This window comes from Cricetulus griseus, chromosome 6 (genome assembly GCF_003668045.3).
Source record: "Cricetulus griseus strain 17A/GY chromosome 6, alternate assembly CriGri-PICRH-1.0, whole genome shotgun sequence".
Classification (NCBI taxonomy): domain Eukaryota; kingdom Metazoa; phylum Chordata; class Mammalia; order Rodentia; family Cricetidae; genus Cricetulus; species Cricetulus griseus.
In genome coordinates, this window is record NC_048599.1 from 23,911,006 (window position 1) to 24,031,159 (window position 120,154).

Sequence of the window (120,154 nt, forward strand, 5' to 3'; positions counted from 1 at the left end):
TGTCCCCCCTATGCATGCGTTCTTCCGGGCAGTAGAGGTCTATTAAACACCTTTGGGTGCCAGCCATAGTCCCAGAGAGTAACAGCAAACAAACAAAACAGATTTTATTCCTGTTGGAACTGGATTCCGGTAGAGAGAAATACACTAATGAGTGTATGAAGTGACAGTGGCGTAAGTTTAGTGAAGAACAGAGTCAGAGTGAGTGCTGGAGATGGTTCATTTGCACAAGTATGAGTTCAGATCCCCAGCACCACACTACAGGCCCAGCAGTGTCTGTCATCACAGTGCTGGAGTTGGGGGGAGCAGGTGGAGTGTGTGAGGGAAGAGGCAGGGGGATCCCTAAGCTCAGTAGTCAGTCTTGCTGAATTGTGAGATTTGGGTTCAGTGCAAGATACTGTCTCAAAAAGTGGAGAGCAATTAAGGAGGACACTTGATGTCAACCTCTGGAGCTAATACACACATCTAAACACATGCCAAATAGGAAGGGGGGGGGGAGGATGGAAGAGAAGTGGTTGTTACATTAGTAATGGGGAGAAAACTAAGCAACCTTTGGGTAGGGTGGTCTGGGAGGGTCTCTTGGTAGAGGAGAATTTTTATATCAGAAAAAAAAAAAAAAAAAACCAGAACAAAATGGCGGTCCCTCGTGCTTTTCATTCAACTTCAACAAATTTACCTTCAAAGATAGTAGACTTGGGGCTGGAGAGATGGCTCAGTGGGTAGGAATGCTTTGCTGCAGAAGTGTGAGGGCCTGGGTTCTGATCCCAGCACTCATAAAACCTGGTTGTGGCCACACACACACACACACACACACACACACACACACACCAGCAACAGAGAGTGGAGACCAGAGGTTCCCTGGGCTTGCTGACTGCCTTCTTGTTCCAGATTTGGTGAGAAACCTCCTCGGCTTCTACAGACACCACACAAATGAAGGAATGAATGGATGGATAAATAAGAGTTAAAAAGATGGTAGGCTTACAAGCAACCTTACTTATTTCCATGAAATATTATGTAGAACCCAAAGTGAAAGTATCTTGGAAGGTGAGCATGGCAGACAGGCATATAGTTCCAGTATTCAGGAGGCTGTGGCAGGGATATCATGAGTTTGAGGCTAGCCGGACCTACATAGTGAGCTCTGTCTAATAAAATAATACAGAGCTCATTACCAAAATGAGCAACTATTCCTTAAGACCTTTAAATTTCTAATTCATGTTCAAAATTCTTACTGTGGTGTAAATTTTTATTTTAATGAGTCAGGATCTAAGCAGAATTCCTGTATTTGGTAATTAGACAACATGCTTCTGCAATGTCATCTGATATATAATCCTCTTTCCTTCTCTGCCTTTGTTACACTCCCTTCTCCTTTCCCTCTTTCCACTCATCTTTATTTTATGTGTATGGATGTTTTGCATGCATATATGTGTGTGCACCATATATGTGCCTGGTACTTACAGATGTCCGAAAAGAGCATCAGATCCCCTAGAATCAGTTACAGAGGTTGTGAGCCACCATGTGAGCTCTGGGAATCGAACCTAGGTCCCCTGCAACAACAGTCAGTGTTCTCAACCCCTGAGCCATCTCTTTAACCTCATCCTCTTACTTTTTATTTTTGTTGTGTAAGAAAAGAATAATCTCAGTGTCCCACAAAGGACTACATAAACAAAACAAAAGTAACTTGCCAATTTCTTTTTGCAAAAAGGGTACACCTGAACCAAAACTGGGGCAGGGAACATGCTGGCCAGATGGTCTCTGTCTTTTATCTCTAACATAGGTAGTGACTGTGTCTCATCCCATTGGTGAGAACTCAACTTCACAATCTGACATAGTAGGCTAATCAGAGCAAAGGGGAAAGGAGAGGTCCAGGCATTTGGTATCCTTGTTGTTGGTTGTTTTTTGTTTTGTTTTTTTTTTTTCCCTTTTGGGGGTCTGCCATCCAGCTCCCGAATAAATATACACACGGAGACTTATTCTTACTTATATAAATGTCCGTCCTTAGCGTGGCTTATTTCTACCCAGATTTTCTCAAATTGTCCCGTCTACCTTTTGCCTCTGGGCTTTTATCTTTATCCTATATACCTTTCTTTACTTCTTACTCTGTAGCTTGCTGTGTAGTTGGGTGGCTGGCCCTGGAGTCCTCCTCCTCCTCTTGCTCCTAGATCTCTTCTCTTACCAGATTTCTCCCCCTATTTATTCTCTCTGCCTGCCAGCCCACACCTATCCTTTCTCTTGTCTTGTTATTGGCCATTCAGTTCTTTATTAGACCAATCAGGTGTTTTAGACAGGCAAAGTAACACAGCTTCACAGAGTTAAACAAATGCAACACATATTTGCACCATTAAACAAATGTTCCACCCCATAAACAAATGTAACACATCTTTAATATTCTACAACATACCCTTATTGGGATAACTACCTTTGATAGAAAAAAAATTACATGATTACAATTTGTTGAAAAGATGGAGTTGTCTTGTAGCTTTCCCATATTATAGATTTTCTTGTCTGCTTTGGGCTGAACTAGAAATGTGAAGAAATAAGTAATGAAGACAGCAGGTTGTGGCAGAGATGGCAGAGGCCTCAGAACAATGTGATGGGAATTGCCAATTCAACCCCAAAATGAAATGGAGTTCTGCCAAATGCTACAATATAGATGAATCTCGAAAATTCATGCTAGCTAGAAGCCAGACACAAAGGGCCTTTTATGTTTTATTGCCCAAGTGCTGGCAAATAACCTCCCAGGCACATTCTTGTAAGCGACTCTAATTAAATTCACCAGGTCACTCACAAAGAGAGGGACTTCCTGGGAAGAAGAGTTTTCTCTAGAGAGTAGGGGGATGATGTAACAAGTCTTTCTCTGTACCACCAGCTCCCAAACAATAACATGGAGACCTCTTTTTAATTATGAAAGTTTGGCCTTAGCTTAGGTTTGTTTCTAACTAGCTCTTTTTTTTTTATACTCTTTTTTTTTTTAAATGGTTTTATGCATTTAGTATCTCATTATGCACCAGATCTCATTCAAGGTGGTTGGGAGCCACCATGTGGTTGCTGGGAATTGAACTCAGGACCTCTGGAAGAACAGTTTGTGCTCTTAACCTCTGAGCCATCTCTCCAGGCCCCTCTAACTAGCTCTTATAACTTAAATTAGCCCATTTCTAATAATCTATGTGCTGTTACATGGCTCTTGGCTTTTTTTTTTTTAAGATTTTATTTATTTATTTATTTATTTATTTATTTATTTATTTATTTATTATGTATACAACATTCTGCTTCCATCAGAAGAGGGCACCAGATCTCATAACGGATGGTTGTGAGCCACCATGTGGTTGCTGGGAATTGAACTCAGGACCTCTGGAAGAGCAGCCGGTGCTCTTAACCTCTGAGCCATCTCTCCAGCCCCAGCTCTTGGCTTTTATGTCTCCTGAATATCTTGCTTCCCCTGCATCCTACTAGTGACTCCTCCTTTCTTCTTCCCCCAGACCTTTCTGTTTCCAGAAGTCCCACCTAACCTCTTCCTGCCTAGCTATTGATCATTCAGCTCTTTATTAAACCAATCACAGTGACACATCTTCACACAGTGTAAAGGACTATTCTGCAACATTTCCCCCCTTTTATCTAAATAAAAAGGAAAGGTTTTAATTCTTACATAATAAAACTATAAACAATGAGAACAATTATTGGGTAACGAATTGCATTCATAATGTTCAGTCCATTTGTATTTGGCATATTCAGAGAAAATACTTTATTATCTACCTTATCTTGATGAATGGTTTATACCTAAACCATTTTCTATCATAACTTATATTACCATCTTAAAACTATCTTTTTAGACCTTAAAACATTTTCTTAGATCAACAACTTAAGCTTTTATATCACTTAACCTTATACATTTTACATCTCTTTTGTAAATTTTTTTCTCAATTTTGTAACAAAGAAAACTGTAACTATCTCATCTTCAACTCCATCAGAGAGCCAAGAAGGATAGAATATTACTTGAAATGCAGAGCAAACAACTTTCAAAACTAAGAAACAACAGAGGCATCTGACTACCTGGACAGTCATCCCAAGATTCCTTTGTAATATTGGGGCATCCATCTTCAGCCTACAGGCCTAAGATATCTGACAGACTTTTCTATGAAGCAGGAATTTTGAAGAACTGTCCTACCTTGCCTTGGCAAAGTTTGGCAGTTGTCTTTTTTGTGTCCTGCTTGTCCAATTTGGAAAGCATACTGTCAGCAATTTCTTGCTCAAATGGCTAGCTTTTGACACAAAGAAAGCAAACTCCATATGGAAGTTCTTCAAGGCCCATCATCCTTTTATGAAGCAAATTGGTGCTGCCAGGAGCAGCTGTGTCTCACTGTTATGAAAAGCCTTATGTTATTAAAACATTTTAAATGCCATATTCTGTAAGTCTTTGAAGTGTTTGAAGATCACCTATCTAAAATATATCTTTGTATGACCTTGAAAACACACCTAACATGACTATAAGATTGATTGTTATGGATGACTACTAACCTGCATTTCTTTATTTTCTTAAATAGCTTTTAAGGACTAAAACTTTACATTTTTAAATGAGTTGCATAGGTACAATGCCTTAAACAAGAATAGAAACATATATATAGTATAAAAATAATCTCAAATTTGTATATACAATATACAAATATATTTGTATCAATATACAAAATTCCATACCAATGTAAAATAGTGGTTATTCAAAAGGAGACTCAACAATCCACCCTCTTATTCCATCATTTCTATACTATATTCCCCCTTCTTCCTTTTTGAAAGAGATTCTTGAATCTAATTTCCTTTGTTTAGCTTTCTCCCTGACTATGACCAGCAATTTGTAACCAACCCCCCTAAATGATGACAACATCCATATCCACCAAACAACCAAAAGCTACCCACCTCTTGAGAATGTGGGTGTCATGTTCTCTAGACTGCTTCCTGTTGTCTGGGGATGATGGCATCTTTAGGGGACCCTGAGAAAATTGAGATAATGGCCCAGTTCTGGGGAAACTAGCCATAACATTTGTTGTCCATTCTTGGTGCAATGGGAAAGTGCAAGGCTTATGTGTAGTCCTAACTAGAATGGTCTGTGAGGCTGCACCATCTCGGCCAACAGACTTGAAGCTTCTCTGGATACAGAACTCTGAGGAAATTGCAACAGAGGCACTCTGGGAGGCTGGATCACCTGGGCCACCCATTTTCATTGGTGACTGGTCCTCTTGCTCTGTCTTGTAGTTTTTCTAGGTTTATTTCTTTATGTCTGTAGCCAGGATTTTCATGGGGTCTCCTCTGGTCAAATCTGATCTTGAACTATAAAGGAATCAACACAACACATTGTCCAACTTCCATTCTGAAGCCAAGATATCCCTAAAGTATATAGGGTAGTTTAATTCAGCAGTCTCTCCCATAATCCACTGTTTCTCAGCAGCTGTAATTCTCTGTACATTAGCATTCAAAAAATTCAAAGTCAACAAAGCACCATACAGGATACAGATGCCCTGTGTATTTCCCATCTTTACATGTTTTTAAAAAATATTATTTTTCTCTTTCTTTTTCATTTCTCCTTTCTTTCTTTCTTTCTTTCTTTCTTTCTTTCTTTCTTTCTTTCTTTCTTCCTTTCTTCCTTTCTTCCTTTCTTTTGTTTTTCAAGACAGGGTTTCTCTGTGTAACTTTGTAGACCAGGCTGGCCTCCAACTCAGAGAGATTTACCTGCCTGCCTCTGCCTCCTGAGTACTGGGATTAAAGGTGTGTGCCACCACCGCCCAGCTTATTTTTCTCTTTCTTTAAAGACTTGATTTATTATTTATAAACTATTTTTTTTTCTGGGGCAGGAAAGATGCCTCAGAGGTTAAGAACACTGGCTGCTTTTCCAGAGGTTGTGAGTTCAATTCCCAGCAACCACATGGTAGCTCACAACTATTTGTAAGGAGATCTGGTGCCCTCTTCTGGCCTGCAGGCATACATGCAGGCAGAACACTATACTTAGTAAATAAATAATCTTTTTAAAAAACCATATGACTATCTATCCCTATTTTCTTTTCTTTAGCAGCTTAGCACATTTTAAAACTTACTCTATTTAGAGGTTTTCTTGGTCTAGATTTTACTAGGTGTCTTCAGCCTCACATGTACAGCATTCTTTGCTGTGAGCCAAACATTAAATTGCTAAGCAGCAACTAGGCCCTCCTCTGTAAGCACATGGCTTGGCATCTGGCTCTGCCCTCTTCATGTTGGTGAGAGTGGAGCCTCATGCCTAGAGGTCTGGCCTGGAGCCAGTCTATCTGCCCCAGTCCTAGTCCCCTAGTCCCCTGCCACCGAGTAGAGTGATGCCTGATGCTCATAAACCCCATTTAAGTACTTTGTAGCAGGGCCTCTTTAAAAAGACTCTGTACACTGAGGCTACTCAAGAGGTCTCTTTCTCATGCCCTATGTGGAAATATGTGCACTTACGCTGGACACCATTTGTAATGGGTCTTTCTTCATACTGCCACCTCCCAAATAATGACATGGAGTGTAGTTGGTTGTTTTATACTCCTTTGCTCTTTTGGGGGCCCACCATCCAGCTCTCAAATAAATCACACAGAGTCTTATTATTATTACTTATAAATGCCCAGCCTTAGCTTGGCTTGTTTCTTGCCAGCTTTTCTTAAATTATCCTGTCTTCCTTTTGCCTCTAGGTTTTTACCTTTCTCTATTTCTGTATATCTTTTCTTTCCTTTTTATTCCATGTCTGGCTGTGTAGCTGGGTGGCTGACTCCTTCTTTTCTGGCTCCTTGCTCTTTCTTCTCTCTTTTTCTCCTTCTGTTTATTCTCTCTGCCTGTCAGCCCCATTTATCCTTTCTCCTGCTTTGCTATTGGCCATTCAGTTCTTTATTAGACCAATCAGGTGCCCGGCCCATAAAGTAACTATTTAAAACAACAAACCATTGGGCCAGTGGATGGATCTGTGGGTAAAGGCTCTTGTCACCAAACATGGACATGAACCCAGAACCCACAGGTAAAAGGAAAGAAAAGGACCCCCCCCCACCAGTTGCTCTCTGATTTTTCTCTCTCTCTCTCTCTTTGTCTCTCTCTGTCTCTCTACACACACACACACACACACACACACACACACACACACACACACTGTAAAAAATAATTTAAAAACCCTCAAACATTAAGTACATTAGAAACAAAATATGAAAATAGTGTTAAAAATTACACCTCAAGATGCTGCGTGATTACATGGACATTTCTTACTATGGCCTGAGTATAATAATGTGATTCTCTTTGATTATGACTTCCCCATGATTAAAAAAAAATTGCTCTAGAAAAATCTGTATGCCTAATTGAGATGATCTTGGTAGTTAATTCTGGGAATTTACAGCGTCATATGTAGTTATACTTCATGGGATTACTGCAAAAAAAATTAGTCAAGCTAAGAGTTTCCATTTTGTTTAATTTTCTTTTCCATGTTGACCCAAATCCAGGTCCCCTTGGTAGAAGGATGCTGGTGGTGAGGAGCAGCTTGTCTCCATGGGAGAAAGTGGCAGGAAAGAGATGAAGTGCACTTAGCATCACACAGATACCTGGGAACCTTTCTCCTTAATTCCTAGTCATATGGAGTCCTTAAGAACCAAATTTGAGGTGAAGGTTTTAAAAAAGACTTATCTTTATTATTTTAAACGTATTTGTGTGTTCTTGGGGTATGTTCATGTGAGTGTAGATACCTGTGTAGTCTAGCCGAGGGCATCAAGTCCCCCTAGAGCTGGTGTGAGCTCCCAGTGTAGGTGCTGGGAAGGGAACTCAGATCCTCTTAGAGAACAGTAGGAAATTTTAATAGCCAAGCTGTCATTCTCCAACCCCATTTGCTCAGTTTTATTTGTGGTTTTTGTATTGTGCAAACTTCACTGAGGTTGTTCTTTGGTTCTGTTTGTGTGTGGAAATCTTTAGTTTCCTACAGATGGATGGTAGGAAATAGAGATGATTTTGCTTCTTCCTTTCCAACTTGGCCACTTCTTTTTTTTTTTTTTTCTTGACTAATTGTTTTGGCTATGTTTTCTAGAATTATACTAGCTAGAATGCTATTTAGTGTAATGCTGAAGGAGAGTTATTGAGTCAAAAGAAGTATGCTTCTAACTCACTTGATACTGATAAAAAATTGCTTCCTGAAAAAGCACAACAGACCTTCTCACCATCAGCATTCCACTTGGGGAAACTAGGAGACTTACATTTTTGTTTGTTTGTTTGTTTTCTCTACATGTATTTGCCATCGTTGTTCTAAGACTTGCCTATTCCTGCCCATCTAATTCTTTCTTTCTTTTTTATTTTTTGGAGACAGGGTTTCTTTGTGTAGCCTTGGCGGTCCTGGAACTCACTCTATAGACCAGAGATCAGCCTGTCTCTGCCTCCCGAGTGCTGGGATTGAAGGCATGTGCCACCACCACCCAGCTCATCTATTTCCTTTTTAAAAACATTTATTTATTTATTTACACACACCGTGTGTGTGTGTGTGTGTGTGTGTGTGTGTGTGTGTGCGCGCGCACATGTGCACATGCATAACAAGGATGTTCTGGCACTTGTGTGGAGGTCAGAGGTTAACTTTCAGGAATGGGTTCTCTGCTCTCAACTTTTGAGTTCGGGTCTTCTGAGCTGGCAGCAAATGCCTTTACCACAGGTCATCTCACCAGCTTCCCGATACCCTCTCTTTCTACTGTGCTATTTGGCTTGTTGCAATTTTGTAGGAGTAGCTTTATCTGTTCAGTGAGCTATTGATTATATAAAAAAAAAAATGATCACTGACTGTTCCAGGCACTGTTCTGGGTACTGGAGTTGAGCATGGCAAAGTACTAAGCATCACGAATAGCTCTAACTGGAGAGGTGGACAGAATGATGAATTTTATGTCAAGTGGAGAAAGCAGGCGTGAGAGCAGAAGAGACGGCGCTTTGGATCTGTGTTCAGCAAAGCAGTCTTTGATCAGAAGGAAGGGGATGAGAAAGCCAGCAGCTCAGACAGCTACCTGGAGCGGAGGTCAAGGCAAGCACGACAGAAGTTCTTCATAATACTAAGTTAACTCTTTCCCAGAATGCCACGTGCCTTCTATGGGTGTTCATGCTGTCTTGTACAAGAGGTTATCCTGATGTTGAGGTCTTCTAGTCATGCTTCCGGATTTTATACTTGAGAAGACTTTTCTTCCCCCAAATCATAAGAGGATTATCTTCCATTCATTGCTGACATTTTATGCTTTTAACTTTTTTTGTTTGGGTGTTTGGCTTTTTTAAGACAGGGTTTACCTCTGTGTAGCTCTGGCTGTCCGGAAACTTGCTCTGCAGACCAGGCTGACCTCAATTCACAGAAAACCAGTGCCTTTGACTCCTGAGTGCTGCTGTTTAAGTCGTGTGACACCACCACCACCAGGCTGAGATAGGTAAGTTTTAAGGCAACAACTGAGTGATATCTCGGGGTACTCAAAGGTGACCTTATACTTTCTTCCAGACAGGTAAAACTGCCAGAGAAGTAAGATGTTGCATTATCTGTTATTAGTCATCCAAAACTTTTTGTCCATTTTATTTTAAAATTACATGTATTTATTTAATTAGCTTGTGTATGTGTATGAATATGTATATATACCATGATATGCTTTTAACAGCTTTGTGGAAGTATAATTTATATTTCAAAACCTACCCGTTTTGAATACAGTCCAGTGATTTGTATGTATATAAATGTATGTAGCTGCACTACTGTCACCGCAACCCAGTTTTAGAAATACACTCTGATTTTGTTATGTTTAGATTTGATTTTCCTAAGATGAATTTTAGATTTTAGTGTAAAGTTGAAGGCCTGTTTTTTTTTTTTTTTCCATTGGTTTGAAGAAAATCTCCTTCACTACAGGATAAACTTCCTGTTTCTGTTTTTTCTCCAGCAATCACAATTATTATGTAATTACATCACTTTTCTTCCCATTCCTCCCTCCAAACCCTTCCATATGCAACCTCCTTGATCTCTTTCAATATATATATATGTGTATATATATATATATATATATATATATTATTTATTTATTATGTATACAACATTCTGCTTCCATGTATATCTGCACCCAGAAGAGGGCACCAGATCTCATTACAGATGGTTGTGAGCCACCATGTGGTTGCTGGGAATTGAACTCAGGACCTCTGGAAGAGCAGTCGGTGCTCTTAACCTCTGAGCATCTCTCCAGCCCCTCAATATATATATATTTTAAATTTAAAAATTACATTTAATTTGTGTGTGTGTATGAGAGAGACAGAGACAGACAGAGAGAGAGAGAGAGAGAGAGAGAGAGAGAGAGAGAGAGAGATTAGAGGACAATTTGGAGGAGTCATTTCTTTCCTTCCACCAATATTGGTCCAGGGAACCCAACTTAGGTCCTCAGTCTTGACAGCCCACTGCCTCTACCTGCTGATTCATCCCTCGAGCCCTATTTTATTTGTTTTAAACCAGACAATCTAGTAGTGATCTGCTGGAGGTGAGCAGAAATCATACTTTCTAAAGTGGGCATTTTAAGATGGTAACCACGCAGGTCGCTGGTGGCGCACACCTTTAATCCCAGCACTCGGGAGGCAGAGGCAGGCGGATGTCTGTGAGTTTGAGGCCAGCCTGGTCCCCAGAGTGAGTGCCAGGTTAGGCTCCAAAGCTACACAGAGAAACCCTGTCTCGAAAAGAACAAAAAATTTAAACAAAAAGATAGTAACCACAGTCTAGTTTGTCCTGGCAGTGCCCATAAATGTCTGTTGTTTTAGTCTAATTATTTATTACATCATTTCACACTTTACGGGATTTTGGTTTGTGTAACAAATTAAAGCCTCCTTTGTTACAAGCAGCAAACTTCATGACATCCCAATTCAGCACATTCAGCTCTCCCTGGAGAGAAAACAGGGAAAGAGTGGTTACCGCTGCCGCCGCGCTACAGCGGTTCAGAAGAGAGAGAGAGCACACTAGCGCAGGGAAATCAGCGCAGTGTTCTGTTTGGCAGAGGCTACGACTTACCAACCCCACTCCTTGCATTATTTCACTGAACTTGACCACAACCTCGCCAGTTACATTTCTTTGTGTGTGGACTTGCTGTGGTCCCTGTAGTCTCAATCCCCTCACAGGGTGCTCCACTGTTCTGCTCATCACCGCACCCTCCACGTCCTCTATTGTTCAGTGTGAGGAGTACAGCTGGCTCCCTTAGAAATTATTTATTGACATCTGTAAAATCTCAACACAATTTTGTAATTCATGAAATGTTTTCTACCATTTTCTTCGAATCTTTTATATATTATTTACATAAGATATATTTGTTAATTATAATACAAATGTTAGTTGACTCATCTGAGCCCATATTGAATGAACTAACTGAGGAGCAAGGGTAGACTTGGCTGGAGGCAGTCGTAAAAAGAAGGGGACAGAACTCAGAATCAAGTGTCAATTCTGGCCTAGGGCCTTTCACTAGCCACTCGGCTGCATCATCCCTAAACAGACAAGAAATTCGAGAGCATGCCCACGCAGCGATCAGTCTTCCATCTGGAGCAACCTCACAGAAATGCTGGAGGTGGGATGTGGGGAAACAGGTGGGTCCAGGAGGCCAGCATCTCTGTCATCTGCCCGACCTCGGGAGAAAGACTACACTTCCCATAAGACCTCCGGGCGCGCACATTTCCCCCCACCCCCCCGCCACGCGGCCTGCATCTCCGCGTCTGTCCACTGGGGGCGATGTGGAGAGTCCTCCGCCGCCCCGTAGAAATCTACGCGGCTCTGGGGCCGCTTGCTTCCTGTTTGTCGGACGAGGAGACATGGCGGCGGCGCCGGCAGCGGCTGGAGCTGGGGCCAGCCGGGGGAGACAGTCGGCAGCTACAGCGGCGGCATGGGGCGGCTGGGGAGGCCGGCCGCGGCCCGGTAACATCCTGCTGCAGCTGCGGCAGGGCCAGCTCACCGGTCGGGGCCTGGTCCGGGCGGTGCAGGTACGAGGCCGGCCCGGAGGGGCGGGGCGGGGCGGGCCAGGCTGGAGCTGGCCAGGGGCCGGGACAGAGGCCTTTTCAGGCCGCTGCGGGACCGGCCAGATCCCCCGTGGCTGGCCGCGGGGTTGTCCTCAGTGCCGGCCGGCCGCTGTCAGCCGCGGCGGGACGATGGACAGCGGCCGGCTGGGCGGCCTGCAGGTCTGGGCCGAGTGGGGTCGCGCTGCCGGGGTGCGGATGGCGCGTATGAGCCCTGGGCCGAGTTTCTAGATCCTCATTTCCCTGCGCCACGTCTGCATGTCTGGGGGCCCTTGGCGAGTTGGCTTCATCTTCTACTGGCCTGGCGTTTGCCCCTTGTGAGCAGGACCGGGTCCTCCTCCCTGCAGCCCCCCAAACGGTTCGCAAGCCTATCGTAGATGTCATCTTCTCAAAGAGGCCTTAACGTTGCTCCCCCTCTTCGAAAGTAGGCCCCTATTGTTATTCTGTCAAATCCTCCAGTTCGTTTTCGGTTGCATTATTTTCCTAGCCTGTAATTGCATATTTCTTTGTTGTGTGCCCTTTTCACGCCTGTCTCCCACATTAGGCTGAGCTCCAACGGGTGCAGAGACTGTTTTGCCAGTGTAGGGCGACATGCTTTGGAGGAAGAACTTTAGTCAAGCCCGAGTTCAAAGCCCTACTTTCTGTCTTGCTTGTGCAAGTTATCTTTCAGTGACTTAGTTTCAGGTTATTGCTAAATTCAAAGGAGATAGTAGTGTAAAGTGTTAGTGCATTTCAGGTGCAGATAAGGGCCGGAGAGCGCTCAGTTAAGGTTATATTTAATGCCTAGCTTATCATCACACCGATTGATACGCAAGTCCAGTACATGCGTGGCGTGTGTGTGTGTGTGTGTGTTTGTGTGTGTGTGTGTGTGTGTGTGTGTGTGTGTGTGTGTCTGTGTGCGCGTGCGTGCATGCGTGCGTGCGCGCGCGTAGGTGCGCGCACAGGACACTACTTTGAATAATGCAGGATGGATGACTCCTCTCACATTTTCCTCATCCTCTCAGGTGGTCCCAGAAATTTGCTTTGAAACGGAAGTTTAGCTGGGTGCCTGCCTTTAATCCCCAGCAGTTGGGAAGCAGAGGAGGCAGGCGGGTCTCTGTCTGTGAGTTCCAGGGAAGCCTGGGCTACAAATTGAGTTCTAGGACAGCCAAGGCTGTTACACAGGGAAACCCTGTTTTGAAAAACAAACCGAGGAGGGGGTGGGAGGGAGATAGAACATTAGCTTAAGTAAAAGATAGTTTTGCATATGATTTTCAGGAACACACAAGAAACCAGTTGAGTGTTGAATTGGAGAGGAGTGGGAATTAGGTGTGTGGATGAGGGAATGGAATAGGTGTGAGATTTTTTTCAAAGTACCATTACATATTTAAAATTAATTTTGAGCCATTTGAATATTACTCAAAGGACTAAAAGGGTGAGGGTGAGATAGTCTGTATTTGTAAAGGGTTGCAGATGAAGGAGCACTTTTGGGTAGCCATATTTTCTTACAGAAACTGTGGATGAGCATCTTTCCTTTATTGCATTTTTCTGCATCTGCCCTAAGAAGATCTGAGGAATACTTGTTCTGTCCTTGAAGTCAGGATATGTCACTGAGCTCACTATGTAGAGACAAGCAAAGAGGGGACTGACCTTTAATAATCACATACTTTGGATCAATCAGTGTGCAAGGTGTTCATGTTTTGTTTTGTTTTTTTTTAAGTAAGTTTACTTTTGAGACAGGCTCTTCCTACATAGATCTGGCTGGCTTCGAGTTTATTATATAGATTAGACTAACCCTGAACTTGAGGTAGTGCTGGGAATACAGGTATGTTCCACCACATCCAGCAGTTTTCAGTATTTTGAGCCATGTGCTGAATTCATCTCTTAATACAGATGAGGAAATTGAAGTTCAAAAAGGTTAGGCAATGAGATTCTAAATACCCCTTCAGATAATCTGTGTCCTAAAAACAGTGAGCCATAGAAATCTTTAACATGCTGGATGAGGCAACTTAGGGAAATAATTTGTTTCCAGTGTTGAAACTATGAACTAGGAAACTATGTTGGAAGACTGTTGGATTATTCTTAAAGCCTGTTTTGACTGGGCATTGTGGTCCTCACGATTACTCTGTTAATCCCCAAAGTTTGTTTGGTTACATTGCTTTCTTAGCCTGTAATTGCATATTTCTTTGATAGTTTTATACAGGTGAGGGAGTTGTTTCAGAGGTTGAATTAGGAATTCCTGTCCTCCAAATAGTAGTGATAATGGAAACCTTTACAGTTCATAGTTTCCTCTCTTAGTAGAGTTTTTAGTTTTCCTCCTTGCTATGCTCTCCCTATCTTCTCTCCTGCTATGCAGAATAAATCATTTGCTCAACCATATTTCCTTAGTGCAGTACACATATTGGTTACCGCATATGGCACAGTAAAAAAGTGCCAGGTTTTTAAAAAACGTTTTGAGGGGGTGGTGGAATGGGAAAGAAAACAGATTTCATTAAGTAGACTACAAGGGGCAGCAGGTTGGGCAGTAACAATAGCACCACCTGCCAAAAAATACCTTTTAAATAAAAAAAAAAATACAATACAGCATCTGATCATTACAACTGTTTGAAGCTATACAGTTCAGTACTTTTTACTATTTTCACACCTATGCACACCTAATCTCTAGAACTTTCCAGCTTGCGAACCTGAAACTGCATCCACTAAGCAACTCCTCATGCCCCTCCTCAGCTTCTGTAACCACTTTCTACTTTCTCTTGCTGAAGGTTTATCTGAGTAATACCATATGGTAGAATTTCTCTGGAAAAGTCTGGATTTGAGGTAAGATGGATCTGAATCAAATCCTAGTTCCGACCTTTTTTAGCCTGTGTCCCTAGGCTAAGATAATCTCCTCAAATCTCAGTTTCAGTATTTCTGAAGTGATAGTGAGGACATCTATCCTATAAGGTTGTTAGGAGAATCAGGTGAAATAGGTCCAGAAAGTTTAGCCAGTGTGCCAGATACTGGTTATTTGATAATAGTTGCTCTCAGCTAGCAGTAATGAGACTGGACTTTTTTGAGAGAGTGTCTTATTTTGCTTTGTATCTGCAGTGCCTGAAACCATGCCAAGCACTTGAAAGGAAGGACTTAGGAAACTATTTAAACTGAAATATTGTATCCCTAGTCTGTATTTGCCTATAGTCACTCTCCAGTGACCCCATGGCTTTAAAGAATTACAGAGTCAGGACACCTGTGATTTGAAACCTGGATAGGGTACATATTTGCTTTATGTCTTTGAGAAAGATACTTAATATCTGTTTCTTTTTGTTTTTATTTTTCGAGACAGGCTCTCACTAAGTAGCCTTGACTGTCCTGGAACTCTGTAGACCAGGCTGGACTCGAACTCATAGAGATCCATCTGCCTCTGCCTCTGCCTCCTGAGTGCTGACATTAAAGGCATGTGCCACCACTGCCTGACAATGTATGTTTCTTTATATGTAAAATAGAAATCATCCCAGGACCTAACTAACCTCTTAAAATTATGGTGAGGAAAATAAGTTTTTGCATTAAAAATAGTAACTGAAGTATGAGTGTGCAGATAGGTTAGTTTTTATTATTTTTAACAAATACTCTATATTCTGATGGCTCTTAAGTCTATATTTCTACCTCTGACTTTTTTTTTTCTTTAGCTCCACATGGGTAGGTATTTCCAGCCACCTGCTCTGAATGTCCATGTAGATAAAAATTTAACATGTAGAAGATCAGAATCTTGGTTCCTCTTCCATCAAACCTTTTCCTCCCTCAGTCTCCCCCTCGCTAAGTGGGACACAGGAGCAGCCTGGGAGAGGACTGTAGGTCACAAGAGTTAGAATGGGCTGATTCTATTTGAGTTTTCATTTGCCTTATTTTCTTCCCAACCTTTTGTCTGTCCTCTGTCAAGGTAATAAATATGCCAAGATACTTTGCAGTTTATTGATGCCTTCATATTCATCTGCACATTTGATCCTCAAAAAAAAAAAAAAATGGGTCTTAAAATCCTCTGCTTGAAGCTCCCCAGCTGCTTCCCATTGCAGTAGAAATAAATCTGTTTCCTGTATAATGAGGGCGCAGGTCTTCAGGGCCAATAGAGTTGAGGGGAAAGATAGACTGGATAAACTGGGCACTAGAACAGTGTACCTGTGCAGATGGTCACCCACCATCCTCAAGTATTCTGTAGCCTGGAAGTTTGGTAGTCCGGGTTATGGGATCCCTTCTGTTTCCCAAATGCTGTTCTTTTGTCTTTGTGATCACTCTAGATTTCACCTGTTCTTACTTTCACTTTTTTTTTTTTTTGTTTTTTAAGATGCTCCCTACTTTCATTTCTGTGAGTTACTAGGAATCAGACTTGGGGCCTGGTACAAGCTAGCAAACACCCTCCCACACCTCCCTCCCCTTTTCATGCCCACCCCCAACCCCCATGTACTGTTTGCTTTAGGGTTGAAACTAATTAGGGTTGAAACTTAGGAATTTAAGAAAAACTTCTCTTTTCTGGTAAGGGCAATGTGATACTGAGAAAGCCTGGGAAACCAGGTGTGGTGGTGTTGCAAGCTGGTAACTCCAGCACTTGGGAAACAGGCAGGGCTGTTACACACTAAAAGGCCAGGCCAGTTCTAGGCCATCCAGAGTTACATAGAGAGATCCTGACTCAAAAGCTAGACCCCTTCCTCACTGGTTAGGGGAGAGAGAGGGAGGGGAGGGTGAGAGAGGGAGAAAGAACCTCTTGGATAAGTAAGTCTCAGAAATGTATAAATACTATTAATTTCAGTAGCATTTGTACCCACAAACCCTCAGATGCACTCCTAATTGTGTTGAAACCACACAAACACCATTGCAAAGGATACAAGTATTCAGTGGTTAATGCTTGTTATCAGACTACCCTAGCAAGATATTTAATTATCCTTTGTAATGTCTGTTTGCCTGTACTTAGGTATTTTGAGATGTTAGCTATGTTATGCTTAGGATTAAACAAAGAAGATATACATTTGTTTTCATAGAAATTAGCTTTTAATTATTTTAAAAGGAAGGCAGTAAAGACAATGAATGAAAATTGTGAATGCCTGGAAATGTCACATTGACTAAACAGGCTGACAACTTAGGGAACATGATGTAAAAGATTATCATGCCTGCAAACTGTCAAACCACAAGTGCTTGAAAAGAAAACCCTGTATGACACCTGCCAGTAACTCAGCTGTAAAGATGACTGGATGGTGGCTTTTTCACAGGGCTCAGCTACTTGCAAGGAAAACAAAGTGGAAACGATTATTTTTATTTATTATATTTTGAGACAGGATCTCTCTCTGTAGCCCAGGCTGGCCTGGATCTTACTATATTGTCCCAGATGGTCTCTTAATTCATGGCATGCCTCCTGTCTCTGTCCAAAGTGCTAAGATTAATTATAGGTACAAACTACCATGCCTGGCTTTACATGTTATTCTAAATAAGTGTTTTGTAAGCCAATGTATAAGTAGTAAAATTCCTTCTGAAGTGTTTGGACTGTGACTGGATCTCTGGGTGTCATGAGGCTTATTACAGACAACAGCAATGCCCTGCCCCACTCTTCCCTCTGACTTCCATTCTCCCAAGGCAACCATTGTCCGTAGTGTAGCTATTGCTTTCACTAGAGAAGGCCCCAAGAAGCTAGAGAGCCAGTATTTCTAACTTGTTTATAAAGCTGTTTCTTGACTTTTCAATTTGATAATATCTATTTTCTTCCTCATGTAAACGATTAGACTCTGTATGTCATGTGTCTATACCATTCTCTCAGTATCACAGTTTTGGTTGTTGGTATAAATTACATTCTGCTGCTGATGTAATTACTGTTTATAGCAGAGCCATGTATACATAAAGTTACTGGCTTAATGTATTTTTCCTTGGCATTCAAAATAGTCCTTTTCATGTTGTTTTATTGCTATATAAATGCATACATAGTAAAATTCGCTCTCTCTTTTTTTGTGCTAGAGCCCAGGCCTCACATGTGCTGAGCGTGTGCTATACCTTTGAGACATTTTCAGTGTGTGGTTCTAGGGGGTTTGATGGGCGTGTGTAGTCATGTGAGGACCACTGCAGTTTGAATCTAGGAAGTCTCCTTGTAGAGAGAGACTTTTCCATGATCCTTCATCTCCCTTCCTAGATTTTTCCTTTTGGAGTCACACTGCATATGCTGGTCCCATCTCTCATCACTGTGACTGACACCTGATGGAAGCAGCTGAAGAGAGGATAGTTTTATTTTGGCTCAGGCTTCAGAAGTGTAGTCCACCATGGAGGGGATGGCATCCGAGTAGGAGTCCATGGTGCAGACAGGCTGCAGTGTGCTCTGGCTAGAACAACCTGGGCGTTACCTTTAAGAGCTGTCCCCAGTATCCACTTGTGCTACCTAGGTTACAGTCCCAAAGGCGCTACAATCTTCCAAGAGTACAACTAGCCAGGGACCAAATGCTCAAAAATGAGCCTGTGGGGGTACATATTATATTTAAATGATACATCTCATAAAGACATGTCATATACTACATGAAACCTTCTGAGTCTTTTCCTACCATAAAACTGCATCCTTTTTACATTTACTCTCTTTATATGCATAACTTGACCCCAAACTCTAAAACTTTGGCTTTTTAAGTTTTCCATCCTCCTCTTCCTCACTGGAGTTTGGATTGGTGTCTTTGCAGCTGGATTCTTAGAACACCCTTCATCAAATTCAGAGCATTTAACTCTTGTTTTTTGCTGACTTTCCTGTGTTTTAGACCTTGTATTCTTAATCTGTATCTGTCTTTCCTGGAACACATTTGATATTAGACTCCCAGGAAAGTATGTAAGAGGTATTTTTTTTTCATGTTTACATATTTGAAAATGTCTTTTACTCTGGCACTCACGTATCAGGTTTAATTCTGAGTTGCACATTATTTTCTCCTAAGTTTTAAGTAATAATGTTCCATTGTCTTTGATCAAGTTCATTCTTTTAAGCCACATTTTGTTTTTAGGCTCGTCCTTGAAGATGATGAAGTCATGGTCGGTCCATCTTTGTTTTGGCTTGTTATTGTATCAGTGAATCACAATTCGGTTATTTTAATTTTGAGAAATGTTTGAGATCCTTCCAGTTTGGGCGCTGGAATAGTGCTGATATGTTCATGTCTTTGGTTTGCATTTGTATAGCCTGGAGGCTATATGCTGAGAATTGCTAGGGTGGAAGATAATCCATCACCAGAGGTTCTCAGGTGTGTATACCAGTTTCCATTCTCAGCAGTGTCTGTCAGTTTCATGTTCTTGCTACCCTATAGGGTTGTGTCAATCTTCTTAACTTTAGGTCCCCCCACCATGTTTAATGGTATAATCACTATGTGTTTAGTTTATGATGGGTTTATTTTCATTAACTCACTTTTCAGAAATCCCCTTTTGTGAATTGCCTGTTAAATAGTTTGTAAATTTTTGTTATTTTCTTTTAGAAAATTTTTTATGTGTAAGGGTGTTTTGCTTGTACGTATATCTTTATGTGTCATGTGTATGCCTGGTGCCTGAGGACACCAGAACAGGGCCTCAGATCCCTTGGAACTGACATTACAGATGGTTGTGACTCACCAAGTGGATGGTGACAATTGAACCTGGGTCCTCTGGAAGGTCACCAGTGCTCTTAATCACAGAGCCATCTCTCTAGGCCCTGTTTTCATCTTTTTAACTTAACCAGAAGTCTTTGACATACACCCCCCCCTTTTTTTTTAAATAGTGTCTCACTGGCTAGCCTGGAATTCCATCTGTAAACCAGGTTACCCTTAAACTCAGAGTTTGCCTCTGCCTCCCGAGTGCTGGGATTAAAGGCATGTACCACTACATCCACTGGATATATGTACCTTTTATAGCAATGTTTTATAGATATTTTCTCCCGTTCTGTGACTCCTTTTTAATCTGTAAAGATTTTTTGATGAGCCAGGCATGGAGGAGACAGAGGCAACAAGACCTTTGAGTTCAAGGCCAGCCTGGTCTATATAGTTCCAGGCCAGCCAGTGCTACATAATGAGACCCTATCATAAAAACAGCAGACACATTTCCTGGTGAACATAAATGCTTGGTTTTAATATAGTTCTTTCTGTTACTTATGTGGTTTTTCCTGTTTAAGAATCTGCCTGTTCTCAAAGGCTTGAAGACTCTGAGTGTCTCTGAAGTGGTAAGGATTTACTTTGGATTTAGCTATGCATCCCACTGAGACTGGCACATTTGTGTTCATAAACCACTTATCTCTGGACATGTTCTTCATTTACTTGTGAGGCAAGTGTTGCCATGTAGCCTATGCTAGCCTTGAATTCATGGCAGTCCTCTTGCTTCAGCCTTTCAAGTGCTGGGATTAGCAGCACTTGTCATCAGCCTGGCTGTCTGGAAGTGCTCTTTGCTTTGAGTTTCTTGCCGATAAATTGCACCATGTTTCTTGTGGTGTATGCCTTTACATCATGTATTATTTCCCAGGTTTTTGTTGTTGTTGGTTTTTTTTTTTTTTTTTTTTTTTTTTTGAGACAGGGTTTCTCTGTGTAGCTCTGTAGACCAGGCTGGCTCAAACAGAGATCCGTCTGCCTCTGCCTCTGCCTCCGCCTCCCAAGTGCTGGGATTAAAGGTGTGTGCCACCACTGCCCGGCTTATTTCCAAGTCTTTTATGTCAAGCTTTTCTTAAATGTTTCTCTGGGAGGCAGCATAATAAACTTTGTTTTAAATGGAATATTTAGTATCTTTACTATGATAACTGATCTTTGGAGATTTAAATGTATTTATTTAATCCAATACTTGCTCTACAAATGTCATATCAGTTCTGTGTTCCCTTTTGGACTCTTTAATATTTATTGTGTGTATGTCTGTGTATACATGCACATGCCTGTGTTTTTGGGGGTCAGTGCAGTTACATACATGCAGAGGAGGGTATATGTGTAAGTCAGAGGACAGCCTTGCGTGTCTGTCTTCAGATGCTGTCTCCCTTTTTTGTTTGAGGCATGGACTCTCATTGGCTTGACCTTCACCACATAGCCAAGTTAGTGGCTGGTGAGCTTACCTCTGCCATTGCTGGGGTTACTGTGTACTTCACCATGCCTGGCTTTTTATGTGAGTTCTGGGTTCTAAACTCAGATCTTCACACTTGAGAGGCAAACTTTACGGGCTGAGCCATCTCCCCAGTCCTCAATGTGTCTTTTAAAATACAATTTTATCAAGACGTAAAGCAAATAACCAAATTTACCCATGCTTGTAAGCCCAGTACTTGGGAGGTGGAGAGTAGGGGAAGTCAGGAATTTGAGGCTGGTCTGGGCTCCATTATATACTGTCTCAAAAAATTTTTTTTACTAGTTTTAAGTTCCATTTGAGGGAATTTTTTTTTTTTTTAATGAATTATAGGCTGGTTCAGGGGTTCAGTTCCCAGTACCCACATGGCAGTTTCCAGCCATCTCTACCTAAACTCAGTTCCAGGGATCTGAAGTGCTCTGCAGACCTCTGCAGGCACATGTGTGGTGCACATACATGCAGGAAAACAGCCACACACATAAAAATAACAAATAAATCTAGAAAAATGCATTTATAAAATCATGCAACTGTGACCAAAATAGTTTTAGGGCATTCCTGTCACTTTAAAAGTTCACTTATGTCCATTATTTATTTAGTTTTTCGTAACAGCTTTGTTGAAGTGTTGATAGACTTATTTCACACACACCCATTTACGTATTCAAGCCAGTAGCTGTTTGTACTAAGCTACAGTTACCATAACCAATTTTAGAACATTTCCTCAGAAAGGAAAACAAACAAACAGACTAAATAAATAAATAAATAAACAAACAAGTAAACTCAATAGCATTCCTTTAATCCCAGTACTTGGAAGGTAAAAGCAGGAAGATCAAAGTTCAAGGCCAGCCTCAGCTACATAGTGAGTCTATGATAAGGATGGTTAGTTGAGATTCAGTCTCAAACCAAAACCCTGATCAACCTTGTACCTATAGCAGTTACTTCACAATTGTTCTCTCTGGCCTGTGGCAGCAGCTAATCTTGTTTTCTGTCTCTATGTATTGGCTTGTTCTGAATATTTTTTTTAAGAATTTATTTATTATGTATACAACATTCTGCTTCCATGTATATCTGCACACCAAAAGAGGGCACCAGATCTCATTACAGATGGTTGTGAGCCACCATGTGGTTGCTGGGAATTGAACTCAGGACCTCTGGAAGAGCAGCTAGTGCTCTTAACCTCTGAGCTATCTCTCCAGCCCCTCTGAATATTTTTTATATGAAATAGGATCAAATAATATATGGTCTTTTATTCTGATTTCTTTCATTTAGGATAGTATACCTCAAGATTTATCTGTGTTATGTGTATGATTTCTGGCCAAAAAAGATTTCCATCATACTAATGTTCTATATTTTGTCTGTTCACCAGTGGATGGACACTTGAGGTTCTACTTTTGCTTACTAAAATTACTGTTGTTGTGAGTCTTGGTGTACAAGGCTTTTGTGGACATTGCCTAGGAAGAGAATTGCTGAGTCATATAATTTTGGAAGGAAGGGAGGGAGTGTGTGTGTGTGTGTGTGTGTATGTGTGTGTGTGTGTGTGTGTGTGTGTGTGTGTGTGTGTGTGTGTGTGTGTGGTGCTGGGAATCCATCCCAAGGCCTTGCTAAGTAACTCCTCTAGGCCTTAAATCTTTGTGACCCTCCTGTCTCTACTTTCCAAGTACTGGAATTAGAGTCACACTCCATTCTTCCTGGCTGTGTTGAATTTTTCTGTGCCATTTTCCATTTCTGCCTGGAGTGAGAGCTCCATTTCTCCAGACCTCAAACACTTCTTATTTTTGGACTTTGTGATCATATGGTCCTGGTTGGTGTGACATTAGCTCATGTGATTCAATTGCTTTCGATGATGACTACTGATACAGATCATTTTTCATGCATTTACTGGCCGTCTGTCACCTTTGGAAAAATGTCTGTTTAGAGGCTTTGCCCACTTTTACTTGTAAAAATGTTGTATAGTAGATGGGTTTGTCAGCATATCCTTTTCTTTTTATGTATATCTTGGTAGTTCCATTCAGAGAATGGTCCATTTAATCTAATAAAATTGTGACCATAGAGTTGCTCACACATTCCTTTATTGTTACTGTCCATAGGATCATCAATAATGACCCTACTTGTTTTTCTGGCACTATCCTTTTTCTTCATTAATTAGCCTGGTTAAAGTTTATTGATTCTAGTTTTCTTTATAGATCTAATTTTTTTATTTAATCTTTCCTTTTTTTGGGGGGGGTGGAGGGGGAGGTCCTTTTGAGACCAGGTTTTATTCAGTCAGTCCTTCAGGCTAGTGTTGAATTCATGTTTATCCTTTACCTCAGCCTCATGAGTGTTACATGTCTGAGCAACTACAGTCAGTGTGCTGGCTGGTTTTGTGTGTCAACTTGACACAAGCTAGAGTCATGAGAGAAAGGAGCCTCAGTTGAGGAAATGCCTCCATGAGATCCAGCTGTAAGGCATTTTCTCATTGGGTGATCAGTGGGGGAGGGCCCAGTGCATGGTGGGTGGTGCCTTCCCTGGGCTACTGGTCCTGGGTTCTCTAAGAAGGTGGGTTGAACAAGCCATGGGGAACAAGCCTGTAAGCAGCTCCCTCCATAGCTTTTTGCATCAGTTCCTGCCTGAAGGTTCCTGCCCTATTTGAGTTCCTGTCCTGACTTCCTTCAGTGATGAACAGCAATGTTGAAGTGTAAGCCTATTAAACCCTTTCCTTCATAACTTGCTTTTTGGTCATGGTGTTTTGTTGCAGCCATAAAACCCTAAGACAGAGTAGAGTGTTGGTGGCACATGCCTTTAATCCCAGCACTCGGGAGGCAGAGGCAGGCGGATCTCTGTGAGTTCGAGGCCGGCCTGGTCTCCAGAGCGAGTGCCAGGATAGGCTCCAAAGCTACACAGAGAAACCCTGTCTAAAAGCCAAAAAAAAAAAAAAAAAAAAACCAAAACAAACCCTAAGACAGCTTGAATTAAATTATTTTGGTCATGCGCTCCCGAGCTTGTTAAAGTAGAAGCTTATGCTATAGACTAGAGCCATTTCTCTTTTTTTTTGCTAACACATGCTTTTAGTGTGCTAAATTCTTTCTTAAATCCTGATTTTGCCATTTCCTACAAATTTTGATAAATTATCTTTTCATTTAGTTCAAAATATATTTGTTTTCTCTTGAAGCTTATTTGACTTAAGTTATTTAAAATAGATTGCTTCATCTCCAGATACCTTAAACTTTCCAACCAGTCTGCTCTTTAGTTCTAGACACATTACATGGTGGTTTGAGAACACTCTTTGTATGGTTGCTACCTTTTGAAACTCACCAAGGAGTGCTTTGTGGCCAAGGATGTGGTCTGTCTGGTGACTGTTCCATGTGACTTTGAGAATAATGTGTGTTCTACTGTTGTTGGATGAAATACTCTGCAGATGTCGGGTCTAGTTGATCGTGATGGCACTCATGTCAGCCCCATCCTTACTGATTTTCCTGCCTGATTGAGGATTCGTGAAGTTCAAACACTCATCAGTTTCTCTTGGTAGTTCTTTGAGGTTTTGCTTCCTATATTTTGATCTGATATTATTTGGTGCACTCCTGTTTTTTTGTTTTTGTTTTTGTTTTTTGAGACCGGGCTTCTCTGTATTGCTCTGGAGTGGTGCATACTCACTAGATAACTAAGGCTGGTCTTGAACTTCTCCTGACCTTTGTGCCTCCACCTCCCAAATAGTGGGTTTATAAATGTCTGCCACCACATAGTCTCTATACTTTTAACTGAGACATAACACCATGTTTAAAGCATTTTTTTAAAAAAAGATAAATTTTTATTACTGTGATTATGAGCTTTTTAAAAAAAATATATTTTTAGCTAATTATGAGCATGTGTATAAGTCTGTGTTTGGGTATGTGCATATAAAGCAGGTACCTGAGGAGGCAAGAGCCATTGGGTCCCTCAGACTCCAGCTATTGGTGGTTGTGAACTGCCTCATGTTGATTGAACTTGGATCCTCTGTAAGAGTGGCACAGGCACTCAATCCTGAGCCATCTCTCTATAGTCACTAAAGTGGGTTTCTCATAGACAACATATAGTTTGCTCTTTTGTTTCTTTTTATTCCACTGGCATATATATATATATATATATATATATATATATTATTCATAGGCTTTTGATACTGTCTCTAGTTAGTTTCTAAACCTAGTGTGTAGCAGTCATCGGTGTGTCTGGCCATGCATAGACTTGTGCAGTGAGCAGAGACTGGCATAGGAGGGTAGATTCTGCCACATGTGCAGCTGAGTTACATTTGTTATCTTTACCTTCCTGAGCTTTCTGCTTCTGTGGATTGATTGAACATTTATGAGACAGCACTGACACCTCTCTTAGTGTACTATCTTCTGTAGTATGTGCGGGTGTGTGTGTGTGTGTGTGTGTTTTATGTATGTTTGTAGATGTGTTCCCCTGTGGAGACCAAAGTTGATCTCAGGTTTGCCTGATTGCCTGTTTAGTCACTCCTCTCCTTTTTTTTTTTTTTTTTTTTTTTCTTCCTTCCGACAGAGGCTCTCACTCACTGGTGCTCGTCTCTTCAGCTAGGCTGGAGACACTGAGTTCCAGGCTGTGATTATAGATGTGTGCTGCTGCATCTGGCTTTTTAGTGGATGCTGGGGATTTGAACTTGGGCCCTCATGCTGGCAGTGGCAGGCAATTTACTAAGTGAGCCATTTTCCTAGCCCCAATTTTATTTCTTTTAAAATCATTTTTAGCTGGGTGTTTAGCTTATATCTGTAATCCTAGTATTCCAGAGGCTGAGGCAAGAGGATTGCTGCTAGTTTGAAGCCAACCTGGGCTTCAAAAAGGGTATGTGTGAAGTTATAGTGGGGATTTTGTTTGTTTGTTTGTTTGTTTTGGGATTTCAAGACAGGGTTTCTCTGTGTGGCCCTGGCTATCCTGGAACTTGTTCTGTAGACCAGGCTGGTATTGAACTCATAAAGATCTGCCTGTACCTGCCTTTTGTGTGCTGAGATTAAAGTTGTTTGCTACCACCACCCAACAATAGTGGTTATTTTTATTGGTTACCCTAGAGTTTGGATCATTCATTGCAGTCAGCCAATGTTTGTGAGTGGAACAAGTATCCCAGTTCCTTCTCATACCCTCATAAGATGGCTGCCATTCAGTTCACTTCTCCAGATGCTGTAATCACCTAATAATTGTTGCTATTCATTTAGATTGAAAAGGTTAACTTATGTTCATTTGTTTCATAAGCAGCCCTCTTTGTATATAGTGTATAAATGACATATTAGAAGAGACAGTAGCCACATAGATGCTTAGTTACACCCACAGTTTCTCACTAGCATCAGTTTCCTTGTCACTAAAGAGCTACCTCTCAGCTGGGCGGCCGTGGGGCACCACTTTAATCCCAGCACTCGGGAGGCAGAGACAGGCGGATCTCTGTGAGTTCAAGGCCAGCCTGGTCTACAAAGCTAGTTCCAGGAAGAGCTACAAAACTACAGAGAAACCCTGTCTTGAAAAACAAAACAAAAACAAACAAAAAGAGCTAACTACCTCTCATATTACTGGTAAGAAAGATCAAGTTTTGTCAGAGAAGATTCATATTTTTCTTTTCAAGGATAACCTCACTGAATCCAGTGTTGCCAGTAGGTGTGATTTTTTTTTAACCCCCCTTTCCATCCATGTTTTAAATATTTTATTCTGTTTTTTCTGTATGTCTTCAGACAGTATGCCTAATGTAACAATTTTTCTCTTCTGGTGTGTGTGTGTGTGTGTGTGTGTGTGTGTGTGTGTGTGTGTGTGTGTTTACACATGCATGCATGTGCCTGTGTATATATGCTCAGGTGCAGTGGACATGTGTGTATTAGTTAATGAGAGGACAACCTCAGGTGTTGTGTCTTGGGTGCCCTTTTCCTTGGTTTTGGAGACAGGGTCTCTCACTGAATGGACCTCTCTGGGTAGGCTTGTCTCAGGGAATCTTTGTCTCCAACTCCCCAGCCCTGGGATTACAAGTGTGCCTACCACACCCCCCCCCCCTTTAAACATAGGTTCTGAGATTGAACTCACACCCTCATACTTGTAAGCATTTACCAGCTAAGTGCCCTCTCCAAGTCCTTTGACTCATTTTGTCAATTTTTAAATATACTATAAGGGAGTCTTTTTGGTTTTTCGAGACAGGGTTTCTCTGGGTAGCTTTGGAGCCTATCCTGGTACTCACTCTGGAGACCAGGCTGGCCTCGAACTCACAGCAATCCGCCTGCCTCTGCCTCCCGAGTGCTGGGATTAAAGGCATGTGCCACCAACGCCAGGCACGGGAGTCATTTTTTAAAAATTATTTAGTTTTATTTTGTGTGCACTGGTGTTTTGCTTGCATGTAAGTCTGTGTGAGGGAAGTGAATCCTGGAGTTACAGACAGCTGTGAGCTGCCATGTGGGTGCTGGGAATTGAACCCTGTCCTCTGGAGGAGCAGCCAGTGTATAGTGGGAAATTACCAATACGGAGTCAGGTAGAAATATAAGGGTATTTAATAGGGAAAAGCCTTACTTACAGAACGACCTAGCCAGCTGTCGTGGCAGCAGCCTGTACAGCAAGAAGCAAAGAGAAACCAAAAGTGCAAACGCAGTCCCCTACGTCACTCTGACCACGCCCTCACAAGCGTGGTCAGGCACACCTGTAGCCAGCCCCTAAGTAGGCGTGGCTACAGCTTCCCCTACAATTCCCCTTTTAATCTAAAAGAGGATTAAAACTTAACAGTTTAAAGTATCCAAAATAAACAATCATACAGGTAAAATATAAGAAGATACAACAATCTGTTTATGTCACATCCTAACTATCTATGTTAACTAAACCCTAAAGTCATCTGAGAGAGGTATCCAGCTTCCCCTACACCAGTGCTCTTAACCACTGAGCCATCTCTCCAGTCCCAAGGAGTCTTTTTTTTTTTTTTTTTGCTTAGAGATATTCACTTGTACTAGTATCATTTGTTGAGAAAACTGTTCTGTGGTTTTGATAGTCTTGTCGAAAAACCAATTAACCTCAGGACATGGTGACACACACGTCTTTAAATCCCAGCCATCAGAAGGCAGAGATGGGCAGATGTCTGTGAATTTGAGGCCAAACTGTTTTACATAGTGAGTTTCAGGCCAGTCAGGACTACACAAACCTAACCAAAACAAACAAACAAATCAACCCCAAAACAAATATTGATTAACCATTAGGGAATCTCATTGCTATTCCAATGGTCTAACATGATCACCTAGCTTGTACAATCTTGATTAATGTAGACATGTGATAAAGTTACAAATCAGAAATTCAGGAATTATGGTTCTTCCAACTTAAGGCTGTTTCAACCGTTACGGGTCCCTGGCATTCCTGTGTGACATTTAGTAGTAAATTATGTTACTACAATGAAGACAACTAGGCCATGATAGGAATTACATTAAGTCAACAGTGCAGGGGTATTGTTGCTTTAGTAACAGTAAGCAGTGTGGAAGGTATGGCCACTTCAGTAAATTCCCATCCCTTAAACATGAGATATCTTTCCTTGTCTTTTTTTTTTTTTTTTTTTTTTTTTTTTTTTTTTTTTTTTTTTCGTTCTCACTGTATAACTCAGCCTGTCCTTGAACTTGACATTCTCCTGCCTCAGTGTCCTGGGTGTCCTTTACTATCTTAATAGTGTTTAGTTTCCTTGTATAAGTCTTAAACTGCTTTTGTTAAATTTATTCTTAAACATCTTATTTTTGATACTACTATAAATGTAACTGATAATCAGGATCCCATTGTATCTGTGAATAGAGTATTCCATATTTCCAATTCAATGCTCTTTGTTTTTCCTGTCTAATTGTTCACATTCGTGTTTCTACTACATAGTCAAATGGAAGTGGTAAAAGCAGACATCTTTGAGTCTTCTTTTCTTCTTGATCTTAGTAGGAAAACATTAGTCTTTACTAATAAGCTTGATGTTAATTTTAGACTCTTTATAAATGCCTTTAGCTGGTTGAGAAAGTTCCGTTCTGTTTCTAATTTGTGCAGAGTATTAATCATGAAAACGTGTTTGGCTTTTGCCATTTTTCATCTGTCTTTTGATATATCCTGAGCGTGTCCTGTAGTCTGTTGGTTTTTTAAAGTTGATATGTTGAACTATTTTCCTTCCCAGGATAAATCAATCCTGTTTGCTTTTGCCATATGTGTTGCTAGGTTTTTTCATCTATATTGGTAAGTGTGACCTGTAGTTTTCTTCTGTATTTGTCTAGACTTGTTACCAGAATTCTGGCCTCACCTATTTTGTGGGAATCTGAGTATTTGTGTTAATGCTCCTTTCAATGTTTGGTCCATTGATCTGGGCCAGGACTCTCCTCTGGAGGTGTTGGCCATTGCTGTGTGACTCATCTTTAATGCCACTTCTCTGCTGGGTGTTGTAGGTCTGCTTGATACTTTGTTTCACAGTTTGTGTTCTCCTAGTCATTTCCTTTAGGAAATGGTCATTTGTAGACATATGGTCATTTACAGTGCTCTACTATACTCTCTTCTGCTCTGGTAAGGCTGGCAGTAATATTCTCTCATTCATTCCTGAATTCAATAATTTTAGCCAGGCATTAGTAGCTGCAGTTAAAAGTTTGTGCATTAATTGGTCTTGTCAAAAAATCTTGAAACTTTTAGTTTTGTTGATGTTTGTGTAGTTTCCTGCTTTTAATTTACTTTACTTCTGCTGCCCTGTTTTGTTATGATAAATCTTTCTGCCCAAAAGCCACCGGAGCCCTATCGCCATGTGGGTGCTTTCTGCCAGCCGCCCGAGATCTGCCCGCCGTGTTAGGACCCCAAATAATACATAGAGACTTGTATTAGGTACAAATACTGCTTGGCCAATGACTAGGATTTCTCATCTGGTAGCTCACTCTTAATTATCATAAATCTGTATATTTTATAAGACTTATCTTATAGAGGATGCCTTCCGCTCTTGCCAGTCACATGGTGACTCCAGAGCAGAGCCCAGGAGGAAGAGAGAAGGGGGTCCACTTCCTTCTTGCCCTTGTTTTAGGAATCTCCCTGCTATGTCACTTCCCACGTGGATCACCACTTCTTTACTACATTTCCCAGAATCCTCCTTGATCCCTAGTCCCGCCTAACTTGCTGCCTCATTGGCCAAACAGTACTTTATTTATTATCCAGTAAGACAAACACATACACAGAAGCACTTCCCCCATCTCTGTTCAGTTTTTGTTTTTTCTTGGAGGGGGTTGTTTGTTTTATTTCCCTAGTTTCTCATGGTGGGTTATCAGCAGGTTTAAAGCCCTCTAGTGTCATAGTGCTCACATAGTATCCTGTAGGGATGGCTTCTGCAGGTCTTGAAGCTGTAGGTGCTTGCTTTGCTTCTCAAGGAAAAGAAAGGGGGTTCTAAACTTTTTTTAAAGAAGCTTGTATTGTATGGTGATATATTGTTTATGATCTAATAAAGCTTGCCTGGCTTGGCGGTGGTGGTGAACGCCTTTAACCCCAGCACTCAGGAGGCAGAGGCAGGTGAATCTCTGTGAGTTCAAGACTGGCCTGGTCTACAAAGCTACACAGAGAAACCCTGTCTCAAAAAATCAATCAATCAATCAATCAATCAATCAATAAATAATGAAGCTTGCCTGAAGATCAGAAAAGCAAAGCAGCCAGCCACTCTTACCTTTACCTCAGACTGAAAGGGTGATCCTGGCTTTACAAATCCTCAGCATCAGACTGAATACAGAATGAGACCCTGAGCTCCTGTCTTGTATACCTCTCTAGTGCTGGAGTTAAAGGCATACACCACCACTGCCCAACCTCTGTGACTAGTATGGCTGCAGGGATTTAAAGGTGTGTACCACCACTGCTTGGCCTAAATGACTGTGGCTAGCTTTGCATTCTGATCTTCAGGCAACCTTTATTAGATCATAAACAATATATCACCACATATTGATTTTGAGCTTGAGCACTATAAAATTGCTAATATACAGATATTTTTGTTGTAAGAAGTAGTATTTTTCTGTGTTTCACCCTAAGACAAAGTATTCTTTTGAACATTTTCTGTTATCCCTCATGCTATAATCTCTAAGACACAAATGTAGAAAGAATTATGAGACTTGTCCATCTCACAGGGCATTCCTGTTCATATTAACCCAAACATTTAAGGTCTGTTTGCTCAGCACAAACCATAACAAGATCTTTTAATTTGATTGAACCACAAAAATTTCCTGTCTGGTCCTTGTAATAGTAACATGTTAGTGAAAATCTTCATAATCTACTCATGTTCTGTCATTGTGCTGTTGCTTTTGTTGATGCCTTCAAACTTTTGTTGTTGTTGTTTTTCAGACAGGGTTTCTCTGTGTAGCCCTGCCTGTTATGGAACTTGCTCTATAGACCAGGCTGGCCTGGAACTCAGAGATCCTCCTGCCTCTGCCTCAGGAGTGCTAGGATTAAAGGTGTGTGCCACCACTGCCCCAGAGCCTTCAGACATTTATTGAGTCCTTACTCTGTGCAAGTTGAATAAAAGTAAGAGTGAGTGAGTGTTTTCACAGTTTGGTATCTGCTCTGAAGTAGTGATCCAGAGAAAGAACGGCTCCAATGAATTGGGAACTATGTACAATAGGTTAAACTATATAATAGGTGAAGCCCCTAATTAGGGGCCACTGCCCTAGGAAGGAGAGGAAGGAGGGCCAACCAAGGAAGGTTTCTAGCTGTTGCCTGCACTAAAAATGCATGCATGTATGTATGTATGTATGTATGTATGTATGTGAATGTATGCCACATGTGTGTGCATGCCGGCAGAGGCCGGAACTGGAGTTATAAACAGCTGTGAACTGCCGAGCATGTGTGCTGGGAACTGAACTTGGGTCTTCTGTAAGAGTAAGAAGTGCTCTTAACCTCTATCCAACTCCTGCCATGATTTCTTTTCTTTTTTTTTTTTTTTTTTTTTTTTTTGTTTTTCAAGACAGGGTTTCTCTGTGTAGCTTTGGAGTCTATCCTGGCACTCGCTCTGGAGACCAGGCTGGCCTCGAACTCACAGAGATCCGCCTGCCTTTGCCTCCCGAGTGCTGGGATTAAAGGTGTGCGCCACCAATGCCCAGCTCATGATTTCTTTTTGTATCTAATTATTTGTTATGTATTGTTTTGTTTTGAGGCAGGGTTTCTACAGTCCAGGCTGACCTGGAACTCACTGTGTAGACTTGTTCTAAGGGATCTGATGCCCTCTTCTGGCCTGCATGGGTACCAGGCACAACACCCGCACACATAAAATAAATAGTAACTTAAAATTTAAATAAAAGTTTCCTTAATTTTTAATTATTTTATTAAATATGTGTGTGCACCCCTGTGCTGTGATGTGCATGTTGGGGGTTAGGGGACAGTGTATGGTGTTGATAAATCCCTTCCTCCACCTTTATGTAGGTTCTAGGAATCAAAGTTATCAGCTAGTATAGCGAGCAGCCTTACCCACTGGGTCATCTCCCTGGCCCTCATTGTTTGGCATTTGAAGGAAAACAAGCATTTCAGACAGTAAAGACTGGGAGAGAGCCTGTGGGCAGAGAACACAGCTGAATTTGGAGGCTTGAGTGTGCACTGGGAAAAGCATGAAGCTGGTGAGTAAGGGTGGAGTCAGAATGGTGCTGTATCTGGAGCAGAGGGCTTAGGCTTCGGCTTGTAAGAGTTCTTCAGAGCCACTTTTAAATTGTCTCCCTGGCTGTTACACAGAGAAACCCTGTCTTGAAACAAACAAACAAACAAACAAACAAACAAACAAAAAATTATCTTCCTGGGCCTTTGGGAATCAGCTGCTCTCTTTTGCCAAAACTACTTCCTTGCCAGTAAAATGTTTGTTTTTATTTGTTTTTTAAATTCACAGTTCACTGAGACCTTTTTGACGGAGAGGGACAAATTGTCCAAATGGAGTGGAATTCCTCAGTTGCTCCTTAAGCTGCATGCCACCAGCCACCTCCACAGTGACTTCATTGAGTGCCAAAACATCCTCAAGGTAACTCAGAAAGGCCTTAGAAGGTTGTGCTCAGGTCTCCACATCCTCAAATGGTTGGCCTTTTAAAAACAGCCAGTTTTTTTGTGAGCTGTAGAAAATTGGAGAAGTTCAGCAGAAGCATTGAAAAACAAAATATTTGTTAGTTATTCCATCTCCAGAGCCAATCAAGGTGTGTGTTGGTCTGTGGAAGCTGTTAAAGCAGTGTGGGAAGTCTGCACTGTGTCCTCACTCCCACATCCTGTGGTGCTGGGGACTGAGCCTAGGGCCTTGCACATGCTAGGTTAGAATTGTACACTCTGAACCCCTACCCCAATCCCTAACCTTAGATGACCCATATCACTGAAGGCTCTTGGAAGGGGCTTTCTGGCTGTTGGTAATTATCACTAATGTTGGATTGAAGTTAGGATTGCTGGTTAGGTTTCGAGTACAATGACATTGGTGTAGATACTTGTTCTCCATCTTGAGTGTGTCTCAATGCTACCCACACTCAAAGTTTCTGACTTGGGGGCTGTGTCCAAACAGGAATTTAGAGAAGTAGCTGGAGCTACAGTTACAACCTGTGTAAGCCTGTGGTCATAATAAAACTGAATACTGCAGTACTCTTCAGAGGTAAAATGTTAATGACTGTCCAGGTGTATTCTAAACATCCTTATTAAATCAGCCTAGTTTTTCCCTTTATGAAGAGATATTACATATTCTTCATCTTTTCACAGTCTGGTTGATAGAAGTAATTATAGCTCCTCTATATGTGCCTTAAAATGCTTTCCAAGTTGGGTGTGGTGCCTACATACTCACTCCCAGCATTTGGGAGGCCAAAGGCAGGTAGAGCCCCCATAAGTACAAGGCCATCATTTATTACATGATTCCAGGACAGTCAGGGCTACACAGTGAGATCCTGTCTCTCAGTACAAGACAAAAAAACTAAATGTGGTTTCCAAAAAATTTGTTACATTTAATTCCTGCCAAATCTCTAAATTACAGAATTGAGGTAAAATTGAAGGCTTGGGAAATTAGTACTCAGGTGACCATGGTGTATGATCTTGACTTTCTTCATCCTGTAAATACATACTTGAAAAACACTGTGTAAGGCAGCATGCTGTGAGGTTTTTCTGTCTGTTACGTATGTTTTATGAACAAAGGATGCTGGGCCCCTCCCAAATTTTGAGTACCTACCATGCTGAACACCTCCTCTGCCTTGAGACTTAGAGGAGGAAACAAACAAGAATCTGTTGGAGCTTGTCTTCAAGGGAAGAAAACCCTAGGTTTGTAAATAGTTGCAAAGTAAAGTGCTAAATGTCACAAATGACTTAGAGATTCCTTTGGGTGGTCGTGGAAGACTGTCAGAATGCCTTTGACTTGGAGAAGTCACTGAGGACTTCCTTCAGGAGGTCACAGTCCAGCAGAGATTTGGTTATTTGGCTGTAGAACCAGCTGTTTCTTGTGAAATCTAGTAACTTCAAGTGGTAATCACCATCTTCTCTTAGCCAGAAGTTCTTCTGCTTCCTGTGTATTTACTGTAGGGCCTAAAGATGTGCAGAATTCCACGATGGCCTCACTGGTGCCTGGTGTGTTGCTGCTGGAAGTCAGCTAAGGATGCATGCATGGCCTGGCCTTCCCCAGGGGGCTGCTCACAACATGACAGTGAGGTTCTACAGTAGCCAACTCTGCTTGGCCTTTGTAAGGCTTATGTCTAAGTGTGCGGTGTCACTTCTCTACATTCTGTTCGTTGACATCAGTCACACTAGCCAGATTCCATGGGAAAAGGATTCTAGGGGTCCCTAATGCTTCATTGAGGCCTAGCTTTGTGCTCAGGGGGTTTCAGTTTGCAGCTAAAATGCATATTTTAGTGGTATTTTAGATATTTGGATGTTTCTAGTCTGTGTTAAATTCTAAAGCGGAATCTGTACTTTTTTGAACCAGGAGATTTCCCCTCTTCTCTCCATGGAGGCTATGGCATTTGTAACTGAAGATAGGAAACTTACTCAAGAAGCTACGTATCCTAATACATATATTTTTGACTTGTTTGGAGGTGTTGATGTAAGTAGCTGTTTAATACTATTAATACTTTAATCATGTGAGAATTAAAATGGGAGGCATAAAGAATTTCAGATTTTATAGCAAACATTTCAAATTTAGTGTGTGTGTGTGTGTGTGTGTGTTTTCCACCATGTGGGTCCTGTGGATTAAACCAAGGTCATCAGGCTTGTCACCTGTGCCTTACTCTGCTGTGCCTTCTCTCTGGTCTGGATTTTAACTTTGAGATGAATGGCATTTTCTTTTGTTGAATCACTATAGTGTGTCTCGCTATTGTAATTACTAGTTTCTCACGTGTCCCAGAGATGCTCTTGTTTGTGTCCACATGCATGTGCAAACGTGATGTGGGCTAATGCTCTTGTACACTGTAAAGATCTGTCACTAGTATTGGTTTAATAAAACACTGATTGGCCAGTAGCCAGGTGGGGTGACCAGACTAGGACAACTCTGGAAAGAGGAAAGGCAGAGGCACAGTCACCAGCCAGACGCAGAGGAAGCAAGATGAGACCACCATACTGAGAAAAGGTACCAAGCCATTTGGCTAAACGTAGATAAGGATTGTGGGTTAATTTGAGTTGTAAGAGTTTGTTGTTAGTAAGAAGCCTGAGTAATAGGCCAAACAGCTTTTAATTAATATAAGCCTCCGTGTGTTTATTTGGGACTGAAGGGCTGAAGGACCTATCTCCAACTTAGTTTCTTTTCTCCCCCCATGCACTGCCAGGTCGTATATCCAGTTTGGTCTCTTATGCTTTGTTTTTTTCCATGTAACTTACTAAGTGGGTACAGTTTCATTTCTGTACACCTAAATCTGGCATTTTAAATATCCAACTAATATTTCCTGGTATAAATTGTATCATGGTTCATTTGCTGAGGCCCAGGTTGAACATTTAGTTTTTCCATTTTTTTTGTTTGTTTGTTTTGTTTTTAGAGACAGGGTTTCTCTGTGTAGCTTTGGAGCCTATCCTGGCACTCGCTCTGGAGACCATGCTGGCCTCGAACTCACAGAGATTTGCCTGCCTCTGCCTCCCGAGTTCTGGGATTAAAGGCCTGTGCCACCAACGCCTGGCCACATTTTTTTTTTTATTACAAACAAGATTGCAGAAGATTTTTTTATGGACTTTTGGAGCCAAAGCTTGTATGTCTTTTATTTATTAATCTGCAGTTTACACTAACTTTTATCAGTTTAAATTCCAGGAACAAAGTGTAAGAGTATCTTTTTACCCATATCATCATACACATGCTGTATATATCTGTATTTTTAGGAATTATTTCTTTTATTTTGAAATTATATCATTTTTCCCTTCTGTGTATTTTTTGAGGTTTTATTTGTTTTTATTTATATGTGTTATGTGGTAATGTGTGTGCCTGCATGAGTTTCTGTGCACCATGTGTGTTGCCTGCAGCAGCAGAAAGAGGGTGGAAGACCCTAGAACTGGAGTAGTGGATGGTTGTGAGCTACACCATAGATGCTGAGAATCCAACTTGGGTCCTCTGCAAGAGCATCATATTACAAAAGTCTAGCCTTGATACAGAAGAGCACACTGGTAATTACCACAAAATAAGTTCCTCTTTGTCCTGCTGCTCAAATAAAGAAAGAGCCCATGCCAGCACCTAGGAGCCCTTTTCCCTATGTGTTTCAAGTCTTTACTAAGCAGATACAGGAAAAGAAAAAGAAAAAAATACATTTCTTTTCAGTTTTTTTTTTTTTTTTTAAACTGGGTTTATTGAGCTATGGCTCAGGTGCCATAACCCTTTTAAAGTATATAGTTGATTATTTCTTCACTTCTTGGCTAAGGTTGAGTGTAGTATGTACAGTTCATTGTATTCAGAGGCATCGTTACAGTCAGTTTTAGAATATTTTCATCATGCCCCAAAGAAGTTACTTCCCTGCCGCCACGGCGACCATTGGTCTCCCTTTTGACAGTATAGTTGCTGTTCTGGGTATTTCCTGTAAGTGGAATTATGTATCCAATGGTCTTTTATGATTGGCTTCTTGGACATAGCACAGTGCTTTCATGCTTCATCCATGTGAAGCATGCATAAATACTCCTTTTTGTGTAGCCAAATAATGATATTCCACTGTATGGCTGTGTAGCACATTTTATGTGTCTATGCCTGTTGATGGACAATTGACTGTAATGAAGAGTACTGCTTATAACACTCTTGAATGTTTCTGTGTAGATAGGTGCTTTCCTTTCTCTTGGGTATGCACTTAGAAGTGAAATTGCTGGGTCACATGGTAACTTGGTATAATTATTTGAGGGAACTGGTTGACTGTTTTCCAAAGAGGCTGCACTAATTCATACTCCTGTCAGCTGTGTGTAAAATTCAGGTTTCTCTTTTGTTTTTACCAATACTTTTATCATCTGTCATTTCTATTACCCCTATTCTAGTGATAGTGAAATGCTTCACTGTGACTTGGATTTCCATTTTGCTGATGGCCGATGATGTTGACAAGTCTTTCAAGGACTGTCATCTCCTGTTTTCATTTTCAAATTGGGTTTTCTCTTTTTTATTATTAAGATGTAAAGTTCTTTATGTATTTTCTCCATAGTTTTAAATTTTTTTTAGCTGAATGGTGGTGGCACGAGCCTTTAATCCAGCACTTGGGAAGCAGCAGCAGGCAGATGTCTCCGTGAATTGGAGACAGCCTGGTCTACAGAGCTAGTTCCAGAACAGCCAAGGCTACCTAACGAAACCCTGTATCAAAAAACCAAAATAATAATAGTAGTATTATAATAATAATAAGCCAGGCATGGTGGCTCACACCTTTAATCCCAGCACTTAGGAGGCAGAAGCAGGCAGATCTCTTGAGTTCAAGGCCAGCCTGGTCTACAGAGAAAATTTCAGGACAGTCAGGGTTGCTACATAGAGAAACCCTGTCTCAAAAAAACAAAAACAAAATAATATTAATAGTAATAAAAATGTGTATCCTTGTGTGAGTGAGATTGGATATGTTCATGTGTTTGTAAGTAATTCCTTTTCTTATCAATTATCTGTTAATAGCTGTTTTGTCTTTTTAGTTTGGTTGTCAGCCCATTCATTTACTTATTACTTCATTAAAACTTATGTGTATGTGTGAATGCCTACATATGTGTAAGCGCACCTCATGGGTGTCCAGTACCTTTGGGGGCCATAGTAGTATTTCTGGTCCCTTGGAATGGGAGTTACAGATAGTTAATGAGCTGCCATGTGAGTGCCTAGAATCAAACTTAGGTCTTTTGGTGGGGGGGAGTTGGGTTCCTTTATTTTTGGATTTTTGTTTGTTTGTTTGTTTGTTTTTTTGAGACAGGGTTTCTCTGTGGTTTTGGAGGCCTCCCAGCACTCGCTCTGACCAGTCTGATCTCGAACTCACAGAGATCCGCCTGCCTCTGCCTCTCAAGTGCTGGGATTAAAGGTGTGTGCCACCACTGCCCAGCTATTTTTGGATTTTTAAGACAAGGTCACCTATTGCCCAAGTTAGTCTCCAACTTGCTGTATAGCTGAGGATGGCTTTGACTCACTGATCTTCTTGCCTCTACCTTCTAAGTACTGGTTATAGGTATGTATGACTCTCCTAACTTAAAATTTTGCCTTTAAAAAGTGCCATTTTCTTCTTGTTTATCCCTGAGACAGTGTCTCATTTAGTTACTCAGATTGGTCTTGCACTAGCTCTGTAACCTAAGCAGGCCTTGGGTTTTCAATCCTCCTGCTTCCCAAGTATGGTTCTAACCCTGTGCCACCATGCCTGGTTACAATGGCATCCATTGCAAACTAAAGAGTGAGTGTCCCGTCTTTATCGTGCCTGGCCTTCCCATTCCCATCCTTTCTCCCTCCATCCTGATAGAACCGAACCCTTGCATATGCTAGGCAAGAGCTCTACCACCAACACTCCTACTCCCAGTCCCCCTTTGTTCTTCATTGTTGCTCAGCATTCCCTGTTAGCCAGTTATTGTGATCCGGTAGCTTTTACACTCATACCCTCTACTTTTAAATTGCTTATCAAGAAATGTATATAGGAAGAGCTGAAGAAGTAGTTCAGAAGTTGTGATTACTCTTCGAGATGATCCAAGATCGATTCTGAAACCTACATAGTCACTCATAACCATCTATAACTCTGGTTCCAGGGATTCCAGTACCTCTTCTGGCCTCGATGAGTACTGCATGGGTGCAGTGTACATTCAGGCAGAATACTCATACACATTGAAACAAAAAAAAACAAAAACAAAAACAAAAAAAAAACAAAGAAAAGTGTGTCGGAGGCTAGGGAGATGGCTCAGTGGGTAAAAATCATTTGCCCTAGAAAGCTTGAAGACCTGAGTTTGAGTCCCTAGAATCCATACAAAGCTGGACCCTTAGCAGGAGCATTAGGAATCCTGGGTATGTGTCAAATGAAGCATGCCTGAGGGTCAGATGTGGTCCTGCTTGGCATTCAGGGCCTCTTACTCATTGACCTAGCTTGTATTCTCACTGAGCTTATTGAGGTAAAATACTTGGTGCATCTGAGCATCTTACATCTTGAGAGCTCAGGGATTGTGATCTCTTGTGAAAAGTGTAGGCTGATGGAGGGCCTGCAGAGTGAAGAAGAGAACTAATTACCACAAGTTGTCCTCTGACTTCCAGAGATGCCAGGGCACCTGTGCACCGCCCCCCACACACAACTGATTATTAAACTTTAAACTGTATGACATGAGGGCTGGAGGCAGGGTAGTAGTAGGTAGGCACAACCTACCACTCTGCCACACAGAGCAGAAGGCTGCCTTCAGAGCGCCTTTTGTGGTTTGCCCAAGTCCTCTCATCTCCTACCAGTGCAGTTAGCTTTTAATGTGGTTGTGCAGAAAGCCAAGCCCTGTGAGTCTCCAGAAGTGAGTCTGGTACAGGTGCTGAGGGTTTTCATTTTGTCAGCTACTGTCTCATGCCAAAGCCTCTGCCCTCAGTTCTGCACGTGGGAGTCACTCAGCACCCAAAGTCGTTAGGATGGATTGGATTTCTTAAGATTTGTTGCTGGTCTGAGATGATCCCTCAGCTGATCGCTAATCTTAAAGGCTGCCTGTTGGTGTTAAAAACAATGAGAAGAAACAGAAACTTTAAAAATGTTGTGGGATCTTTTTCCCCCAGTTGGCTTGAGGTGTCTCTGCTGTGCTGTCCAGTAGTGGCTTGTAGCTGGAAAGGGTTAAGAGAGCATTTGGATTCTGTTTCAAAACTATTCCTGATTTGACTTAAACAACAAAATACCTACTTATGGTTAATGTCTTTAAATACATAGACTTAGCTGTTCTGTTAGCACAGAGATTATTTTAAAATATTTTAATATGTTTAAGTAGAAAGTGGGCTGGAGGTGAACACTTGTAATCCCAGTACTTGAAAGGCTGAAGCTGAAGGATCATGAGCTGGAGGTTAGTGTGGGCCACTCAGATAGACTGTGTCTCAGAAATAACAGAAATACTGAAATAGGAAGCAACTTCACAAATGAAAGCCCTTGTTATAAGAATAAGAGATGTTCTTTAGGGGCTGGAGAGATGACTCAGAGGTGGAGTGTTTCTTAGCTCTTGCAGAGGACTCAGATTCTGTGCCCAGCACTCAAATGGCAAATCACAGCTTCTATACCTTTGGTGTCAGAGGATCCAGTGCCCTCTCCTGGCCCTCGAGGGGTCTAGCTCTAGCTAAAGTGCTTCTTTTGAACAAGAAGGTTTGTGATAGGTCCTTGGACCACAAGTGTTTGTAATAAAAACTGTTTTTTGAGTTGTGCTTTGAATTAAATTTGAAGATCTTTAATTTTTTTTGTTTTCAGCTTCTTGTAGAAATTCTTATGAGGCCTACGATCTCTATCCGGGGACAGAAACTAAAAAGTAAGTATGTTTGTTAGGTTCTGGTCCTTGTCCCAATGTGTCAGGTGTGGTGGCCATCGGCAGGAGCTGCTCTCTTCTTTGAGACATGAGAGCATATCCAGTTGTCAGCCCTAGAGCTTGCTCCATCCATCCCAAGCTCAGCAACATGCTGCATCAATTGTATATTTGTTAGAAATGAAGACTTGGTACCTTAAAAGAAAGAACATGAAAACCACTGGTTTGAAAAAAGTTGTATCTTTGTACTTTCTAATAGTGACTTGATCCAGCTTTTGTTTTCTTTAGAAATTTTTTTGTTACATGTTTTCTGAGAAACTAATACATTGCCTGGTAAGATCATTTTGTTTAAACAGCCCATCAACCCATCAGATTTTTGTTATAAAGGAGATTTATGCTCTTGTAAAAAGTTCAGTCATGTTGGATGTGGTGGTGCAACACCTCTAATCCCAACCTCTGAGGCAGAGGCAGGCAGATCTCTGAATTTGATACCAGTGTGATCTACAGAGTAAGTTCCAGGACAGCTAGGGCCACAAAGAGAGAACCTGCTTCTAAATAAGTGAATGAATGAATGAGTGAATGAATGAATGAATAAGAAAAAAGTTCAGCCATTGCCAGAGTCATACATGGCAAAAAGTCAGTGTTTATATAATTCATAATTTTTTAGGTTGGGTGATAGGTTTAGTTGTTGTATTATTTTTGCAACTTACATGTGTGACATGCATTCTTTTTTAGGTTTCAGTATTTAATTATTAAAAATTCTACCTTAAAGGTACACTTCACTCTGCCTTTAAAAGCCTGAGATCACTACAGTTAACATCCATGCATAAGCCGGGCGGTGGCGGCACACGCCTTTAATCTTAGCACTCGGGAGGCAGAGACAAGCTGATCTCTGTGAGTTCGAGACCAGCCTGGTCTACAAGAGCTAGTTCCAGGACAGCCTCCAAAGCCACAGAAAAACCCTGTCACGAAAAAAACAAAAACAAAAAACAAAACAAAAACAAAAAAAATCCATGCATGAATGTGTAATAAATAGAAACATTTTAAATTTGCACCTACATCAATATGATGTACTACTGTGTGAGACTCCAGTAGTGGCCAGAGAATTCATATTCTTTTTTGTTGGGGCAGGGGTGAGGCAGGCTGGCTGGGAATGACCTTAATTTCCTGACCCACTGTACTTGGAGCTCCACTGTCCAAGTACCGATGTTACAGGCTTGTGTCACCATGTCCTGTTCTCTTGCTCCTTTTGAATGTCTCACTTTTCTACTCTGGAGGCAAGTAGCATCTTTTAATACAGTGGCTCTCAACTTTCCTAACGCTGCAACCCTTTAATACAGTTCCTCATGTTGTGGTGATGCCAACCATAAAATTATTTCATTGCTACTTCATTTTATTTAATTTATTTACTTACTTAGGTTTTTTTGAGACAGGGTTTCTCTGTGTAACGGCCCTAGCTGCCCTAGAACTTGCTCTGTAGACCAGGCTGGCCTCCAACTCACAGAGATCTGTCTGCCTCTGCCTCCCAAGCACTGGGATTAAAGGTGTGCGCCACCACTGCTCGGCTCATTGTTACTTCATAACTGTAATTATGCTGCTGTTATGAATTGGATAGTAATTTAAATATCTGATGTGCAACCCCTGTGAAAGGGTCATTCGACTCCCCCCATCCCAGGGTTGTGACCCACTGGCTGAGATTCACTGATTTAATGGCTTGTTGGTCACTTTTGTTTTCTCCCCCTCCCAATAGATTTGTAGGTACCATGAGGAGTGGGACTTCTCTTCCTCTTTTGCTTGCAACACCACATTAAAATTAGTGAACAAATTCCTAATGAATGCATGAATCTAACTCCCTTTGGAAAGGGAAAGTTGAGAACTACTAAAATATTTTAATTCGTTCTACTCTGAATTCATTAAATAAATATGCAAGGCAAAAATCTGTCAAATAGGTAGAGAGATAGTAATAAGACACACCACATACCTACATAGTCAAAAGGAGATTAGTGACCCATCTGTCCAGCCATGCTAGCCTTCCAGGGCCACTCATTGGGACCTCATGGGAGATGTGGATGTTAGAGTTTATGGCTGTGAGGAAATGAATGGAAATTGGTTTTTAAAAATAAGTGCAACACCAGATAAAGCACTCTACCATGGCTCATACTCAGTTTTATCATCTCTGGGTTTGGGGCTCATAAAAGTAAGTTCCTTTTTGTGCTACTGTCTTGTTCTGGTCATAGATAAATAGTGAGTTCTTCCTTTATTGGAATTGACAGTATATCAGACATTAGAAGCCACTTTCCTAATATAAATAACTGTAACAACAAGAAACCCTAAAATCCAGCTGGTAAGTCTGAGGAAGAAATGATGCCCTTATTTTCTGCTAGCAGATTTTCAATGGGAATATACTGAGAAAATTTGGTCAGGCTTCTGACACTCTGGACTGTAGTTGTTCTGATGCTGAAAATATACCTTGAGTCTTTTTTCTGGTGGCACTGCAGTGTGGTGAGGTGCTCGTGTGTTCACTTAAAGTGGCGTAGTCTAAGTGCCTGCGCAGCACTCGCCTCTCCAGTGCTGGGACTGCAGGCAGGCAGCACGCCCAGCTAGAACATGTCTTATGTTCCAGTGTGTGCTAGCGTTGCATTGTGTTTTTTTTGTGAGAGAGAGAAATAACACTCCTCCTTCCCTTTCAGTGAGTGACGAGATGTCGAAGGACTGCTTGAGCATCCTGTACAATACCTGTGTCTGTGTGAGTATTTCTGCTGTTAGTGTCTGTGTATTTCTGCCTTTATCTTCACGAGTGAGGCAGAATGTTTGTGTGGGGTGGCAGACATAAGAACTGTCTTCAGATATGTAAGGGAATTGCCCTTATGTTCTGTGTGCCTGAGAATCAGGACCAGCAGGTAGAAATAATGGAGAGAGAATTTTTGTAGCACTTGATTAGAGCTAAAGCTATTTCAACAGGTTCCAAACTCCATAGCCAGCCAGCCCCCATCTCCTCGGATATCCAAGCCGAGGCTATTACTTGCTGAAGGGTGACAAGTATTGGCAGAGTGTCCATGTCCTTTAAGATAACCTTTAGCTCCATTTTGCCTGTTTCTTTCATTTATACTGGAAAACAAAAGCCAGTGGTCCTACCCATTTATTGAATACGACAGTCTGTGGGGTTGACCACTGTGTCAAGAGGAATGGTGAAAAAAGGAAGCAATTTGGAAGAAAGAAAAGAGCTAAGCACTTACTGTTGGAAGTTGATTTTTGTACCCTGGCTGTTGGCTTAATACAGCTCCCTGAGCTTGGTCCACAGAGTGTTTGTGAGAACTAAGTGAGATCACAGTGTGAACATACTTTGAAAGCAGTGTGTAAATGTTGGTTTTTAAAGGCAAAGTGCTGACTTTAGGAACTTACAGTAAACTTACTTGTCACAGTGCATGGTAGAACAAGCTAAGTGATGCTGTAGAAGTGAAACCTCTGTTGTGGAAGCAAAAGAAACATTTAACTGTTTCTTGTCTTATTCTAAGGAAGATTGCAGGGGAATACTACTAAGACCACAGATGGAGAAGTAGATACGAAAGGGAGGGATAATAAAGGGTGGGTACATAATGCACAGAAACTGGGCGGACAGAAAATGCCGGTCATAGTCGTGAGTGTCTCATAGGTGGTTCCAGCTTCTTAGTGGCCAGCAGCACAGAGAGCGAACTGTCACTGGTATCTGTGATGGCCACGTGCCATAGATTATAATGCAAGCTGTGTGGTTATTGTACATTTTCTTAGAGCCACTATTTTGAAATAAGAGAATAATTATTTTGATAATTATATTTTATTTAACACATCTCATAAAAATATTATCATTCCAATAGTTTTTAAAGACATTTTACTTTTTTTGTATCGAGCTTTCAGGATCCAGTGTGTTTCACATGGAGTGTGTGTGCCTGTTTGGATTAGCTGCTTTTCAGGTGCTCATGTTGTTACAGCTGGTAGCACAGAACAGCACAGGAAGATCTATAAGACAAAAGGCTAATTGTCAAAAATGCTCAACTTTTTACAGCTAAAGTTCAATAATATTAAAAAAAAAAAAGACAGCATGAAAGAGAGTGACTCAGTAATTGTCAAGTTTACTACAAGGGTGTTTTTAGATTGTAACCTAATTATTAATTGGAGACATTCTAATAAAACAGTTGCTCTTTAAAAACTTAAGGTTACAGAGATGGCTCGGCTCATCTGATAAAGTGTTTCGCACACAAGCTTAAGGCCCTCAATTTGATCCCACATGACAAAGAAGTGTGGTGTCGAATGCCTGTAATCATAGTGCTGAGAGGCAGACAAGTGGGTTCCTAGGCCTCACTGGCCAGCCCACCTAGATGACTTGCTGAATTCTAGGCCATTGAGAGACTCGGCGCATTTTTACCAGTCTCTTCATTTTGAAGATTAAGTTCACTTGTCAAGTTTACCTCACCGATTATGAGTTTCTCTTAGCTTGGAGTACCCACTCACCAGTTTAAAATCCAAACTCTTGAACATGACTTCTGAGGTTATTTGCCAGCTAGTCCTTTTTTTATTCCTTCATTACCCCTTGTTTTTTATTCTAGTCTTTAAGTCTCATGAGCTAGGTCTGCTGTAGAGAGCAGAGGTGTGAAGCTAGAACACCTCTGTGACATCACTCAGGGATGGATGGAGGTCCCCTTCGGTGGAGGGTGTGGATCGCTGTAGACTAGGGTGAGGCTTCAGAGGAAGAAGCGTGCCTGTGTGTAGAGTGGTTAGGGGAGACTCCACAGAGAGGGAATCCTGTGGAGGACTTGGTACATTGCTGGCCTGTTCCCATCTTTGACAACAATTTATGAATAATAGCATATGTAATTTATTATATATGCATATATATACATACTTTTGTTAGTGTATGTATGTGTAGAAGTCAGAAAACTTTGGTGGCAAGTGCCTTTACCCATCAAGATGTTTTGCTGGCCCCAAAGCATATTCTTGACTAAAGAAAATGACAACCATAGATGAGATGCAGAGTGTAAATCCCATGAGATCCATTAAGCAGATTAAACAACTACCAGCAATCTTCTACAAATAATCTCAGACTTCTGTATGTTGCTATTTGTAGAAGCCACATTTCATGGCAAGCTTTTTTATTCTGCAAAAGGCAAAAAGAATAGCTACATTATTTTCCTGATGGTATGTCCCATAATATAGGCAAAGCATACTTGATTTATATGTTCTCTACCAGCAGACACTCATCTTGTTCCTGTGTTCTAAATGGTTGTGACAGATGGGGACTTGGTGGGTAGTGTGTGCTTCAAGGGAAGAAGAGTGTAGTAGAAGTGCTGACAGGCTGCCCTGAGTGAGGCTGCTGACAGGCTGCCCTGAGTGAGGCTGCTGACAGGCTGCCCTGAGTGAGGCTGCCTCTGGGGGATTGATTGTCCCTCACAGATACTGTGTGTGCACCCGTTTGAACGACCTTTGAGTGTCAGTCAGAAAAGTGAGTTAATGGATAGCAAAGGAAACTAAGCATGTTGGTTGCACCAAGATCACTTTGACTTCAAGATAACGGTTAAATGAGAGTGTTTACTGCGCTCTCTCGTTGGAATCCTCCCAAGCTCTTGAGAGAATCCTGTACAGGTGAAGAAATGGAGATCCAAAGGTGAGAAAAGATTTGCTCAGGGTCACCTAGATAGAATTCGAATTTAGTTTTGACCCTCTTATGAAGCGTCATCGCCTCACGAGTCATAAGCATGTAGCTTGGATGCTCTGGGTGGGATGGCTCACATTAGTCAATGGGCTTTTGTCCAGATGATACAGGTTGGCTCTCCAAATGGAGCCTTATGAGCTTAGACTTCATGAGCTAGGTGAAGCTGTTTTTTTTTTTTTCCCTGCTTTTTTTCTCATTCCTAGCTCCAAAGTAGTCTCCCTGTTCTGTGGTCTGAGTGCCAGGAGTCCTTTTTTTTTCACGTTTTCCTCACGGTATATGCAACTTCCTATATTTGTTGGCTCATGCTAGTTTTTCAGGATGGGATTGCTTTCTGCATCTGGAATAGTGCTTTGCTATTTGTGTTTTGTGTTGTGGTCACAAGAATTCTGCCTTTTCTGCCTTCTCCCTATGACAGACGGAAGGAGTAACAAAACGTTTGGCAGAGAAAAATGATTTTGTGATCTTCCTGTTTACACTGATGACAAGTAAGAAGACGTTCTTACAAACAGCAACACTCATCGAAGATATTTTGGGTGTTAAAAAGGTGAGCTGTGTTCTCCCGCTGTGGGAGTGTGTCGAAGGTACTGGATTGTTGAGCTTGGTTAACGACTGGACAGAGATCCTTTAAAAGAAGCTCTTCCATACCCCAATGTTAAATTCTTTATTCTTAGATAGATTCAGATATAAAATTAGGTTGTATTCCTTATGCCCATGGGTCTTTATGGCTGTGAAACATAAATACATATATAAATTGAAGTCAAACAGTATAAAACACAAAATTTCACGTTGATTTGGTGAATTTTTAGTGTTCCTTGCTAAGATAAAATTGCTTCTCGCTTTCATGGTACGAGTTCTTTTGAGCAGCTTTTCTGTTGTGTGCACTGGTGACTGCTCACACAGCAGCTATCTGTGAAGCTTTTATTCACTAGTTTTGTTCTCTCTGGTGGCAATGTTTGGCCTTTGCCTTGCCTTTTTTTTTTTAACTTTTAAAAATCTTTATTACAATTCAATTTCTTACCTTTTTTTTTTCTTATTAAGCTGTCCATTTCCCCCTACTCCCCTTCCCTCCCCTTTCCTCTTCCACCCTCTCCCCTGCCCCCCATGCTCCCAATTTACTCAGGAGATCTTGTCTGTTTTCCTTCCTAGGCAGATCCATGTATGTTTCTCTTAGTGGCCTTTGCTTTTTTAATCTACCTTTTTATTTTCCTATCAGTCTTCTGTTATAGTTGGTTAATTGCCTTGAACATAAGCACTGAAACCCTGCCTTTCTTTTTGCTTTCTTTTTTAGTTTGTATTTTGCTGAGGGTTTTTGGTTTTTTGTTTGTTTGTTTTGGTTTTGAGACAGGATTGCTCTGTGTGTAGCCTTGGCTGTCCTGGAACTTGCTGTGTAGACTAGGGTAGTCTCAAACTCACAGAGATCCTCCTGCCTCTGCTTCCCAAGTGTTGGGACTAAAGGTGTGCACCACCACTACCTGGCTTCTTCTTCTTCTTCTTTTTTTTTTTTTTAGTGGTATTTAGGGTCTTGCACATTTAAGGCAAGTGTTCTACAACTGAACTATTATCCTGTGTGTAGTGCATCACATGTTTGAGGTTATCTGGATGATAGTGAGACTTTGTCTCTAAAAACAGCAACAAAAAGATGAAAACATTAAAGTTTTCTCATCAGAAACACATAAACTTCCAAAAATATACCCATATACACTATGTTGGAATTTTGGTATAGTGGTTGTTAGGACCTGGAGTTTACCTCCTCAATCCTATCCACGCCTCACTGTTGCTGGTTGGTGGATTTCTTTTTATTGCTGTATAGTCTCCTTGAGGTTGTTGTTGCAGAAAATAGAGTACCTACACACACTGTCACCCAGCTTTTACTTCTGCTTTCTGCAGACCTTGCCTGTTATTACCCAAACAGAAAATCTCAAGTGGCCCATTGTCTGTGGAACACATTCTCAGTGTGTACAGGCCCCAGACAGTCCCTTTGTGCTCTTTGACAAAGTGCCTTTGTTATTTTCCAAGAATCGTGTGATCAATCCAGTGTGTGAGAATGGCTGCCAATGCAGGAGCTGCTTGCTCCTTGGCCTTCTCAGAGTAGGAGACAGTGATTGCTCCTTCCCAGCTTTGCCCACCTGGTCCCTCATGCCTTCTTGTGCCTATTTGTGTTATCTATCTAAATTGGTGATAGGGTCTACTACATTGTATGGGTGCCTTGATGTAATGTGTAAAACTAAAGTGGAAACTTGAACCACTGGCTTCGAAAAGGTACCTGCAATTCATGCAGCAAACAAAAGATTAGCTGGGCGGTGGTGGCACATGCATTTAATCCCACACATACATACACATAACACATACACACATGCACACTGTTGTGGGATATTTGTACACTGTGTGAAGGTGCATTGCTATGATTGGTGTAATAAAAAGCTGAAGTGCCAATAACTAGGCAGAAGGTATAGGCGGGACTTCCAGGCAGAGAGAGGAAGTAGAAGGAAGAATCTAGTCTTGTGTGTGTGTGTGGGGGGGGGCAAGGAGACACAGGAAGCAGTATAGGCAATACATGACAAAAAGTAGATTAATAGAAATGGTTAATTTAAGTTATAAGAGCTAGTTAAAAACTTGCCTAAAGCCAGGTGGTGATGGCTCACACCTTTAATCCCAGTACTCGGGAGGCAGAGATAGGTGGATCTCTGTAAGTTTGAGGTCAGCCTGGTCTACAGAGCGAGTGCCAGGACAGGCTTCAAAGCTACACAGAGAAACTCTGTCTCAAGAAGAAAAAAAAAAAAAAAAGCCCCACCAACCAAGCCTGAACTAAGGCTAAACTTTCATAAGACTCCATGTCATTATTTGTGAACTGGTGGCCCAAAGAAAAATCCAACTACAGTGCGCGCGCCCACGCACCCCTACCCATAAATATATACACACATACCATATACATATACACACATATGCAAATACATACTCATGCACACACATTCATATACACACATGCATATCTACCTACACACACACACACAATTAATAAAATGTAATTAGAAAAACATTTTAAAGAAGTGCAAATACTAGGGACTAGGGAAATGGCTTGCTGGATAAAACACTTGCTGTGCAAGTGTGAGAACTGGAGTTTGAATCTCCGACTCCCACATAAAAACCAAGTGGTCAGTCAGGGTGGTCCCTACTTGTACAAAGCATAGGCAAGGGACCCTGGGCAAGCTGGCTAGCTCAGCAAGGCAAATAGGCAAGTGTCATGTTTCAATAAACAAGAGACTGAAATCTAGTAAGATCCCTGACATCAGCCTCTGGCCACCACATGTGTCATACACACTTGTACACACATGTGAACATGTGTGCACATACATTCACAAAAAGAAATGAGAACACTAGAGGAGACCCAGAAGGTCTGTCTGTCAGCTACATGGGACACATTCAAGTGTGTCATGCAAGGATATTGTTTGAAGATGTTCTTTCCCCAACATTTTATTGGCTTGTGATGGAAAACATTTGTCATTGTTCAGAATTCTTCAGTGGCTACTGCCCTAGGAAAACTTCTCCATGGGCATCAAGCAACAGTACTTAGGGTAGCACTGTTTGAGAGTAGAAGACTAAAAGTAAGCCCATGACCCATATCTCCTCACAGACCGAGTATCATAAAGTGTTAGACATGACTGGTGCTGTGGGTTAAAACACAGCTGAATAGAGAAGTGACTGAGGGATCAAGCCAGCTACAAAGTACTGTAGGCTGCTTGCCGTTTTCAGAAAGCTAAAATGTAAAACTTCTTAATGACAAAGTAATTAATAGCAGTGCTCACCTGACAGCGGCTCACACAGTGAAAAAGCCCATTATGCTTTATAACGTGTCAAATATTAAAAGTTAGTGAAGCTGAGTGTAATGTAACCTTTATTCTAGGGAGTCCGAGGCAGGGGGATTACTGCAAGTCTAAGTCCAGCCTAAGCTACAGCATGAGTTTTAAACAAGCCCAACTTACAGTGAGATACCCCATCTCATAACCAACAACAATAAAAAGTGGGTGTGGGGTGGTGAAACCTGGTTACACCCTGAGTTGGACAGGGCTAGAAGGATGGAGAAGCCAAGAGTCACACACTGAGTTAGATGGGCTGGGGGACTGGAGGCACTGAAAGAGTACCTGCTGGTAACAGTAGTAGCTGACATCCGTGTGCCTGACTGGGGAGAGGACAGACAGCTGTTCCCAAAGGCCTCCTTCTTAACAAACCACTGTCTTTCATCACCACGTCCAGGAATCATTTGCCTGATTAGTGCGTAGTTACTGAGCTCTTTGCCACCAGGTGCTGTGCAATAGGGCTCTAAAGAAAAGACAAGGCCTAGTGTCAGATTATTTGGGAAATAGATACAGGACACATAAACATTTCTATTCAGAGACAGAAAAATAGCCAGCGTAGTAGAAGTTGACGAGTGGGGTGAGAGAAAGCAGGTGCTGTCTGTAGAATGTGTGATGGTTTAAAATGTGAAAAGCTCATGGCGTGTACACACTGATTTTAAAGACGGGGAAGCATGAGATTATAAACAAGCATTTTGTTCATTTATTTTATGTGTATAGTGCTTTGCCTGTATGTATGTATGTGCACCAACTGCATACAGTGCCTGCAGGGGTCAGAAGGTGATAGATTCCCTGGAGCTGGAGTTACAGACAGTTGTGTGTAGGGACACACGACCATGCCTGTCAGGGCGTGGTCAAGCACACCTGTAGCCAGCCCTTAGGAGGCATGGTTACGGTGTCTCCCTACAATTGTGAATTGCCATGTGGGTGCTGGCAATTGATCCTGGGACCTCTGGGAGAGCAGCCAGTGCTCTTAACCACTGAGCCATCTCTCCAGCCCAGAAAGAAGCATTTTTTTTTTTTTTTTAAAACACCTGACATGGGCTCCTTGGGAAGAAAATGAAGTTTATTTGGCTTACAGTTCTGGAGCTTCAAAGTTCACACAGCACAACTGGAGTGGCTGCATCCCCTCATGGCAGATAGCAGCATGGAGTTTGAGAGAGCCACAAAGAGACTGGGATGGGACCAGACTTGGGCTTTTTATACTTGTCTCCCTTGGTTACAAAGGAGTCCCAGAAGGAGCCACCTTCTAGCAGGGTACTCCTAATTTCCTAAGGATCTCCTTAGGTTCCTCCACCTTCCAGTAGCACTTCCCTATGAGCCTAGTTCTCTATGTATGAATGTGTGGTGAGCCTGAAATCATACAGCTAGGAATAGAAGGAAAATTCTTTTACGTGATAGAGTGTTCCTGTTAAAAATTAGAGCGAACATTAATTTTAAAACTTTGGAAGTGTGTCTGATAAAGCCAAGAAGGTAAGCTCTATGCTGTGTATATGTATGCAAGGACCACCTGTGGAGATGCTCACTGCAGCGTTCAGTTGTAATGAAGAGTTACAGTTCACCTAAGTGTGCATAGAGGAGAGCAAACACCATGTAGTAAAGCGATAAAAAAAGAATTAACTAGAGCCGGGCGGTGGTGGCACACGCCTTTAATCCCAGCACTTGGGAGGCAGAGGTAGGCAGATCTCTGTGAGTTCGAGACCAGCCTGGTCTACAAGACAGCCACAAAGACAGTTCCAGGACAGCCTCCAAAGCCACAGAGAAACCCTGTCTTGAAAAAACAAAAAAAAATGGGGGGGCTGGAGAGAGGGCTCAGAGGTTAAGAGCACTGACTGCTCTTCCAGAGGTCCTGAGTTCAATTCCCAGCAACCACATGGTGACTCACAACCATCCGTTATGAGATCTGGTGCCCTCTTCTGGTGTGCAGATATACATGGAAGCAGAATGTCGTGTACATAATAAATAAAATCTTAAAAAAAAAAAAAAGAATTAACTAGAGCCACTTGTTGGAGGGTCTATATAGATTTCAGTGTGATTTATAAAATTTGAATGGTAGGTTTTTAAAAAGGGAACAAAATGTGCTGCCAGAACTAAGGCAGGCAGTGGAGACAGTTGTGCTCACAGGGTAAATGTAGCCTCCGTATAACTGTGTGACAGCAGGGAAAGAAAGAGATCCCAGATCGTAACTGAGCTTGCACAACTGAGCTCTGCAGTGCTGGGGTTTGAGACCACGTGGCCCTCACTGCTGAGTCCTGAGGAGGAGGAGGACAAGGAGGACACACAGCTTCTTGAGGAACTGAGCATGGGGATTGTTTATTTGTGTCTTCTATAGGAAATGATTCGGCTAGATGAAGTTCCTAATCTGAGTTCCTTAGTATCCAATTTCGATCAGCAGCAGCTTGCTAACTTCTGCCGGATTCTGGCTGTCACCATTTCAGAGATGGACACAGGGAATGACGACAAACACACACTTCTTGCCAAAAATGCTCAGCAGAAGAAGAGCTTGAGCTTGGGGCCTTCTGCAGCTGAAATCAACCAAGGTAAAGAGCTCTCAGCATTCCTAGATTGTAGTTGAGCCCCCCCTTTAAATCACCTGACTCTTAATAGCTATATGTCATCAGTTATTAGGGCCTCTGGGGTCCATTTGGAGGATGTAAATTTTATATGTGTCTTTTTTTTTTTTATATGTTACAGGACAAAGTTCAATAGCTTTAGTCGTTTTTTTTTTTTTTTTTTTTTTTTTTTTTTTTTTTTTTTGGATCCAGAAGTTCAAAAAACCCACTATCTAATTAAAATTACTAGTGCATGTTTCAACCTTTCTATAGACATGGTATATACCTAATGTTTTTTCATGGAAGCATTGTGGTAACAGAAGACCAGAACAGCCCACATGTTCATTACAGAATGTTTGTATAATGAAAAATGGGATAGCTTTAAAAAGAGTGGTGATAGCTGGGCGTTGGTGGCGCATGCCTTTAATCCCAGCACTCGGGAGGCAGAAGCAGGCGAATCTCTGTGAGTTCGAGGCCAGCCTGGTCTCCAGAGCGAGTGCCAGGATAGGCTCCAAAGCTACACAAAGAAATCCTGTCTCGAAAAACTAAAAAAAAAAAAAAAAAAAAAAAAAGAGTGGCAATACATCTATAGACTGGAAAATCTACAAAAAAATATTCATTATAAAAAGGGAAATGTGGGTCCAGGACTGTAGCTCAGTGGTAGAGGGTGCTTGCTTATCACAGGCCCTGGGTTCAGTCCTTAGCAGTTGAGGTAGGTGAGGAGTGGGGGTAGAAAGGATGGGATACTTTACTGTAAGACAGGGAAGATGAATAAGTCTACACAGTCATTTGTTTACATGCAGTATACATAAAAACTGAAGGATACAAAGAACTGTGCAGTACTTACCTACTAGAAGTGTTTGGCAGCATTGCTGGAACTTCTTACTGTATGCTTCTCAGGCTGTTTGATTTAGAGCACTGTATTTGAGGTATGTAAACAAAAATAAAACCCTACAGGATTCTAATCTACTCCAATGTCTGTCTGTTTAGTGGTGTATGGGGTTGACCTCAGTGCCTTGTGTATACTAAGCAAGCATATGATGGGTGAGCCCCCATTTTGAGATAAGATATGTAGGCAGAGTTTTCCCATCCCAGCAGCTGCTTCCAAATTACCACTCAGAGGCTTATATTAATTGTAAGTGCTCATCTGATAGCTCAGGCTTATTACTAGCTAACTCTTACACTTAAATTAATCCACATTTCTAATTTACACTCTGCCACATGGCTCATGGCTTGTTATCGCGTTTTCTACGTATCCTGCCTCCTCTGCTGTTGTCAGGCGTCTCCTCTGACTCTACCCTTCCTCATCCCATCATTCACAGTTTGGTTTTCCCCCAACTTGACCCTGTTCAGCTATTGGCCAGTCAGCTTGTTTATTAAACCAGTCATAGCCACACATATTCACACAGTGTACACAAGGATTATTTCACAGCAAAGGTCTCTTCAAGTTTGCCCAGGGTAGCCTTGAACTCACTGTGAGTCTAGGCTACCCTCCAGTTGAGCCACCTTCGTTAAGATAATCTGTCGCCAGTCTCCTTCCAGAGATAACATACACATTCCTCATCATGGGGCAGGGGACAAGGAGGGAAAAAAATAAATTCTTTAGTTTGTGCAAATGGAAGTCTATAAAGTAGGCACCATTCTATTCTGCCTGTCTATTTTGAATTAACTTTACAAAGCATTCCATTCCTATACATATAAAATTGGACAGTTCTGCTGGGTGTTGGTGGCGCATGCCTTTAATCCCAGCACTTGGGAAGCAGAGGCAGGTGGATCTCTGTGAGTTTGAGACCAGCTTGGTCTATAGAGCGAGTTCCAGGACAGGCTCCAAAACAATACAGAGAAACCCTGTCTTGAAAAACAAAAACAAAAACAAAAAAACAACAAACAAAAAAGTTGGACAGTTCCATTTACAAATAGATAATATTCCATATGTAAGCATATTATAATTTATCCCAATATCCTGTTGATACAAATTTGGTTTATTTCAGGTCTTTGTTTCTACAAATAACTCTTGAATAATAGGGTGCAATGGGCTCGGTATTTGAATTTTATACTCTGATGGATTAAACCTGCAGGACAATTGCTAGTCCTGCCACTTGCTGTCTTTGCACCTTATCCAGTGCAGGCTGTTCTTGAATTGCTTGATACTTAGCCAAGCTGATAAGTTTAAAAAAAAAAAGTGTTTTGTTTTTTTCCTCACTGTAATTGTTCTACATTAAGATAAAAGTCTGAGCCCAGTTGCTGTCAGTCCTAATCTAGTGCCAAAAACCTGGTATATTCTTAGAGTGCCTCTGGTCCTCTGTTAGTGAGGGATGCCTGGTTCTGATTGTCTTAGAAGGAACCAGCAGCAGCAACAGGGTAGTAAATGGTTCTGATTGTCTTAGAAGGAATCAGCAGCAGCAACAGGGTAGTATATTAACTAGTTCTTGAGAGGGAAGCAGTGATCTTCCTCTGCCATGCTCTTAAATCCAGGCTGCTGCCAGAAAGTGACACCATGTTTGGGGTTGGTCTTCCCATATCAGTTAAGACAATCAGGAAAATTTATCAGATGAGGGTCCCTTGGGTGATTGTCATTTGTGACAAGCTGGCATTAAAACCAACTGTCACACTCATATGGCATAAAATTAACCACTTTTGAGTGAATAATTCATTGGCATTTAATATATTTATAAGCTGCACACTTCACCTTTGATGAAGTTCCATGACATTCCCACCTCCCCCAGAATGAAATGCTACATACAATAAGCAATTATTCCTTGTTCCCCTTCCTGTAGACTCCTGCCAGCCTCTAGCCTGTTTTCTGCCCCTGTGGCTTTATCTTGAATACAAATATCAACAGGATCATTTAATATGTGACCTTTTGTACATGGTTTCTTTTTACTTGACATGATGTTTTCTGAGGTCACTGACATTGTGGCATGCCATTATTTCATTCCTTTGTATGGCTGGGTAATGTTCATGATATGTATATATCACAATGTATCCACCCTTTTATCCATCAGTGAACATCTGGGCTGTTTAGACTGTTGTCAGTGGTGCTGCTGTGAACACATGTGTATTTGAGTACTCACTGTCAGTTCTTTGAGTATGTGCCTAAAAATGGAATTGCTGGGCCAGCTGTATGCAGGTCCTCTCTCTCTCTCTCTCTTTCTCTCTCTCTCTCTCTCTCTCTCTCTCTCTCTCTCTCTCTCTCTCTCTCTCTCTCTCTCTCTCTGTGTGTGTGTGTGTGTGTGTGTGTGTGTGTGTGTGTGTGTGTTATGGTACTGAAGACTGAAACCAGAGCTTCATGCATGATAGGCAAGCACTCTACCACTAAACTTTACCTTCAGAACTCAGTCAACTTTTAACTGTTTTTTTTTCATTTTATTTTATTTTTTGTTTGTACATTACAACAGCAGTTTCCCCTTCCTCTTCTCCCATCCCCCCTGCCCCACAATCTACTCCTCCTCATCCATTTCTCTTCAGAAAAGGGCAGGCCTCCCATGCATATCAACCAGCCATGTCAAGTTGCAGTGAGACTAGGCACCAGACCAAGCTATACAACTGTCACATATATGTAGAAGGCCTAAGTCAATCCATACAGGTTCCTTGGTTGCCTGTTCAGTGTCTAAGAGTCCAGGTTAGTCGATTCTGTGGGTTTCCATGTGGTGTCCTTGACCCCTCTGCCTCCTACAGTCCTTCCTCCCCCTCTTCCTCAGGATTCCCAGAGCTCTGTTTGTTGTTTGGCTGTGGGTCTCTGCATCTGTTTCCATCAGTTGCTGGGTGAAGCCTCTCTGATGACCACTGGGCTAGGTGCCAATCTGTGAGTGTAGCAGAATATCATTAGGAGTCATTTCATTGACGACCCCCCCCCCAGTCATGTTTGGTTCTATCCTAGGTCTTTGGGTTATCCCACCTCTAGGTCCTGGCCCTCCAGCCAGTGTCAGGGGTGAGCTCCCTCTCATGGTTTGGGGTTTCAAGCTAGAGCAGTCATTGGTTGGCCACGCCCACAATTTCTGTGCTACCTTTACCCCAGCATATCTTGTAGGCAGGACAAATTATAGGTCAAAGGTTTTGTGGCTGGGTTGGGGTCCCAATCCCTCCACTAGAAATCTCACCTGGTTACAAGAGATGGCTGGTTCAGGCCCTGTTTTTCCCATTGACAAAAGTCTTAGTTAGGGTCACCCTCATAAGTTCCCGAGAGTTTCCATTACACTAGATTTCTAGCTCTTCCCAGAGAGGTCCACCCCATTCCAGTTGTCTCTCCAGTACTCTCTCTCCCCATTCCCCTTCACAGTGACATTCATGTGTTCCCCCTTGAGCCCTCCTTGTTATTTAGCTTCTCTGGGTCCATGAATTGTAGCCTGATTATCCTTTACTTTACTTACTACTAATATCCACTTATGAGTGAGTACATACCGTGTTTGTCTTTCTGGGTCTGCATTCCTCAGGATGGTCTTTTCTAGTACCATCCATTTGCCAGCAAATTTCATGATGATGTCATTGTTTTTAACAGCTGAGTAATACTAAATCAAATACTCTTTTATGGAGTATGAAAAAGGAACTAAAATTATTTGGCAAACTATAATGGGCACTAAATTTATGATATTTTTAAAAAGCATCTTCATTACTATCATTATTAGTAGCAATCATAAGATAATTTATTTTTAAATAAGTTTCCTTAAGAGGTTGGAGAGATGGCTCAGTGGTTAAGAGCACTTACTGCTCTCACAGAGGACCTGGGTTCAGTTCCCAGTTCCCACGTGGTGGCTCCCAACCACCTGAAATGCAGTTCCAGGAGATCCAGTGCCTTCGTTTATCATCTGTGAGCCCTACGCACGATGGGTCGCATACACATATACACATAAAAATATCATTTTTAAAAGAAGCAATTTTCTTTAATAATATTTTTTGAATTTGACTGTTAAATCTTTAATTGTGGGAAATTCACATTTGGAAATGTAGAGCGAACACACCTATAATCTCTGTTTACTTACCACACAGCTTCAGTGACTCTCAACCAATGGCCTGTTCTGTTCTGTTCTGTTCCATTAACTCCCTGCTTCACAGGGGTTTTTATTGTTGTTGTTTTTTTTTGGTGTTTCTTGAGGAGAAACGCTGGAGCGCTAATGATGGGGTTGAATTCAGAGCCTCACATGTGCTTACCATAGGCTCCCAACCAAGTTACACCCCAATACTTTTGAGTTACTTTGAGACAAATCCTATATGTTCCAGTGTTCTACAAGATGACTTCTTATTTCGAGATAGTCATGCTGTGCTGCCCAGTCTGGGCCAGCCTGTGCCCATTTGATCTTTTCTACCTTGTTCTCCTGAGTAGCAAGAATACTAGCATTGCCAGGAAGTGGTGGTACACACCTTTGATGCCAGCACCTAGGAGGCAGAGGCAGGCGGATTTCTGAGTTGGAGGCCAGCCTGGTCTCCAGAGTGAGTTCCAGGACAGACAAGGCTACACAGAGAAACCCTGTTTCGATCCCCGGCGCCTCCAATGGAATGCAATGTGTTACTGCACTTGGCATATAATACACAAGCATGCATGTGTGTGTGTGTTCTTGGTCAAGGTCTCATGTAGCCCATGGTGACCTTGAACTGTCTGTATATCTTGGACAGCTGATCCTCCAGCCATCACATCCTGAGTGCTGAGATCACAGGCATATACCACCATGTCCAATTTATGCAGTGCTGGGAATCAAAAGCAGGGCTTCCTTCATGCTAGGCAAGCACTGTACCAACTGATAGTGACTTTTTACAGACGTTACCTAATATAGTTACACACACACAATTAACAGTGATACCTTGACAGCATGAAATACCTAGTTGTTAATTTTTGATGATTATATGTTACATGGCTTAGAAAAATTCAGATTCAGAAAGGTGTTCATTGAAGACCCCTTCCCTTGGTTTGGTTTGATTCAACTGTTTCCTTGGCTGTTTTTATGGCAACTATTGCTGTTGGTATCTCTTGTTATCCCAGGGAGATCTGATGCTATTTATATAAGCAAATATATACTGTTGTCTCATTTTAAAGGAGATCAAAAGGTAGAACCAGATTTTGAACGCAGTCTCCTTGCTGTCAGAGTTGATCATGGTCTTTTGTGCTCATCAGAACTTGGTTTATTCATTACTGATGAAATGTGGTCCAGGGGAAATAGGGTTGAGTAATTAGTCCAATTCTTCTTTACCTTGAAGAAAATGCTCATCCTTTTCTTCCTACTAGTAAGCATTTGTCACAGAAAAATTGAGAAACTGAAAACAAGTAGGTTTTCCTTTGTGTTGAGGCAAGTTTTTTGCTCTGTACCCCAGGCCATCCTTGAATGTGGGACCCTCCTGTACTGTCACACTCAGTGTTTTTTTCAGTTATATTAATATGTATTAATTAATGTAATAATGAATTTCATTATAACTAAGGTAATTTTGGGGGTTTTGATTTTGATTTGAGACAGCCTCTCTTTGTAGCTCTGGCTGAAACTCACTCATTGTAGATCAGGCTACCCTCCAACTTACAGGGAGATGCACCTGACATTTTCATATGTGTGTATAATGTGTATATATATATATATATATATATATATATATATATATATAGACCATTAATGGCAGTATGTTATGCATCAATAGCAGCAACAGCTTTTCCAGGTTCTGCAGTCATTTGAACAAAATTGTAGAGACATCCAGCACTCTCCATTTAAAAAAAAAAAAGTAAAAAACAAAATCCCAGAAAAACAGCACAGTTCTGTTACTCTTGTGGCATCTGGCACCATTTTTTTTTTTTTTAAATTAGATTCTCAATCATCATCTGGAAGGAAACCATTCTGAGCAACATCATTAAAAACAGCTCTGATAAAGCATGGTAACTACTATGTAACATAAAGCAGGTCCACATATGAGTGAGTACATATCATGTTTGTCTTTTTGTGATTGGGTTACCTCGCTCAGAATGGTTTCTTCAAGTTCCATCCATTTTCCTGCAAATTTCAAGATTCCATTGTTTTTTTTCTGCTGAGTAGTACTCCATTGTGTAAATGTACCACATTTTCTGTATCCATTCTTCGGTTGAGGGGCATCTAGGCTGCTTCCAGTTTCTGGCTATGACAAATAATGCTGCAATGAACATGGTTGAACATATGTCCTTGTTATATGAATGTGCTTCTTTTGGGTATATGCCTAGGAGTGGAATTGCTGGATCTTGTGGTAGACTGATTCCCATTTTCTTGAGGAGTCGCCATACTGATTTCCAGAGTGGCTGTACAAGTTGGCACTCCCACCAGCAGTGGAGGAGTGTTCCTCTTTCTCCGCATCCTCTCCAACATAAACTGTCATTGGTATTTTTGATTTTAGCCATTTTGGCAGGAGTAAGATGGTATCTCAGAGTTGTTTTGATTTGCATTTCCCTGATGGCTAAGGATGTTGAACACTTTCTTATGTGTCTTTCTGCCATTTTAGATTCCTCTATTGAGAATTGTCTATTTAGTTCTGTACCCCATTTTTTAATTGGATTGTTTGGTGTTTTGGAGAATAGCTTCTTGAGTTCTTTGTATATTTTGGAGATCAGCCCTCTGTCAGTGGGGTTGGTGAATATCTTTTCCCAGTCTGTGGGCTGCCGTTTTGTCTTGCTGACTGTGTCCTCTGCCTTACAGAAGCTTCTCAGTTTCAGGAGGTCCCATTTATTAATTGTTGATCTCAGTGTCTGTGCTACTGGTGTTATGTTTAGGAAGTGGTCTCCTGTACCGATTAATTCAAGGATATTTCCCACTTTATCTTCTAGTAGGTTCAGTGTGGCTGGGTTTATGTTGAGGTCTTTTATCCATTTTGACTTAAGTTTTGTGCAGGGCGAAAGGCTTGAGTCTAAGGGTAGTCTTCTACATGTTTGCATCCAGTTATGCCAGCGCCATTTGTTGAAGATGCTCTCTTTGTTCCAGCGTATATATTTGGATTGTTTGTCAAAAATCAGGTGTTCCTAGGTATGTGGGTTAATTTCAGGGTTTTTAACTCTATTCCATTGGTCTGACTGTCTATTTTTGTGCCAATACCAAGCTCTTTTCAGGACTATAGCTCTGTAATAGAGCTTAAAGTTAGGGATAGTGATGCCTCCAGAAGTTCCTCTATTGTACAGGGTTGTTTTGGCTATCCTGGGTCTTTTGTTTTTCCATATAAAGTTGAGAATTGTTCTTTCAAGGTCAGTGAAGAAATGTGTTGGGATTTTGATGGGGATTGCATTGAATCTGTAGATTGCTTTTGCCATTTTTACTATGTTGATCCTACCTATCCAAGAGCATGGGAGATCTTTCCATTTTCGGGTATCTTCTTTAATTTCTTTCTTTAGAGACTCAAAATTCTTACAGTACAGGTCTTTCACTTTTTTGGTTAGTGTTACTCCAAGGTATTTTATGTTGTTTGTGGCAATTGTAAAGGGTGATGCTTCTCTGATTTCTTTCTCCACCAATGTGTCATCTGTATATAGTAGGGCTACAGATTTTTTTGAGTTAATCTTGTATCCTGCCACTTTGCTGAAGGTGTTTATCAGCTGTAGGAGTTCCCTGGTTGAGTTTTTCGGGTCACTTATGTAGACTATCATGTCATCTGCAAATAGTGAGAGTTTGACTTCTTCCTTTCCGATTTGTATTCCCTTGATCTCCTTTTGTTGTCTTATTACTCTAGCTAGATCTTCAAGGACAATATTGAAGAGGTATGGAGAGAGTGGACAGCCTTGTCTTGCACCTGATTTTAGAGGAATTGCATTGAGTTTCTCTCCATTTGATTTGAAGTTGGCTGTTGGCTTGCTGTATATTGCTTTTATTATGTTGAGGTATGTTCCTGTTATCCCTGATTTCTCCAGGACCTTTATCATGAAGGGGTGTTGGATTTTGTCAAAGGCTTTTTCAGCATTTAGTGAGATAATCATGTGATTTTTTTCCCTCAGTCTGTTTATATGGTGGATTACATTGATGGATTTTTCGTATGTTGAACCACCCTTGCATCCCTGGGATGAAGCCTACTTGATCGGGATGGATGATTTCTTTGATGTGTTCTTGGATTCGATTTGCCAATATTTTATTGAGAATTTTTGCATCAATGTTTTTAGGGTTACCGCGTGCGCTCAAAGATGAACTGTAGTCCGTGATGGTAAGACTTCTTTATTCAGGTAAAACCAGAGCAAAACGCAAGCCAGAGCGAGCTCACAGGAAGCAAGCTAGCGCAGCCAGAGAGAAGGGGCTAGGGTCTCCACGTGCAGCCCTTAAGAACCTTCCTTACATCACCCCGACTTCCCTTTACCCCGCCCTCATGGGCGAGTCCCAGGTCCACCTGGCACCTGTCCGGGTTGCCATGGGGCGGGGCTAGGGTGTCTCCCTACAAATGTTCATGAGGGATATTGGTCTGTAGTTCTCTTTCTTAGTTGTGTCTTTGTGTGGCTTGGGTATCAAGGTTATTGTGGCCTCATAAAAAGAGTTTGGTAATGACCCTTCTGCTTCTATTGTGCAGAATACTTTGAGGAGAATTGGTATTAGCTGTACTTTGAATTTCTGGGAGAATTCTGCACTGAAGCCATCTGACCTTGAGCTTTTTTTGGTTGGGAGACTTCGAATGACTGCTTCAATTTCATTAGAGGTTATAGGTCTATTTAAGTTGCTTATCTGTTCTTGATTTAATTTTGGAAAGTGAAATCTGTCCAGAAAATTGCCCATTTCCTTTAGATTTTCAAATTTTGAGGAATATAGGTTTTCAAAGTATTACCTGATGATTCTCTGGATTTCCTCTGTATCTGTTGTTATGACCCCCTTTTCATTTCTGATTTTATTGATTTGCATGTTCACTCTCTGCTGTTTGGTAAGTTTGGATAAAGGTTTGTCTATCTTGTTGATTTTCTTGAAGAACCAACTTTTTGTTATATTGATTCTTTGTATTGTTCTCCTAGTTTCCATTTTATTGATTTCAGCCCTCAATTTGATTATTTCCTGGTGTCTGCTCCTCCGGGATGTATTGGCTTCTTTGTTTTTTTAAAGCTTTCAGTTGTGCTGTTAATTCTCTAGTGTGATTATTCTCCTGTTTCTTCATGTGGGCATTTAGCGCTATGAACTTTCCTCTTAGCACTGCTTTCAGAGTATCCCATAGGTTTGGATATGTTGTGTCCGCATTCTCATTGAATTCTAGGAAAATCTTTAATTTCTTTTTTTATTTCTTCCTGGACCCATGAATTGTGCAATTGGGTGTTACTTAATTTCCATGAGTTTGTAGGTTTTCTGTAGTTCTTGTTGTTGTTGAATTCTAATTTTAAAGCATGGTGGTCTGATAAGACACAGGGGGTTATTTCAGTTTTTTTGTACTTGTTGAGGTTTGCTATGTTGCCAAGTATGTGGTCGATTTTAGAGAAGGTTCCATGTGGTACTGAGAAGAAGGTAAATTGTTTTGTATTTGGGTGGAATGTTCTATAGATATCTGTTAAGTCCAATTGCGCCATAACTTCTATTAGTTCTTTTGTTTCTTTGTTAAGTTTCTGTCTGGTGTTCCTGTCCAGTGGTGAGAGTGAGGTGTTGAAATCTCCCACTATAAGTGTGTGCGGTTTTATGTGTGATTTGAGTTTTAGTAAAGTTTCTTTTATAAACGTGGATGCCTTTGTATTTGGGCCATAAATGTTCAGAATTGAGACTTCATCCTGATGGATTTCTCCTGTGATGAGTAGGAAATGACCTTCTTCATCTCTTTTGACTGATCTTAGTTTAAAGTCCAATTTATTGGATATTAGGATTGCTACCCCCGCTGTTTCTTGGGTCCATTTGATTGGAAGATTTTTCCCCAGCCTTTAATTGTTAGGTACTGTCTTTGAAGTTGAGGTGAGTTTCTTGTATGCAGCAGAAGGAAGGATTCTGTCTTCCTATCCATTCTGCTAATCTGTGTCTTTTTATAGGGGAGTTAAGACCATTAATGTTGATGGATATTAATGACCATTGATTAATGTTCATTCTTGTTTGTTTTTGATTTGGTGATGGTGACAAGATTATGTGTGGGATTCTATCCCTTTTTTCTTTTGACTGTTGGTAAGTTGGGATTATCTATTGCCAATGTTTTTCTGGTTGTAGTTAACTTCCCTGGGTTGCAGTTTACCTTCCAGTACTTTCTGTAGGGCTGGATTGGTGGATATGTATTGTTTGAATCTGGTTTCGTCATGGAATATCTTGTTTTCTCCATCTATAATGATTGAAAGCTTTGCTGGGTATAGTAGTCTGGGCTGGCATCCATGGTCTCTTAGTGTAGGTAGAATATCGATCCAGGACCTTCTGGCTTTCAGAGTTTCCAAGGAAAAGTCGTGATTCTGATAGTTTGCCTTTATAGGTTACTTGACCTTTTTCCTTTGCTGCTCTTAATATTTTCTCTTTGTTGTGTATGCTTGGTGTTTTGATTATTATGTGGCGAGGTGACTTTTTTTTTTTTTTTTGGTTCAGTCTATTTGGTGTTCTGTAGGCTTCTTGTATTTTCATTGGCATGTCTTTCTTTAGGTTGGGAAAGTTTTCTTCTATGATTTTGTTGAATATGTTTTCTGTGCCTTTGAATTGGATTTCTTCACCTTTTTCTATACCTGTTATTCTTAGGTTTGGTCTTTTCACAGTATCCCATATTTCCTGGATATTTTGTGTTAGGGGTATAATGTACTTTTATCATAGTTATCTCTCACTACTCTCTTGTTCTCCAACCATTCCAGCCATTCCCTTACTGGTGTGTGTGTGTGTGTGTGTGTGTGTGCTGGGGCACTTGTGGGTTTACCATTGCATTTTATTAGGGTGGGTTTTTTTTTTTTTTTTATAATAGGATCCTAGAAGAGGGCTTATTTGCAAGAGCATTGGTCTCTTACCAATTACACACTAAGTGGTGTGACACTTAGTGGTTACACCACTAAAAATATCTTTCCTTTCCCCCCAGTGACAATTAATTCCCTATAGATGCTCAAATAGGGGTGAGAGCTAATGGGCTCCTCCTTTTTTAGATGTTGTTTCTGCCTATAGTAAGTCATTAGGGAGAATGGGGCCCTATGGGCTCTTCCCCCATCCCCTGGTGTGATGCTGGCAGATGGGTGTGTGGAGGTCTTGTTCTGGTAAGCAGAGTTGCTATGAGGTGAAGCATGCAGCAGTGCTGGGCATCCCAGATAACAGCCTGTTTCCCTCCACCCCTCCCTGCCACTCATACATTCTTTCCCTATCATTCTTAAATTCTTCCTGCCTCCTTTTCCTCCTTGTTTGAATCTTGAAGGGTAATATGGATGCCAGCTTATGGCACAGTATTCAAGCATCTTTTGCTCTCAGCATTTGGACTAGTTAATGAATCTCTGCAGTTACCACTGCCAGCTGTAAAAGGGAGCCTCTCTGACCAGTGCTGAGAGCAGCAGTTTGATAGGCACATTGTGTCCATTTAGTAAAACAACAGCAGTAGCTTCTCCACTGTGGTCTGTGACCTACTTGACCACTGGTTTTTGACCAGGCTTACAGTACCAAACATAGAGTTCCTCCTATGGAACAGGCTTCCACTCCAATTAGAAAGCAGTTGGTTACCCCACTATGGACTTGCCACTTGTACACCCATGGGCACTTTTGCTGGTTGGTCAGTAGTGTAGCATATAGGATCCACAGCTGAGTAAGTTTTTTTTTTGATGACAGTTCTCCCCCAGCAGCTTCAATAACACCTTCTGGTACTTGTGGTACTCCAGAAAGCAGGGAGGAAGCCCACATTCCAGCTTTGTTTCCCCAAGTCCTACACCTGAAGTGTATGGTGTCTTCAGCAATAAGGTCTCATGTAGCAAGTCTTTCTCTGTCCCACCTGCAGCTCCCAAATAGCCACACAGAAACTTCTTATTAATTTTGAAAGCTCAGCCAATAGCTTAGGCTTGTTTCTAACTAGCTCTTATAACTTAAATGAACCCATTTCTGTATTTGTATTCATTTATGTGCTGCCATGTGGCTCATGACTTGTTGCCTCATCTCCTTTGTGCCCTGCTTCCTCTGACTCTGGCTGTTGATTCCACCTTCTTCTTCCCAGCATTCTCTCTCTTCCCCTCCCCCCAAATCCTTCCTATCTATTAGCCATTTAGCTTTTTAATAAACCAATCACAGTGACATGTCTTCACACAGTGTAAAGAAATAGTCCACAACATTTCCCCATTTTTGTCTAAATAGAAAGGAAAGGTTTTAACTTTAACGTAAGAAAACCATAAATAATAATAACAATTGTCAGCTAAGAATTACATTTAAAACATCTAGTCCATTTGTATTTTGTATATTTGGAGAAAATACCCCATTATTTATTCTGTCTTGAGTTCAAAGCTCTGTACATAATTTACCTTTTACCATGACTAGTAAAACCACAACTAATGACTAATAACTACTTAGTCTTCAAAGACCCCAGAAGGACATAATATTTCCTGAGTAAACAGGAATTGCAGTGCAAACCACTTCCAAACCTATAGAAATCAAAGTCATCTGGCTGCCTGGACAGTCACTCAAGGTTCCTCTGCAACATTGGGGCATCCATCTTCTGCCTATAGGCCTAGAATATCTGGCAGAATCTTATGAAGCAGGAATTTTTAAAGGACTGCTGTGGTGGTTTGAAAGAAAATGGCCCCCAAAGAGAGTGGCACTGTTACAATTGTGGCCTTGTTGGAGGAATGGTGTCACTGTGGGAGGCAAACTTTGAGGTCTCTTTTCTCAAGCTTCACTCAGTGTGACAGTCAGTTGAATTCCTCTGCCTTCTGGTCAAGATGTAGCCGTCACAAGCATGTCTGCCTACACACTGCCATCCTCCCTGTCATGATAATAATGAACTGAACCTCTGAAACTATAATATATCTGTTTAACCTTAAAAGCATACGTAATAGACTACAAGTTTGATTATTATAGATAACTAACTACTAACCTGCATTTAATTATACAACACATTTTAAATGAGCTGCATAAGCACAATACCCCAACAAGAGTAGAAAGATACATTTAGTATAACATAAATAACTTTACATTTGTGTCAATTACCAAAACCCATACCAATGTAAAATATTTGAGGTTAGTGGCTGTCTTTTTATCCTATATTATATTTCTGTATCCGCCTAAACAATAACAAGCATCCATAACCCATCGAATAACCAAAACCACCTATCCTACCTCTTGGGAATTTAAGTGTCATATTCTCTAGTCTGTTTCCTGTTGTCTGGGGGCTCTGGAATCTTTAGGACACCCTGAGAACATCGGGATAATGGTCAAGTCCCGGTAGAGCTAGCTGTATCATTTGTTATCCAGTCTCTACGTAATGGGAAAGTGCAGGGCTTATATGAAGTCCCGACTGGAGTCCTCATGAGGCTGAACCATCTCAGCCAGTAGCCTTGAAGCTGTTATGAATGTGGAACTAACTCTGGGGAAACTGCAACAGAGGCTGGACCACCTGTTTTCACTGGTGCCTGCTGCTCCTGCTCTGAAAACACACATACTGTCAAAGGTAGCATACATATCTGCATTAACCCAAGAATGGACTGTGTGTTGTACCCAATCCAGCCAAAGGTAATTTTTTTGTTTTATGTTTGAGCAGGTAAAATATGTCACCTGTCTTATAGTTTTTCTGGGTTTATTTCTTTATGTGTAGCCAGGATTTTCAGGGATTCTTCCCCTATCAAATCTGCTCTCTATCAACCTTGAATGAATCCATAGCCTTTCATTTTCTGTGGAAACAAAAGCATAACCTCTTTCCTGACATAACATATTTTCGCAGCCAGCAGCCAGCCAGGAGATGTGTCTCTGTACCATGGCCCCATGAGAGACTGCAGGACTAGGAAGCCATGTTTGGTTCCTTTTTTTGTGTGTGTTTGGAAACTTTTTTTTTTTTAAGCTTTTTCAGGTCTTATATGGAAATAACATGCCCCCACGTTGGATGTCATTTGTAGCAAGTCTCTGTCTACTTGCCAACTCCCAAATAAACACAAGGAGACTTCTTATTAATTATGAAAGTTCAGCCAATGGCTTAGGCTTGTTTCTAACTAGCTCTTAAAACTTAAATTAGGGCGCTGAAGAGATGGCTCGATGGTTAAGAGCACTGACAAGCTCTTGCAGACAAACAGGGTTCAATTCCCAGCACCCATATGGCAGCTCACAACTGTCTGTAACTCTAGTTCTAGGGTACCTGACACCAAGGGCAAAACACCAATGTACAGAAAATAAAAATAAATAAAATTCCTTTATATTAAAAAAAACGTAAATTAGCCCATTTCTATTAATTTCTGTGCTGCCACATGGCTCATGGATTGTTACCTCATGTCTCACGTGTCCTGCTTCCTTTGCATCTGACTGGTGACTCCACCTTTCCAGCATTCTCTCTGCCCCCAAATCCTGCCTAGCTATTGGCCATTTAGCTTTTTAATAAACCAGTCACAATGATATATCTTCACACAGTGTAAAGGGATATTCCATAAGTCACACATGCAATTTTTGTTATTTTTTTAAAATGTGTATTGTGTTGTGTATCCCATGTATGTCTCACCAGAAGCCAGAAGAGGACATCAGATTCCTTGAAACTGGAGTTACAGGCCCCTCAGTGTGGGTGCTGGGAATTGAACTTGGGTTCTCTGGAAGGCCAACAAACATTCTTTATCACAACCACCACCACACCCAGTTTCTGAAGTGTTGTTTCTATCCTGTCTTGTTCATAAGCAGACACCACTGTGAATCCTCAAAGCATATGCTCTGTTCTTTTTCTCCGGTACTAAGGATTAAATACATGACCTGATGCAGCCTAGATGTGCCCAATACCCAGCTACACCCCAGTCCTGCTTCTGTCCTTTAAATTTTTGGGAAAAAAATGTGCTTAAATCAATATTGTTTAATAATTTGTGTTTTTTTCCTTAAAGAAGTGTTTTGAAGAACTACATAAAAAACGTCATCATTTTTAAAGTCCGTTATATTCTATATGGAGTTGTCGTATGTGGTCTGTTTGCTAAATGATAGACATTTAGTGATCCCCATATTTCTACCATTACAAAAGAAAGTCATTGAATATCTCTGTACAGATTTTTGTGTGCATGCATGTGTTCAGATGCCATACATCATCTCATACGGGACCTTGTTCTGTTAGTTTTTGTAAACTTCACACAGCTAGGGTCAAATGGGAAGAAACCTCCAGTGGATTGCCCATAGGCAAGTCTGCAGGGTGGGGAGGGAAGGCATTTTCTTGACTGCTAATTGACAGCGAAGGGCCCAGAATGCTGTGGGTGGTACCACCCCTGCATGTGTATTCTGAGCAATAAAAGAAAGAGGTCTGAGCGAGCCAGTAAACAGCACTCTCCCATGGCTTCTACGTCAGTTCCAGCCTCCAGATTCCTGCCTTGTTGGAGTTCCTTTCCTGACTTTATCAGTCATGGACTGTTAATATGGAAGAATAAGAAGAGATAAACCCTCTTCCCCCAAGTGCTTTTGGTTGTGGTGTTTTATCTTAGAAATAGAAATCCCAGCTAAGACAGACCTATGGCTGGCCAATTAGGCTAGGCTGGCTCTAAGGGCCAGCTTCTTACATGGTTCTAGGGGTGGAACTCAGGTCCTCATGCTTGTGTGGCAAACACTTACTAACTGAGCTGTCTCTCTATCCCTTATTTTTGTTTATATGACTGGATATTTTTGTAGCTAAAAAAAAATTTAACAAAAATTTAACTCAAATACACACACTAAAATCATAAAGGTATTTTGATTTATATTCCCACTTAGAGCCAGTTTCCCTACACATCTAAAATCTGACCTTGTTTCTGAAGTTTGTTGCTATTTTATTTTGGCTTGACATTTCATTTTCAATATTTATTTATGTATTTATTTATTTATTTTTTGAGGCGGGGTTTCTCTGTATACCAGCCCTGGCTGTCCTGAAACTTGCTTTGTAGGCCAAACTGGATTCGAACTCACAGAGATCCATCTGCCTCTGCCTGCTGAGTGCTGAGATTAAAGGTGTGCACCAACTTGCCTGGCTACCTAATTTTTTATTATTTTATGTATATGGGTGTTTTGCTTGCGTATATATCTGTACACCACATGGGTGCCTGGTGTCCAAGGATGCCACAAGATGCCATCATACCCCCTGGAACTGGAGTTAGAGACATTTGAGAGCTACTATGTGGTGCTGAGTCGTCTCCCCAGCCCCTTGGTAATTGTTTTTAAAAGGGTACCCCTGGCTGCTATCACAGTAGAGTCTTTCCTGGCTGGATGGGGTAGCACATGTCTATAACCCTAGCACTTGGGATGTAGAAGCCAGGGGATCAGGAATTCAAGGCCAGCCTGGGCCTTAGAGACGCTTTCTCAACTGAAGACAACAAAAGGAACAAAGGAGCCATCCCTGTCACAGTTCAGGACTGCAGAGCTGTTCTGTAAATGCCTTCTCTTTTTTTCCTTCTAGCTGCTCTTCTCAGCATCCCTGGCTTTGTGGAACGGCTTTGCAAACTGGCGACTAGAAAAGTGTCAGAGTCAACAGGCACAGCCAGCTTCCTGCAGGAATTGGAGGAGTGGTATACATGGCTAGACAACGCGCTGGTGTTAGATGCCCTGATGCGAGTGGCCAGTGAGGAGTCTGAGCACAGTCAAGGTACTTTTTGTGGGCCTCTTGAGTGGTGAGTCTTTTCAGGCCCCTTGGAGACATTGTTGGTCTTTCTGTGGAGAATTAAGAATTGCTTACAATAGAATTTTCCCTAAGGTGGTCCTACACCAGGACTGTATTAAAACTTTAGTAAGTTCCACTTTACTTCATAAAAAGAAATAAAAAATCAGAATTTGTATGATAAATTAATTGATTGAATTAGGGATGCAAAAGCAGCTCAAAATAAGAACCCTGTACCTCATGGTTTCATGGTGAATTCTACCAACATTTAAGCTCTTCCATAAAGCAAACACTTCTCAGCTCATTCTTTGAGACAAGTTCTACCCTTGTACCAAAACCAAAGAGATCACAAGAAAGTTACAGACTAACATCTTATACATGTAGATGTAAAAATCCCCCTCACCTCCAAAAAAGAAATTTCTGCAGCCAATTAAGCGGCCTCTTTGGGAGTATACAGATTGCTCTAAGGGACCCTGGAGACAGTTTTCAGGTCTCTGAACTAAATGTTAGGTTCCAGACAGGTATGGAGGGTGCCTCTGGGAAGCATACGAAGTGCAGAGCAAACAGAAGGGAAGGTCTTCCTGACTAGATTTCACAGATGTGGCATCTGAAGCACAGCAGCAGAGTAGTCACAGATTAGATTTCATAAAAGTCTTCAAAATATCACCAAGAAAGTGAAAAGACTGACCCGAGGAGCAGAATGGCTTTGCAAACCATGTCTGTAATAAGGGACTTGAATACAGAATGTATAAAGAGGTCTAGGGGTGTAATTTGCCTAGCACAAGTGAGACCCTGTGTTCAGTGCCCAGTAATATGGGGCTAAAGAAATGGCCCAGGGGCGTTCTTAAGAACGCTGTTGTTGCTCTTTTAGAGGACATGAATTTGATTCCCAGGGATCCTGAGCTCTTTTCTGGTCTCACACAGACACAAACGTGCAAATGAATCAAAAAACAAAGCATGTGAAGAACACTGTAGAAGAAAAATAAAGACACTGGGCGGGGGTCATCCCAGCACTCGGGAGGCAGAGGCAGGCGGATCGCTGTGAGTTCGAGACCAGCCTGGTCTACAAGAGCAAGTTCCAGGACAGCCTCCAAAACCACAGAGAAACCCTGACTCGAAAAACCAAAAAAACAAACAAAAAAGAATAATAAAAAGACAGCTCATTCCAAAATATAGGCAGGGATCCAAATAGACATTTTTCCAAATAGGGAAAAAAAAAAAAAAAAAAAAAAAGGCTGAATACATATGAAAACCTGCCCAACAGCTTTTGCCATTTAAAAAACTACAAATTAAAACTATCAGGTAACAATTCATACTCCACATTCTCTCCTTTCCCTCCTCCTCACCTTGCCCCTCCAGCTGCCTTCTCTCTGTGCTCACTTACATGACCTGCCCTCCCCAGCCCTCCCTCATAGATACTCTTTACTGCCAGCATTGTATGTGTACCATTCTGGACCTCCTCCTTCCCATAGCTGTGTCCTCCTCCAGGCCTCCCCAGAGCTCTATAGAGCCAGTTAAATAACAGTGTTCAAGACTCAAGTGTGGCTAAGGCAAGAGTCTGTGTGCTGCTGCCCAGTCTCCTTAGACCACTGGACTCTCCTGGTGTTCTCGGTGCTGGCGAGGATATCCTGGTGGGGATGGAGTGAGCCTGGCTTTTCTCCTGTGTAGAGAAAAATAGACTAAATGAATACCATTTTCTCACTTAGATTTATTTTTTTTAATGGTACATTTTTTCCTTCAGCTTTGCCTGCTGCCACTTGGGCTACCAGGACGAGCACACAGACTGACAAAAAAGAAAGCACAAGTGCCTGACTTACAGTTAGATGACAATGAGGAATCCCAGTCTGCAGAGTGTGGCAGCACACACCAGTCCCATCACATGGAAGGCAGTGGCAGGTGGATGTCTGAGTTCACGCCTGCCTTGATCCACATAGCAAGTTCCGTGCTAGCCAGGTCTACAGTGTAAGACCATCCCTAAAATAAATAAGTAAATTAAATTAAATTTAAAAAAAAAAAGCCCAACAGTAGTGGCACACACCTTTAATCTCAGCACTCATGAGACAGAGGCAGATGAATCTCTGTGGGTTTAAGTCCAGCCTGGTCTACTTAGAGAGTTCCAGGCCAGCCAGGGCTACACAGAGAAACCCTGTCTTGAAAAACCAAATAAATAAATGAAAATAAAAACAAAAAGTTCCAGTGGGTTATTGCCTGGGATTATAGACAAGTATATACTATATTATTATATATCTCAAAAAACATAGAGAATTTTGGATGCTTGAAAAGATAATGTTTAACTTGATTAAGCCATTCATTAAGCAATGTATTTGTATGTCTATCTAATCAAAACTTCATCTAATATGCCCCATTAATAAGTACAGTATGTTTTTATGTATTAGTTAACTTCAAATTTCTAAATTACAGCAGGCAAGCATTAGCAGAAGAATTCTTTTTCTTTTCTTAAGTTTATTTAACATCCTTGTATGTTGCTTACTTGTTCGGGCATTGTACTAAGCACCTTCTGTATGTTAATTCTTTCTATCCTTTTAACAGTAGCAGGTACTTGCTACTGACATCACCACTGTCTCACAAATGAGGATGACTAGGAAGTACAAAGAAGTAATTCAACTTCCCCAACACCACAGAGCCAGGCCTGGGGTTAGACCTGCAGCCTGGCCCAGTGTCTGTGCTCTTAACCACTGCACCGTGCAGCTTCTTACCATCTTCGTGCATCACTGTCCGTTTTCAGATCTCTTCTAAGAACCCAGTGCTGGGCTCTCACAAGTGGGTAATAAAGTGAATAAGAGAGGTTCCTTAAAGGGAACTCTTATAAAACTGGAACTCCTGCTGCCAGCAATATGTAGACAGCACCAAATGCTTGGTCACTGGAGACCTGAAGAGTGGTCTCCACAATTTGGTGCCAGACATCTGACTGACTGACTGGTTGGTGACAGGAAGCAGCAGGGAGAGGCTACTTACTGCACTGGCTGTGTCAGAATGCCTTACTTAGTGTTGGAGAGTGCAGAACTACAGGAGGCCTTGCAGGTGTGAGGAGGTTTCCTGGCTTTTAAAATGTCTAATGGTGGTTTGAGTCCTGTCTGACGGCTCTCTAAATCCAATCCCTTCACAGCAGGCCTGTGGGTAGAGCAGGTTTTCTCAGGGAGCCATACCTTACCCATCTTACTGGGGCTACGCCAGCCTCCACTGTGTCCCCTCCTGTAGGCACTTCAGGGGACAATGCGCTGCCGCATACCTCAGCCAGGACCCAGCTGCCCCAGTCAATGAAGATTATGCATGAAATCATGTACAAACTGGAAGTGCTCTACGTCCTGTGTGTGCTGCTGATGGGGCGTCAACGAAACCAGGTGGGTGCTCCCCAACCTCAGAATGGGAGAGTTGTGTTGTGACAAATAAAGTTTGCCTGGAATCAGAGGGTGGAGATATCCACTAGTTAACCATAGAGGTCTGGAGGACTAGACAAAGAGGAGACAGGAAGTGACAACATGGGACAGAGACAGAAGTGATAAGACCAGGTATGACAGGATGTCGGCTATTTCGGTCTGAGGATGCAGAGAGGTAAAAAGTGACTGGCTGCTTCTTTGCTTCTCTGATCTCTCAGCATTTACCTAAACATCTGACTTTGTGTTTTTATTGATAAAACCAATAGGATCTTACTTCAGAGATGAGAGCAAATGCCACATAACCTGTGGGGTGCCAGGTGTAACTTCACCAGGTCTTCTCAGCTTGGTGCCCTTTCTGTGCGTTATTTGCCTCCTCGTAAGGAAACTAGACTGATTATAGAGCCTGGAGTGTCTGCTCTGGGCTTTAGGCAGCATTTCTAGATAGTGATTGTGAAAGCCAAGAACAAACTTTTATTTTAGTAATGCAAGATTAAAGATTGACAATATGTACCTGGTGCACATAGTGATTTCCAGGACAGCCAAGAAGGCTACACCAGAGAAACCTTGACTCAAAAAAAAAAAAAAGACTGACTCTATGAAGAGCACACCAGTTAGTTATCTAATACTAAATGGCCAGCCCAGAAAACATACATAGAAGTAACATAGACTGGGCAGGTTGTATTTATACACACACACACACACACACACACACACACATACACACACACACACACACACACACACACACACACACTCTATAACAACTAAAAACAAAAGAGGCCATGACTTGAAAGAGCCAGGGGGAAGGAATAATGGGGGGAAGGCTTAGAGGGAGAAAAGGGAAAAGAGGAATGATGTAATTTAATCTCAAAAAATTAAAACATTATCTTAAAAAAAAAAAAAGGTCCAGCCCTGTAGGTGCAGTAAAGCAGCTGCCACTCTGATATGCGATCGGAGCCTAGAACTGTGCTCACTGTGAAACCTGAAAACTGGTGCTTCTCATTGCCATGGTAACATCTGGTAGAAACAGTTTATAGGGAGGAATGGTTTATTGTGGCTCATGGTTTCAGAGGTCCGTGCTTTCTTGACTGAGTTTTTCCTGGCCTATAACTAGGTCACACATCATGACTGAAAAGTGTGCAGAGCAAAATTGCTTACTTCAGGACCAGCAGGGAGACTTAAATAATACCCTCCAAAGACATTCCCCTGTAACCTACCTCTTCCACCTCGGTCCAGTGGTTAGCTAGAAAGAGGCAGACCTCAGGACAAGATGCCTGAGTTTGTAGCGTGTCCTTAGCTGACCTTGTCTAGGACAGTCTTGCTGGGCTTCACTGCCCATAGAATAACAGTAACTGATCGTAGGGTTGGTTCCAGCCTCATTCGCTCTCTGGCTGTGCATATAGCAGGGATAGTCTGTCCTAACGAGGTAGCAAGGGTCTTGTTTCATGTTATGTAAAAAAAAAAAATTAGTAGGCACATAATTCCCAGAGTTAATACAAACTAGTAGAATCAATGGAGCCTATCCCCCTCCTGGGCCTCAGCGTCCTGGAGTACATATGAGTTCTCCATTGTCAGTATTTCTTTCTATAGCTATTTTATACTTACAGGCACAAATACGATTTTTATACATTCAATTGAATACAGCACACACACTTGTATTTCTTTGATTGTTCACAGCTCAGCATCTGTGAAAAACTTGGATTCTTTCTTTTCCGTTTATCCCATCATTTGGATGTATCATTATTTGTTTAACTGAGTGTAAATTATATCTGCATTGGGTATTATAATGTCTCTACCACTGATGTAGTACATAATGTCATTTATCATGTATAAGGGTCCAGCTGATGATAAAAGGGGAATTGTTGACCAAGGAAATACAGATTTGTAAATTTGAGGAGTAGTGCCCAAACATCCTCCTGCAGTTGTACCAGCGTGCCCTGTCACCAGAAACTTGTGAGCATGGCTGGTGTCCAAGTCACCAAAGTGGTGCTGAATTAGCCAGAATTTTGCACTGATGACCAGACACCTGAGAAAGTATCATAAAGGGAAAGGGAAAGGGGGTTATTTTTCCTCCTGGTGCAGCCAGAAACCAAGAGGAAAAGCTGGAGACAGACTAGATTCTACTTCCTAAAGCTCTCCAAAGTAGACCCTCCAGCTGAACACTGAGCACCAAGCCTTTTACTATTATAAGCCTTGTAAAATAAAGTGTGTGTGTGAGTGTGTGTGTGTGTGTGTCACACATACATGTGTGCTGGTGCCCATAGAAGCCAGGAAAAGACACCAAAGCCCCTGGAGCTGGAGTTGTGAGCTACCTGACTTGGATGCTGAGAACCAAACTCAGGTCCTCTGGTGACTGGCAAAGAAAGGCTAGATGAAAGTGAGACCAAAACTCATCAGAGAAACCTGTAGCCCTGTGTTTAGAATAAGGAGTGTGGTTTCTTGAGGTGAACTTAAGTGGCGTGGGAGCCTTGCCCTGTGACCTTGTCATTGTAGCCTTCCTGACATCTCTCCCGGACAGACTCTACCATTGCTTGCAGCTCCCTCTGTGGTTGCTATACATACATCCTGGGCTCTCCATCACAGCTTGGGTTCATGCATCTCCCCGCTCTAGACCTTCCTTTGAAATCTCAGTGAAAGCCTCGCGATTCCATAAGTCTTGCAATTTACACGTCTGCAAAACCAGCATCACATGAGCTGGACATAGTGTTGTAAATCTATAATCCCAGCACTGGGGAGGAGAAGGCATGAGGATCAGAAGTTCAGAGCCAGTCTGGGCTATATAGCAAAACACTGTCATAAAAACAAAGCAAAAAACTAATATCCTGTGAGTGATACCAACATGTGCTACTAAAATAGGTAATGGCTATGCCTCCTTGGGCCACTACAGTGGTCTTTGAGTGTCTGGCAAGCCAAACATGGGAGTGTGCTTGTATAGATGGCCTTGTGTGAGCAAAGCACCCTGACCACTGTCTGCTCTCAGGAGAGTGTTTCCAATAAGCTTCTGGCCTTATACCTAAGCCTGGGGCAGGTGGGATCCCTCTAATCCTGGAGTCTAATAGGCACTTTCCCTGTCTGTTTTCTATTCCTGTGCAAAGTGCTTGGCTTCTTTTTAATGACCCTAATCTCTTTCCCATCTTTATCCACAACTTTCAATTCCTTCTTTTTCTGGCTAACCTACTTTGCTTTATAAATTCTGTTTTTTGCTCCCAGTTTTCACTGTAAAATTATCTAGAAGCAGCCAGCAATAACCATGCCACAGCCCAAGTGCTATGCTATATTAAAATTTCCTCCTTCCAAATTAAGTCTGTCACCTTTAAACTCAGCCTCCCACAAAGCTTTAGGATATAGGCAGAATATAAGCAAGTTATTTGCCAGACTGTATTATTAATGACCTCTAAATCCTATTTCCTCTGAAACCTCATGAACAGTCTTGTTTGTTGTTTTGGTTTTGTTTTCCAAGACAGGGTTTCTCTGTGTAGCCCTGGTTGTCCTGACTCTGGGTTGTCCTTTCTTAGTTTCCAGTCCCAAGAAAATGTTCTTAAATCACAACAAGAAAAGCTCAACCTCACAGTATGGAGAGAAATTCATATCTCAAACAATTTTGCTTTTTCAGATGGGCAAAGGAGACAAAGTCTTATCTGACTTTGGCATCAGTAGCCATCAGTTCACAGGTGGCAGCAACACTTCAGGAGTTTCTCAAATCAAGGAGGAAGGACCTATTGGAGGCAGTAAATCACTGGGGGGTAGATCATTCAGGGTTTCTTGTCCCTGGTGCCCTCCCTGTCTTTTTCTCTGCCTCTTAGTTGTCACAACGGGGACTGTTCTGTTCTACCACTCATCTCCACACAAGACATCTGTAAAACACAGGGAGCTGAAACAAATCTTCCTCCTTCAGACTGCCTTTCATAGTGACACAGAAACCTAATAAAGAAAATGTGTACAGCTTAACAGGAGATTCTAATGGGTCCTCAAAAGACCAGAGTACCACAGAAAAACAGACCATAAAGACTGCTCACGCTGCTGGGTGTGGTGAAGCATGCCTGTCAGCCCAGTACTAGGGAGGCAGAGGCAGGTGAATCTGTGAGTTCAAGGCCAGCCTGGATTACAAAGCAAGTTCCAGGACAGAGAAACCCTGTCTTGAAAAACCAAAAAACAAAACTTTTTTTTTTTTCTAAGCCAAATAGGATGACTCACTCCTCATAGTTAGTTGCAGGCCAGCCTATAACTGCATCTGCAGAGGATCCGATACCCTTTCTAGGTTCTGAGGGCACCAGCACAGATGTGCACATACTCACATACAGAAATTTTTAAGGACGGTTTTTCTGTGCAGTCAGGGTAGATGCTGTGTGAATGCCATCTTTAAATGGCAGCACTCGGTTCTGGCAATTGCTTTCTTCATCCTGAGGATGGCCATTTGTACTGAGGAGAGGCCTTGCTGATCTGGGGCATACATTGGTCTCCCTGTTTCTCCCTTCCCACCCCACACAGGTCCACAGGATGATTGCTGAGTTCAAGTTGATCCCAGGACTCAATAATTTGTTTGACAAACTGATTTGGAGGAAGCATTCAGCATCTGCCCTTGTCCTCCATGGTCACAACCAGAACTGTGACTGTAGCCCGGTAAGTAAGAGAGCCTGGGAACATTCAGGATATTAACTGCTATGAGTTGGCTGTTTTAAGAACTGCTTTTGGGGGCTGGAGAGATGCTCAGAGGTTAAGAGCACTGGATGCTCTTCCATAGGTCCTGAGTTCAATTCTCAGCAACCATATGATGGCTCACAACCATCTGTAATGGGTTCTGATGCCCTCTTCTGATGTTCAAGCCAACATACAGAAAGAATACTGTATACATAATAAATAAAATAAACCTTTAAGAGGAGGGGTGCTGCTGCTGATTCCCTGAGGGTCTTGTTCTTGAAGATGAGAACAGAAGGTCTTTGTTTCTCAGAATACCCAGATAGAGCGTTAAACTGAGAACTGGAAGTCCTTTGCCACTGAGCTTTGTCACAGAATCTCTGAGCTTCCGTTTTCTCTGACAAGACAGGCCATATGCCTTCCCACACCATTAGCAGGAAGGTGCTCCAACCTGAAGGCTGTAAAGCTAGCAGAAGCCTGTGCCCTGGGTCCCTGAACCTGCACTTCCTCAGTGCCCCCTGCCTGCCTCCTGCCTGCCTCCTGCTGTGTCCTTCTCTTTGGCCCTGTCAGATTGTTTTTCATTCCGTCCATTTGAGTAAATAATTTAAAAGGAGTATAGTTTACATGTCTAGATAACATATCTGACTTATTCAGAGACCAGTTGGTCTTTATTTGTTAGGTAAACACACTACATCTGTTTTTCCTTTTGCAATTTATCTCTAATGGTTTGTCAGTTGTTTTCTTTGTTCCCTTGGAGATGTTCCTGTGGTACCATTAGCTTGTCTTTGGGCCTTTACACCCTCAGGGTGGCATGTGTGGTGTTTGGGAGGGGACCATCTTGGGGACCTGTACAGCCTCTGCCTGGACATTGTTGAGCTAGTTCTTTCAAAGGAGCTCCCTTTTAATGTTTAATTTCTTGGCCCCGTCATTCAGTTAGGTATTTCTCCTAGAAAGCTCCTACCAGCCACGCCTAAGAGGCAGGTTTCTTGCTCAGCTCTCTAGCTCACAGGTTAGTTCTGCCTGGTCACTGCAGGGCACTGAAGCCATAGCCTTGTTGTAACTAGGCTCCTCTCTCATCCACACACCTCCCTCAGCTCCTAAGCATCTCTGCCTGGGCTCTCTGGTTTCCTCTTCTAGCTTCTAAATCAGCATCATATGTAAAAGGACTGGAGTGATTTTTTTTTTTTTAAATCTAATATGCAAGAATGTTGTTAGCAGAAAAAGTCTACATTAAAAAGTCTACATTAGTTTACCTTGACACTGGTCAGCTATGAACACCTGACTTTTCAACTAAAGAAAAACCACCACTGTGCTTGAGGACAGGGACTCAAAAGAAGCAGTGTAGCAAGATAGATGTCTCCAGAGCTCACTTGTTTTATGTGGAAGTGCCATGACTCTTGTGGCTTTAATTTTTGTTATAGGACATTACCTTGAAGATCCAGTTTTTGAGGCTTCTCCAGAGTTTCAGTGACCACCATGAGTAAGTATGTGTGCCCTGGAGGTGCCGTCTACAGGCCTGTCCCGGAATCTCCTCTCTGACCTTGGACTCAGGAGGGCTGGTGGGAACTGCCCGGTGTCCTGGAGTGTCTGTCCCGCCTTCATCTGTACTGGGTTTTTCCTGCACCTCCACAGCCCCCTAAAAGGACAACTGCTGCCCCCTCACAGTGAAATGTGTTGACTCCCACAACACACACACTTTTTAAGATATTCTCCTCTTTGATTTTTAATGTTTAAGCTTTTCATGGAGAATGTGCATGAAAATGGTTGTCCACTATAAGGAAAACAGTGCAGGGGAGGGAGTGAAAGCCCACGATCTTGATCTGAGCTTTACAGTAAGGACTTCGGTGACCACAACTGTGTGCTCACAAGGAAGTGGGCACACTGGTACATGGCTTCTGGTTTTATTTTTACTTTTTTAGTCTCCCAAAGAAATTAAAGCATCTGTGAACTGCCTAGAGTAGTTAACAATGGGGAGTTTGTCCTTTTGATTTTCTCACAGTGCTGGGGGTTAACCTGATTTTTAAATGTTGATTTAAAGTGTTGGAGCATTGTACAAGCTAATAGAGCATGCCCTAGGACAGTGTGGCCTAGGGGCCTCTGTCTCTTTGTGATTCTCTCTTGTGAGAACAGTGTGGCCTAGGGGCCTCTGTCTCTTTGTGATTCTCTCTTGTGAGAACAGTGTGGCCTAGGGGCCTCTGTCTCTTTGTGATTCTCTCTTGGGAGGATGTCTATGGCTGAAGGCACCCATAGGTTACAGAATTACACTTGTTTTCTTTTTGTCTTTGGGTTTTTTAGGTGGTTGTGTGTGTCTGTGTCTGTTCCTAGCTTTCATCAGTCTCTCAAATCAGCATTTCTATATGCCTGGCTCAGAGGATACAGTGAGGAATGGAAACTTTGGCCCATGCTATCGTGAAGGGCACATCTGGGAAGGAAGTATAACATTAGAAAAGGTCACCAGTAAAAGAATGCATGATGACAAATGGGCCTAGTATTTGGGGACAGAAGAGCACAATTCTGTGAAAGGACAGTGGCAGGTTTCCTGACTGGCTGGCCAGCTGGCACTCAGTGACTCTTTACTGCAGAAGCAATTTGTGAGCAGAGGCCTGAATGAGATGAAGAGGAAGCGTGAGAGAGTGTTCTAGCCAGAAGGCCCACATGTGGAGAAGCCACTGCAGGAAGGACATGGCCTGCTCATGAAAACCAGAGTGGCCAGATGGTGTGGTGGGTGTAAGCTGCTCGGTTTGTAGTGTGGCTGCAGAGGTAGCCTGGCTGCACAGGGCCTGAGTCATGGTCACTCCCTAGGCATTACACAGCTGAAGTGGTGGGAGCTAGGGGAAGCATTTTCAATAATGACAGGGTCTAAGCCCTGTTCTGAAAATCCCTCAAGGAGCTGTGTGAGGGTTCCCTTCCTGTGGGAGACAGCTGAAGATGCTGTCTCAGCACAGACCCATCATGACGAGCCTGGATGAAGAAGACAGATCTGTGACAGTTGGTCAGGCCTCTGCTTATGTGATGCTCTGGCCACTGAGAATGGTGCAGCAGGGCTAGACTCCAGGAATAAGATGGCAGATGGGATTGGCCATGCAGAAGTGCAGGTGACTTTGAGAAGTCATATAGAAATGTTCAGTGCACAACATGGAGATCTGGAGATGCCAAGGGAAGGCATTGGCAGTGAGTGACAACCAGGTGTGGAAGTGCTGGTGGGTTCTCAGCTTCTCTTCCCCACAGGAAGGGGCAGAACCTCCACAGCAGTGCTGTTCAGCAGCCCCGGTCCTGCCCTTTACCCTTTGAACCCATTTGTTTCAGGAACAAGTACCTGCTGCTCAACAATCAGGAGCTAAATGAACTCAGTGCCATCTCTCTGAAAGCCAACATCCCTGAGGTGGAAGCTGTCCTCAACACTGACAGGTGATCCTGGTGGGGGACAGCTGTAGCCACAGGGCTTGCAGGAGGGCACACACAGGTGTGCATACCTGCCCTGTCTCAAGAGTAGCTACCATGCCCCGCCGGCTTCATGTGCTAGATACTCACATCTGCATTTCCTACCTGAACATCACAGCAGCCCTCAGAAGGAAGTGCCATCATCACCTTCCTCTCTGTATGTAGAGGACATGTCTCAAGTGGCCCCTGCCAAAGGTCAGCTGTACTCTGTCCTTCCACCTTGTCCCATGCAAACGGCCCCTTTGCTGATATCCTCATCCCCTGCCAGTGACAACTGTGCCAAGCAGGGTAAGCAGATCTTTGCCCCCTGCCAAGAATCAAGTCCCGTGTACTGGCTATGTCTGCCTCATCTTTGGGAACAGCACAGTGACATGCCAGGCTCACAGGAGCTTATGAAGTGTGGACCTTATCCAGCAACCAGAGCCATAACTCCCCAGCATCCTGATGAGATGAGCACAGCGCCACCCTGATGTCTACAGGGGGTGGAAGTGAAGCTGCTGTGTGAAGAGAGAATTTAAGGGCCCAGACACCTGACACCATGACAGGCCTAATCATTTTCTTACCTACTGCCTTTGCCTCGCAGACAAGAAGCTAAGGCCTGGAAGCCCACAGTTCAGCTGGAACTGACCCTGGGGCAGGAAAAGGAACTTTGGGCCCTGCCCAATTGGCACAAACTTTGTTCCATCTGGCATACTCTGCTGTGGCCTGGATTAAACCCACTTGTGATATAAATGGCCATTCCTCTGGCTGTTCTGAGCCATGTCTGGCCCTGGATGTGCCTCTGCCTCTTCCCAGCCAGTCTGAGGAGGGAAAACTGGCCTAAGATGCAATAGAAATGCACTGGGCTGTTGGATTGACAGCTGCAGTGTGTCTGAGGTCCTGGCACAAGGTGGAAGAAGAGAGCATCCTTGCTTCACCTACTCTGTCATCCATCTACATGAGCACAGGAACCTAGCTCAGTGGTCCCTGTCAGCCATTCAGGTCTGTCACCAGTGCTCTGTCCCTTTGCTTTCAGGAGTTTGGTGTGTGATGGCAAGAGGGGCTTACTAACTCGGCTGCTGCAGGTCATGAAGAAGGAGCCAGCAGAGTCTTCCTTCAGGTGAGTCTATGGACAGGTGCACTTCGGGGCCTAGGAGCCAGGGCTTTCCCAATTGGTTAGTCTCTAGTACCCATTCCTTAAGAGTGGTCACCAATGGGGGAAGTTGCCCTCATTGCCACTGGCTCCGTATGACTCAGATGGTAAGTGTGTGTACCCCCGTCGACATGGTATGCCAGGAGAGGACTGAGCATTCATCAAGCTGGCACTAGAGAGATGGGGCAAAAATGGGATCCCGGCCCTGCCTGTGTGACATTACCTGGAGTCATAGGAAATAAGCATGAGAAGAAAGACACCTGCTTCAGTCAGCATGGGAAAAACAAAGCCAGAAGCTGCCCCAGGAGCCATCTGCTAGGTGACCAGGCACCAAGGAGAAGGCTGCAGAGTTCCTAGTCACCTCAGGAAAGTTGTGAAGGCTGCAGACAAGGGATTCCAGCAGCCCTGTGCCTACAGGGTCCCTGTCACCTCATCCTCGCCCAGTCAGACCTTCCCTCATGGATCCCAGCTGAGCCATCTGGGCTACTCAGTGTCTGCCACCTCTTTTCTAGCTCAGTGGCTTGTCCACACATGCTCTGCTGCTGGCCACACACCTCCCTGGCTCCCAAGCCCATGTCCTTCCAGTCTTCTGAGAGTGTTTTCACATGGCACTTAACTAGCGGCCACTTTTTAAGCCTGGATGCTACTACCTCTGCCATACAAACCTTCTCTGGTACAGTCATGTGGAAGACTGGTCCCTGCTGAGTTGTGAGCCATGATAGAAGGACAGCCGTTCCCTTGTTCACTGCTCTGTTCTCAAGACCTAAGGATGAGGCCCAGAACTGGAAAATGTTCAGTAAATGTCAGATACTTGGCTGCAAATAGCTCCAACCCTGGGGGAATTGAACCTCAACCAGGAGAGGGCAGCCATAGCCAGGGGTCAACATTTGGGTTGCAGGTTTTGGCAGGCCCGGGCTGTGGAAAGTTTCCTCCGAGGGACCACCTCCTATGCAGACCAGATGTTCCTGCTGAAGCGAGGCCTTCTGGAGGTATGGCTGACGAACCAGGTGTCAGGTGACCATCCTCCCCAGCCCCTTGCCTTGATGTCTCATCCTGAGCCTTGAGTACTTTGGTTAGGGACAGGTCTAGTTGTTCCAAGTGCATGTTGCTCCAGGGTTTGCCCTGGATTGCCAGCTGTGGGCCCCTCCCTATAGGTACTGATGGGTGACTGAGGGACTCAGGAATAATCATGTAGGAATATAGACTATGGAGTTACCCAGCAAATCCCTGGACCCTGAGAATGATATAGTATTGACTAAAAATTAATATTCCCTTATTGATCAATGGCCTTCAGAAAAAGCAAATTCATAAGAGAGCAAATGGCCAAGTTACACTAGGTCTTTTTAAAAAATTACTAACTGGCCCATGAATTCTAAAGGAAAATAACCGCCAAATCAGTTAAGTTTGGAAAAGGAGTTGAGCTTATTGGAAGCCTCAGCACTTCAGAAGCAGAAGCAGGAGTTTTGCAAGTTCAAGGCCAGATCCTGTCGTCCCCCTCCAAAAAAAAAAAAAAACAGTAATGAAAGGAAGGAAGGGAAGGAGGGGGATCAACCAATCAGAAAACAAAAATGGGAAATATTGGAAACAGGAGTTAAATTGGTTCATTCTTGATAAATACTTACTGATTTTTATATGTTATTAACAATTTCATTGATAAACACAAAGACAGCTCTTAGGGTCAAAATGTGTATGCTGCCCTTAAATTCTGTCCTTCATTTACTTAAGTGGCCCTAGTGCTTGGACAGCAGTGCTTGTTAGATCTGGAGACAGAGCTTCAGCTCTAGCAGAGAACCCCTGCCCACCCAGCCCCCTGCTGACATTACTCCCCTGGCTCCAAGTACCCTCAGCAGAGAACCTAGACAAAGTTGCAGCTTCCATCTACCTGGATGCTTGCTGGAAGCAAGTGAGTGGTCTAAGCTCCAGGCCAGGCCTGAGTGGCAAACAGGTAGGGACAGTCCCATCCACACCCTCACCCTGTCCCCTGCTCACCCCAGCACATCTTATACTGCATTGTGGACAGCGAGTGCAAGTCGAGGGATGTACTCCAGAGCTACTTTGACCTCCTGGGAGAGCTGATGAAGTTCAATGTCGATGCATTCAAGAGATTCAATAAATATATCAACACTGATGCAAAGGTAAGGCTCACCCAGGAGCTCCATGGTGGTTGCTGCAGCATCAGTTGTCTGTGAACCTTGGCCTGCAACTCTTCAGGTGTGGTCACACATTTGGAAGAGTCTGGGATTCAAAGGGCAGTCAGCAAATGTTCACTACACCTACTCTGTGTCAGGCTTTGAGCCAGCCCCTAAGAATTTTGGGATGAGGACATTGGCTGGGTTACAGCATCCTGGCAGCCCAGCAGTGAGAGCAGGCCACTTAGTGTGTCTTGTTGGCAGAGCAGTGGAGCTGGGGTAGACCAGTGGTCCCCGGCTAGCAGCCCCTGCTAGTGAGCATCATCTCTGCACCAGTTCCAGGTGTTCCTGAAGCAGATCAACAGCTCCCTGGTGGACTCCAACATGCTGGTGCGCTGTGTTACTCTGTCATTGGACCGATTTGAAAACCAGGTGGACATGAAAGGTGAGGCAGCCAAGGTACCAAGGCAAATGGGTGCTGTATGCGTGCCAGACACCTGGCCTCCAGCCAGGAATTGCTGAATTACTTCCCAGATATGTGTGGCTGGGGTCAAGAGGTGGGCTTGGCTGCATTGCTCAGCTGTGTTGACTTCTCCACTGATTGTGCTCCCTTTAGTGAACAAGTATAACATTGTAGTGAAGGGAAAAGCCACCTTCCTCTGGACTGACTGCTAGCAATTCTGTTTTCCTGTGTAGTGTGTGGTTATGGTGGGTGGGGTGTCAGACGTCATCCAGAATTGTGTGTAGCTATACATTTGGACATACGCGCTTTCTTCCCTGGGAGGTCTGTGTCACTAAGCAGTTTCTCACAAATTTATGAGCACTTCTAAAAAAGGACAGTATCCCTCATCATTGTCTTTGGTAGTGAAAAATATCCTGGTCATGGTTAGTTAGATATTTACCTCCTGTTTCTTCTCTGAAGGGTCTGTTTTAGGAGATTGGTCACATAGACTTTAGTGTAAGCAGGTATTGATCACCTTCACAATAGTACAGGAGGTCATTTGCTCAGCGCTCTTTACGTACAGGCTGCAGAAGTGGACAGAGACATGTAAACCAGCCAGTCACAGTAGGAGCTCTGTGAGGTAGTTTGAATTTGACTGACAGTCTCTCTCTCTCTCTCTCTCTCTCTCTCTCTCTCTCTCTCTCTCTCTCTCTCTCTCTCTCTCTGTGTGTGTGTATGTGTGTGATTTATGTATGTGTGGGTATGTGCACATGTGTGTATACACATGTGGAGGTCAGAGTTTGACATCCTTTAATTTTTTAACAGAGTCTCCCACTGAACCTAGAGTTCATGAATTTGGCTAGGCTGGTCAGCCAGTGAGCTTCAGGGTTCTTCCTCTGTCTGTGTCCCCCAGCTCTGGGGTTTCAGGTGTACGCTGCCACACTGGCTTTTTACATGGGTTCTGAGAATCTAAGCTCTGAACCTCATGCTTGTGTAACAGTACTTAACCCAGTGGGCCATCTCCCCAGACTTGCTGTTTCTTAATGGTCATTATCATCCTGTCTTCCTGAGAAGGAATATAGGTGAGAGCTGGAGCTGGGCGCCCACTCAGCTGGGAGAGAGCTGCAGGAGGGCCACTTTCTGAGCGAGGTTCTCAAGCACCAATTGGATCTCTGAGATTTGGTTTAGATTGATAAACAAATAGTTGGAGATTGATACTGTTGTTGCAGCTTTTAATAGTTAGGTTTTGTCATTGATTTACTTTTAATTATATATGTGTAGCAAGCTTTCTTATCAGACTGTCTTTGGACTGCCATCCCACAAATAATGACCTGGAGACTTATTAATTATGAAAGCTTGGCCTTAGCTTAGACTTTTCCCCAACTAGCTCTTATAATTTAATTAACCCATATTTTTTAAATCTATGTTTGTCGACATGGCTCAGTTACCTCTTCTTTTTTTTTTTAATGGAGTTGACTTTTTTTTAAAGATTTTATTTATTTATTTATTTATCTATCTATCTATCTATTTATTTATTTATTTATTTATTATGTATACAGCATTCTACTCCTGTGTATATCTGCACACCAGAAGAGGGCACCAGATCTCATAATGGATGGTTGTGAGCCACCATGTGGTTGCTGGAAACCGAACTCAGGACCTCTGGAAGAGCAGTCAGCGCTCTTAACCTCTGAGTCATCTCTCCAGCCCCCAGTTACCTCTTCTTAATACAGCATATCCAACTTGCTCTGAGTCTGCTGATGAAATTGAGTGGCCTAGATTCCTCCTCCCAGTTTCTCTCTCTCTGCCTGGTAGTCTACCTAGTCTCTCTTGCCTACTATTGGACGTTTAGCAGGAGACACATCTTTACACAGTAAACAAATATTCCGTAACATTTCCCCCTTTTTGTCTAATTAAAAAGGAAAGGTTTTAACTCTAACATAGTAAAACTAAATACAATAAGAACAATTATCAGGTAAGAATTACATTCACAATGTCCAGAACATTTGCATTTGACAAATTAGGAGAAAGTACTGTATTATCTATCCTATCTTAGTCCAAAGTTTTATACCTAATCCACTTTTTATCAGCTAACTTGTATTACCATCCTAAAATGTCTTTTTAGACTTTAAACATCTTAGATAAACAACTTAAACTTTTATGTCTCTCTTTTGTGAGTGTCTTTTCTGAATTTGGTAACAAGGAAAACTGTAACTATAACTATCTAGGCTTCAACCTCATCAAAGACCCGAGAAGTATATTATATTAACTGAGTAAACAGGAAGTGCAGAACAAGCAACTTCCAAAACTATAGAAATGACAGAGACTGCTGGCTGTCTGGACAGTCACCCAAGGTTCCTCTGCAACATTAGGAAATCCATCTTTGGCCTACAGGTCTAGCATATCTGACAGACTTTTCGGTGAAGCAGGAATTTTGAAGGACTGTCTTACCTTGTCTTGACAAAGTGTGGCAGTTGTCTTCTTTTGTGTCCTGCTTGTCCAGTTTGGAAAGCATACAGTCAGCAGTTAAGGTAAGGGCAAGTTCTTGTTCAAACGGCTAACTTTTGATACAAAGAAAGCAAACTCTGTGTGGAGGTTTTTCGATGCCCATCATCCTTTTATGAAGTAAATTGGTGCTGCCAGAAGCAAATGTGTCTCACTGTTATAAAAAGCCTGCAGTTATTAAAACATCGTAAATGCCATATTGAAGTGTTTGAAGATCACCTATCTATTTAAAATGTATATCTGTTTAACCTTGAAAATATACCTTACATGACAAGTTTGATTATTATAGTTGACTATTAACCTGCATTTCCCAATTGTATATTACATTTTTAGAGTTACATAAGTATACTACCGTAAACAAGAGTAGAAACATATATACAGTATAACAAAAATAACCTCAAATTTGTATTAATATACAAAAATATCTTAAGAATAGAAACATATATATATATTATTTTCTCACAAAAAACCTTAAATTTGTATCAATATAAAAAATCCATACCAGTGTAAGATATTTGAGATTAATACTTGCTTTTTAGTTTAAAGTAGATTCAATAATCTACCCTTTTATCCTATCCTTTCCATATCTCCCTTTTTCCTTTTCAGAACGAGGTCTCTGAATCTAATCTCCTTTGCTCAACTTTCTCCCCGACCATGGCCAACAACAACTTGTAGCCCACCCCCCTAAATGATGATAAGCATCCATAATCCATTGAACAACCAAAAATCATCTACCCCACCTCTTGAGAATGTGGGCATCATGTTCTCTAGACTGCTTCCTGTTGTCTGGGGCAACAGCATCTCTAGAGGACCCTGAGGAAATTGGGACAATGATCGAATCTTGGGCGAGATTTGACTGTATTATTTTTTGTTTAGTCTCTGTGTGGTGGGAAAGTGCAGGGCTTATCTGAAGTCTTGCCTGGAGTATTCCGAGAGGCTGGACCATCTCAGCAGCTTTGAAGTTGTTCTAGATGTAGAATTTTGAGGAAACTGCAACAGAGGCATTCTGAGAGGCTGGGCCACCTGGACTACTTGTTTTCAGTGTTTGTTTGTTTGTTTGTTTGTTTTTCTTTTTCCCGAAAACACAAACTTTTAAAGGTAACCTATATATCTAAATTAACTCAAGCATGGACTGTGAGGTGTACATAAGTCAGTTATAAAGACGAGTTTTTTGTTGTATATTTGAGCAGGTATAAAAGCCATCTGTTAACCTTAAAAGTCTGTTAGGACTGCATAACTAAACCTGTATCCATGTCACATAAAAGACTGGCATGTAATAATAAGCCATGAGGATTCTGGAGCCAGCAAGATTCATCATGTCTCATCCAGTCTCAGAGCTGTTCCCATGTCAAGGGGTCAGAATACATATCACCTGTCCTATAGTCTTTCTTGGTGTCTTTATGTCTGTAGCCAAAATTTTCAAGAGGTCTCCTCTGATCAAATCTGGTGTTTATTCATTTTGAAGAAATCTATAGCTTTTTGTTTCCCATGGAAACAAAAGCAAAACCTCTCCCCCAACACAATGTATTTTCTGACTTCTATTCTGAAGTTAAGATATTCTTTAAATAATATATTTGTTGGTTTAATTTAGCAGTTTCCATAATCCAGTGTCTCTCAGCAGCTATTTTTTTGTTCATTAGCATTTTAAAAATTTAAAGTCAACAAAACACCATACAAAATCCATACACCCTGTATATTTCCCATCTTTTTCCTTTTATATTTACTCTCTTTAAGAACCTTTGTTTTTAAAACTATTTTGTTATGGAATATTTAACTATGTAAAGATGTTTTACATTTGTTTATGCTGCAGAATAGTAACTGTGTAAATGTGTGTTACATTTGTTTTTGCTGCATTTGTTTAATTGTGTAAAGATTTGTTGCATTTGTTTCACCTTGCCTGCCTAAGGCACTTGATTCCAGCTAATAAAAAGTTGAAGAGCCAATAGCTAGGTAGGAGAGGGGTAGGCAGGACTGGTGGGCAGAGAAGAGATCTAAGCAAAGGAGAAGAGAGAAGCATGCCAGGGGTCAGGTGGAGAGAGAGAGAGAGAGAGAGAGAGAGAGAGAGAGAGAGAGAGAGAGAGAGAGAGAGAGAGAGAGAGAGAGAGACCCAAGGTAAAATGTAAATGAAGAGAAACAGGATAGTTTAAGTAGTTATGAGAGCTAGCAAGAAATAAGAGCTAAGATAAAGCTGAGCATTCATAACTAATAAGAAGTCTCCGTGTCTTGATTTGGGAGCTGGTTGGTGGCCCAAAAGGAAGCCTGCTACACTTTTTTTCTATGACTGTCCATACCCATTTTCTTTTCTTTCTTTAGCATCTAATACATTTTTAAGCATATTGTATCTGTTTAGATGTATTCTCAATCTAGACCTGACTTTTTTGCATGTCTGCAGCCTTCTCTGACTGTGGTAGCCAAACTTTAAACTGTTAAGCTATGGCTAGGCCCTCCACTGTGTGGCTCCACTTAGCACATGGTGAGAGGGAGTGTCATGCCTCTGGGCCTCAGCCTGGGCCTCAGCCTGGGCCTGTAGGCGCTTCTATCTAGGCGCTACCACCTCCAAGTAGCACGCCCACCTGCCGCTCATAAACCTATTCAAACCTATTCAAGTGCTTGGTAGCAGGGCCTCTGTAGGCCTCAAGCATGGGAGCCTACTGGGAACATTTTTTTTTTTCGCTTTCTCAGGCCCTGTGTGGATTTACATGCTATGTGTTAGGCGCCAAATGTAACAGGCTTTCTTGTCAGACTATCTTTGGACTGCCGCCTCACAAATAATGAGCCAGAGAATTACTATTATGAAATCTTGGCCTTCGCTTAGTCTCTTTTTTTTTTCCCAGCTAGCTCTTACAGCTTAATTAACCCATATTTTTTTAATATTTTATTTATTTATTATGTATACAACATTCTGCTTCCATGTATATCTGCACACCAGAAGAGCGCACCAGGTCTCATTACAGGTGGTTGTGAGCCACCATGTGGTTGCTGGGAATTGAACTCAGGACCTCTGGAAGAGCAGTCAGTGCTCTTAACCTCTGAGCCATCTCTCCAGCCCCCAACCCATATTTTTTAATTGGCATTCTGCCATGTGCCTCGGTTACCTCTGCTTACTACAATACATCCAGCTTGTTCCAGTTCTGCTGGCAAAAATCGTGTGCCTAGATTACTCCTCCCAGTTTTGCTCCCTCTGCCCGGAAGTCCCGCCTGCTCTCTCCTGCCCAGCTATTGGCCATTTAGCTCTTTATTAAACCAGTCAGAAGGCACTTTAGGCAGAGACACATCTTGAAGTACAAACAGATCTTCTGCAATGTGTGTCCGTGGGTGTGTCTGTGTATGGGGCTCTGCATGTGAGTGCAGGAGTGGGTGGTGACTGGGGATTGAGTGCTGTGGTGCTGAGGTTACAGATAGTGTGAGCCACCGTTGTGTGTCCTCTGCAAGAGCAGCAAATGCTCTTAACCGTTAAGCCATCTCTTCAGCCAAAGTTGGCTTAACCATGGAGTGGGTGGCCCACCACTGGATGCACCTGCTTCTACACCTCTGCTTCCCTCCGTAGTGGCTGAGGTCCTGTCCGAATGCCGCCTGCTTGCCTACATATCCCAGGTGCCCACACAGATGTCCTTCCTCTTCCGCCTCATCAATATCATCCATGTGCAGACACTAACCCAGGTGAGACGTCCCAGCCAATGAGCAGTCAAAGGAGGGTAGAATGGAGATCAGCTCTCTTATCTGTGCCCCCCAACCCCCGCTTCTCTCTAGAAATGTAGTTCTCCTAGGGTGTCGCCCAGTGCCCCAGTTTACAGGAGAACTAAGACCAGATATCAAGTGTCCTGGGGTCACAGAGTCAGTTGGGACACAGATAAGATTGACGCTGCCGCCTTCTGACTCCAAGCCAACGTTCTTCCCCATGTACCCTACACCCTACCTTCAGGCTACAGTGGGCGGTGGAACTGGACCTGAGATTGCCCCAAGTCCTTCACTAACTGGCAGCCCTCTCTTCTCCCAGCCTCACACCCACTTTTCTAAGATGAGAGTCATACTAGGACCCTGTGCAGTGGTTTTTTTGTTGCTGCCTGCCAAACATGTTAGGAGACTGGGCCTTGGGCGAGGGGTGCTTGGTGAGCAAGGTGAACTGAGACTCTGCTTCTAAAACTCACATTCTAGTGCACCAGCCCATGCACCCAGCCCCAGCAGGGGATGGAAGCTCCTGGAAGAAGTCATACCTGAACCAAGATGTAGACAAGGACCATCTAGTAGTATCAGTGTGGATAGTGGTAGTTGGGCATAGGGAACATGAAGGTGTGCCCATGGATTATGCCAGGCCCCTGTGTAGGCCTCCTCCCTGCCCAGTGGCTGTCCAGGTTCACTGGCATCCTGAGGCTGCTGACATGCACTCAGTCCGGCTGCCTTTGGCCTTGCAGGAGAATGTCAGCTGCCTCAACACCAGCCTAGTGATCCTGATGCTGGCCCGACGGAAAGAGAGGCTGCCCCTCTATCTGCGTCTTCTACAGCGAATGGAGCACAGCAAGAAATACCCTGGCTTCCTGCTCAACAACTTCCACAACCTGCTGCGCTTTTGGCAGCAGCATTACCTGCACAAGGACAAGGACAGCACCTGCCTGGAGAATGTGAGTGCCCCAGCCTTGAGTGATGGGAGGACAGTGGCATGTGAACCCAGGGTCACTCAGTAGGGCATTCAGGTTGCCCCTCTGTGGACAGGCTGCTCACTGTTGTCCTGCCAAGTCCCTCCTGTGTGAGCAGACTTGGCCCAAGTCCTCTGTGCACCCCCCCTCTCTCCACCCAGAGTTCCTGCATCAGCTTCTCATACTGGAAAGAGACAGTGTCCATCCTGTTGAACCCAGACCGCCAGTCGCCCTCTGCCCTGGTCAGCTACATTGAGGAGCCCTACATGGACATAGACAGAGACTTCACTGAGGAGTGAGCTGGAGCCAGGCTTCGGGAAGCTGCTGGGCCTGGGCAAGTGTGGGTGAGCGTGAGTGCACACGCCGCACACTCTGCCCGTCCCCGTCCCTCTCTGCCTCCCCACGGCTCTGTCTACCCAGTTTTCAGGTATAGGCTCAGTGGAAGGAACAGCCTAGAAGCTCTTGTCTCCTGGGTCAGAGGGCCTGGGTCATTGGGGAGCCTGTTTTCCTCACTGTCCCCAGGGTAAGGACAATGGCACCGTGCCCACCCTTCCCTCACAATCCTGGAGCTCTGGCCTGCCAGAGAAAGGGAACATGGGAAACTATCTCTGTCTGAGCTTCTCCCATCAGTCCCCTGATGGAGAGGAAGAGTCAGACCCCTGTGAGCCAAGCCTCCCTGGCCTCGGGGCCTGGACAGAGGCTCCTGAGCCCTAGGCAGGGGTGGGTATCGGAGAATGCTGCCTTCCCCCAGGTCTGCCCATCTCTCCTCCCCCCTCCCTCCTCACCTCCCTTGTCTTCCTTTAGCTCCTCTGGGTCTTCGCTCATTGGCCACTGTGTTCATCCCGAAGGTTCCCCAGAAGTTGGGGGGGGGGCCTTTTCTCTCCATCCCTTGGGGTGTGGAGTGCCTGTGCCTGCCTGAGCCCAGACACAGGAGCCTGGCTGAGAGCTTACCCTTGGCTCCTCCTGTGTTGCCAATTAACAGCAAATAAACCAATTAAATGGAGACTATTAAAGAACTTTATTTTAAAGACTGATGTGGACCTGACTTTGTCCATGAAATTCTATTCCCAGCTCCCCTAACCCCAGAAATCAGGACAGTGGCTGTTGTGCATCCGTGGTGTTTATTCAGGGTTCAGGGAGGGTGGCGTGGCCGAAGATGGGAAGAGACAGCAGGACCGCAGTGGGTGTCCCTCTTCAGAGCCTGGGGTGTCACTCCTTGTGCTGAGAGATGAGACAGTCTGAGTTACACTGTGTCTGCCCAACTTAAACACACCCAACACAGAGGCCTCCTCACCTTGGGGCCCAGGGCATCCCTGGACCTTGCCCGCAGCTTGTTAGCCTGGGTCTCTGCCATGTCTGCTCGCTCCTCAGCATCATCCAGCTCATGCTGGGCCTTGCGGTACTTTGCCAGGTTGGTGCTGGCCTGCTGCTCCTAGAGGCATAGGCAGGGCCTTGGTTCCCCTTGGTAACAAATGGCCAACCTGCTCCCAGCCCAGAAAGAAGCTGGCTTCTCTTGGTCCTCCTCCACTCTTCCTGTCACCATCCTTCCCCACACCTGGACCCAAAGTGGAGACTGTCCTTTAAGAGGTGCCTATGTGTCACTTTCCCACCAGGCCATCCCCAGGCCTGGGCAGAAGAAGGAAGCAGTTCACTTTGGTCCCTTCTAAAGCTGAAGGTGATCATGCCATAGAAGTCCCTGGGTTGAGCAGACATGGCTGCCACCCTTTAATGCAGCCTGCTACAGATGCCTCCTGGGCTTCAAGACCTGCAGTTGAAATCAGCTCGCCACTGGCATCATGAACAATCCCAGATGCCTGGCCCCCCAGTGTACTCACGGCCTCCTCAAACTGGCGCTTATAGCTCTTGACCTTGCTCTGCAGCTTGTCCACCAGGTCCTGCATGCGAGCCAGGTTCTTCCTGTCCTCCTCTGTCTGCGCAAGCAAAGGGGGTCTCAGGGTTTGCCTGGACTGGGTTAGCTCCAGTGCCACTCCCTGGGATGGACCCCGTAACCCACTTGGTATGCAAGCTCCTTGACCCGGCGCTCATGTTTGCGAACACCTTTGAGGGCCTCAGCGTGCTTCTTCTGCTCCGCATCAAGCTCTGCCTCCAGCTCGCGCACCTGCGGGACAGTCGGAGGGTAGGAGGGAAGTCTGCTAGGGGAGCAGGCCTCAGCCTCAGCCCTACAGGGCAAGGTGGGGCTGAAGGTACCTTGGCCTCCAGCTTCTGCACTTGCTTCTTTCCCCCTCGGAGGGCGGCCTGCTCGGCTTCCTCGAGGCGCGCCTGCAGCTCCCGCACAGTCTGTTCCAGTGTCTTCTTCATGCGCTCCAGATGTGCGCTTGTGTCCTGCTCCTTTTTCAGCTCCTCAGCCATCATGGCTGCCTGTGGGGAGGAAATAGCATGGTGGCCAGGGGGCGAAAGAATCTCTTTGGGCTCTACCCACTCGTCCCGAACCCTGGCCCAGCCTCACATCAGTGATGGCCTTTTTGGCCTTCTCCTCAGCTTCCCGCCTCTCCTGCGCTGCCTCCTCCACCTCCCCACTTAGCTGGGCCAAATCCACCTCCAGCTTCTTCTTCTGATTCAGGAGGCCTGTATTCTGAGGGGAGCAGAGCCTCAGCTGGCCAGCAGGGCTCTGCCCCCTCCCAATCCTTGAGGACACCCTTGGCCCATCCCCACCTGTGAATGCAGTAGATTGAGGCGCTCTGTGGCCTCCAGCAGCTCCTGCTCAGCCAGCCTCCGGCTGCGCTCACCCTGTTCCAGGGCAGCCCGAAGCTCTTCCAGCTCAGCAGCCAGCAGTGCAGCCCTGCGCTCCAGGGCCTGACCCTGCTCACGGAGCTCAGCGGCTAGCCGCTGCTCCTCGTCACGCCCCGCTTGTTCCTCCTTGAGTTGGGCCTGCAGCAGCCGAGTAGCGGCCTGTGCCTCCATTGCCTGGCGGCTGGCATGACCCAGCTGTAGCTCCAAGTCGTTGAGATCTCCCTCCATCTTCTTCTTGAGCCGCAGTGCCTCATTGCGGGCCCGAGTCTCCGCGTCCAAGGAGGCCTGTAGGGACTCCACTGCTCGCTGGTGGTTGCGCCTGGGAGGGTGGCATGAAGGGCAGACTTAGCCTGCAGGAATGAAGCAGGCCGGGAACCACCTGTGGCATCATGCCCAAGGATGCACGGAGATGAAAACCCAATTGGGGGACAAGAATTGCTTCTCTCTGTTTTAAAGCCCCATGTGACTTGTGACTTGCCAGAAACAGTAAGTTCACTAGAGGCCAGGGGGACATGGGCTGAACTTTGGCCCTGAGCATCCTTAGACTTGTGGAGGATCACATCTGGAATGGGAGCTCCCTGACCCTGTGGCAGGGGCAGACTGGCTGTTCCCACCAATGTGCCACCGTAGGCACATCAAGACCGCCCTCCAGAGACCTCAGGTTGGTGCACTCCTCATCCTTCTCTGCCAACTTCCGGTCCACTTCTGCCTTGACCTGGGACAGCTCCAGCTGGATCCGCAGAGTCTTCGTCTCTTCCAGCTCCAGTGCCCCCTAGGGATGTGGATCAGGCAGGGTTGGGTGAGACCAACCAGGCCAGGGAGGCGTGGACCAGAGTCCACCCACCCCTGTGGCCAGCCCTGACCTCAGCCTCCTCCAGTGCAGCTTGCAGCTCACTCTTCTCCCCCTCCAGCGCCTTCTTGGCTTTCTCCAGTTCCTGGATGCTTTTCCCACTGAGGCTGACCTGATCTGTGAGGTCACTGATCTCCTCTACAGGGTGAACAGAGCACAGAGGGAGGACTCACCCTCACATCCGCCCTGCTCCAGGTGACTTTCCTATTCCCAATTTCAAGGTGACCCTAAAGTGCTCTGGACCTGGGGTCCTACCCTGCAGATTCTTGTTCTCCCGCTTGAGTGTCTCCAGGGCCTCGAGCGCCTCCTCGTGGCTGTGCCGCAGTCGGAAGAGCTCAGTGCCCAGACCTCGGGCCTCCCTTTGTGCGGCCTCAAGTTCCCTCTGCATCTCCTCCTCCTGCCTCCTCCGTTCCTCCAGAGCCCGCTCCAGGTGCCGCTGCTTCTTGTCGAGTGCAGCAGCTGCGGAGGTAGCCCGCTCCAGCTCCAAAGTCACATCCTCTGACTCGGTCTGCAGCCGCAGCTTGGCCTTCTCCAGGGAGGAGCATTTGGCATTAGCAGCCTCTACCCCTTCTTCTGCCTCCTGCAGCCGCAGGGCCAGCTTCTTCCTGGACCACACAGCAGGCAGGATGGACTAGGGAGCCTGGGGAAAGAACCCCAGAATCCCGACCACCACATACAGGACATAAAGGCACAGGCCCGAATCTCTCATCGGTTATGTTCTAGACACCAGCTACTCACTTGGCCTCCTCCAACTCCTCAGTTCTCTGGATGGCATCTGCCTCATACTTGCTCCTCCACTGGGCCACCTCAGCATTGGCTTTGGACAGCAGCCGCTGCAGCTCAGCCTGAGCCTCTGACTCTTCCTCATGCTGCTCTCGGAGGAGGTCACAGTCGTGCCGCAGAGCCTGCACTGCATGAGCCAGTGCACCCTTGGCCTGCAGGGACACCGGTGGCCTCAGCATCAATCCATGCTAGTGACCCTAGGGCCCACCCGACTGCCCTGCAGTTGCCAGTGCCAATCCACCTTGCTCTCCTCTTCCAACTGCCGCCGAAGTTCCTCCAGACTCTGAGCTGCTGAGGTCTTCCCCCGGCTCAGCTGGCTGATCATAGACTCCTTCTCCTCTAGCAGGCGGCCCAGCTCCCCTGCAGGTGTAGGGGCCAGCAGGCCAGTCAGTCGGTTGAGGGGCACCACTTAAACCCTACCTGGCATAGCCCAGCTAAAGCCAGGCCTCACCATTCTCCGTCTGTAACCTCCCGCGCTGGGTGCTGGCATCCGCCAGCTGTCGCTGCAGCTCTTCCACTTTGATCTTGGTCTCACTTAGTTGATCCTCATAGGTACGGCACAGCTTTTCTGCACTGGCCTGGAGCACAGAATCCAAGATAAGACAAGTTTGTGCATCCAAGGACAGGACCCAGTCCTGACTGACAGGGGCTGCCAGTCAGAGATGGGAACCTGGGATTGGGATCTGGAACACTAGGTGTGAGACCAGGGATCAAAAGGAGATTGCGTTCCAGGTTCCAGGTTTGAGTTCCTATGGTGGGCACTGACTCATCCCAAGGGCAGTGAGTCGGGAATTAGGTTCTGGATCTGCCATCGGCTGCTAATAGGCGTGACTGGTAACTGGTGTTAGGATTAGGTTCAAGGTAGGGGGGTGTCCGAGTTCGGTGCTGGGGTTCAGGACAAGAATGGTGTTAGGGCGGCTATTAAGTGTGAACTCGGGAGTCACAGCTGCATCACACTTCTATTGGGTGGGAGGTCTGAAGTTCCGGTGCGAATCAGAACAACCTGGAGGCAGGGACTGAAGTTGAGCAGTCAGGGTTAGAAGTCAGGCCTGGCAGGAGCTGGGGGTTAGATGCCAGGTTAAGTAAGCAGCTGGGGCCCAGGGGTTGGTGCTGCTGTGGAGTATTGGCATCAAGTGGCCATCAGACAGGGCTGGGTCAGCTGTGGCGTCAGAAGTGGTTTAGAGGCAGGAAGGAGGCTGACCTTGCCACGTGCCAGCGTCTCCACGCTGGCCCCCAGATCGTCCACTTCCATGCGTAGCTCACTCTTTTCCTTTTCCAGTTTCTGCCGGATCCTCTGCAGGCTGTCCACCTGCTCACTCAGCTCCGCAGCACCCTCTGCCTGCTTGCGGCGCAGCGCGGCCACGGTGGCCTCGTGTCTCAGGACTGCCTCCTCCAGCTCCCTCCGCAGCCGGCCCAGCTCAGCCTCACGCTTGCGGCAGCCCTCACGCTGCCCGGCTGAGGCTCCACCAGCCTCTTCCAGCCTCTCACTGAGCTCCTCCAGCTCTCGGGCTGCCTCTGCCCGCTGCTTCTCCACTCGGGCCCGGGCTGCTCGCTCAGCCTCCAGCTCCTCCTCCAGCTCCTCTGCCCGCGCCTGGGTAGATGGTACCAACTCCATGAGCCTCTGCCCCGGGCCGGGTCTACCCAGCGCATTCCCCGCTGCTGCCATGCACACCTGTAGCTCCTTGATCTTCTTCTGCAGCTGGACCCCCAGGAGCTGCTCATCCTCCACCCGCAGGTTCAGCTGACTCAGCTCTGAATCCTTCCTGGGAGTACATGGTGGGATGAGCCAGCCCTGGTCCCAACTGCAGTCCCCCCCGTCCGCCTCCGTCCCTGAGGCCCTAAGGAGCCTCAATCCTGTGCATGCGTCTGCTGTCCTCAGCCCTGGTTCAGAGGGCAGGACATGACACCTGCCCTGGTACCCTCCCCCACAGCAGGGCTGGGAGAATTCAGAAGGGAAGAAGAGCCCATTGAGCTCAGAGACCCACCAAGCCCCACCTACTTCTTCAACTTTTCCTCCAGCTGGTGCTTGTCCTGGGTAGTGTCAGTCACCGTCTCCTGTGTCAGCTTCAGGTCTCCTTCGAGTTTGCGCTTGGCACGTTCCGTGTCCATTCGTAGCTTCTTCTCTTGCTCCAAGGAACACTCCAGCTGTGGGGTAGAGTGGGGCTCAGCTTCCCACGGGCTGGGGACTTCGCCACCCTGACGGCCCCCATGTAGCCCGCAGCTCACATCTTCTACTTGCTGCTCCAGCCGGATCTTGGCCTTGGCCAGTGCACTCACGCGGTCCTCCTCTGCCTGCAGGTCACCGAGAGCCTGCTGGTGAGCCTCCTGCAATGCCTTCTTCTCCTTGGTTAGCCGGACCACGGATTCATCCAGTGTGGCCATTTCCTCTGTCAGGTTCTTTACCTGTGCCAAAGCCCAATTGAGTCACAGTAGGGACAGTCCTCCCCACAGGCTGTCTGAGCAGCCACCCCTACCAGCTGCAGGATGCAGGCAGGCCACTGCACTGAGCCTCCACCATTCCTGCCCAAGGGTTTCATGCTCCTCGAGCTATGTAGAAGGATTCACTGGTAAAGGCTCATAGCCGAGCACTGTGTCTGGCCCGGAGTAAGAGACCAGTGGATGGCAGCCATTTGCAATATCAACAGGTACTGAGCTCTTTACTACTCCTGGCTGTATCTTTAGCCCCTGTGAGAACCTGAACAGCCTTGCTTTCCTCTCCCGTATGACAGAGTCAATACATCATCGGCAACCATAGGCACTATGAGGTCTCTATGATAGACGGATTTGCAGTTCGGACAAGTTGCCCCCTCCAGCGAGCTCGCAGTCCAGGACAGATGATAATTGCGACATTTTCTAAGCACCTACTGTATGCAAGGCCCTGTAGTGTATACTTAGCAAAGACTAGTTACACACCAAATCCTCATCACCCTAGTGAGATAAAGTGCTGGTACCGGACTTGACCGATGATAGCACTGAGGCCCACAGGGGGCAGTGACCTGTTTCAGGCTACACAGCAGGGGCCCAGGGGACCCTGCAGCTGCCTAACACCTAAACTGGCCCCCAGCTTGGCCCTTCCCACACCTTATTCTCAGTGGCTTGTTTCTCCTTCTCAGCCTTGGCCAGTGTCAGCTCCAGGTCATCAATGTCTTTCTTGAGCTCTGTGCATTCATCCTCCAGCTTGCGCCTTCGGGCGGCAAGGTCAGCATTCACTTCCTCCTCATCTTCCAGGCGCTCATTCAGCTCCTTCACCTTCGCCTCAAGCTGCACCTTGGACTTGATCAGCAAATGGCAGCGCTCCTCAGCGTCTGCTAGGTTGTCCTGCTCCTGAGGAGATGGGGGTGGGGGAGCCAGATTAAAGAGGGACACCAGCCCTGAGAAAGAAAGGCCATTTGTCCTTGCAAAGGCAACTCCGGTGAGGCAAATGTTAGCAATTCAGTTTGATAGGTGAGGATTTGAAGCACCCACACTCTGCCCGGCCCTGGAAACTATAGGGGCTCTGTAGATTGCAGGGGCCTCTCCAGGGCATTGGACGTGGGACAGAAATGGCACTGTTAAGAATTAATGTTAGCCACAATGCAGGCAACCCAGAGGGCCTAAGAGCTCTCAGAGAGAAGCCCTACTGTGCACTCGACTGTTCGGAGCTGCCACCCTCTGAGGGCAGTGTGAGTGGGTGCAGGCCAGGCCTCGCCCACCACGGAGCAGCACCAAAGGCCATCCAAGGAGGAGACAGGGTTCTTCATACTTCTACACTGCCTGTTGCATAGCCTCCTATACTAGAAGGGGAGTTTTATAACCATCATGGCTGTGCCGTCCCCAGCATCAGCATCTCCAGCATCAGCCTGGGGCTGGCATCCAAGTGACTCTCAAAACCTATGCTGAGGAGTTTCCAGACTTTGACACCTGCCCTCTAGGTAGAACCCTGTTACCTGCCTCAGAGATTCCTGTGTCCCTGAACCAGAAAGGGGAACAAGGGTCTATTTCAGGGACATTGGGGAAGGTGGAGCTGGGGCTCTCCTGCGGCTTTAGCCTTAGGACATGTGGACAGTCAAGGCCTACAGGGAATGGTGGGCACTGAGTCTCCAGGCCTCATCTCCTGGTACTTCCAGAGTAGGAAGACAACACAGAAGATCAAAGTACTCAGAACCCTCCAGAGCTGCCCTGGCCACATCTGGTTAGAGATTTTCATCAGAGCCCTTGTCTCACTCACTGCCTGCAGCTGCAGGGCCAGGTCGTTCTTCTCCTGAGTGACACTGACATGCGTCTCCTCCAGTTCCTGCCGCTTGGCCTCAGCAGCAGCCAGGGCCCCTCGCAGCCCCCGCAGCTCTGCTCGAAGTGCTGCCAGCTCCTCTTCTGCCTGTGCTGAGCGCAGAAGTGGCTTCATCTTGAAGAAGAGCTTCATCCAGGACCAGTTCTTGACAGCATTGAAGGCCCGGATGTTCCACTGGATGGTAAACAGAGCATCCCTAGGGAAGGACAGCTCCTATGAGGCAGCTGGTTCTGCCCCTTCAAGGTGCCATGTCCTCTCTCTCTCTCTCTCTCTCTAACCCACAGATATACTTCCAAGGCAAAGTCCATAACCTCCGAATGCCCAGGTGGCCTCTGCAGGTGTCTAAAGACAGCTAAGCTGCCAGGCCCTGTGATCAGACTGCTTGACTTCTCTGCTGAGTGGTACCCACCCGAGAGGGCTACCTCACTTTAACCATAAATAAGATAGATAAGATACATGGTTCAAAGTCTGGGAAGCACTGAATGCCGTTACCCTCCAGGCCACATTCTGAATACACAAAAAGCCATGTGTGTGCACACATGCTCCACAGCACATGCATGGAGATCAGAGCACATGTAGAGGTCAGTTCTCTCTTTCCACCATGTGGGTCCTGGGAATTGAACTTAAGTTATCAGGCTTGGCAGTAGGTGCCTTTACCTACTGAGCCATCTCTCTGGCTCTCATCCTGTTTTTAAGGTATAAAAACAGGTTGGGATGATGTGACACAGAACCTCATCCGAATCCACCCTGGGGGACAACCTAGGCAGTGAGGCAGGGTGAGAGTGTGAGCCTTGGGACGGTTATCACACCTACCCCGCCCCCCCCTGTGCCACCCTGTCCCCATCCCTCCTGCCCATCCCCCATCCCATGCTACCTTCCTCCTAGCATGCGCTGGTATTCCAGGCGCATGAGGCGGCCTCGACTCCGCGCCTGCAGCAGTGTCAGCACCTTAGCCAGGCGCTGGTCCCGGAGCTCTTCCAAGATGCCTAGAAGTCCAGCCTTGAAGAACACCTAAGGGCAGGGTGTAGCCAAGTGGGACCCCTGTCCAGTGTGAGCAGAGGCACCCAGGTTCAGCCCTAACTCCAGTGCACCCTAACCTTGGTGTGGCCAAACTGATACTGAGTGTGGTCGATGTCAAGGGAGCCAAGCAACTTCTCTGTGGCCTTCCTGCTGTCCACAAAGGTGTCATCTGGGATGGCACTGGGGTTCAGGATCCGGTACCTAGGAGATCAGGGAGAAGCTGGCATGGACAAGACAGAGCACAGGCCATTGACAATGAATGGGACGCCAGGAGCTGTGGCAAGAGAATTGTATTTGCCTGACCTCTCAGAGGTGGGGTTCCTAAGGGACATACGCTAAACAGGATGGCAGAGGGAAGTATGGCCATACTGAGGGATGCAGCACATGCTACACAGACTTCAGCACAGGGCCAGGTGCACAGCGTACACCCAGAATCCTAGCACTTGGGAGGCAGAGGTAGGAAGATCCTTGAGGCCAGCCTGTTACCTGACCTGACCCTGTTTCAAAAGCGGACTTGGTGGCTTAAGTGCACTTTAGTGAGTTTGTAAAGGGACGTGGTTTTTATAAAGGCATGTTCAACTTTTATAATTTCTTAAAGGCAAAAACAAAATAAAACATAGATGCTACACCATATCACAAATTTAAGAGAGAATTCTATTCAAAAGGAGCAAGGATTCCTAGCATTTCCACTTAGATGGGCATATAATCACACTGTGAAGGGAAATTCCCAGAGACAGGCCAGACCCCTTCACTAGGGTGAACTCACTAAATAAGATGCATTGGTCATTGGACCACTGTATGTTTTACAGGCAATAGAAAAACAATAGTGATGTATTCCGGTTGATGACACATGCCTGTACTGGCAGCATTCAGAGGCTGAGGCAGAAGGATTGAGGGTTGTTATTTAATTGTCTGTGTGTGAGTGTTTTGCCTACATGTATGTACCAGAGGAGGGCGCCAAAGCCCCTGGAGCTGGAGTCCCACACAGCTGGTTGTATGGTTTTAAGTCGCCACGTGGCTGCTAACAACTGAACCCAGGTCCTCTGTAAGAGCAGCAGATGCTCTTAACCCCTGAGTCATCTCTTCAGCACAGGTCTGGTTTTAAATGTACGTGCACAGGCACAGGTACACAGACACATGGAGGCCAGACCACAGGCTCAGGGCTACCCTGAATGCAATCCACCTCCTTTGAGACAGGCCTCTCAGTGCCTGGATCTCATCTGTTAGACTATACTGGGTGGCCTGGGGTCTCAGAACTCCTGCCTCCTTGGCACCGGGATAATGAGTGTGCACCAGCCTCCCAACATTTTCTATGTGGGTTCTAGGTTCTCAGGTCTTCATGCTTCAAGGCAAGCCTTTTAGCGAGCCATCTGCCAAGTCCCAAGAGTTGGTTTTAATTTTGTGTTTGAAATGTCTCATCTGTAGCCTAGGCTGTCCTGGAACTCACTATGTAGACCAGGCTGGCCTCAAACCCTTGGTGATCCTCCTGCCCAGCTGCCTATTGCTGGGATTATAGGTGTGAGACACCATGCCCAGGAGTATTGAAAGTTTGAGGCTAGCCCAGACTACACAGTAATGTCCTGCTTTCAAACAACAAATGGGTGATGATACAGACTCATGTTGGAGTCTTTGGAGATAGGGATCCATGTCCAAGACTGATAATGACATGTAAACCAAACTTACAGACTGTGTGTATAGTATTTGTATAGACATCTAATTTATACAGGGCAGGGTAAATGATCCCTGTTACTTGTAGAAAGGGAAGCAACTGAGGACACTTCTTGTAGCTTAATAAACAGAACCTACCAAGGAAAGTGGGAAGGGAGCTGATGACATTGACAGACCACTGGCAACCTGTGAGGCATTAGCTGGGGTCCAATCCACACAAACCTATATTCAGTTCCCAAATCTGTGTCCTCTTTGGCTCCTCACTTGAGCTCCAGAATAAATCAATCCCATCCTCGCCTCTTCCAGGACATCTGCTGGAGATATTTCTAACTGGGCATGCTCAAACCCTGTATGCACCCAATCTAAACATCCTGCCACATTGCTCAGTAGATACACTCTGCAACAGCTTAGGTCTAAACCCGGGAGTCACCGTAGCTCATCCTTTCTTACTCTGTATCCACGTAATTGGCAAGCCTGCAGCCTCCCTCTCCACATTCGCCACAGCGTATTCACGGCTCTCCTTACCCTCCCCCCCCCCCCGCCAAGATGGAGCCTTCTCCTCCGGGACTAGAACCTCTCTTTGTCCCTTGGGCTCTAACTTGTCCCTTCCACCCCTCAGGCTCCACCTAATCTAAAAGCAGGAGAAGGAGGCTATGGCAGCGCTGAAGAAGCCAGTACCCACCGCTGCCTGAAGTCAGCATACAGCAGCCTGTTGGGGAATCCTTGGCGACAGATCCGGATGCCCTCCAGGACCCCATTGCAGCGGAGCTGGTGTAGCACCAAGAAGGAATCCATGACCCCTAGATTGTGGTGGAGTGAAAGGAGGAGGTTAGAAATCCAAGGACATGCCTTTAGGTCCCTACCCAGGCCTTACTTTGGGAATGAGCAGACCCTACAAGGTAAGAGCATTTCCAGTTCCCCAATCCTGACCAGCCCAGGGACACCACCTGGAGTCTTGTTCTCGTTGGGGACAATGCAACGGACGAAGTGGGGCTGTGTGGCCCGCAGGTTGGTCATCAGCTTGTTGAGGTTCTCCTGGGAGTGGAGAAGGCACGGGAAGGGCAGAGAACCGGAATTGGATACTGCAGTGGATGGGACCAGTGGGGACTGAGCAGAGGGGCCCAAATGCACCTGCACCTGCTCTTTTTCTCTGGCTCCCTATGACACCCCATCCTCCACCAAAGTCTTCACGTCCCCCCTCCCAGGGCTCACTCCCACGGCTTCCCTCTCCCCCGAGCCCTGCGCAGGCAGCACGGGGGCAGGCAGCAGCACAGACTTGCTGTGATGTTCACATAGAGAGGAGCTAAACATCACTGCAAGTCTTAACAGCTGCCCACCCAAGACACAGGGATGCGGCAGAAAGCGGAGGGCATTGCAGGCTGCAGAGGGCCAGGGCTGCTGGAGCCCTGTCTGGACCTCACCTTGTGAAGCTGAGACACCGTCTGAAACGATGCTGCCTTCTTACGCTTCTCTTTCACCCCAGACTTGGGGGGTTCAGCTAGTAGAGATATGAGAACTGATCATGCCAGGGAATGTCACTCTGGATCCATGGGAATGACCACCTTGTCCCTCAGTACTCACTGGAGCAAGAGCCTGCATAGTTCTCATAGAGGGTGGCCAAGAGCCTGTTCTGTGACTTTTGGAAGATGGGGACCACAGTCTCATTAAGGGGGTCCTTGTTTTTCTCTAGCCAGCCCACGATGCTATAAGGTACCTACAGAGACAAGTGTTGACCCAAGATGGTGACCCCGAGAAGGGAGAGGACAGTGGTTGAGAGTAGAGTTCCAGGGGGGCACCTACCACGCCTGCATAGTGGACCACCTCGAAGTGAGCCTGGTACTTGCGTTTCTTGTCTGGACGAGGCTGCTGGAAGTTAGGTGACTTCCCAGAGTGGTTGTCATAGAGCTTGGCCCTGAAGCTTGCATCTGAAGCTTTGGGGAACATGCACTCCTCCTCCAGGATGGACAGAATGCCCAGAGGCTGGGGACAGGGATCAAGATTGAAGGGCTAGAACATGCTGACTGGCCTCTTAGACTCTCGCTCTCCAGACTAACTCCCTCTGGGAGCTGTTTCAAATCCATAACCCAGCCATCTGCAGGAGGGCCAGGGACGAGCTCTATAACCAGGAGCCCACCTTCTAGGAGAGAAGAGTTTGTGGCTTGACTTTCAGTCTCTTTCTTTGCCTGTGCGTGCAGACCAGCCTGGCATCTCTGCGCTCTATTGACTAATGTCCATGGCTCACATGAACACTCTAGGTTTTTGGGTTTTGTTTCTTAAGGCCAACTAACTGCATTTTGGTCCCCACATTCAACAAAATTAGGGATCCTGCATTTTACTAAGTCTATATTTTTAAAAATAAGTGTTTATTTATTTGTATGTATATGTGTGTATATGTGTGTGTGCCTGCATGAGTTTATGTGTCCATGGAGGCCAGAAGGAATTGGATCCCTTGGGACTGAAGTTACATGCAGCTATGAATTGCCTCAAATGGGAAAATGATTTCACTTCAATACTAATTTAATAGACAAAAAAAAAAGCCAACCTAAATGCCCAACAGCCAGAGACTCAGAGTCACCTGCCGCAAGGCCTATTCTGGCTTCTTCACAGCAGGGAAAATGTGTGTTCAGAGGAAAAACATACGACCCACTGGGACTGTGTCCATAAACATACTACACACTGGGACTGTGTCTATAAACATACTACACACTGGGACTGTGTCTATAAACATACTACACACTGGGACTGTGTCCATGAAGTACATACACACTGAGCTGTCCTCTGACCCCCCCACTCACACACACACACACACACACACACACACAAACACACACACACACACACAAGCACAGGCTGTGGGAGGCTCAAAGGGAATCCCTCCCCCCTTTATTTCCAACGATGTCAATTCACTTTTCCCTTCTTTGTGCAGTGGGGAAGCATATGCAATGTGTTCCAATCCAGTAAACATAAGAGACTGCTCAGATGAGTTCTGCACCGGGCCTGGTGAATGGCAGAGCTGCCCACAATGGCTGCATAGCATTCTTACGTCACTTATGACACTATTCACCTATACCCACACGTTCCCATTTACACCTGTGTGCACAGCCATGCAACCACATTCACACACACACACACATGCTTCACCACAACCACACATCAATACACAGCTGACACGCACCAGGCCTCTGGGCACACACACACTTGAGCACTTCTGACAATGTCCCCCCCTAGGTCTGACCTTCTCGATGAGGTCGATACAAGGCTGCAGGTCAAGGCCGAAGTCGATGAAGACCCAGTCAATGCCCTCCCGCTTGTACTCCTCCTGCTCCAGCACAAACATGTGCTGGTTGAAGAACTGTTGTAGCTTCTCGTTGGTGAAGTTAATGCACAGCTGCTCAAAGCTGTTGAACTACCAGGGGCAGTGCCACAGTCAGCAGGTTCCTGGTAGACGGGGACCAGGCCCATGGGGAAGCAGGGATGTGGTCCCCCATATCCACCCATCAACCCCTGCCTCAGAACAATGCCTGTGGTTGAGAGCTGTTCTCACCTCAAAGATCTCAAAGCCAGCGATGTCCAGGACCCCAATGAAGAACTGCCGGGGCAGCTTTGTGTCCAGGGTCTGATTGATCCGAGACACCAGCCACCGGAACAGCCGGTCATAGGTAGCCTTGGCCAGGGCCCCCACAGCGAATACCACCTGTGGATGAAGGAAGGCAGGATTGGGACCTGGCAAGAAAGGGACCCTGCCTCAGCTGTCCCTGGCTGAGCTTTAGTCTGCAGGCATCTCACCTGCTCCACACTCTGGCCCTTGGTCACATACTCGTTTCCCACACGAACCCGGGGGTGCAGAAGACCTTTGAGGAGGTCTCCACTGCTGACCCCCATCAGGTAGGCAGCCTTGTCAGCACCTGGAGGGAGCACAGCTTGGATAAGGAAGAGGAAGGTCAGGCATTTGGGGCGGGGGGGGGGGGGAGTCTGTTGTCACAGAGTGGGATTAGAAGAGGAAGGATGGGAGGAGTCAAGGACTGCATAAAAAATTGTCACCCTCAGGAGGGTCTAGAGTTCAGAGGTCAGAGGTTACGGATAAGGATTAATGACCATGTACAGGACAAGGTATCCAGGGAAGAGGCCAGGTCAGCCTGGAATTAGAGGCCCTCACTCTCAGTGCCGTCTGCTTCAGCCTGCTCCTCCCTCTGCTTCTGTTTGAACTTCATGTTGCCAAAGTGCAGGAGGGCGCCCACGATCTTATAGCAGGCACCCTTCTCATCCACACTGAAGCCCAGGATGTCCATCGCATGCTGAGGCGGGGCAACAAAGCAGGTGCAGAGAAGGACGGGTCCTTGAGAGTCTAGCCAGGCACTGCCACACCAGTCATATTTCCTGGTCTCTACCCAGTGCACGTGTTCACACACACAGGCACCCATGCACACACACGCACACCCAGTGCGCATGTTCACACACACAGGCACACATGCACACACACACACACCCAGTGCGCATGTTCACACACACAGGCACACATGCGCACACACACGCACACCATGGGAACCCAGCTTGGCACCACCTCCCACTCCCACTCCCCCTCCCCCACCGAGCATACATCTGTGGCAATAAGTTCCTCCCCGTCATCCATGTTATCCACGGTGGTGACCCCCTGGCTGCAGAAGTGGTAGTCATAGGGGTTCATAGACAGAAGCAGCATGTCTGTGGACAAGATGCCCCAAAGGGTGAGTCAGGCTGAGTCCACAGGCTGCCTTCCCTCTCCTTGCCATCTTGAGGCCCTGGGGGTATCTCTGTCAGCAAGTCTAGATTCCTTCCCAGGGCTTCTCCATAACCTGAGTTTCTGTTCCCTATTATCCATATATGTGACTTTCAATTTATTTTACTTATGTTTATTTGTTTAGTCTTTTGAGACAGGGTCTATGTAGCCCAAGCTGGCCCTGAACTTAAGAGCTTCTGAGTAGAGGAATACAGGCATGGCTGGCTGCTGCTTTAATCCAAGCACTTGGGAGGCAGAGGCAGGTGGATCTCAGTGAGTTGGAAGCCAGCCTGGTCTACAAAGCGAGTTCTAGGACAGGCTTCAAAGCAAAAAGCTACACAGAGAAACCCTGTCTTGAAAACAAACAAACAAACAAAAAAACCAAAATTCTTATTTTATTTATTTAGATATTTATTTTATTTTGTTGAGATAAGGTTTTTCTCTATATATCCCTGGCTGGACTAGAACTTACTATATAGATGAGGCTAGCTTCAAACTCACAGAGATCCATCTACCTCTGCTTCCTGGGTGCTGGGATTAAAGTTGTGTGCCACCCCTCAGCCCGTTTTCATTTCTAAAGCACATGTGCATGTCTGGCGGGTGTCTCTTTACAGTCCTCTGGAGACTGGACCTCAGTCCATGAGTCTCACTCATCCTCTGACCGCTGCTCACAGTCATCCCTCCAGCCCAGATCCTGAGTTGGATACTGGGACAAAGGGAGGACCAGACTTTGCCTTCAAAGGGCTTGCAAAGGTGAGAGTGTACATAGACTACCACTGGGTTCCCTTGGTGCTGGGTAGGGGTTCTAATCTCAGGATGGCAGGAGCAGCTGCAATCTTGGCAGGACAATGGCGGTAAGAGGCCTGTTTCCTACCACAGGCACACCGTCACCCACCCCCACACTACCACTACCCCCACTACCCCTCAACAACTACCACCAAAAACATTTTTACAAAGAGGGCTCCATGGTAATAAGAAGCAGCAGGAAGGAGTAGGGAGGGGTACAGACAGACAGGCTGTGAGCCCCCAGAAGAGTGGAGGTTACCCACATCTCTGCTGAGAGGGTGAATAGCCACCCAGGGCCTGGCCTGATGGTTTTATTCTCCATTCTGAGCCTCACCCTGCAGCTCTGGCTTCTTCCCCGAGAGGATCTGGTAGTAGACGTGGTAACCACGCTCACCGGGCAGCTGGAAGATCACTCGAGACTTTTCCAGGAGATCTGCAGAGAAGGAGTGCCGGCCTGCTATCTCCTTCCCTCCCCTGAGCAAAGACACTGCAGGGATGAGAGGCAGCAGCCTCGAAGGACAGGCAATGTGTGGAGGTGCCTGAGTCTGTGCACAGGCCAGCACACCCTGGGAAGTCACTGTATGGGACTTGTGTCTGCCTCTGAGTGAGTTTCTGGTGTCCGGTTCCATCACTTTCAACCTCAGACATTGAAGCAGAAGTCTCTCAATTGAACCCAGAGCTCGCTGATGAAGCCCTTATGATCCAACTTGCTCTAAGACTTCTTGCCTCTGCCTCCCAAGGGCTGGGATTTCAAGTAGGCTACCACACCCACTCAGCATTTGCATGGGTGCTGGGATCTGAACTCTGGTTCTTGTACTTGCACAGCAATATTTTACCCATGAGTCCTCCCCCTAGCTCCCTAGAGAAGGTTTTGAAGCAGGGACAGGGCATGATCAACTTTGGACCATAGACTGACTAGCAGTCAAGGCAGGAGAGTAGAGACCAGGAGGCCGATATGATGGGTGAGAAGGATGCAAGTAGGAACTGGTTGGGGTGGAAAGAAATGGCCAGAGCAGAGGGAAGCCAAAGGATTTGTTCAGTTCAGCCTCTGTCCCTCCTCCCACACCTGCCCTGCCCTTTCCCAGACTCACAGCTGTCAATGTCCGCAGAGGCCAGCTTCCCTGAGGGACCAAAGTGGATACGAATGAACTTGCCCTGCAGCAGACGGATCATGCCACCCTCAGTCCTGTTGGTTCCCACCACCAGGGCCCTCCTGGCTAGTGACCCTTTTCCACCCCAGCCACAAAATCCCCCACTGTGCCCACTCACAAAGCGGGATGAGTTGTCATTCCTCAGAGTCTTGGCATTGCCAAAAGCCTCCATGGCAGGGTTAGCCTCGATGATTTGATCCTCGAGGGTCCCCTGGTGGCAGCAGGAATGAGGGGTCAGGGCAGCCCATGGAATCTTTGGTTGTAAGAAGTGGGCACCCTGGGACCCCATAGATGTTATCTTACCCACCACTGGCCCTGTACTTACCCCAGTCTTTGTTGCCAGAAATTGCTGGAGGGAGAAGGAAAATGTCAGAGGATGTGAGGTCTCTCCGAAAAGGGTGGGACATTGGGACAGTAGTCAGTGGGACAGTGTTGTTAGTCGCCCAAATATTTAGTAATGTTAAACGTAATGTTCTGTCCTCCCCTGTCTGTACACCTAGCTTTCCTGTGGCCATTAGCTGAGAGATGCTAGATGGGGAAGCAAGCACAGTCATAGGCTTGAGACCTTGAGGCCCGTGGCACGAGGGCCTCCTGTGTACTAAGGTCAAACCTGTCTCTCCATCTCAGGAATCTCTTCATTGACCACATTCACACAGGGATGTGGATAGTGTCTTCTCTCCCTTGGAGGCCTGCCAAAGCCCCTCCTCCTCTGAGAAGACATCCCTGATCTCTGAGCTAACAGGGACATCCTAGGACCCTGAGCCTTCCTATCCTAACCTCCCTGGCAGCCCTTCTGCATATTTTCTGTACTGTGCTGTCTGTGTTGTTAGCATTGTGTAGACGGATATTCGATGTGGCCCTGCTAGCTGTGACTGATTAGCTCCATCAGATCAAGGAATTGATCAGCCCATGTCCTGGGGGAGGGGTCACCTCAAGCATCCTGCCTCCTGTGATGCCCTTCTGTGTCTCACTCAGAGGGACACAGGGTCTGAGTCTATACTCCCTCCTCCCCTCCTAGCTTCATTCTTCCTTCCATTTTCATGTTTCACTGTTCTCCGCCTCTCCACCTCCACCCCACCCAACGCCAAGAGCCTTAGAAGACAAAGAGGAACAGATCTGGGGACAGTATACATGTTGCCAGGGACTTTGTGGTCACTCATTCACTTATTGATCTCCAGAGAGCCCAAGATTTAAAAACGCGCTAGGCACACTACTGGAAGTATGGAGGAAATAACTCCTGATCTCCCTGCCCAGCTCAAACCACTGTTTCTGTTCAGAACTCTTTCTAGCCAGCTTAGCTAAATCTAACTCAAGGGGAGAGGTTAGTACAGGTTTTAAGTCACCAAATCCCATGGGTGGCCTCTGCACCTCTCTGAGCTGCCCCTGGCCCTAGACCTTCCAGCTGTGTTCCGGTCAGCTTTAGTCTCTGTCATCTTTCCTATTACGGGGTCACCCTCACTTTTCTGCAGTATCCTCAAAAACCTTTTAGGGCTGGGAAAACATGGTGGGAAAGGAAGGGAAGAGTATAAAAAAAGCCAACAACAAAAACAAAACAACAATGGCTGCAACCAAAAACCAAAACAAAGTCCAAAAACCAAGACAATCAAATGAGGAAAGGGGAGAAAGGGGTGAGGGACAGAAAAAAAAAAAAAATGGCTGCAACCAAAAACCAAAACAAAGTCCAAAAACCAAGATAATCAAATGAGGAAAGGGGGTAAAGGGGGTGGGGATAAAAAACAAAAGAAGAAAGAAAACACAGCAAGAAGAAAAAGAAAACTGCCCCAGAATAAAGCAAGGCTCAACAGGACCAGGAGTGTGGGTTGTGCAGAGGAAACCTGGGGCCCAGAAAGAAGACAGCTCACTTCAGTGTAGGCGCATGGGGGTCAGCGGAAGCCACAGAGCTCTCAGCAGCTGGCCCAGGGGCCAGAGATAGACTAGTTTACTTAAAACCAACAAAACCCCCATGTCTCCACTGTTTTAAGAAGTTTCAGAACATCTTAACCAAACCACAGGCTGTGCTATTGTCAAGAGCTCCCAGTGCCCCAGCTCTGGGTAACTGACATCTGTGGATAAACCTGCTCCTCTCCTTTGCAGCAGGTAACAGTGACTTTGATTCATACGACCCGAGAAAACAGTCACTTCAAGGTAAAAGTCACACACACACAAAACATCTGGGAGCAGCGATGCGGCTCCCATCTGTGCGGTGGAGGGCGGATACGGCTGCAGCAGGCCTGGCTCAGGCCTAATACAGTGACGGAGGTGGCCACAGGTTTTCTGGTCAAGCCTTGCTCAGGCCAGAGTCTCTTACCAAGGTAGGAGGCTCAGGCAGGGCTGGGGACTCTGGGGAGTTGCAATTTTAAAAAGAAAAAAAGAAAAAAAGAAAGAAAGAAAGCAAAACCAGTGAGAAGCAGTGGGGATTGGTGCCCAAGTGGGCAAGTCTTACTGCCTTCTTGCCCGGCCCGTCTCCCAGGGCTGCGACGATGGCAAAGTACTGAATGACCCGCTTGGTGTTAACCGTCTTACCGGCCCCCGACTCTCCGCTTGGACAACACAAACATGAGTCACCAATGCCCATTGTTCTAATTCCTCCAGCCCCCAAACCTCAACCCCATCTCTGTTCCCAACTCAGTATCCCCAGATGCAAACTCCCAGGTACAGACACTCTGAGATGATGGTGCCAATGCACCACGAGCTTAATTCCTGGTGCCAATCGGTACCCACCTCCATCAGAAGACCCCATAGGGCAGACTGTGATCATTTTATGAATAAGGAAGTGGACCTCAGAAATTTCCCGGCCTGCCCCTGCTCTGTGCAAGGTTCACATTTAAACATACTGACTGTTGGTAATTTTGTGTGGCGGCTTAGGTTGTGCTGTTCTTATTGGTGAGGCTCAGAGTCCCAAAGGCACACAGCAAGAAATGCAAGTGTGAGTGCCTGAATCCAGCTCTGTCTGGTTTCAGAGTGACTGTAATAACCAGGCTAAAGGTGTGTGTGTGTGTGTGTGTGTGTGTGTGTGTGTGTGTGTGTGTGTGTATTTACATGTATTGGCCTGACCGGATATGAACCCGATACATCAGAAATGGATCTCTTTCCCATGAAGGCAAAGGAAGGATGAGGGCTGAGGTAGAGATGAGAAGATGCTTTGAAGACCAGGGAAGAGGCCTATATAGACCCTCCAGAGAATCCAGGTGGGAGATCCCAGCTCTGGGAAGACAGCAAGGAGCTTGGGGCCACTCCTGTGTTTAATTACCTGCTTTCTGCCCACCACCCATAAATGGGAAGTGGAGGACACTGGCTCCAGGAGGTAAAGGCCCTGCCCTAAGAACTTTGAATCCAATCTTGAGAAATAACATTGATTCACCACCACCCCCTCCTCCTGCTGCCTCATCACCACCAGCAAATGGCCAGCCCTTTCCACTTCATGCCCAGAGCCCCACTCACGTGATCAACATGGACTGGTTCTCTCGGTCTAGGGGAAAGGGGAGAGAGTACACACGTCAGCCAGGGTGAGGGACTAACCATAGGTGGACTTTCTGGGTCAGTTGTGGCAAAGACCCAGTGGGAAAGACCAAGGCGGACTTCCAGACTGAAGAGGTCGAGTAGCTAGGGTCGTGCCACAGGAGGGCAGTGCTAGATGGAAGGGAAGGGGAGTCCTAGCCAGAGGCCCCCCGGAGCTGAGGGGTGGCGAAGGAGGTAGCTCTTACTGCGCAGCATGTCGTTGTAGGCATTGTCCGCCACTGCATAGATATGAGGCGGGGCCTCAGAGCGCCGCCTGCCCTTGTAGGCAGCCACCACAGCGGCTGTGTAGACTGGGAGCCATTTGTAGGGGTTAATGGTGACACAGAAGAGGCCCGAGTATGTCTAAGGAGAAAGAGTTCACAGATGGAATTTTAGGGGGAGGGAAGTAAGATGTCCAAGTTCCCATTCCCAGGCCCACCTGCAATCTTCAAGAAGCCTCCTGAGAAGCCATGCACAGCCATCCTCCTGTCTCAGCTTGAATCCCATGTAACAACGGCCCCCACAGTCCTCTGCTGAATCTTCAATGGTGCCAAGTAGGCAGCCATATCTCAGGCCCTACCCCGTGGCCTTGCTCTGACTCCAAGACCCTAGACATCACCAAATCAATGTTCTAGGTGGTCCTCTCATTCACCTGCGGCTGCTCCCTCTAGCCTTCTCTTCTGCCACTATACAGTTCTGCTCCTTCCGCCCCAGAGTCCCCCTGCAGCTCTGTTCTAACCCAGCTTGCCTGACCCCATTCCTTCGGAGCCCCGCTTCTTCCCTTAACCCCGCCCCATATTAGGTCAGCCCCGTTAGTGGCCCCACCCACCGCTGCCCTGAACTCACATAGATCATCCAGCGAGCATATCGCTGGCGTAGATTGTGCAGTACTGCAGCCTCGTTGAGGTGTGTCATCATGGCCATGTCCTCCAGTAAGTCGAAGCGGGGTGGGTTCATGGGTTGCATCTCTGTTTCGCGCACCGTCAGCACCTTCCAAGGAGACGTGTCATGAAATGAGGGCTAGAGGTGGGCCAACTGTCTTTTCTTCTCTCTCCTACCCACACGCTACCATGCCCCACCCCAGCTTCATTCACTCTGCGGGATCCAGCGGGTCAGGGGATGCACCCTGGCGAGCCAATCTCAAGGGAGGGGGAGCTCAACCTTCTGGTCTTTGGTCTCCACGGTAACTTTGCCTCCAGTAGCCTCAGTCTTGACCTCGGCCTCAACGTAGGCGTCCTGTTCATCAGGCACCCAGACCCGTTTCTTGCCTGGGTTGCAGAAAGATCAGACTTTGAGAGGGGCTCTAAGTGTCCAGGGGAGTTCCTATACTGTGGGCATAAAGCAGTGCCCTCCCCACAGTTCTCCATCTAGTCCTTCTGCCAGGGGCTGGGAGTTCCAGTGAGGACTCATTCAAACCCTGGACAGAGCTGGGAAGGTCCCTAAAGGTCTCAAATGAGCTGATTGGGAAAGGAGTCTACAGTGCATGTCTGGATTCAGCTCCCTGCCACCTGGGAAACCTCATTCTCTCTGGGCCTGTTTAAACACAAAGGCCATGAGGCCTCCTGATGTCCCAGGTGGACGACCCCATCAATATCAGGCTCCTAGCTCTCAGGTGTCTTGTACCTTCCCCATTTCACTGAACACCTGGGGATCTCCTTTTTCCTGACTGGTCAGCTCACCCTAGAGCTTCTGAGAGCCCAGACTTTTATGATGGTAAAAAATGTGAACTCATACAGACAGCAAATTCTGGTCCCTGCCCTCCCGGTTGGTAACCTTGTGCCTTGGTCAGAACTATTCATTCAAGTCTCCCTTGTTTTTTTTGTTTGTTTGTTTTGTGTTTTTTTAAATGCATTTAAAAAGTTTAAACACCTCAAGGAAATCCTCAACTCTGCATGCTAAAATTTTAAACAAAGGAAAACAATTAAGATGACGAGAAGAATGTCAAATCAAGCTTGAGACACTTCTCTTTTGAGGCAGATTCTCACTATGCAGCTCTGGCTGGCCTCCAATTCACCAAGATCTGCCTACCTCTGGCCCCTGAGTGCTGAGTGTATGCCACCATGCCCAGCTAAGCACCAGACCTCTTGAACATGGTGCTATGTACAGCTCCAGATGTTGCACACCACTGATCTGGCTCTGCTTTGGTTCCCACCTACCAGATTATTGAGAAGATGCACAGAAAGTCATCAGCTCCAGGCCTGGCACACAGTAAGCCCTAGACACACACTGCCTATGTTATTATTGTACTATGAGCCAATCAAGTCATAAATAGTAGTCTTTATTCCTGTCCCTAATAAACAGAGGCTTGGGCTCCATGGAAAACACTAAAAATAAGTCCAGCACAGGTTTTGTGAACATGGAGGCCACCTGCACACATCAGTCTCATTTCAGAGGCCCCAGTCCAGCCTGAGTCTTCATGGAGACATCAAGAGCAAGATGACATTATCCCATTTTACAGAGGGACAAACCAAGCCTTGCTTGCAGCCACACAATCATATTCACATGGTTTCTGTGATTTTTAGCCTCTCACACCCAGAAACTGAGGGAACATCCCAGGTGCTGGGCCATAGTGCCCCTGTAGTAACAAGCAGAATGGCAGCCCTCTCCACTCCTAGTCTGAGACCATTGGGCTTCTCCATGGCTGTGCTCCCCTCTGCTCTCACTTACCGTCCCATGGGACAGTGTGCACCTTCATCAATTCCTGGTAGCCCTGGCGTAGATAGAAGGCTGATTCTCCAAGTTCACTCACATCCATCATGATGGTGAGAGGTGGAGGAGGAGAAGGAGGAGGAGGCCTGAAAATCTGGGCGGCGATTCAAGGTGGCTCTAGGCAGCAGGCACTGGAAGATAGCAATGACAGGAAACTCAGGGGCCGGGTTCCATACTGGAGTATGACCCTCTAACTCACAAGGTTTGATAGTGGGTCTCCCCGGGTGAGCATGAAAATGCACACCTCCAAGCATAAGAGCATCCTTTGCTATAGGTACTGAGGACCTGGGCCCATCAATGGGCTCTCTCCTGCCTTCCCTCCAGCACCAAACCTAGCCCTGGATCACGATCCCCAGCTCTGATCACCCACCCCAGCTCTGATCACCTGCCCTAGCCCTGATCACTCCCCCAGCCCTGATCACTTCCCCAGCCCTGATCACACCCCCAGCTCCGATTACCCCCCAGCCCTGATCACCCACCTTGGCACCACTGTGAGGGCAGGAAGCTGTGCTACCCCTTTTATTGCCACTGTCAAGGTCAGCAAAGGAGAACTATGTCAGCAATCTCCACGTGTCACAGCCCCCCCCAGCCTGGCCACAGGACACAAAAGGCAAATTCCCTTTTATCTCCTGTAGCTCAGCCCCTGGGCTATTTTTACCTCCCATTGTCAGGGGATCACAAAGGCAGAGAGAGACAGTCCACTCAGTCAGGAATCTGGGATTCAGAGAGTGACAGGGACAGGGACAAGGCTGTAAGGCACTCAAGAGTGGAAACTGAGTCACAGGAAGTCTCATACATGCAAAAAAGACCTGCACTTCCAGAAACAGAGTTTAAAAAACAAAACAAAACAAAACAAAACAAAACAAAAAAACGGGGAAGGGTGCCATAGAGCGTTCACTGAAACCACCTATTTCAGTTCTCTTCCTGCACTAGGAAGTCTGGAGAAAGAAAGAAAAAAACACTAACCACCTCTCAAAGGTCAGCAACAGAGACAGCTCCGGGACACCACTCACCCTCCTCCTCTTCCTCCTCCTCCTCCTCCTCCTCCTCTTCCTCCTCCTCCTCCTCCTCCTCCTCCTCTTCCTCCTTAGCCTCCATCCTGGCCTCTGTCTCCAAAAGGAAATCCAACATGAAGAAAACCCAAACGTGGGCCTGGTAGACACTTGTAGCTCCTGGTACTTAGTGTTAGGTCTCAAAGAAACTCAAGACAAATTGCTAAGATGAGGCACCTCAGTTTGCCATTTGTCCCGAGTTTGAGACCGGGACACTCAGGAAGCTGAGACAGGAAGAAGCCAAGTTCAAAGCTAGTCTAGGTAATTTAGCAAAACCCCATCTCAAACTAAAAAATATTAAGGTAGAAAGGGGGCTGGGGATATGTTTGAGTGATAGAGTGCTGACCTAACAAGCTTGAGACATTAGGCATGATGCCTAGAAGAGAAGAGGGAAGGAGGGAGGGAGGGAAGGAGGGAGGGAGGGAGGAGGGAGGGAGGGAGGGAGGGAGGGAGGGAGGGAGGAAGACAGGCAGAACCAGAGCTGGTACCACACAGTAAAAAGGAGGAAGAAAATTAGACTAGTTAGAAGTGCCTCCATATTCTGACATTTGTGACTTAGAGAAAGCCAGTTTCTTGTACCTCACTCTCATGAGGAGTGGGGTGCTTACAACTCAGTCCATCTGCTACAACTCTAGAATATGTCAGGAAACTTTCAGGCCCTTCAGTCCCATTCCGGATATGTAGCTGTGCCAAACAAAATATACAAAAGTAATTTTATACACTGGCACCACTTATGCTATCAGAGCAGGTAAAACTAAGTATGGGGACAGAAGTGGAGGCTGGTCTTCTGAGGATTGAGGGCACAGGAGAGACTTCTGGAATGTAAGAAGTGCTCCAGACACTGAGCTAAGTGGTAGTTGCACAGTTGTGTCTCCTTTGTGAATCAAATCAAGCATGCGCGCACGCACGTGTGTGTGTGTGTGTGTGTGTGTGTGCGCGCGCGCGTGCGCACACTGAAATATACTCTTACACACACATATACACAAAATGTAAAAGCCTTAAAATAAAAACTTCACTGACACATTTGGTAATAACTGACAAAAGTGTAAACTCTCCTCTGAGGTAATACAATCTTGACTCTAACATCACTTATTAGTTTTACCTATTTTCAGCATTTTTGTCTTTTGGTTTATTTTGGTTTTCCAAGACAGGGTTTCTCTATGTAGCTCTGCTGTCCTGAAACTCACCCTGTAGACCAAGCTGGCCTCAAACTCAGATATCCACCTGCCTCTGCCTCCTGAGTGCCGGGATTAAAGGCATGCGCCACCACTCAGCCTATTTTCAGAATTTTTATGTCTGGGCTATTATATCACTAGTCCTTCATCCTCTAGACATGTGTGTGAGAATAAGGTCATTTTCACTCTTTGTGGAGGTTGGTTGCCTCCCACCACTAAAAACTCTGGGGACAGGAGTCTGGTCTGCATTCCCAGCACCTTTCAGAATGCCTGTCCAGTACAGAATTCAGTAGATAGCTACCAGGCAAATGAATTAAACGTGATAGTTTAGGTGATAGAGTTTTCATATCTGCACAAGGTCAGAAGCTGGGAGCCGAGTTGGAGCAACTTGTAGAAGTGTGGAGAGTAGGGAACAGACAGATAGTTCAGTGGGTAAGAGCACTTGCTGCTCCAGTCTGAGGATCTGAGTTCAGATCCCAGCATCCCTGTAAAGGGATGGGTTTGTGATGGGCACAAAACTGGGCATGGCCAAGTGCACATCTGTCACCCTGGCACTGTGGGGAGGAAACAGGAAGATAGCTGGGGCTTGCTGGCCATCTGCAGGTTCAGTGAGAGACCCTGCCTCAAAAGAGTAAGGTCACAAGTAATGAAGCAGGAGACCTGATGTCCTGCACCCACATGGATGGGTGGGTGCACTCACACACACACACACACACACACACACACACACACACACACACACACACACACTCACACACATTCACACTCTCACACATACACACACACACACTCTCTCTCACACACACTTTCTCACACACATACACTCAAACACACATACTCTCACACACTCTCTCACAAACA

The 120,154-nt window shown here is 44.7% G+C and overlaps 2 protein-coding genes and 1 non-coding gene across 6 annotated transcripts; 1 reads left to right on the forward strand and 2 right to left on the reverse strand.

Moving 5' to 3' along the window:
• The first annotated feature begins 11,751 nt into the window (after positions 1–11,751).
• On the forward strand, positions 11,752–93,855 carry Trpc4ap (transient receptor potential cation channel subfamily C member 4 associated protein). 4 transcript variants are annotated; one of them, XM_027421372.2, is made up of 19 exons: positions 11,752–11,964; positions 32,840–32,968; positions 34,889–35,005; positions 40,773–40,830; positions 43,515–43,570; positions 46,926–47,054; positions 52,694–52,901; positions 70,314–70,499; positions 73,707–73,873; positions 78,398–78,529; positions 79,966–80,024; positions 81,851–81,952; positions 83,001–83,084; positions 84,016–84,106; positions 85,112–85,252; positions 85,583–85,691; positions 91,741–91,853; positions 92,606–92,812; positions 92,989–93,855. In XM_027421372.2, the coding sequence occupies exons 1-19, from the start codon at positions 11,797–11,799 to the stop codon at positions 93,124–93,126; spliced, it is 2,394 nt and encodes a 797-aa protein (XP_027277173.1). In that variant the 5' UTR covers positions 11,752–11,796; the 3' UTR covers positions 93,127–93,855. The 4 variants fall into 4 exon arrangements, with proteins under 4 accessions (XP_027277173.1, XP_027277175.1, XP_027277176.1 ...); XM_027421373.2 differs by having other exon boundaries at positions 11,753–11,964; positions 73,731–73,873; XM_027421374.2 differs by lacking the exon at positions 81,851–81,952.
• Positions 93,831–117,130, reverse strand: Myh7b (myosin heavy chain 7B). The gene is made up of 40 exons (XM_027421371.2): positions 117,025–117,130; positions 115,519–115,625; positions 115,204–115,347; positions 114,564–114,720; positions 114,301–114,328; positions 113,303–113,399; positions 111,185–111,208; positions 110,978–111,070; positions 110,800–110,863; positions 110,043–110,141; positions 108,764–108,867; positions 108,323–108,461; positions 107,953–108,071; positions 107,711–107,860; positions 107,402–107,572; positions 105,967–106,146; positions 105,748–105,880; positions 105,588–105,664; positions 105,114–105,201; positions 104,849–104,966; positions 102,576–102,699; positions 102,353–102,489; positions 101,419–101,674; positions 100,293–100,535; positions 99,438–99,614; positions 99,211–99,356; positions 98,884–98,974; positions 98,413–98,802; positions 97,663–97,789; positions 97,453–97,571; positions 97,167–97,363; positions 96,684–97,033; positions 96,442–96,566; positions 96,235–96,350; positions 95,501–95,897; positions 95,295–95,420; positions 95,036–95,206; positions 94,842–94,946; positions 94,663–94,758; positions 93,831–94,259 (listed from the first exon to the last, which is right to left on the reverse strand). The coding sequence occupies exons 1-40, from the start codon at positions 117,113–117,115 to the stop codon at positions 94,071–94,073; spliced, it is 5,865 nt and encodes a 1,954-aa protein (XP_027277172.1). The 5' UTR covers positions 117,116–117,130; the 3' UTR covers positions 93,831–94,070.
• Positions 105,425–105,501, reverse strand: Mir499 (microRNA mir-499). The gene has a single exon (NR_105247.1). It is a non-coding gene; the product is annotated as a microRNA mir-499 (primary transcript).
• Positions 117,131–120,154: the final 3,024 nt, after the last annotated feature.

Bases quoted from the DNA above. Each gene is read 5' to 3' on its own strand.
- Trpc4ap (XM_027421372.2), top strand. From the start codon at position 11,797: ATGGCGGCGGCGCCGGCAGCGGCTGGAGCTGGGGCCAGCCGGGGGAGA. The intron at 78,530-79,965 runs GTAAGTAAGAGA...TTTTTGTTATAG, and splicing joins AGAACTGTGACTGTAGCCCG to GACATTACCTTGAAGATCCA. The intron at 85,692-91,740 runs GTGAGGCAGCCA...TTCCCTCCGTAG, and splicing joins AAACCAGGTGGACATGAAAG to TGGCTGAGGTCCTGTCCGAA.
- Myh7b (XM_027421371.2), bottom strand. From the start codon at position 117,115: ATGATGGATGTGAGTGAACTTGGAGAATCAGCCTTCTATCTACGCCAG. The intron at 114,329-114,563 runs GTAAGAGCTACC...CCTTTCCCCTAG, and splicing joins CTACAACGACATGCTGCGCA to ACCGAGAGAACCAGTCCATG. The intron at 102,490-102,575 runs GTTAGGGTGCAC...CCCTGCCCTTAG, and splicing joins ATCAGTTTGGCCACACCAAG to GTGTTCTTCAAGGCTGGACT.